Here is a 144,179-nt window from a genome sequence, read left to right as displayed (position 1 = left end):
TCTCTATCTATAATTTTGATCATTCAAATTACATATACCGATATTTCAATAATTCAGAACTTATTTAACAAAATCTACTAGTGCATAGAAATATATTTTTTTTAACTTAATAAATATCACGTCAGTGTAAATAATTTTAAAAAAATCAGTTACCAAATTTCATGTGGTTTACGTTACTCAAATTAAAGATAAGAGTTTGTGATACAAATTGATATTTAAATATTTTACTATTACATACCCTTCAAAGTACTATATATATAATTTGCCCATATTTTACGCCATTTATAAAATAGGAGAGCTTTCTCATATAACCCTTTATTTTCTATATCTTCTGGTTTGATTATTAGGGCAACGCTGGCTCAGAACTTGTACGTGGAAAGCCTGGTCTTGACCTCTGCAACATTTGCTACTGCTGCAACCAACCTTATCCCTGCTATAACATTAATCCTGGCAACCTCTTTTGGGTATATATTTATATATTTTTTTCCCTTTTGATGAAACACAGAAGAACCATTTCTTTTATATATATATATATTGCAGAAAGTTCTGTAATGGTTGCTAATTTTTCATTTCAGGTTAGAGAAATTGAGATTGAGGACAACAGTAGGGAAGGCCAAGGTATTCGGATTGTCAATAGGAATAGGTGGAGCTATGCTTTTAACTTTCTACAAAGGTGTAGAAATTAAAATTTGGTCTACAAATGTTCATCTTTTGAAACACAGTCATCAGATTCAGGCAAGCCACTTTACTGGGAATTATATTCTTGGTTCTGCCATGGCATTGGGTAGCTGCCTCTCTTTTGCATTATGGTTGATACTTCAGGTCAGTTTAGAAAAGATGCTAATTAAATTTCTGCCATTGCTATAATTGCTTAATCATTCTATCTCAATTTTTTTTGAAGAATCTTATATCTTTTTAATTTTAAGCATGTCAATACTCAATTTAAAAATTTTAAGTTTGTAGGTGAGAGTCATATTAAAACGTGAATAAATACAGACTTACTTTATCTTATGCTGAAATATTTAATTAATAAATGGGATGATCAAAACTTGAATGACATAAAAACTTAAGCTTATAGGTAGTCTCAAGAATAATTTTATATATCTGGCACGATAATAGTTAACCCTAGCTATATTATCTTCAGTATACTTGCATAATTTTTATTTATTTTTAAAATATTTGAATTTTTTTTTAATTTGGTTTAATTAGATAATTGTTTTTAATGTTGTGGGAGCAGACTAAAATAAGCAAGGAATACCCATGTCCTTATTCAAGCACAGTTAATGTCCCTAATGGGATCAATCCAATGTGTTACTTTGGCCCTATGCTTGGAAAGAAATTGGAGCCAATGGAAGCTGGGATGGAATATTAGGCTCCTTACAGTTGCTTATTCGGTATGACAAATTAAAATGATAAATTATTATTGTATAAAATTTTACTTTTTTATTAAAAATAAATAAAATGCTAAAAAATATTAAAAATGAAATTGGTAAATATATGAGAAATATTCCTTGTTTGCAGGGGATTGTGTCTTCTGGGTTGGTTGTGATCCTTATTGCTTGGTGTGTGACCAAGAGAGGCCCAGTGTTCGTGGCTAGTTTTAACCCTCTGTCACTTGTTCTCGTAGCCATTTCGGGGTCTTTGTTGCTAGAAGAACAACTGCACCTGGGAAGGTATGAACATTAATGAATACAACAGCAAATACTGGTTTTTACTGCTAAAATCAACAGTATTTACAACTAAATGTTTACAATAATGCTATTAAAATCCTCAGTGGCATCGAAGTCATTTTCAAAGTTGAGGCTTCTAGCTCGAGTCCCAATTAGTTAATTACAGCTAATGCAGCTCTAATGTTATATTTTATTATTTTCTTCTTTTATAATTGGCTTCGATTAGGGCTCGAATTTGAAACTTTATAATTTTGAGATAACTTTAATATCACTGAGTTAGAGCTGATTGATATTTTTTATTGTGTTTTTGCTTGCAAGGGAACAGCATACTAGGGGCAGCATTAGTAGTGTGTGGACTGTACTTGTTACTATGGGGTCAAAGCAAGGAGTTGAAGGAAAAAGCTCAACTAATTCCAACAACAAATGGTTCCCCAAGAACTGAATCGGTTGAGGTTGTTGCTGAAGGTGATCCTCCAGCATTAAATGCTTCTTTTACCCATGAAGAAGCCTCTTTGTCAAAGGAGCGGAAGAATGAACAAAAATAATTAAGTTTAAAGAAAACATCGGAGATTACTGAAATACAAGATTATAAAAAGAAGAGAAGAAAATATTTATATAGAAGCATAAGATAGGATCAATTAATGTGTAGAAAATAATTAGCTAGCAAACCTTAGGGTAGAAAGTTAAAATATAAATAAATAAATAAATAAAAGTTTAGTTTTCAAAGCATAATTTCTTTTAACGGAATTTGATTATTTAATACATTTATTCTGAATCTAAAATTTCACAAAATTTTAATTTAATTATTTTTTATTAATTTTTATATTTAAAATGAAAAAATAATTTAAACTAATTATTTTTAAATAAACAGAAATTAAATATATAATTTTGTGTGAATTCAATTAAATTCTTTTTTATAAACAATTTATTTCAATAGAGTATAGAATTTATATGAATTGTGTTATTCATAATTGATAGAAATTGAATTAATTAAATTCAAAATTGATGTTGAAACGAATCGATTAAAATTAGATTAATTAAAATTGATTTCAAATGACATTAAAATTGATTAGTTTGGAATTCGTATTATTTAAAATACATTTTTTAAAAGAATTTATAATTAAAATTAAATTAAATCAATTAAAATTAAATTGATATGAATTAATGAATAAATACTTTAATTTTAATTTCTTATGAATTTTCAACTAGTTTTAAAATCGATTCGACTGAACCCATATTCATAATCGATTGAGACTAAATGATATTTTTCTTATTTCTCCTTAAAGTTTAGACAGTTGATAGATATATAAATTAGTGGCTACCTAATTAAAACCTTATGTTGAGTTGCAGACAAAAGCTGATGCTCTGTTAAAACAAGAAAATGGAATTAATTGGTTATAGAATTGATAATATTTTTGGTTGGAATTGGCATCAATTGTTAGTTTCTTTTCAACTTACTATGGCTTTGTTAAATTAAATTGGATTTATTTGTAAAGGGGTTGAGGCTATAATTTTTTTTAATTGAAAAATAAAAGCTATCTGGGTTTAAAGTCTAATAAATAATAATGCAATATCATTTATCTAACAATTCAAGTCTTAACTTACTCAAATAACTTTCACTCTAATAGTTTATTTAGGAGGAAGTTTTTGAAGATACAAGATAGATTTTTAAAATATTATGTTTGTTTGAGATGAAAATTTTTTAAAAGAGGTAAGGTTTTCGAAAGTTTCAAAACCTCACTTTTCAAATCCACCCACCTTACATTTCATTATTTTACCTTACCTTACTTTATAAAATCTTCATTTCACTCCGTCGAAATACACCATAAATCAATGATTAACTCTAATTATTCATTTAGTGATTAACCCTGCGACGTGGGACTTTTTTTAACTAGTGGGGCGTTACAATTTAGATGTAGTGCACCTGGGCTGGGAGCTATGTTTCCTTGTAATTGCGTAGTTCAAGCTTTTATTCATCAAATTCTTCATAAACTTCTCAACATTAGTATAAACTTACTGTGATATAAAAAAGAAATAAAGCAAAAAACACTCCAATATATTAAACAGAAAGAACAGCAAGGTTACCCTTCGTAAGAGCATAGATGAGGATGCATTACTGAGCTTTTGAGATTAGAAGCTTGCAATCAGCTCATTAAACGCAACCAGGATCAATGGACAAGCTCCTTGCTTGATTTTCAAATTGGCTATAACTGATTCTTAATTAAAATAACTGTTCAAGTGTCCCTTTGATAATATCATGAAAGTGTGACGCCCCTTACACGTCTATTGTATAGTCGAGCAAGAAGTGCCACATTCGATGCCGGAGCACCCTATCTTGTCTTGTCATGTCTATTGTAAATTTTAATGTCATTTAAATCAGGTAATTTATGTGTAGAATTTTTTTTTTTTTTTATATACCTTATTTCTGTGGAGACCCAGACAGATCTCCCTCTGTTTTATTAGCATCTGGCGGGTTCCACTATCACGTGTTAACATATTCATATTCATTCAACACATTTCCATATCATATTCTCTTGTATCATATCATTTACAATTATTTATGAGATATAAAAATTAAGTATCATCTATTGCATTCATATAGAAATTCATAGATAATAAATTACAAGTTTTCATTTCAATCTCAAAGTTTAATTACAGGTCCAAAATGAAATACATCATGACTAAACATAATGAACCAAAATACTAGTCTATACATGGGCCCTACCAAAATACAGATCGGCGAGGTGACTCGATCGTGGCGGATCCGGTGAACTCTGTCCAAATACTACTTTGGCGATCACGATCTTGATACCTACGCGATGGAAAACCAACGCGCTAAGCATAACGCTTAGTGGTGCATAATTTATAATAACAATAATTAAACAATTGAATTAATATTTACAAATCATAAATTCTGGGTCTTTTACATTTTTTTTTATTACACTTTGGAAACAATTAAAATTATAGGGATCTTTCCTGTTTACTTATTGTATATTCAGTATTAATTAATTATTATCAATGCCCAAGAAACTTATAACAAATTATAAAAGCTGGATACACGGGAGTATACGGGTTAGACAGCCATATGTCTACCTCAGTATACATCGCCAGCACGGTATCAGACACAGGACCATTGTCGAGCTTGTAAAGCCGAAATAAAGTAGGCACAATGGCGATGTAAGTAGGCATATAGCCTGTAGAACAATCATACCAGACATATATTGTCAGTTCATGATTTTCTCGGTGGCGATCTTGCTATCTATAGTCCCTAATTGGTATACCAATTTATCCAAACTAAATAAATAAGTCTAGGTATACTATGGGCAATTAAACATTTTTAATTAATTTAGCACTATTCACTGTTACAATTTTCTAGTACTGTTCATTAGTACCATTAATTTCATATTAATAGGACATTAGTCCCAATTTACATATTCATATCATTTTTAATATTTAATTTTCCTTATGAGTATTTTAATTATCATATATAGCATTTTTCCCATGAACCTTTCTTTAAGTTCATATTGATGTGTTATCTTTATCTAGGAATTTGACTAGGTTAGGATGTCTATTTAGTCACACTTCCTTCATAACAATTGCTCCTCTATGTTTAAACTTGAATTTCAGTTTTTGGAATCACTGAATTTGGAGTTATAGAACTCAAGTTATGGTCAAAATACCATAACTGGTCCCTTTGCATCTAAGCTGTCCAGAATTTACAATTCCTGGTCAATAAACTTTGACCGGTCATTTGATTATTTTATGGTCATTTTTAGACTTAGGTTCCTTCATAAGATATGTTCCTCTATGTCTTAGGGACTCCCAGGTACAATTTCATAATTTTTCAAGCTTGGTATAGTGAGTTATAGTCAGTGTATTAACCTGGACTCTCAGTCCTATAAGGGCAATAACCAACTTCAGGGCAGTATGTTTGACCCTCTTTTTAGGGTCTTTACACTTAGAATTTGGCAAAGGTGTCTAAATCAATATTGTAGCCCTAAGTATCATGTTTCTAGATCATATTGGCACATCTCAAATGGAATTTCCTAGTGGGAGTTATGGCCAAATGAACACACAGGTATCAAATGGCATTCTGGGTTCAACTTAACATTTTCTAGATTTCAATTCCTAACTTTGGCTAATATTTTCCCTAGGATGCAATGGTTTCTAGAGCTTGGTCAAAACATAAAAATTGTTGTGCTATGTCTTATAAAACTTTTGGCACTAGTTTCACTCAATTTGCAGCTTTGGAGACCAAGTTATGGCATTTTTGCCAAAACTGGTCAAGCATACCAAAGGAACAGTATTTTGGACAATTTCTGGGTTAGCAGTTTTAGTGACTCAACTTGTGCTAACAATTTGATTTGGTTAAAAGCAAAACTGGGTCAAGTGGTCTTCATGAAAAGTGTAGCCCTATGTCTAAGCTTTCCATTGATGTAATTTTAGGTCATTTGGACCAGTATAGAGAGAGTTATGACCAAATGAACACGTACTGTTCATTTGGTCATTTTCTGGGTTGGCAGTTTCACTGACCCAACTTGTGCTAACAATTTGAATTTGTTAAAGGCAAAACTGGGTTAAGTGGTCTTCATGAAAAGTGTAGCCCTATGTATAAACTTTCCATGGGTAAAATTTTAGGTCATTTGGACCAGTATAGAGAGAGTTATGACCAAATGAACACGTACTGTTCATTTGGTCATTTTCTGGGTTGGCAGTTTCACTGACCCAAATTGTGCTAACAATTTGAATTTGTTAAAGGCAAAACTGGGTTAAGTGGTCTTCATGAAAAGTGTAGCCCTATGTCTAAACTTTCCATGGGTAAAATTTTAGGTCATTTGGACGAGTATAGAGAGAGTTATGAAATGTTCATTTGGTCATTTTCTGGGTTGGCAATTTCAGTGACCCAACTTGTGCTAACAATTTGAATTAGTTAAAGGCAAAACTGGGTTAAGTGGTCTTCCTGAAAAGTGTAGCCCTATGTCTAAACTTTCCATGGGTGAAATTTTAGGTCATTTGGACCAGTATAGTGAGAGTTATGACCAAATGAACACGTACTGTTCATTTGGTCATTTTCTGGGTTGGCAGTTTCAGTGACCCAACTTGTGCTAATAATTTGAATTGGTTAAAGGCAAAACTGGTTAAGTGGTCTTCATGAAAAGTGTAGCCCTATGTCTAAACTTTCCATGGGTGAAATTTTAGGTCATTTTGACCAGTATAGAGAGAGTTATGACCAAATGAACACGTACTGTTCATTTGGTCATTTTCTGGGTTGGGTTGCAGGGTAATCCGAATTTAGGCAGAATTTAGGTCAAGTTTTGGACAGAATTTGGGCATGGTTTCTTCATAGAATATGAGCTATTTTGGGTCTAGTTTCACCTCCAATTGGCCTCATACCAATTGGGGTCACACAATTTTATTTATGGCCTAAAATGTACACTGCCCTCAACAAACACAACCTGCAGAAAATTGACACTTCCAAAACTCAATCTCCTCCAACTTTCTTACTTCAATTTGCATGCAATACACTTCTATAAGCAACAATCTCATCCTAATTAGGTCAAATTTCAAGCATTTACACAAAATCTCCAAGTCATGTACACAAACCCTAATTTTCAAGTTTCAAACTCAATCAATTCAATCCCTTTTCACTTCTCATACATATAATCATATCAATCATCATCTCTAAACTCATTTACATTATTTGAAATAAAGCCCAATACATTTCATGGCTGCCAAAATTTGGGGACATCATGGGTTCATGAATTTCTTGTTAATTTCTTGAAATTTCCACTTATCTCAAGTCACTTTCAAGTATTAAAAGAAGAAGGAAGGGAGAAAAGCACCAACCTCTTGTGACCCAACTTGAAAATTTTCCCAAAACTTCAACTTTCCTTCTCCCTATGGGTACCTAGAGCTTCCTTATGATGTGAGCTAATTTTTAATGAAGGGAACCATGGGTTTTGGTGGATAAATGAAGAGAAACTCAAGCTCAAAGCTTGAGCAAAAATGGTGGAGGGGAGAGAACATGGAGACGGCAAGGAGAGAGAGAAGAGGAAATGAAGAAGACTTGTGGTTGGTGAATTTTTGTCTCTTGTGTCTTATATATATATATTCTATAATTATTGTACTTTATTTTTTTTAAAATGCCATAAGTCTATTTCCTTTCTTTTCTTTTCTTTCCTTTTCTTTTCTTTTCTTTTCTTTTCTTCTTCTTTCTCTTCTCATTTTCCAAATTCAAATTCATAAATTTAATTTATGTTAATTATTTTATTTCCTAATTTTAATTTGACATTTAAGTCAAAATTCACCTCTAGAGGTAAAATGACCAAAATGTCTTTCATGGTGCTCATCAGGTTATTTTTATTATTTTATACTAATTTATAAATTCTCTAAACTTTAATTTATTTTTCTCAAATTTTTTTTTCCTATATTTTTTTTTTAATATTTATTTCATTAATTTATGTCTCCTCACTATAGTTTAAGTATAGTTCCAGACATCCTGACTGTCTGAATAGACATTAGTCGTCGGAACAGTAAAATGTACGGACTACTTACGGTGAGGGCGTTACAATTCTTCCCCTCTAAATAAAATTTCGTCCTCGAAATTTACACAGTGTAATTAATCGAGGGACCGCTATCTCCTTGTCTTTTCACTTTTTTGTGTTATAATACTTTACTTTTTTTTTTTTTTAGTCTGTCTTATTTATCCTTGTTCTACAATCTTATCCTTATCTCGATTAACTATTGAAAATACATAGCTCTACACAATAGTCCCAAGTCGGTACTGTAATCTGCAGCTTACAGCACAAACATCAAGAGCATTGCATAGTTACCACGGTATATCCCAATAGACTAACTCTTTTTTTTTTTTCCAACCAGTTCTGTACTCATCTTCTTTCATCTCATATACAGCCTCCTTCTCATTTCCATCTATTATCTTTAACACGATCCTTTTCGGTTGATAATCTACAATCACCTGGTGACCTAAAGGGTTGGTGACAAGTATGTCATCTTCTGACCCATCTATCGGTATCCTCTTTCAACAGGAGGTACAATGCATATATAGGGGTGAACATAGTTAGGGTCTATCAATACATACTTAAAGGTATTATAATTAGGAAATATACCTCTGATAACGTCTACCGGATTTGGCTCCTCTCGAGCCATAGCGTACACGCGGGATGCTACTTTAGCCTCAGGGTGTTCTATAGTCTTAGAAGCTCTCTGTGATGTACCAGCTATCTCTGGTCTCATCGGTCTTCTACCCCTCTATCTTTGTCAGGCGGACTTAGTGCGTGGTGGAGCTATGGGAGCACTCCTCCATGGGCAATCTCTAAAAAAATGCTCTATGGACCCACATCCAAACATCCACCCGTTAGTAATCTACACTTTTCTCTGTGGTTCTTCCCACAATGTGTACAAACTGGCATTGGGGTTGATCTCCGTGCTATAGCACCCGCAGAATTGCCAATTGATACACCCGTTTGACCTCCTCTCCTCAGGGTAAATTGGAACCTCTGCCTCTGTTCTCTGCTCTGAATCTGACCCTCAGACCCCCTGGGTCTCTTGCTCTCTGTAGCAACTGCGCTGGACTGGCCAGGTCCAGACCCTCTCTTGCGCTGCCTGTCCCTCCTGAACTGCTCATCATTTTTAACTCTCTCTACTAGGGTCCTATATACTGGCTGGGGAGGTGGTGGCATAGCTCTGGTGACCTGACAGAGCAATTGAGTCATTTGCTCTAGGAAGGCTTGCTGTGTCCTTACTAAAGTACCCAACGATGGTTCTCGCTTCTCACTCGCGCTCGACTAGACGCAGGTGCAGGTGCGTGACTCTCTACTTCCTCCTCTATCGGTTCTGGAGGTCCGTGCTCTGAAGGATCAGATGCCATCGATCCTATAAAACAGACAAAGAAACAGATCTGCATTAGTGTCACCTCGACTCTATTTAAAGGCCCATGCATGTGATGCAACTATTTCTTTCTATCTATCTAGGTCTAGGACCGCCTAAACCTCTGCTCTGATACCACTAAATGTGACGCCCCTCACCCGTCTATTGTGTAATCGAGCAAGAAGTGCCATATTCGATGCCGGAGCACCCTATCTTGTCTTGTCATGTCTATTGTAAATTTTAATGTCATTTAAGTCAGGTAATTTATGTGTAGAATTTTTTTTTTTTTTTATATACCTTATTTCTGTGGAGACCCAGACAGATCCCCCTCTGTTTTATTAGCATCTGGCGGGTTCCACTATCACGTGTTAACATATTCATATTCATTCAACACATTTCCATATCATATTCTCTTGTATCATATCATTTACAATTATTTATGAGATATAAAAATTAAGTATCATCTATTGCATTCATATAGAAATTCATAGATAATAAATTACAAGTTTTCATTTCAATCTCAAAGTTTAATTACAGGTCCAAAATGAAATACATCATGACTAAACATAATGAACCAAAATACTAGTCTATACATGGGCCCTACCAAAATACAACAGACTGGCGAGGTGACTCTGATCGGTGGCAGATCTGGTCGGAACTCTGTCCAAATACTACTGTGGCGACTGCTGATCTTCAGTACCTACGCGATGGAAAACCAACGCGCTAAGCATAACGCTTAGTGGTGCATAATTTATAATAACAATAATTAAACAATTGAATTAATATTTACAAATAATAAATTCTGGGTCTTTTACATTTTTTTTTATTACACTTTGGAAACAATTAAAATTATAGGGATCTTTCCTGTTTACTTATTGTATATTCAGTATTAATTAATTATTATCAATGCCCAAGAAACCTATAACAAATTATAAAAGCTGGATACACGGGAGTATACGGGTTAGACAGCCATATGTCTACCCTGTATACATCTGTCAGGCACGAAGCCAGCTGTCGGGCACAAGACCCGCTGTCAGGCTTGTAAAGCCAGAAATAAAGTAGGCACAATGGCCAGTAAGTAGGCATATAGCCTGTAGAACAATCATACCAGACATATATTGTCAGTTCATGATTTTCTCGGTAGGCAGTACTGCTATCTATAGTCCCTAATTGGTATACCAATTTATCCAAACTAAATAAATAAGTCTAGGTATACTATGGGCAATTAAACATTTTTAATTAATTTAGCACTATTCATCATTACAATTTTCTAGTACTGTTCATTAGTACCATTAATTTCATATTAATAGGACATTAGTCCCAATTTACATATTCATATCATTTTTAATATTTAATTTTCCTTATGAGTATTTTAATTATCATATATAGCATTTTTCCCATGAACCTTTCTTTAAGTTCATATTGATGTGTTATCTTTATCAAGGAATTTGACTAGGTTAGGATGTCTATTTAGTCACACTTCCTTCATAACAATTGCTCCTCTATGTTTAAACTTGAATTTCAGTTTTTGGAATCACTGAATTTGGAGTTATAGAACTCAAGTTATGGTCAAAATACCATAACTGGTCCCTTTGCCTCTAAGCTGTCCAGAATTTACAATTCCTGGTCAATAAACTTTGACCAGTCATTTGATCATTTTATGGTCATTTTTAGACTTAGGTTCCTTCATAAGATATGTTCCTCTATGTCTTAGGGACTCCCAGGTACAATTTCATAATTTTTCAAGCTTGGTATAGTGAGTTATAGTCAGTGTATTAACCTGGACTCTCAGTCTTATAAGGGCAATAACCAACTTCAGGGCAGTATGTTTGACCCTCTTTTTAGGGTCTTTACACTTAGAATTTGGCAAAGGTGTCTAAATCAATATTGTAGCCCTAAGTATCATGTTTCTAGATCATATTGGCACATCTCAAATGGAATTTCCTAGTGGGAGTTATGGCCAAATGAACACACAGGTATCAAATGGCATTCTGGGTTCAACTTAACATTTTCTAGATTTCAATTCCTAACTTTGGCTAATATTTTCCCTAGGATGCAATGGTTTCTAGAGCTTGGTCAAAACATAAAAATTGTTGTGCTATGTCTTATAAAACTTTTGGCACTAGTTTCACTCAATTTGCAGCTTTGGAGACCAAGTTATGGCATTTTTGCCAAAACTGGTCAAGCATACCAAAGGAACAGTATTTTGGACAATTTCTGGGTTAGCAGTTTTAGTGACTCAACTTGTGCTAACAATTTGATTTGGTTAAAAGCAAAACTGGGTCAAGTGGTCTTCATGAAAAGTGTAGCCCTATGTCTAAGCTTTCCATTGATGTAATTTTAGGTCATTTGGACCAGTATAGAGAGAGTTATGACCAAATGAACACGTACTGTTCATTTGGTCATTTTCTGGGTTGGCAGTTTCACTGACCCAACTTGTGCTAACAATTTGAATTTGTTAAAGGCAAAACTGGGTTAAGTGGTCTTCTTGAAAAGTGTAGCCCTATGTATAAACTTTCCATGGGTAAAATTTTAGGTCATTTGGACCAGTATAGAGAGAGTTATGACCAAATGAACACGTACTGTTCATTTGGTCATTTTCTGGGTTGGCAGTTTCACTGACCCAAATTGTGCTAACAATTTGAATTTGTTAAAGGCAAAACTGGGTTAAGTGGTCTTCATGAAAAGTGTAGCCCTATGTCTAAACTTTCCATGGGTAAAATTTTAGGTCATTTGGACCAGTATAGAGAGAGTTATGAAATGTTCATTTGGTCATTTTCTGGGTTGGCAATTTCAGTGACCCAACTTGTGCTAACAATTTGAATTAGTTAAAGGCAAAACTGGGTTAAGTGGTCTTCATGAAAAGTGTAGCCCTATGTCTAAACTTTCCATGGGTGAAATTTTAGGTCATTTGGACCAGTATAGTGAGAGTTATGACCAAATGAACACGTACTGTTCATTTGGTCATTTTCTGGGTTGGCAGTTTCAGTGACCCAACTTGTGCTAATAATTTGAATTGGTTAAAGGCAAAACTGGTTAAGTGGTCTTCATGAAAAGTGTAGCCCTATGTCTAAACTTTCCATGGGTGAAATTTTAGGTCATTTTGACCAGTATAGAGAGAGTTATGACCAAATGAACACGCATCTGTTCATTTGGTCATTTTCTGGGTTGGGTTGCAGGGTAATCCGAATTTAGGCAGAATTTAGGTCAAGTTTTGGACAGAATTTGGGCATGGTTTCTTCATAGAATATGAGCTATTTTGGGTCTAGTTTCACCTCCAATTGGCCTCATACCAATTGGGGTCACACAATTTTATTTATGGCCTAAAATGTACACTGCCCTCAACAAACACAACCTGCAGAAAATTGACACTTCCAAAACTCAATCTCCTCCAACTTTCTTACTTCAATTTGCATGCAATACACTTCTATAAGCAACAATCTCATCCTAATTAGGTCAAATTTCAAGCATTTACACAAAATCTCCAAGTCATGTACACAAACCCTAATTTTCAAGTTTCAAACTCAATCAATTCAATCCCTTTTCACTTCTCATACATATAATCATATCAATCATCATCTCTAAACTCATTTACATTATTTGAAATAAAGCCCAATACATTTCATGGCTGCCAAAATTTGGGGACATCATGGGTTCATGAATTTCTTGTTAATTTCTTGAAATTTCCACTTATCTCAAGTCACTTTCAAGTATTAAAAGAAGAAAGAAGGGAGAAAAGCACTAACCTCTTGTGACCCAACTTGAAAATTTTCCCAAAACTTCAACTTTCCTTCTCCCTATGGGTACCTAGAGCTTCCTTATGATGTGAGCTAAATTTTTAATGAAGGGAACCATGGGTTTTGGTGGATAAATGAAGAGAAACTCAAGCTCAAAGCTTGAGCAAAAATGGTGGAGGGGAGAGAACATGGAGACGGCAAGGAGAGAGAGAAGAGGAAATGAAGAAGACTTGTGGTTGGTGAATTTTTGTCTCTTGTGTCTTATATATATATATTCTATAATTATTGTACTTTATTTTTTTTAAAATGCCATAAGTCTATTTCCTTTCTTTTCTTTTCTTTCCTTTTCTTTTCTTTTCTTTTCTTTTCTTCTTCTTTCTCTTCTCATTTTCCAAATTCAAATTCATAAATTTAATTTATGTTAATTATTTTATTTCCTAATTTTAATTTGACATTTAAGTCAAAATTCACCTCTAGAGGTAAAATGACCAAAATGTCTTTCATGGTGCTCATCAGGTTATTTTTATTATTTTATACTAATTTATAAATTCTCCAAACTTTAATTTATTTTTCTCAAATTTTTTTTCCTATATTTTTTTTTTAATATTTATTTCATTAATTTATGTCTCCTCACTATAGTTTAAGTATAGTTCCAGACATCCTGACTGTCCGAATAGACATTAGTCGTCGGAACAGTAAAATGTACGGACTACTTACGGTGAGGGCGTTACAATTCTTCCCCTCTAAATAAAATTTCGTCCTCGAAATTTACACAGTGTAATTAATCGAGGGACCGCTATCTCCTTGTCTTTTCACCTTTTTGTGTTATAATACTTTACTTTTTTTTTTTTTAGTCTGTCTTATTTATCCTTGTTCTACAATCTTATCCTTATCTCGATTTACTATTGAAAATACATAGCTCTACACAATAGTCCCAAGTCGGTACTGTAATCTGCAGCTTACAGCACAAACATCAAGAGCATTGCATAGTTACCACGGTATATCCCAATAGACTAACTCTTTTTTTTTTTTCCAACCAGTTCTGTACTCATCTTCTTTCATCTCATATACAGCCTCCTTCTCATTTCCATCTATTATCTTTAACACGATCCTTTTTGGTTGATAATCTACAATCACCTGGTGACCTAAAGGGTTGGTGACAAGTATGTCATCTTCTGACCCATCTATCGGTATCCTCTTTCAACAGGAGGTACAATGCATATATAGGGGTGAACATAGTTAGGGTCTATCAATACATACTTAAAGGTATTATAATTAGGAAATATACCTCTGATAACGTCTACCGAATTTGGCTCCTCTCTAGCCATAGCATACACGCGGGATGCTACTTTAGCCTCAGGGTGTTCTATAGTCTTAGAAGCTCTCTGTGATGTATCAACTATCTCTGGTCTCATCGGTCTTCTACCCCTCTATCTTGTCAGGCGGACTGAGTCTGTGGTGGAGCTATGGGAGCACTCCTCCATGGGCAATCTCTAAAAAAAAATGCTCTATGGACCCACATCTGAAACATCCACCCGTTAGTAATCTACACTTTTCTCTGTGGTTCTTCCCACAATGTGTACAAACTGGCATTGGGGTTGATCTCCGTGCTATAGCACCCGCAGAATTGCCAATTGATACACCCGTTTGACCTCCTCTCCTCAGGGTAAATTGGAACCTCTGCCTCTGTTCTCTGCTCTCGACCACCTCGCACTTCAGGTCTCTTGCTCTGTAGCAATCGCTGGGTGGCAGTCCAGACCCTCTCTTGCGCTGCCTGTCCCTCCTGAACTGCTCATCATTTTTAACTCTCTCTACTAGGGTCCTATATACTGGCTGGGGAGGTGGTGGCATAGCTCTGGTGACCTGACAAAGCAATTGAGTCATTTGCTCTAGGAAGGCTTGCTGTGTCCTTACTAAAGTACCCAACGATGGTTCTCGCTTATCACATCGCGCTCGACTAGACGCAGGTGCAGGTCCGTGACTCTCTACTTCCTCCTCTATCGGTTCTGGAGGTCCGTGCTCTGAAGGATCAGATGCCATCGATCCTATAAAATAGACAAAGAAACAGATCTGCATTAGTGTCACCTCGACTCTATTTAAAGGCCCATGCATGTGATGCAACTATTTCTTTCTATCTATCTAGGTCTAGGACCGCCTAAACCTCTGCTCTGATACCACTAAATGTGACGCCCCTTACACGTCTATTGTATAGTCGAGCAAGAAGTGCCATATTCGATGCCGGAGCACCCTATCTTGTCTTGTCATGTCTATTGTAAATTTTAATGTCATTTAAATCAGGTAATTTATGTGTAGAAATTTTTTTTTTATATCTTATTTTTGTGGAGACCCAGACAAATCCTCTGTTTTATTAGCATCTGGCAGTTTCCACTATCACGTGTTAACATATTCATATTCATTCAACACATTTCCATATCATATTCTCTTGTATCATATCATTTACAATTATTTATGAGATATAAAAATTAAGTATCATCTATTGCATTCATATAGAAATTCATAGATAATAAATTACAAGTTTTCATTTCAATCTCAAAGTTTAATTACAGGTCCAAAATGAAATACATCATGACTAAACATAATGAACCAAAATACTAGTCTATATATGGGCCCTACCAAAATACAACAGATCGGGAGGTGACTCGATCGGTGGCGATCCGGTGGAACTCGTCCAAATACTACTGTGGCATCACGATCTTCGCACTCTACGCGATGGAAAACCAACGCGCTAAGCATAACGCTTAGTGGTGCATAATTTATAATAACAATAATTAAACAATTGAATTAATATTTACAAATCATAAATTCTGGGTCTTTTACATTTTTTTTTTATTACACTTTGGAAACAATTAAAATTATAGGGATCTTTCCTGTTTACTTATTGTATATTCAGTATTAATTAATTATTATCAATGCCCAAGAAACCTATAACAAATTATAAAAGCTGGATACACGGGAGTATACGGGTTAGACAGCCATATGTCTACCCTGTATACATCTGTCAGGCACGAAGCCAGCTGTCGGGCACAAGACCCGCTGTCAGGCTTGTAAAGCCAGAAATAAAGTAGGCACAATGGCCAGTAAGTAGGCATATAGCCTGTAGAACAATCATACTAGACATATATTGTCAGTTCATGATTTTCTCGATAGGCAGTACTGCTATCTATAGTCCCTAATTGGTATACCAATTTATCCAAACTAAATAAATAAGTCTAGGTATACTATGGGCAATTAAACATTTTTAATTAATTTAGCACTATTCACTGTTACAATTTTCTAGTACTGTTCATTAGTACCATTAATTTCATATTAATAGGACATTAGTCCCAATTTACATATTCATATCATTTTTAATATTTAATTTTCCTTATGAGTATTTTAATTATCATATATAGCATTTTTCCCATGAACCTTTCTTTAGGTTCATATTGATGTGTTATCTTTATCTAGGAATTTGACTAGGTTAGGATGTCTATTTAGTCACACTTCCTTCATAACAATTGCTCCTCTATGTTTAAACTTGAATTTCAATTTTTGGAATCACTGAATTTGGAGTTATAGAACTCAAGTTATGGTCAAAATACCATAACTGGTCCCTTTGCATCTAAGCTGTCCAGAATTTACAATTCCTGGTCAATAAATTCTGACCGGTCATTTGATCATTTTATGGTCATTTTTAGACTTAGGTTCCTTCACAAGATATGTTCCTCTATGTCTTAGGGACTCCCAGGTACAATTTCATAATTTTTCAAGCTTGGTATAGTGAGTTATAGTCAGTGTATTAACCTGGACTCTCAGTCCTATAAGGGCAATAACCAACTTCAGGGCAGTATGTTTGACCCTCTTTTTAGGGTCTTTACACTTAGAATTTGGCAAAGGTGTCTAAATCAATATTGTAGCCCTAAGTATCATGTTTCTAGATCATATTGGCACATCTCAAATGGAATTTCCTAGTGGGAGTTATGGCCAAATGAACACACAGGTATCAAATGGCATTCTGGGTTCAACTTAACATTTTCTAGATTTCAATTCCTAACTTTGGCTAATATTTTCCCTAGGATGCAATGGTTTCTAGAGCTTGGTCAAAACATAAAAATTGTTGTGCTATGTCTTATAAAACTTTTGGCACTAGTTTCACTCAATTTGCAGCTTTGGAGACCAAGTTATGACATTTTTGCCAAAACTGGTCAAGCATACCAAAGGAACAGTATTTTGGACAATTTCTGGGTTAACAGTTTTAGTGACTCAACTTGTGCTAACAATTTGATTTGGTTAAAAGCAAAACTGGGTCAAGTGGTCTTCATGAAAAGTGTAGCCCTATGTCTAAGCTTTCCATTGATGTAATTTTAGGTCATTTGGACCAGTATAGAGAGAGTTATGACCAAATGAACACGTACTGTTCATTTGGTCATTTTCTGGGTTGGCAGTTTCACTGACCCAATTTGTGCTAACAATTTGAATTTGTTAAAGGCAAAACTGGGTTAAGTGGTCTTCATGAAAAGTGTATCCCTATGTCTAAACTTTCCATGGGTAAAATTTTAGGTCATTTGGACCAGTATAGAGAGAGTTATGACCAAATGAACACGTACTGTTCATTTGGTCATTTTCTGGGTTGGCAGTTTCACTGACCCAACTTGTGCTAACAATTTGAATTTGTTAAAGGCAAAACTGGGTTAAGTGGTCTTCATGAAAAGTATAGCCCTATGTCTAAAATTTCCATGGGTAAAATTTTAGGTCATTTGGACCAGTATAGAGAGAGTTATGACCAAATGAACACGTACTGTTCATTTGGTCATTTTCTGGGTTGGCAGTTTCAGTGACCCAACTTGTGCTAACAATTTGAATTGGTTAAAGGCAAAACTGGGTTAAGTGGTCTTCATGAAAAGTGTAGCCCTATGTCTAAACTTTCCATGGGTGAAATTTTAGGTCATTTGGACCAGTATAGAGAGAGTTATGACCAAATGAACACGTACTGTTCATTTGGTCATTTTCTAGGTTGGCAGTTTCAGTGACCCAACTTGTGCTAATAATTTGAATTGGTTAAAGGCAAAACTGGGTTAAGTGGTCTTCATGAAAAGTGTAGCCCTATGTCTAAACTTTCCATGGGTGAAATTTTAGGTCATTTGGACTAGTATAGAGAGAGTTATGACCAAATGAACACGTACTGTTCATTTGGTCATTTTCTGGGTTGGGTTGCAGGGTAATCCGAATTTAGGCAGAATTTAGGTCAAGTTTTGGACAGAATTTGGGCATGGTTTCTTCATAGAATATGGGCTATTTTGGGTCTAGTTTCACCTCCAATTGGCCTCATACCAATTGGGGTCACACAATTTTATTTATGGCCTAAAATGTACACTGCCCTCAACAAACACAACCTGCAGAAAATTGACACTTCCAAAACTCAATCTCCTCCAACTTCCTTACTTCAATTTGCATGCAATACACTTCTATAAGCAACAATCTCATCCCAATTAGGTCAAATTTCAAGCATTTACACAAAATCTCCAAGTCATGTACACAAACCCTAATTTCCAAGTTTCAAACTCAATCAATTCAATCCCTTTTCACTTCTCATACATATAATCATATCAATCATCATCTCTAAACTCATTTACATTATTTGAAATAAAGCCCAATACATTTCATGGCTGCCAAAATTTGGGGACATCATGGGTTCATGAATTTCTTGTTAATTTCTTGAAATTTCCACTTATCTCAAGTCACTTTCAAGTATTAAAAGAAGAAGGAAGGGAGAAAAGCACTAACCTCTTGTGACCCAACTTGAAAATTTTCCCAAAACTTCAACTTTCCTTCTCCCTATGGGTACCTAGAGCTTCCTTATGATGTGAGCTAAATTTTTAATGAAGGGAACCATGGGTTTTGGTGGATAAATGAAGAGAAACTCAAGCTCAAAGCTTGAGCAAAAATGGTGGAGGGGAGAGAACATGGAGACGGCAAGGAGAGAGAGAAGAGGAAATGAAGAAGACTTGTGGTTGGTGAATTTTTGTCTCTTGTATCTTATATATATATATTCTATAATTATTGTACTTTATTTTTTTTAAAATGCCATAAGTCTATTTCCTTTCTTTTCTTTTCTTTCCTTTTCTTTTCTTTTCTTTTCTTCTTCTTTCTCTTCTCATTTTCCAAATTCAAATTCATAAATTTAATTAATGTTAATTATTTTATTTCCTAATTTTAATTTGACATTTAAGTCAAAATTCACCTCTAAGGGTAAAATGACCAAAATGCCTTTCATGGTGCTCATCGGGTTATTTTTATTATTTTATACTAATTTATAAATTCTCTAAAATTTAATTTATTTTTCTCAAAATTTTTTTTCCTATATTTTTTTTTAATATTTATTTCATTAATTTATGTCTCCTCACTATAGTTTAAGTATAGTTCCAGACATCCTGACTGTCCGAACAGACATTAGTCGTCGGAACAGTAAAATGTACGGACTACTTACGGTGAGGGCGTTACAGAAAGTGGAAGCATTTTCCTTTTATCATCATCTTCAGTGAATCCCACCCAAATCTACAGAAGTCCTCAGCTTACTTTCTATCATTTCTCTGTGATGACATACTGAAATCAGCATTAGCACGAGTATACAAGACAGCCCATTGAAACCCATTTATTGCATTCCAATAAAAGAGCTAGGAAGCCACAGTTTTCAATACCTGAAAGGAAGCGGCTATAAATGAATTTATGTTTCAGAGAGGAAGGGATATGATTCTTCCATAGTTACATTTGTTGCCAAGAAGCTGAAACTTCCTGATCATGTATTTAGCAATAACATGGATTGTCACAACTGATCAATATATGAGTTAATCAGAACAAATGAAAAATACCCCCAGTAGAATCAAACAGTTTACACAATATTAGAGGCAACAACATTTTCCTCTGCCATTATATTGTGCTCAAATGGAAAATCATGTGCAGTAACACATTAACACATTGTTTAGGACAAATCAATTGGTAGAATTCAATTCAGTTATGTTAACGGAGGCCAAGAATTCACATGTTTGGAATTATTATTCTTAAATCAGCAGAATTCAATTAAATTCGAGTATTTGAAATAATTGAAAGGTGAATTGAATTTAAGTAATTTAAATTATCTTTTTGATTTTTTAGAATGGCCACACCATCACTACTAAATATATGCATACTCAGCTTGATTTTCAATTTTTGCAAAATGCCCATCACTCAACAGAGTTTCCAAACGGCAGAAGCTAATTCCATTGCAGAGGGTAAAACTGAATGAGAAAGAGAACTAAAAGCTCAAAGTTTGGAAAGGAACGGACTTTAATTTTCTAAACATGAAATTGCATTATATTTGAATCGGTACGAATAATGGAGGAAGGAGACAAGCAAGCAGGTTGAAGTTTCCTGGATGATAGTGAAGTTTTCATAGAAATAAACAAAAATAAATAAAAAAGTTGAAACCAAATTATAATTAAATAAATGGGACATATAATTATACAATCATTTAAAAAAAAAAGTAATTGGTGATTATTTTATTTTAAATGGTTTAAAATGTTTACTCTTTCTATTTTTTATTTAAATTTTTTTATTCAAAATTATCCATCACATTTAAAAAAATAAAGAAGTATTTTTTTTAAGTTTATCCTTTTTCTCTATTAAATACTACCATAAATATTTATACAAATTCTTATGTGAGATAAATAGCAATCAGCATATTTTTATAAAATCGAAGTTATTTAATTATTTTCTCATACCCTGTTTAGTAACAACTTTTAAGATAACGTACAGTTTTTTATTCTATTTAAAATATTATCTCTCTTATTTATATTGATCAACAGTATAGTGTTTAAAGGTTAAAAGATATTTATATTATTCAGTGGCATAGTATTTAAAGGTTAAAGGAGTGGTTTACCCCTATTAGATTTTAAAGATTGAGAAAGCGTCTTAACTATGTCAACATAATACCATTATTTTAATAATTAACAGCTCATTCAATAGCTATTTTTACCGAATACTTCTACTTTAAATTACTATAAATAACTAATAGCAAACAATTAATATTTAACAGCTAATAGTTTATAAAACAGCTGGTAACTACTAAAATGACTAACAGCTACTAAAATAGTTGATATTTTCGAATAGTAATTATTGTGTAAAATCTAAATACAACAAATAAAAATAGATGGATGAAGTATTATTTTAATTATTTAAAATTTTTTAAGCACGAAATTGCATTATATGTGAATGGGTATGAATATTGGAGGAAGGAGCCAAGCAAATAGGTTGAAGTTTCTTGGATGATGGCTTCATTGATTAGCGAAGTCTTTATAGCGACTAAAAAAATAAATGGAGAAGTTGGAATAAAATTAATTGAATTTCACAAATAAATATACAATTATTATAATAGTAAAAAAAATAAAGCAATTGGTGATTATTTAATTTTATTTTAAATGGATTAAAATGTTTATATTGTATTTCAATTATTTTAGTTTTTTAAGCTTGAAATCACATTATATTAGTCTAAAGCCCATATGCGTTGAGCGAAAATTTTTTATATTAGGCAAATGATAATCTTTTAAATTATTTGACATTTAAATAAATTTAAAAGTATATTTAAAATATATAATTTAAATATATAAATAGAGTAATAACAAATTTAATATATATTTTATGAGAACTATGATTGAAAAAATAACATAATGAAATTAAATTAGTTTATTCATTACTTATATAAATGAAATAAAGATATTCAATATAATAAAAATTAAAACATTTAAATGAAATATAACTGGTGAGTTTTCAGTAATTTATATTGGCATTACCATTTTTTTTTTTTTTAATTCAAAGGTCGTTACCTATTAAAAAAACTCTATACATTAATTTAATTAAATGAATTAAAGATGTGAATATATTTAAATGAGTATAACTTAAAAATTTTTAAAATGCAATGTGTAAGAAAAATCCCAAGGGTCATTACCTATTAAATAATTTTATACATTAATTAAATGACTTAAAGATGTAATTACATTTAATATTGTATAATTTAAATTTAATATTGTATATTAGTATTATAAAACGTCACATCCTATTAAGTATTTAATGATTGTAATGTGAAAACTTTAAAAATGGTACATATAAAAAAAAAAAAAGTAGAGTGTCACTTGGCAACCTTTTAGTAATTTTTTTTCATTGCTTAGCAAAACAGCAGGAAAATAAGTTGAAGCTTCTTGAGAAAAATAGTGTATAATGATGATAGAAAGGCAATTGTCGATCTTTTATTACACTCTACCACTCTAGACCATGTTTCTGTCATCCCCATTGTAGGGATGGGAGGGTTGGGAAAGACCACATTCGCTCAAAATGTTTATAATGATGAAAAAGTCCAAAATCATTTTGAGCTAAAGTTATGGGTGTGTGTTTCTGATGTCTTTGATCTAAAAGTAATAGTAGAAAAGACATTAAAATCAATAGGAAAGGAACCAGGACACTTTGAGTTGGATCAATTGCAAACAAGTCTTCGTAATGAAATTAGTGGAAAGAAATATTTGTTTGTGCTGGATGATGTTTGGAATGAAGATCTTCAAAAATGGATGGACTTGATGGCACTATTGATGTGCGGTGCAAGAGGAAGTAGGATCTTAGTAACCACTTCTTCTGAAAAAGTTGCAAAAATAACCGGTGGCAAATTGCAACATTATTCTCTAAAGGGCTTAGATCTAGATAAGTGTTGGTCTTTATTTAAGAAAATAGTGTTCGAGGGGAAAGAGCCAGAAAGTCCAAAAGTGAAAGAAATCGAAGAGCAGATTGTAAAGAAATGTGTTGGAGTTCCCCTTGCAATAAAGACAATTGCAAGTCTTTTATATTATAGAGATTCAGAAAGAGAATGGTTGACTTTTTTAGAAAATGATCTTTCAAAAATAACCCAAAATGAAAATGTCATTTTAAATACACTTAAATTGAGCTATAATCATCTCTTATCACATTTGAAGCATTGTTTTGCATATTGCCCATTATTTCCCAAAGATTATGTGATTGATGTGAAAAAATTGATTCATCTTTGGGTTGCTCAAGGATTCATTGAGCCGTCAAATTCAAGTCTATGTGTTGAAGACATAGAGCTACGGTAGTTTATAGAGTTGTGGGGGCACGAGCCTTTTTTTTTTTTTCACTGCATACTTAATGCATTGGCATGAATCACGGCGTCCTCCTGGTTTATTGCCATGCTTTTGCCACAGCTGTCATCGCCCCCTTCGCTTTCATTTTCGATAAGATGCTTCAGATGATCGATAAGATGGAAAATGGAGGTACTGTTTACCAAGCTGCTCAAGAAAACAGATCTGTATATGTTATGGTGGGAAATTGTATCTCGCAATTGTGTTATATCATAATAAAAATATATAAAACATAAAAATATATGTTATGTACATATATGGGAAATATATGTTATGTGTTATATATATATATGGTGGGAAATTGTATCATGTAATTGTGTTATGTATATATGTTATGTACATTATAAAATAAGCTATATATTTTTATGAAATCTATGATGGAAAATATAACACTAATTTTCTTACCTGTTGATTAATTTTGAATTACTTTTCTCAAAGAAAGTCATATTTAGAGAATAATGGCCCAAACTAAATTTATATTTATAATGAAATTAAAAATATTTAATTTGTACAAAACCCTCTCTTTTACATGGCGGATAAAATTAATGCTTGAATTTTAAAAGTCATTTTGTAACTGTAATGAAATTAAATTAGTATATTCATTACTATATAAATCAATTAAAGATGTACATTATAATAAAAATTAAAATATTTAAGTAAAATATAATTAGTGAGTTCCCAATCATTTATATTAGCATTACCAAAGGTCTTGTTTTCTTTGGACTCAAAGGTAATTACCTATTAATTTAATTACATGAATCAAAGATGTGAATATAATTGAGTATAACTTGAAAAATTTTAATAACCAATGTGCTTATAGAAAATTTGAGCTCATATGAGAATAAATGTATCTATTGTTGAATTGAATTGAATTTCTACATATTGATTCGTACACTTAATATATACACTTTAATTAATTATATACATATTTTAATACAAATATTTAATTTAACGATAATTAAATTTGTTCTCATATGAATTTGAGTTTATATTAGTGATCATGATTGGGGATCAAGTGGATCCATAATTAACGTGGATCAAAGGGTTTTCAACAATATAAAATGTTTTATTTACCCTTTATATTTTTTGAGATAAAATTTCCTTCCATCCTTTACTCTTTCCTCTTTCAATACTCTCCCTCCAACTACATCCTTATTTTTTAGCAAATAGTAATAAATTATGTTTTTATTTTCAAGAAAAAAAAAACTTCTTCTCTACACTTATTTTCTCTATACATATCAAAGAAAACATATATAATTATTTGAATTTTAACAACATATACTTAATATTTAAATTTTAATTTTGAAAATTTATTTTAATTTTAGTTTAATAAAACTTTAAAGAGTACAATTCACATGTATTTTTTCCTTTAGCCAATATTTAGGATGAAATAAATTTCTCTTAGCTAATATTTATCGTTTGGAGGCTTTTTTATTTTTTCCCTCAACTCTGTACCAATTGACAAAAATCATATATATTACATAAAATGAGTAAGGTACAACATGTCAAATTTTCTGCCCTTTAATATAGCTAGTTTAGTTAAAAAAAAATATGGCCGATTAATGTTATGATTAATTTTAATTAAACAAAAATGATTTTAATTTAAATTAAATTAATTAATTATTATTCATTTTAAAAATAATTTAAATTTGATCTATGATATGAAATTAAATTAGGCAATGACAGATAAATTAATATGCTTGTTTGGTTTAAGTAAATAGGATGAATTTATATGAATTCAATTCAATATATGTTTTAATCAATCAAATAAACTGAGCATGTGACATGTCACATTGATTGTATCAATTACAAAAATTATAATTTAATTGATTCAATTTAATATATATTTGAGTCAGCTGAATCAATTTGAGTATTTGACATGTCATATTGATTATGTATTTTAGTCAATTAAGCTTTTAATTGAGTCAATTGAATCAATTGATTGCGTGCACGATCACATTAATCATATATATTTAAGTCAATTGTGAAATTATAATTTAGTTGATTCAATTAAATGTATATATTGGAGTCAACTGAATTAATTTGAGTATGTTACATGTCACATTAATCATATATTTTAGTCAACTGAGTGTTTAATTGAGTCAATTAAATCAAATTGATTATGTGTAATGTCACACTAATTATATACATGTCACGACCCAACCTATGGGCCGGACCGGCACTAGGACCTGGGCCAACCTAAAGCCCCCGAGGCCCGTAGTAAGCCTTAACTGTTCATTTACCCAATTCTAAGGCCCATTTGGGCCCAATTTCAAGAAAACAAACGGACAGAGTCCTACCATAAAATGGACTTTCCAACAGGAGTTTTGACTCACCCGACCAGAAACACAATATATAGTCATTTGGGAGCTCACCACCCTCCACATACTCATCAACATAATAATAAATGGGAGCTCAGCTCCCTCATCCAATCCATCAAACATGCATAGCATATTAAGTTTACAGGTCCCAAAATAATAATTTAGTTTACAGACCCAAATCAAATAAACGTTTCTAACACATGCGGAAATTCTAAGATTTAACAAGTTTATACAAACAGTAATAATTGACCTGCGAGGGAGAAAAGCAGGTTAACCAAAATAAAATCCTCCTGCTTTGAAAAATATTGAACAGAGTGAGCGTTCGACTCAGAGAGTAAAATATCAATTTTAACCATAATCTCTATAACTATCTAGAACTAATGCACCCTGTAGAGTGAAATGCAACATCAACAACATTTTCACATCATAACATCAAAAAGGTAATTTGGAGCACTCACGCACCCTGTAACATCAATCATAATATATGGGAGCTGATCCCCTATACAGCTCTCTTAAATCCAACCTGGTGCCAGCAAAGAACTCAGCTCGGACTTCCACTTAATAACCAAATCGGGGGTCCCAGCGAAGAACTCAAGCCGTGACTACCCCCTGAAGGATCGGGTCCCAGCGAAGAACTCAAGCCGTGACTACCCGTCCTATCCATAGTCCACACCACATCACACGCACGCCAACGCACGCACACTGCTCCAAATTACCACAACAACACTCATGGCACTTTAACAGTTATCAATGCAACATAAATCGTGCCTAAAGTTTATCTACATAGATATATGCATATAAATGATGCATGGGCATGCTTGAACATATAATAATAGTGAAATTACAATTAAAATTAATATTTTACTCACAGACTTGACGATGGTCACTGAGGCAGCTGGGCGGAGGAAGAAGGCTGTCCCGGCTCACCTGACAATTATATGACAATTATTTAATACAATCTGACTCAATACAAACAAAGAAAAAGACCAATTACGTCCTAAGTCGTGTCAAAAATCCGGCAGAGTCTCCCCTATACCTAGGACTTACCCAACCTGCAAAAGGGTTCAAAACACACTTCTATACTCACAATCCATATATCCACAGTTCAATCATATCACACAAACCCTCCCCGCCCATCAAATCGCTTATCCATCACAATACGCAAAATTTCAATTTAGTCCTTATTAATTATCATTTTTGCAAAAACTGCCCAATAAGCTCTAAAAATTATAAAACTTTGCCCCGCGGTCTTTAGCAATATTACTAAGCTATTGCAAAAAGAATCGTAATTTTCTAAGCTACCACGAATATTTTATGGATTTTTAATCCTATTTAAGCACTAGAAAATTACGAAAAAGCAAGGTTCGGGTTTACCTTTGCCGATTCCGACTTCGGAAACGCGCTCGGGACGTCTGACAATGGGGGCTAGCTAAAACCTCGATCCAATTTGGAGACTTTTCTGGTAATGGGTCTGTCTGGCCCGAAATTTGCAGACCCGGTCAACTGTCGAATTTCCGCGAATCGAGGATACCTACACGAAGCCCATAACACGGGGGTTAGTACATAAATTTTTCAGAATTTTCTAATCTCATTAAATGCTCGGAAAAATACTGCGAAGTTCTGTGGGACCCACCGAAAAACGGTGTCGGAAAAATTCAAAATTTATGTCGTTGCGAAGCTCTCGTCGAATGGAGCGTGCTGGTGGCCTCGGTTTTCTCGTGGGATTCACGGTTTTCGAGAAATCTAGCCCAAAAAATCGAAATGGGCTAAAATCTTCCCGAGCAAAAATCGGACAAACCGCTCGATGGATTTCGGCGTTCTTGGTGTCTATGGAAAGCTCTCGCCGAGTAGATGATTTTTGACATAAGACCCGGTCCTATTGGTGGCCGATCGGCGGTTGGTGAGGAAGCTGAATCGATCTTGCGCAGGGGCCGTTCAGCGCGTTTTCGGCGTTTAGGCGGCGCCGGGAGGGGAGGCGGCGGCGCCGGCTGGGTGAGGCTGGGCGGTGGTGGCCGTGGTGGGGTGGGAGAGAGAAAGAGAGAAAAGGGAGAGGGACGCCGAGGGAAGAAAAAGGGAAGAAGGAAAAGGCGGTCGATTCGGTCCGATCGATCCGATTCGATTCGGCCGGTTCGATTCAGAATACAAAATTTTGAATTTTTACTCTACCTCGGGACCGAAAACGAGGTCCAAAAATTCCGAAAAAATTTCAGAAAACTCAGAAAAATATGTAGACTTCAAATATATTTTTAGTTTTGCCACGTGGTCTTTAAATTAATTTTTAAAAATCATCAAAGTTTATGTTTTCAGAAAATCGAACCCGATTTTTAAAATCCGAAAAATCTCTAAAAAATTCCAAAAATTTAATAAAATTAAAATACTAAAAATGCTCATAAAATTAAATTTTTGGGGTGTTACATTCTTCCCCCCTTACAGAAAATTCGTCCTCGAATTTTACACAAGGCAGAATAAAGTACAGGATTACATATTGAACAGATAAGGGTACTTGCTACGCATGTCCCGTTCTGACTCCCAGGTGCACTCTTCCACTGATTGACTCCTCCACAAAACCTTAACCATAGGGATCTGTTTGGATCTCAGCTGTCTCACTTGGTAGTCCACTATGGCTACAGGCTGCTCCTCAAATGTCAAGTTCTCTTTTAGCTCTATCACATCCTGCTGTAGTACATGAGAAGGATCTGGAATGTATTTCCTGAGCATGGAGATGTGAAACACGGGATGAACGTGAGAAAGGTTGGGTGGTAGCTCCAACCGGTAGGCAACTGCTCCAACTCTATCAGTAACCTCAAAAGGTCCGATATACCGAGGTGCCAACTTGCCCTTCCTTCCAAATCTCATGACTCCCTTCATTGGAGAAACCTTCAGGAATACATAGTCGCCCACTGCAAACTCCACATCCCTCTGTCTGGGGTCTGCATAACTCTTCTGCCTACTGAAAGCTATTTTCAGTCGTTCCCTGATTAAAGGAACTATCTCTGAAGTGTACTGCACTAGGTCTACATCATGCACCTTTGCTTCCCCTTTTTCTGTCCAACACAGAGGAGACCTACACTTTCTTCCATATAATGCCTCATAGGGTGCCATCCCTATGCTTGAGTGGTAACTGTTGTTGTAGGCAAACTCCACCAAAGCTAGCTGCTCATCCCATTGACCTCCAAAATCCAAGACACTCATGCGAAGCATGTCTTCCAGTGTTTGGATTGTCCTTTCGGACTGTCCGTTTGTCTGAGGGTGGAAAGCCGTACTGAAGTTCAACTGCGTGCCAAGTGCCTCCTACAACTTTCTCCAAAACCGAGAAGTGAATCAGCCCTCGCCGGATATTATGGGCGGAACTCCATGCAACTGACTATTTCTCGAATGTAGAGTCGGGCATACCGTGCCACAGTATGTAGTCTTCTGAGCAAGAAGTGAGCATTTGGTCAAGCGGTCTACAATTACCCATATCGAATCATATCCCGCGTGGTACGAGGCAACCTACCACAAAATCCATAGTGATCATTTCCCACTTCCATTACGGGATAGGAGCTCTTGCGGCTTCCCGACGGTCTCTGGTGTTCAAACTTTACCTTCTGACAAGTCAAGCACTTGGACACAAAGTCTGCTATGTCTCTCTTCATACCATTCCACCAGTAGCTATCTTTCACATCATGGTACATCTTGGTGGAACCTGGGTGGACACTGTACAGTGTGTAGTGTGCCTCTCGCATGATTTCATTCCTGAGGTTGTCCACATCGGGCACACATATCCTAGAACCTTGCACTAGGGCGCCATCATTGGCAAATCCAAACTCACCACCTTCACCTTGTCAGACTCTTTCTATGATCTTCATCAATTGTTGGTCTCTGTGCTGGGAAACTCTAACTCTGTCCCTCAAGTCTGGCCTCATTGAAAAATGAGCCAACAATACCCCCTCTCCTGACAGATCTAGGATTAAACCTTGATCCATCAACTCATGTACCTCCTGAATCAATGGTCTCTTCTCTCAAATGTGCCAAAGCTGTAAGATTTTTACGCTAAAGGCATCTGCCACAACATTGGCTTTTCCAGGGTGGTACTGGATGGTGCAATCATAGTCTTTCAGAAGCTCCATCCATCTCCTCTGTCTCAAGTTTAAATCCCTCTGTTGGAAGATGTACTTCAAGCTCTTGTGGTCGGTGTATATCTCGCACACTTCACCATACAGATAGTGTCTCCAGATCTTTAGTGCAAAGATTACAGCCGCCATTTCCAAATCATGGGTGGGGTAGTTCTGCTCATGCCTCTTCAGCTGCCTTGAAGCATAAGCCACTACCTTTCCATTCTGCATCAAGACACACCCTAGGCCAACTCTGGAGGCGTCACAATACACGGTGTATCCTTCACAACTCACATGTAGTGTCAACACATGGGCAGTGGTTAGAAACTCCTTAAGCTTCTGGAAACTCACCTCACATCATCTGTCCAAATGAATGGAACATTCTTCTGGTCAACTTAGTTAGGAGCCGCTATCCTGGATTAATCTTGTACAAAACGCATATAGTAGCCACTAAACCTGAAAACTTCGCACCTCGGATCGTTGTAGGCCTAAGCCAATCGATTCTGACTTCAATTTTCTTGGTATCCATTTTTATGCCTTCAATATAAACAACGTGTCCCAAGAATGAGATGCTTTCTAGCCAAAATTCACATTTTGAAAATTTGGCATATAGCTGGTGCTCCCTCAAAGTCTGCAACACCATTCTCAAGTGCCACACGTGTTCTTCCTCGGTCCGAGAGTATACCAGAATGTCATCTATGAATACGATGACAAAACGGTCCAAAAATGACTTGAACACCCTGTTCATCAAGTCCATGAAGGTCTTTGGTGCATTAGTGAGTCCAAAAGACATCACCAAGAACTCATAATGACCATATCTTGTCACGAGCCGCTTTGGACACGTCCACATTCCCGATTCTCAATCGATGGTAGCTGATCGCAGTCTATCTTGGAAAAGAATCTAGCTCCTTGAGCCGATCAAACAAATCATCGATCAGGAAGTGGATACTTGTTCTTCACGATCACCTTGTTCACCTTGTAGTCGATACACAACCTCAATGACCCATCCTTCTTTCTCACAAATAGAACAGGAGCACCCCAGGGTGAAGTGCTCGGACGTATAAAACCCTTGTCCAAAAGCTCCTGTAGTTGCTTCTTTAGCTCTTTCAATTCTGCTGGCGCCATCCTGTAAGGCGGCATTGATATGGGGTTTGTACCCGACATAATATCAATGTAGAACTCTATTTCCCTTTCCGGTGGCAATCCTGGAAGCTCTTCAGGGAAGACATCCATGAATTCTCTGATAACAGGAACATTTTCCATGTTGGCACCTTCTACAGATGTATCTCTCACCAATGCCAAATACCCTTGGCATCCACGCCTCAACATTTTTCTAGTACTAATTGCTGACACCAAATTATATGGAGCTACGCTCCTGTCACCATCAAAGCTAAACTCTTCCACACCAGGTATGTGGAAATACACCTTTTTGTTCCTGCAGTCTAAAGTGGCATAGTGAGTTGCCAACCAATCCATCCCCAAAATTACATCGAAGTCCATTACTGGTAGAGGAACCGAGTCTGCTGGGAGGATCTTTCCATCCACTACTCTTTGGGCTACCGGAAAAACCATATCTACATCTATGTTGTCACTAAGTGGGTAGCTACCGACAAAGGGCATTCTAAGGTTGTAGGGTTTCTACCCAACCTCATGGCAAACACAGGGAGACAAATGAGTGCGTAGCACCGGATCTATCAAAACACGAGCCTCATAAGAATGACCTGAAGAATACCGCCACAACTGCATTTGAAGCTTGAGCATCCTGGTGGGTCAGGGTGAAAACTCGAGCTTGACCCCTACCCTGAGTGGCAGAACCCTGATTCTGACTTCTACCTCCTGATCTGCCTCCAAATCCACGTCCCCCTTGTCCTCGGCCACGTTGGCCATCGAATCACGCGCCATGTTGGAAGTACCGGATACAATCGCGAGGAACATTTGCAATGAGAACCACAGTGATCCCATCGTGGCTCGTGAACTGGGCATTCCCTAGCAAAGTGACCTGATTGGCCACACCTGAAGCATACTCCTGAACCCATCAAACAAGGTCCTGAATGTCCTCTTCCACACGGTGCACAAGGTGCCAAAGAGGATCCTGAACCAGAGCAGAATCGCTGCATTCTACCACTTTGGCTGATACGCACAGTCGGCGGAACCCTGGATTTGTGTCTAAAACCACTCCTCTTATTCCTCTTCTTCCTCTGTAAGTAGTTTGGCCACCACTATCCATAGTACCCATGTGGGGAACACCAAGAACCCTCCGCTCTGCTTTTCTTTGCTCTACCGCTCATCCACAAAGATAGCTAATCTCAATCTGTCTGCTCGATCAACCACCACATCAAAAGACCGATCGGACATCATGGCCAGTTCGCATACCTCTGTCAAGCCCCTTTAGGAATCTTTTCACCTTCATAGTCTCTCGTAGATATCTGCTGTAGGGGCATATCGCTCAATTCGAAATTCAGAGCATATTCATCTACGCACCGCCATTCGTCTTAAGGCCTCAAAGACCCACCGCTTCGATCTCAAGCTTTCGCACAAACCGATTGATAAAAAGTTCCACAAATCGAGCCCATGTCAATCCCTCCATCCGGTAACACGTAGTCATTCGTCCATTGTCTAGGCATAGGCCCCATGACATGCCGCACACACTCTATCGCCTTCTATCACCAATCAGACTGCTCGCCATCTGCAGAATCTAAAAACCGATATGCATCGTCTGATACATCATAATTTTCAGGCAACAACTTCTTGAAATTAATGATCTGTTTATAAGGTTCACCTCTTGGTGCGGTGGATCGCTGCTGTGGAGGGTGGACCATGTATCGCGCCATCATGTCGATGGTTCTCTCAGAACCCGGCTAGAGTAGCGCCATGGGATCCATGGGACCCTGTGCCATAAAAGATTGATCCTGAACTGGTGGCAGCTGCTCTTCTACTTGAGCAGCTCTAGGCCTCCTACCCCGCCTCCTCGGGGCAGGCGCCTCATCCTGTGCTGACACCTCGTCAGGCACATCTGGTTCTGGTGCAGTGGCAGCTCTCCTGTTTCTACGCATTTTCCTGAAATTCAGCGACATTAGCCCACAAAATTCAAAGCGCACATTACACTCTATAGACTCATATTTACACACAATATATAAAGTAGAAACTAGAAGCAAAGATGACAATGCAAGACGAATGTGGACCCTATTTTTCCGCATGTGACTCCTAGTAGACTCTTCCCAACACTTTAGACAAACATTCCCTAAGAATCTGGAGCCTAAGCTCTGATACCACATTTGTCACGACCCAACCTATGGGCCGGACCGCACTAGGACACAGGCACCTAAAGCCCCGAGGCCCGTAGTAAGCCTTAACTGCTCATTTACCCAATTCTAAGGCCCATTTGGGCCCAATTTCAAGAAAACAAGCGGACAGTCCGCCATAAAATGGACTTTCCAACGGGAGTTTTTGACTCACCCGACCATAAACACAATATATAGTCATTTGGTGAGCTCAGCTCACCCTCCACATACTCTTCTAAATAATATTAAATGGGAGCTGAGGTCCATCATCCAATCCATCAAACATGCATAGCATATTAAGTTCTGAGTCCCAAAATAATAATTTAGTTTACAGACCCAAATCAAATAAACGTTTCTAACACATGCGAAATTCTAAGATTTAACAAGTTTATACAAACGGAATAATTGACTTGCGAGGAGAAAAGCGAGTTAACCAAAATAAAATCCTCCTGTGCTTTGAAAAATATTGAACAGAGTGAGCGTTACTCGAGAGAGTAAAATATCAATTTTAACCATAATCTCTATAACTATCTAGAACTAATGCACCCTGTAAAGTGAAATGCAACATCAACAACATTTTCACATCATAACATCAAAAAGGTAATTTGGAGCACTCACGCACCCTGTAACATCAATCATAATATATGGGAGCTGATCCCCTATCTGACTCTCTTAAATCCAACTGGTGCCCGAGAAAGAACTCACTCGGACTTCCACTTAATAACCAAATCGGGGGTCCCAGCGAAGAACTCAAGCCGTGACTACCCCCCGAAGGATCGGGTCCCAGCGAAGAACTCAAGCCGTGACTACCCGTCCTATCCATAGTCCACACCACATCACACGCACGCCAACGCACGCACACTGCTCCAAATTACCACAACAACACTCATGGCACTTTAATGATTATCAATGCAACATAAATCGTGCCTAAAGTTTATCTACATAGATATATGCATATAAATGATGCATGGGCATGCTTGAACATATAATAATAGTGAAATTACAATTAAAATTAATATTTTACTCACAGACTTGACGATGGTCACTGAGGCGGCTGGGCGGAGGAAGAAGGTCATCGGCTCACGACAATTATATTACAATTATTTAATACAATCGACTCAATACAAACAAAGAAAAAGACCAATTACGCCCTAAGTCGTGCGAAAATCCGGCAGAGTCTCCCTATACCTAGGATCTACCCAACGCAAAGGGTTCAAAACACACTTCTATACTCACAATCCATATATCCACAGTTCAATCATATCACACACTCCTCCAGGCCCATCAAATCGCTTATCCATCACAATACGCAAAATTTCAATTTAGTCCTTATTATTTATCATTTTTGCAAAAAGCGCCCAACAAGCTCTAAAAATTATAAAACTTTGCCTGATCCTTAGCAATATTACTAAACTATTGCAAAAAGAATCGTAATTTTCTAAGCTACCACGAATATTTTATGGATTTTTAATCCTATTTAAGCACTAGAAAATTACGAAAAAGCAAGGTTCGGGTTTACCTTTGCCGATTTCGACTTCGGGAACGAGCTCGGGACGTCTGACAATGGGGGCTAGCCAAAACCTCGGTCCAATTCGGAGACTTTTCTGGTAACGAGTCTGTCTGGCCCGAAATTTGCGATCTTGGCCAATCACGAATTTCCGAATTGAGGATACCTACACGAAGCCCATAACACGGGGGTTAGTACATAAATTTTTCAGAATTTTCTAAGCTCATTAAATGCTCGGAAAAACACTGCGAAGTTCCGTGGGACCCACCGAAAAACGGTGTCGAAAAAATTCGAAATTTATGTCGTTGCGAAGCTCTCGACGAATGGAGCGTGCTGGTGGCCTCAGTTTTCTCGTGGGATTCACGGTTTTCGAGAAATCTAGCCCAAAATTCGAAATGGGCTAAAATCTTCCCGAGCAAAAATCGGACAAACCGCTCAATGGATTTCGGCGTTCTTGGTGTCTATGGAAAGCTCTCGCCGAGTAGATGATTTTAGACACAAGACCCGGTCCAATTGGTGGCCGGATCTGCCAGATTTGGCCGGGGAAGCTTAATCGACGCGCAGCGGGCGTTGCACGCTGCGTTTGGGCGGCGCCAACCTACCGGGAGGGTTTGGCGGCGCGGCTACCGGGTAGGCAAGGTGGTCGGCCGTGGGGTGGGGAGGAGAGAGAAAAGAGAGAGAAAAGGGAGAGGGACGACGCGCGCGGGGGAGAAAAAGGGAAGAAGGAAAAGGCCGGTCCGATTCGACCAGTCCGATCCGGTCCGATTCGATTCGGCCGGTTCGATTCAAAATACAAAATTTTGAATTTTTACTCTGCCTCGGGACCGAAAACGAGGTCCAAAAATTCCGAAAAATTTTCAGAAAACTCAGAAAAATACGTAGACTCCAAATATATTTTTAGTTTTGTCACGTGGTTTTTAAATTAATTTTTAAAAATCATCAAAGTTTATGTTTTCGGAAAATCGAACTCGATTTTTAAAATCCGAAAAATCTCTAAAAAATTCCAAAAATTTAATAAAATTAAAATACTAAAAATGCTCATAAAATTAAAAATTTTGGGGTGTTACAATACATTTGAGTCAATTGCAAAAATTATAATTTAATTGAATATATATTTGAGTCAATTGAATCAATTTGAGTTTGGGACATGTCACATTGATTATATATATTTAAGCCAATTATGAAAATTACCATTTAACTGACTCAATTAAATATATATTTAAATCAACTGAATTAATTTGAGTATGTAATATGTCACTTCAATCATTTATTTTAGTCAATTCAGTTTTTAATTGAGTTAATTGAATCAATTGATTGTGTGTAATATCACATTGATCATATATATTTGAGTCAATTATAACAATTATCATTTAATTGATTCAATTGAATATATATTTAAATCAATTGAATTATTTTGAGTATATGACATATCACATTGATCATATACTTTAGTCAATTGAACATTTAATTGAGTAAATTGAATGAATTGATTATGTACAATGTCACATTAATCATATATATTTTAGGTTAATTATGATAATTATCATTTAAATAATTCAATGAAATATATATTTTAGTTAATTAAATCAATTGAGTATGTGACATGTTACATTGATCATATATTTTAGTTAATTGAATTAATTGAGTATGTAACATGTTACGTTGATCATATATTTTTGTCAATTGAGCCCTTAATTAAGTAAATTGAATCAATTGATTATGTAATATGTCACATTATGTCAATTGACCATATATATTTTGTGTTAATTGAATCAACTGACCATATATATTTTGAATCAATTGTGACAATTATTATTAGCCCTTAATTGAGTAAATTGAATCAATTGATTATGTAACATGTCACATTATATCAATTGACCATATATATTTTGAGTACATTGAATCAATTGAATCAACTGACTATAAATATTTTGAGTCAATTGTGACGATTATTATTTAAATGATTCAATTGAATATATATTTTAGTTAATTGAATCAATTGAGTATGCGACATGTCATATTATGTCACATTATTTATATATATTTGGATCAACTATAACAATTATCATTTAAATGATTTAATTGAATATATATTTCAGTCAATTAAATCAATTAAATATATGACATGTTAGATTAATCATATATTTTAGTGAATTAATCCTTTAATTGATTCAATTAAGTAAAAATATATAATTTATTTATATGAATTTTTTTAATTAAGTCAATTAAATTTATTTGAAATTATAATATTAATTAATTATTTATTATTATATGTACATTAATCAAATCAATTTAATCAATTTATATTGTTAGTTTAATTGAGTTAATTTAATTAATTTAAATTCAGATTGATCATTTGTTTAATTATAATAAAGTAATATATATTATACTTTTTTAATATTAATTTACACAAAAATAAAAATAAATAAATAAAAATATATTATTTATTTTTATTTTTAAGTTTTTTAATTTATATAAATATTTTTTTTTCTAAATTTGTACGTAAACCTAGTTAAAAAAAGAAAGATAATAAAAAAAGAGAAGGGAAAGAAAATAAATGAAACTTTTAATTTATATTAAAATTTATAACTATAATAAATATAACATACATAATTTAAAATTTAAATTTTAAATATCTGCTTTCTCTCATAAAAATAATTTAAAAAATATTTTAATAAAATAATTTAATTTTTATACATAAAATAATTTTATTATCCCTATTATTTTACATTTAATACAAATCTACTTCATCCTCAAATTTTTTTCCTTACATTAGATACATCATTTAATAATTTATATTGGAATCATCATGAGTCATATCATAATAAATGTAATGTGAAAATTTTTAAAATAGTTAAGAAAAATCCAAAAGATCATAACCTATTAAATAATTTTATACGTTAATTAAATGAATTAAAGATGTAATTACATTTAATATTGTATAATTTAAATTTAATATTGTATATTAGTATTACAAAACGCAACATCCTACTAAGTATTTAATGATTGTGATGTGAAAACTTTAAAAATTATACATATAAAAAAAAAATAGTCACTTGACAACTTTTTGGTAATTCTTTTTTTGTTGCTTAGCGAAGCAGCCAAGCAAATAAGTTGAAGCTTCTTGATCGATGAAGTCTTCATAGAAATTAACAAATATAAATGGAGAATTTGGAATCAAATCAATTGAATGCGACATATAAATGTACAACTATTATAATAGTTGAAAAACAAAAGCAACTGTTGATTTATTATTTTATTTTAAATGGATTAAAATTTTTATATTATTTCAATTATTTTTAATTTTTAATTTTTTAAGCATGATATTGCATTATATATGTGAATCGATATGAATATTGAAGGAAGCAGCCAAGCAAATAGGTAGAAATATTAATATTTATTTATAATTAATTATGTCTTTGGAAATGTGTTCATATTAATCATATAATTAAATATTGAAAGTTTATTATATATTACTTTTTAAAGTATTTTGTAATTTTAATATCTTAAAACTTTACTTATTATATTATTTTTAGTATGGCACTTACTACTTATGAATACTTATTTTATGTATATATATATATATATATATATATATATATATATATATATATATATATATATATATATATCCTTTGATCATTACAAAGTAAATGGAGAAATAGCAAAATACCTAATAATTAAAAGGACTATATTACATATTTAATTAATGAATATGTTTATGCCTTTTATGTCTAATTATACTTCATATTTGACTTTAATAATATATATTTATTAAAATTTAAAATAAAATTATTTTTATTAAAATATTTATTAAATAATTAATTCATATAATTTTTATAATTATTCGCATGTAGCGCGAGAATTGGACTAATAGATTATATAGACGTAGATATGAATCACATATTATAATTATAATTTATGATTATAATTTATAATTATAGATGTATATTAATTTTATTTAAATTTTTATGTTAAGTATGAAGATATTAAAAAAATCACATATTAATTAATGATAATAATAAGACTAATGAATTATATATATATAATAAAAAAATTATTCTAAAAAGTCACATATTAATTAATTAATAGTAATACTATAAAGTGTTTGGTATAAGGTTAATAAAAAGTAATTATTACTTTTATAACTTTTAACTATTCATTAATGTTATTTGAAATTTAAAAAGATTAAATTAATTTTTTATCTTATTAATATTTATACCATTTTAAGGGGTGAAATATTAACTTTAGGAGATTAAATTAATAATTACCCCCTTAAAAAATTAAAACTTATAAGGATAGCATATAACCATTGATTTTTTAACTTTCTACTAAATACATTATAAGGCCAATAAATTTTATTTAATTTATACATATTAATTATTATTAATAATAAAAATATTAAATATTAAAAAATAAAATAATAATAAAATATAGGTAAATTTGCCAATAGAAAAAAGTCTAATAAAGTGTCACTTGTCATGTAAAAATGGACTTATTTTGAATACAAACTTTTTTATATTTATATAAATATAGATTAATAATTATAAAATTAATTTTGTATTTTGGTCAGTTTAAAACATAATGAAAATTTAATGAAAGACTTCTTTTTAATAAACAGAAACTAAATATAAAGATTTTTAATTTAATTTTTGAAGTACTAACACTTTATTTGTAATTTTAATTTAATCTCATAAGAAAGCATTAGTTTTTTTTTTTTCCTTTTATATTAAGAAAATAGTAATCCATTTATTTTAAGAAATTAAGGATGGAATTTCATTTATATTTGGATTCTTTTTTCAAAAATCCAAACCCCAACTGAGGCCCAGGCCAGATCTTGCTATGGAGCAACCACTGTCCACAAGAAATGTCCAAATCCAAGACTGCTGGGCTTGAACCAGTGTAGGATATTGCAACAGTGAAAGATAATAACCATCTTAACAAAAAACACTTCAAGCTTCTAGGCAAGAAGTGAAATTAGAATTACAACATTGTCACCATTTCTTCCACTGAAATTTGTTCCAATCATGAAGCTCCAATAATCAGTCCCTTAAACTAGTTTGGAAGCTTAATGAAGGAATGAAAATTTTAGAATAAAGAGAACACAAAATAAAGAACAGCAAGGCTACTCTTCATACGTGCATACCTGAGGATGCATTACTGATCTTTTGTTGAGACTACAAGATTACAATCTGCTCATAAAACACAGCCAGGATCATTGGAAAAAGCTACTTTCTTGATTTTCAAGATGGCTATGCCTGAATCTCATTTTAAATAACTCTTCAAATGTCCCTTTGATAATATTATGAAATTGGAAGCATTCTCCTATTATCATTTTCAATGAATCCCACCCTGCTCTGATGAAGTCTTGAGCTCACTTTCTACCATTTCTCTGCGATGACATACTAAAATCAGCATCGTCACCAGTATACAAGAAAACACATTGAAAACCATTTATTGCAATTCAAAAGAGGAGCTAAGAAGCCACAGTTTTAAATACCTGAAAGGAAGCAGCTATATGAGAAATTCTGATTCAGGGAGGAAGGGAAGATGATTCTTCCATTTGTTTCCAAGAAGCTGAAATTCCCTGATCAAACAGTTAGAAATAACATGGATCATCACAAATGAATTTCAGTTGGAAGAAAATTGATCTTTTCCTTTGCTTTTGTGATTTGAATATTGATCGTATACATTTGACAGCAGCGCTGGCTCATATGCTGAAAATTTGTATGTACAGAAAAAATTTCATTGGAGAACCAAATAATTGAATAGTAGACGAGTTAAAAAGAACAAACTGAAAAATGCCTCCAGCACAATCAAGCAGCTTACACATTATCAGAGGCAGTAACATCTTCCTTCACATTATAATGTACTCAAAAGCAAAATCACGTTTGGTAACAGAGTTTAAAACAAATCAGGTTGTAGAATTCAATTCAATTCTGTCAAGAGTCCATGAATTCACATGTATGGAATTATTGTTCTTATAATAATAAAATTCAATTAAATTTGAGCGTTTGAAATTATTGAAAGGTGAATTGAAGTTATGTAATTTAATTATCTTTTTGGTTTTAAAGAATGGCCACACCATCGCCGCTAAGTGAATGTTTACTCACTTTGAATTTCAATTGTTGAAAAATGCATACCACTCAACAGAATTTCCAAACATGAAAATTGAGCAAATAGAATTGAACTCTTTTAGGAATTGATGCCCACATTTGGACTTGCAATTTTGGAGTAAGATGGGCTGGAAAACCAGGATAGACTACAAAATGCAAACCAGAACAACTTGCTTCATTTAGAAAACCAATAGCGCCTAAATCAAATTTAGGCAAAAGTTTCAGGCAGCATAATTTTTACAAGAAACGGGACATTCACTCTAGAGAAGCATGCAAATGATCCTGCAATAACAAATTACAAAATAAGTTGCAAATACCTGATTGATGGAATGCTGCAGATACAAAATTCCTTGTTTGTCCCAACTCACAACAGAAGTCTGGATATTGGAAATAATCAGGAATGATCATGCATTGCAGAATTTTCAGAACAAGTAGGAATACATATTTATTTCTGTGAAGCATTATAAGTACTGCAGGAATATTACCTGATTGCTGGGGTACTGCAGAGCCTTAATTAATTTATTCGGATACGGGGGATATGAGAAATAATGGGCCAGTAATCTCCTCCTCTATCTTTTAAGCAACGGTCTTGCAGTAGAGGACAGCAGGAAACAGATAGTTCTTCCAGTGTAGCAGGGAAGCCCTCATCTGGGATGGAATGGAGTTCCTGGCATAACTGAATATCTAATTCTTGAAGAGAGATGAGCTTTTGGATACCCCTGGATATAGATTTCAGATTCTTGAATTTAGAGATTCTGAGGTCAGTTAGAGATGTGGGAAGCAGTAAGCCATCATCATCTGGAAAGGAAACCATATCTCTAGTTGAACCCGAGTCATGGATGGTCAATTTTCTAAAAGAAGCGAGTCTGTGGAGTCCCCATTCTGGCATTGGTTGCTTCAGATTCAAGCATTCATAGATCGAAAGTTCAGATAGGTTTGGAGGTAAACACCCTTCTGTTAAGGACTCCATACCTCTGCAATATGATACCTTCAGAGATCTAAGGGAAGTGAGGTGCTGCATGTGATTGGGTAGAGACCTCAAATTTTTGCACCCATAAATCTGAAAAGAGACAAGCATTGGGTTGGGCAATCCCATTTTTGGGAACAATTCTAATTGATGACAGGTGGATATTTGTAAATATTGGAGGCACTGTAGGTTTTGCATATGACTGGAGAGAGACCTCAATCTTTCACAATCACAAATTTGTAAAGAGATAAGAGTAGGGATGTGCAATTCCATCCCTGGAAATGACTCTAATTGAGGACAATTCCAAATTTGTAATATTGTGAGATGAGAAAGCCCATAATATAGGGAGTTTAATGATTGTGTCGTCCAATTGCGAATATTAAGAGTCTTAAGGGAATCAGGACACTTGCCATTCAGAGAGGACCTGAGAGATTTACATTCATAGATATACAATTCCTCTAGATGAGACATCTCGCTAATGTAATTACAGTGACCCACATTTCCCTCGGGCAATGACTCCAAAGAACCACACCTTCCGATTATAAGGCGTATCAAGTTGTGTGGCAAACCCCCTGCTGGGAAGGAGACTAAACTTCCACATGAGCTGATTCTCAAATCATTGAGAGACTTAAGGTTGCTCAGCCCACTAGACAACTCCTTCAGATTAGGACACTTGTATACCTCCAAAACTTCAAGATTGCAAGGCAAAAGCCCTTCCTCTCCATTTACCAATGACACAAGCTGATTACATTCAACAATTTCCAAACGCTTTAGACTAGTAAGATAGTCTAAATTGGTTCCATCAGCCCACAAGTATCTCAGCTCATCACAACTCCAAATCTCCAAAACTTCGAGTGACCCCAAGGTCTTTGTAAGGGCTTCATCCAATCTCACCAACCCTGACACACCTTCAATTTTTAAGGTAGTGAGAGAGGTGGCATTACACACACTCCTGAGCACACTCTCTTGACATCTACTGATAGAGAGTGTTAGAAGAGATGGAAGTACTTTTGGCAAATCAACTAACAGCTGGCAATCACAAATATCAACTTTTTCCAAGGAAGGAAGGAAAGATGGCAATTTTCCAACCAACTTGGGACAATATACTATTCGAAGCTCACGTAGCTTAGGAAATTTTGCCACAGAATCCTCACACAGACAATTAGACCATGACCATAGCTCCCACTGATACATATGACTAATCTCTAGTGTCTCCAAACAAGAAAAGCATGAATCATCGTTGTAAAACTCAACACCTACTTCTTTCACTCCACTCAATCCTTCTATGCTCAACTTTTTTAGTGACTTCAATTGTCCGAGTGGTGGCAATAATTTGATTTGACAACAATTGGTCAGCTCCACCTCCACCATGCTAGAGAATGAAGGCTCTCCAAGCCACGATGGGAATTCCTTTCCACCAAATGATCTAATTGAGAGGCTTGACAGACTTTGATGTGGCCGTAATGAGTTGAGAACTTGTTCTTCATCACTTGAATTCACAAAACCAGAGGAAAATTCATCGTCATCAACCCAATCCAAGTTTAATTCAGTGATACCAGGCTTATCCTTCAAATTGGCAAAATCTGCATCTTCAATATCTAACACATTCTTCAAACTTGTAATATGAAGTTGCCCTTGTAGATTCAGTTTCTTCAACTCTGTTATTCGTCCATTGATTGTCCCCACCACAAACTTAGTCAACGTGCAAAGACTAGTCAAATTACCGATATGTGGCGGCATATCTTGCAACTCCAATGTGCCGATAATATCAAGATGCCGCAAGTTGAGTAAATTGCAGATGCCTCTTGGTAACTCAATAAGCTCAAAACAATCACGCAACTTCAATGTCTGTAAGTTGAGAAGTTTATCCACAGATTCAGGCAACCTTTTGATTTTAGTACGCGACAAGTCAAGGTAGCGTAAGTGCTTTAAGGCACCAATTGAATCCGGCAACTCCACAATCTCATAATGAGTTAGAGATAGCACCCTTAAGCATTTTAATTTTGGCACCAAATCATGCATCACATTACTAGATAAACAGTATCTAGGAGTGAAGTACTGCTCATTAGTGTAACTCAATGATAAAATGTCCATAAGCTTTTCATTCCATAAAAGCTTTCAAATCTTTGAAAAGTATTTCGGCCATGAGGAATAAATGACGAATGTCGAATCTTTGCATATAATTTTGCACTCTCCAACTTATCAACCAAATGCAAACATGTTCCTCTACTAACAAAGCGAGCTAAATCATGAATTAAGTCATGCATTATATATTTCAATTTATTATCATTAGATTGTTGAAAAAATGATCTTGATAATAAATCATCAAAATATTTATGACCCAAACCTTCACAATCCTTCATTTCCTTCTGGTCATACAAGAAACCCTCAGCCATCCATAATAAAGCCAATTCATCCTTGTCAACTTCATAATTCTTTGGAAATATTGCGCAATAAGCAAAACACTGCTTCAAATGAGGTGGAAGATGAAGATAGCTCAACCTTAAAGCTGGAAGAATATTGCTTTTGTTGTTTGGTAATTCCCATATCTCACTGCTCAACAATTCCTTCCACACATTAGGATTTGGTTTACCCCTTAAGATGCCTCCAAGAGCTTTTGCTGCCAAAGGTAATCCTCCACATCTTTTGACAATCTCCTCACCCATTTCTTTCAGCTCCAAGTGCTCCTTAAAACTAGTTGCTCCCAAAGCATGTTGGGCAAACACGTTGAAGCACTCATCATACGATAGTTCCTTTAGAGGATAAGCTGGAGTAGTACCCATCATCAATGAAACCTCCAAACTGCGAGTTGTGACGATAATTCTGCTTTGAGGCGTCGCTGCTTCAAAAGGACTCCGAAACACAGTCCATTGCTCATAGTTCTCAGTCCAGACGTCATCCAGAACAACTAAAAACTTTTGTTTAAGCAACTTTTGCTTCAATTTTACCTGGAGTGAATCCAAATCTTCATCATCACCACTATCTCCCAATTGAAGAAGAACTGTTTTGGTGACCCTGAAAACATCAAAATCTTCACCAACAGAAACCCAGGCTTTCAAATCAAACTCCAATATGGCATCATTGTAGACAAGCTGAGCTAGAGTTGTCTTGCCGAGGCCTCCCATCCCAATTATAGGAATCACAGAGACCTCCGCATCATTTGTCTCAGCATTCAACAATTTCAGCATCGCCTTCTTATCTTCCTCCCTACCATAAACCTTCGCTTCATTGACCAAAGAGGTTGAGGGCGGTCTTTCCGTCACATGGCTGACCCTCCTTCTAGTATACTCTGCTAAACGGAGTTCATCTTTTTGCTTTATGATCTCATCTAATCTAGCACCAGCTTTCTCTATCTTAGAAACCATCTCAGCATTAAACTTAACAGTACTTAGATTTACATTCACCCCATTACACATGATAGAGAAACAATTTTGCACCTTATTATTTGTACGAACAGATTTGTCTTCCAAGTTGTGTCGCTGAACCTCCGTGGCAAGTTCATCAATGATATCCTCCAGGTCGTAAGCCAAGTCTCTAAGATCGCTTAACCAGATCTCCACCAATCGATTTGCCGTCTGCTTCTCTTCTGCATCTTCAAGCACCGCATGAATTCTCTTGAGCATCTTCTCCCACTTCTTGAGTTGAGTCAAGACTTGCCCTTGGCCTATATATTTCATAAAGTCAATGGAGTTCAACCTGTGGAGGAGCCCCTGAAAGCAAACGGAGAGGATAGAGCCTCCAACAGCAGTCACAATGTCCATTGCAAAGAGTGAGTAATGAGAGGAGAAGCTATGAACTGAAGATTGAAAGAAAGAGTTTACAATGGAAGGTATTGAAGATTGAAAGAAGTAAAAGCTTTGAGAAGGTCCTCTGAGTCTGAATCAGAGGAACAAGAAGGGAAGGATGAAGGAAAGTACCAAGTCGTCCACCTGATTTTGTAGAAAGAAGAAAATGATAATTTGTTCCTGTTTGAACTGAATTACTATCAGTCCATTTACTGATAGATCCGAACTAGTTCGGACAAAAGGCCCAACTAGTTCCAACTTCCAAGAAAAACCTTTCTTGATTCTATCGATTGGATTAATTTCCCTGTATTTAAATATTATAATTTTAATAAAAATAAATAAATATATATATATATTATTAAAATTATATTTTTAATTTATAATTTATTTTTTAATAAATAAATTTATATTATATAATAATAAATTAAAATAAAAAGAAAAATTTTCATTGAAAACTCAATTGCATCCCTACCCTAACTTTGAACTCTTATAAACTGTGAATGAATGAGCGATCTCCACCCACTGTCATTCCTTCCTAATTCTGAGCTAACGGACGTTGATTGATTGCATGGGTGGAATATTTTCAATTATTTGATTTAACTGAATCATATCAAAATGAGTTTGATTAACATACAATCGATTTAAAATGAATTTAAATTTAAAAAATAATATTTAAATTAACAGTAAATTTTATTTATTTGATAATTATTATTTAAACTCATTTATATAAATAATTAATTAAATATAAAATATATATTTTTATATTATATTTTAAATAAAATTTAAATATTTTATATAATTATTAAAAATTTAAAACATAAATTATTATTGTAAAATATTATATATATATATATAAGTTAAAATATATAAAATTAAATAGATTGTGGTATCAATAATTATGTTTAGAATAAGTTTTAATATAATGATTTTTTGGATACTCTGCCTATTATCATATGAACGTGATCACATACATTATTTGAACTCATTTATATAAATAATTAATTAAATATAAAATATATATTTTTATATTATATTTTAAATAAATAAAATTTAAATATTTTATATAATTATTAAAATTTTAAAATAAAAATTATTATTACAAAATATTATATATATATATATTATTAGTTAAAATATATAAAATTAAATAGATTCGGATATCATTATGGTATCAATAATTGTGTTTAGAACAAGTTTCTATATAGTGATTTTTCGGATATTCTGCCTCTTATCACGTAATGGTGATCAATATACATTAGAAATGAGTTAATGCTTCGTTACACTCTTAGGGAGTGTTTAATTCAACAAGTAGCTGTTAAATATCTAAACAACTAAATTAAAATGTTTGATCAATTCTTTAAAAAGGTAACTGATAGTTGATAGAATATATATCAGCTGCTTTTTAGACTAGTTTTAATTGTAGAATTGTTCATGAATTGCAATATCATTTTTTTTTATTGTTCGACAAAAATAACTCTAATATTATAAGCATGTGAATAAATATTTAAACAATAGCTATTAATGTAATATTTAGTGTTTTGATCATATCGCTTATTGATACGGTTTAATGACACAATGTTTATGATAATGTGTTTAAATCACCATATAAATAGCTAAACTGTTAATAATTATATGTTTATAAAGTTATTTTAAAAAAAATATTCAGTAAAAATAGTTATTAATTAGCCGTTAATATAAAAATAGTGATATCATTCTGATAACCTTAATTAAAATGCTTTCTCAATTTTTAAAAGGTAAGATAATTTATTATTTCACATCTCGTGAAACCTCATTAAGTGAACAGTAATGTTAACGCATTGTTGATCTACACAACTTAAATAAAAAATAAATACAAATTACATTTTTTATTTTTCATTTGTTTACAAAATTTTACAACAGTAAAGTTTAAATGATTATTTAAAATATTATTAAATATTGTTAAAAAATATTTTTTAATATATTAATTAAAGAGTATTATAAATTAATTTAAAATTACATTTAATATATTTTAGTTATAAAATATTAAAATAAAAAATTTTTAAATTATTTTAACGTTGTTTAAAATAATATTTGTAAAATATATATATTTTTTAATTTTGAGTATAATACTAAATAGAATGATAATTTTTTAATTTTTTTTATACTTTCTTCTTAAATTATTGAATTAAAATTTATATAGATTATTTACTATTTTAAATATTTCAAGAGTAAAATAATTGATATAATATAATAAATTAATAATTACATATTTATTTTAATAATAAAATTAATTATATGACATAATAAATTAATAATTATAGATCTATTTGATAGTACTAATTTTTTTTAATTTAAAGTGCTATGTAAGTTATTTATACTCTTTATTAGTATTTGTAATTTAATTTTGTTTATATTTAATTTTTTAATAATTTTTTTAATATTGTATCATATTAATATCACTTAATTAAAAAATAAATAGTCCATTAAATATAATTTTTTTAAATTATAATATTTTAAAATATAAGAAATTCAATCAATTAAATAGTATTTGAATAGATAATTGAACTTTACTTATATATATATCTATTTTTTTTCTTATATTTTAGTAATACTTTTTTAATATTTCCAAAGGTCTTGTTGCCGATTTTATTTTTATTTGTAATAAAAGTTTTTTTTATTCTATTAATAATCACATAAGCATTTATTAAAATTAATTGGATTTTTTTAATTGTTTCGTCAATATATTAAATAGAATCTTTTTTTTTTTAATTATGAGCCAGTAATTCTATTGTTATTAGTGAAAAATAATGAAAAAATTTCTTCATAGAGATAAAGGACATAATTCATGTGGATATGGTAAGTTTAAAGTTTTATAAAATTTTATAACGAAAAATAAAAACAATTTTTAGCTAAAAACTCTACCTCATACTAATAACAATATTAATTTGATCACTAAACATTTTCAATTATTCTCTTTATAATTAATGTATTAAATATTAAATTTCATTATTTAAATTAAAATAATAATATTAATGTTAATTTAATTTAATTTTATAAATAAAATACTTATTAGATTAAAAATTCTAAAATATCTATTAAATTAAAATTTATTATATCCTTAACTAGATTATATTTTTATGGAAAGTTATATGTTATAATTATATTTAATTATTAATATGTCATATTAATTTAATTATTAACTTAAATGTAATAAAAATTAAGAGAGAGTTATTATTAATAGAAAAAAAAAACTTTTTTCTTATATATTTTGTTTAACTTTTAACAATTATTATAATTTATTTTTTTATGTTTTAACTTAATTAGAAAAGTAGATTTTGATGGTATTAGAATGTTATGTTGAGAATCATTAATAGGAATATATATATATATATATTTGTTGTTTTAACTTTTAAAATTATAATAATTTGTTTATCTTATAAATTTTACTTTAAATAATTACGTACTGAAATTTGCATTATCACCAGTATACAAGACAACACATTAAACCCATTTATTACAATTCAAAAGAAGAACTAGGAAGCCACAGTTTTCAATAGCTGAAAGGGAGCAGCTATATAAGAAATTCTGATTCAGGGAGGTAGGGAAGATGATTCTTCCATAGTTCCATTTGTTCCCAAGACGCTGAAATTTCCAGATCAAATATTTAGAAATTACACGGATTGTCACAAATGGATTTCAGTTGGAAGAAAATTGATCAATGCTTTTGCTCCTGTGATTTGAGTATCTATACAACACCAGTGCATTGAGTCAATCTATAGTCTTCTCTTCTCATCTTCTCATGACGAACATATAAATAAACCACAAAGAAAAATTTGAGATGCAAGTGAATTTCCCGGTGCGCAGGGGACTAGTTCTTGAATGGTCTTGGAAAATGGAAAAAATACACCAAGAATCAACTCTATAATCTTAGCAGATTTGCATATAAAAATGAAATCATATGCACTAAATTGAAATTAATCATTCTATTCCTATGTGAAAGAAGAATTACAAGGTAAGAATTCTTCTTGTCCTAAACGGAGAGGACAGGGGAGCCATAGAAAATGTATAAAGCAAAAGACATGCAAAGATCGGCGGCTGATTCTTGATTCATCCATCCTTTCTTGATATAACATCTATGAACCAAGAAAAAGACTTTATTCGTTTCTATGTTCAATGCTTCTTCAACAGCAAAGCTCTTAGCTCGGCCGCATCAATCTCCTCCCCTACATTCTCTGGTCTATAGCATCCATTACGGGGGTCTGGAATCCATGCCACCTTTTCGGAGTATCCAATCTTCTCCTCCTCAGTTTTCTTGACCGTGGACACAACTCCTTGTGGTGCAGCAGCAGTCGCTGAAAATCCTCGCCTGTTTGCTTTGGTGATGAAAGCAGAGAGAAACTTTGCGTTTGAGAAAGAGCAAGCCATTGCGATTCAAATTGAGAGACTTTAGAGGAACAAACAAGGAAGCAAACTGCTGCAGAAACTTTTCTGTTCTTGTCGAAAGAAACCTTTCCACAGCAGCCGAAGAAACCTCTGCTGCCTCTTCGGAACCTCTAAAAGGCTCTTCTCTCTCTCTCTCTATGAAAGCTTCTTGTGGGTTTGTAAGCGGAGATCCCAAGGGGCTTATATAGAGAGGAAAAGCCCGAAGTGGAGGCGCGTGAGGAATACCATCCATTAGGGCTAAACAGACCCCGTCCGATTAGGCAAAGCAGAACAGCTTGCTTAATTTAGGCAAAAGTTTCAGGCAGCATAATTTTGACAAGAAACAGGACATTCACTCTAAAAAGCATGCAAATGATCGTGCAATAACAAATTACAAAATAAGTTGCAAATACCTGATTGATGGAATGCTGCAGATCCTACAATCCTTGTTTGTCCCAACTCACACGGAATTCTGGATGTTGTAAATAATCGGGGAATGATCATGCATTGCAGAATTTCAGAATAAGTTGGGAAAGAAATTTATCCCTGTGAAGGATTAGAAGTACTACAGGAATATTACCTGATTGCTGGGTTGCTGCAGAGCCTTCATTAATTTATCTTTTAAGCAACGGTCTCGCAGTCGAGGACAGCAGGAAACAGAGAGTTCTTGCAGGGTAACAGGGAAGCCTTCATCTGGGAAGGACTGGAGTTCCCTGCACAACTGAATATCTAATTCTTGAGGAGAGGTGAGCTTTTAGATACCCTGTGGTTCCCAGCACAACTAGTTCCAACAAAAATCTCTCCTGAATCTGAACTCGTGGAGATTTACTACTGGTGATCAGTATACATTAGATGATGCTTCAAACTCATATGAGTCAGTCGGTACTTAACTCAGTTTGACTCGTTTTGATAAATAAAATAATTTATTTTTAAATATATTTTAATATATTATATTTTTCCTTTAAAAAGTAAATTATAAATAATGAAATAATAATTAAAATTACATTTAATATTGTATATGTGTTTATGATAAACAAATTTTTTTTTTCCTATAATTTTAAATACTAGAATTATTTCAACTATTATTTATAAAAATTTAATAAATTTCAAATAATTATATTTTTTTTAAAAAGAAAATAAAAATAATTACCAATTCATAGATAAAAAGCTTCAAAGGGAGCTTTTAAAATTAATTTAAGTTACCATTTTTTTAATGTTATTAAATAAATAGACATAATTATTAAATTTCAAGAACTATAAACTAACCTCTAATTAAATTAAATTCACTATTAATTAGCTAAATTAATCTTGGACGACTCTAAAATGGTTAGATTTGTTAAAGAACAATATACAAACTTTTTAAAATATACAAACCTTAGAGATCCCCTCAAGAAATGCCGTTAAAAATTTGGACTCTCTTCACATGAATTTCACCCAAAACCCAATCACAGGCATATATCAGCCAATTTAATTAAACTTGTTCCGGAGCTTGTAATAATTTCCACTTCTCTAGTTTTCTCAGACGGAAATTTTACATGAGGGCTGCTAGACTTTCTTGCATTGCATAGAGCCCAGAACACCGCATGTTCAGATGATTTGATTTTTTTTTATTTCAGTCGCTGCCAAGCCATTAATCTCCACCATCTGAAGTTGTTCCTTCTTTGAACCTAACCCAAATATTGCTGCATGTCATCGCCTCCCTCTCGAGTCTCCTCGCTGGCCCAAGCACCTCCTCCACCCTTAACTTCCCCCTCCCCCGTCTGTTTCCCATTCCCTTCCATTATTGTTGTCGTGACCCGCACAGCCCCTTCTTTGTTGATATCGCGAATCACCCACAACCATATGCGTTCATTCTCTTAAACATGACCCTTAAACTAATCTCTCAGATGATCAATATTAGACTCTCTCTCTCGTTCTCCCTGTGTGTGTGTGTAATGGTGCTTGGTTTAGGTAATTGGATCATAATTATATGGTCCCACGGGTTAATATCTGCAAATTTCCATATGGGTTCACGTATAAGTTGGCTAGCTTTCTATTCTTTGCATCTGGTTATGTTCTTAATCCTATTGATTAAGCTTTATCTGTCCAAATTCCTATCTGGGTATGCTTAATTTTCTTACGATTATACAATAAACCGAACCAAAACTCAACTCGGTTCGGTTCAATCCCCTTAAATCATGATTTTTGTCAAAGTGTTCATTTCTGTCGACTCTAAATTAACACGCATGCCAATTGTAAGCGCAAGAAATTTTTTTTTTTTCTTTTGAAAGAGTAAACACCAGAATTTTTAAGCAACAGTGGAAATGAAAGTGATTAATTACAACCAGCTCTGTAATTAATTACAACTACCACAAGAACAATAAATTCAATAAACCTTACATATTCTTTCTTCTAACAGTGTATGATGTTGTAGAGACATTGACTTCTATTAACGATATTAATGTCATCTAAAGCCTTAAGAAAAAGCAAATTAAAGAGCACTTCTATTGTTTTAATTCTGCAAATTAAAAGGCACTTCTATTGTTTTAATCTGCCAGAAAATAGAGCATTTTACCTATGGAAATAGTCTTATATACATTGAATAGAAAAAGCATGATTTAATTAAAACATGAACAATAGTAACAATATATTATTAAGAGTAAGGAATTATTCTAACAGCAGATGATGTCTGTATTTAGCTTTTGAGTACTTTAGCATTCTAATTCATTATCCAAAGTTATGTGCATCAAATATCAAATTCTCCCTTGAATAATAATCAAGAATCTCAATATTATAATATCCGTTCATCTTCAAAACTAAAGGAACTTGTTTTAGTGCATTCCATGCCTGTTTCTACCTTCATCTCCATAAGGTAACACAATATTCACAGTAAACATTCCATCTTCAGTTTGATTCATAGGATAAGCAACATCTGATAGATTTAATTTAGCTAATACTTCCTTTAGGATGTACTCACATGACAATTTTACATGAACCAATTGAAAATGAAATTACTGACGAAATTAAGTTTCATATTTGCCTGTTAAAGTTTATTTCATTTCTCTCTCTCTCTCTCTCTCTCTCTCTCTCTCTCTCTCTCTCTCTCTCTCTCTCTATATATATATATATAAAGGAAGAAGAAAAGTTACCAATCTTATTAGCTGCAAAGTAGGAGAAATCAAAGTTTTTAAGAAGTCCTTAAAACACCCTCACAAAAAAAAAATAATAATAATAATAATTGAAAAGGAAAAAGATTTTGACAAACCTTATGAGTTGAGAGTTGAAACACTTGTGAAGGGAAACCCATAATGTCATAATCAGGTGAAAGAAAAATTATATGTTTTTTTTTATTAAAAAAAAAAAAAAAAAAAAAAAAACCTTAACCTTGAGATAGAAGGCTGTGAAGGGATAGCAAGACAACAAAAAAATTTAGATGATGAAATACATAAATTTAAAGCAATGCAAAGAAATTAGAGCAAAGATGATCATATATTGCAGGGAAGTGAAGCAAGAGTTGTTGTGAAAGCAACTAAAGCAGAAAGCGATATTTATAGGGCCTGAAGTAGATTTGAACCATACCTCATTTAATGACTCATCAGTAATGAATCATAAATGCTATCTCATCTTGCAACATTTCTTCTACTGTTGTTTCTGCTAGGACAATGAAATGGCTACTTTCTGGTTTCTTTTCAATTGAACAGGGCCATTTAGTCAGTTTTTGACTTGCTGAAGAGTTCAATAGCTTGTGTTAGACCTCCTAATACATTAAAGGAAAGAAATGCCTGGGAGCATTAAATACAGCATATCAAGGCTCTGGATTCTGGAAGATATCACAGAAATTTCAAGATAGGCACCGAAAATTATGTGACTTTAGTGTAAATTTGTATAAATGTAAGGGTATTCTCGTCAAGATACTGGTTTTTTCACATGTTAGTACATGCAAGGGCAAAGTAGAGAAAAAACTGTGAATTTTGGAGCTGTAGCAATTTTGCTGTACAATTAAGCTCCCATCCATTCATATCAACATATGTTCATGATCCATCAGAGAAAAAAATCAGACAAGGAAACAAGCAAAGCCATAGCAGAGGGCCAAGTCTTCTGCTACCATCACACTACCACTCATCTGTACTGTTTAAACATGTAGAAACTTGGGGGGATACCAATGAACTAGACATAAAGGAAATTGCATTTGGAAAACTCCATTGAGAAAACAGAAATATAAAAAGCTGCTACTATGTTCTGCCAGCAATCGTTTCTTTCCCTTGGACTCCTTATGACAGCTGCTGCAATAATAGAAATGCACTTCATGTAGTTAGTTTTGAAGAAAAATAATACCCACAAATGTTTAATTTTTGGCAATGATAGTTTACCTGTTCAGTTTTTTTTTTTTTCCTTCGTGGTGGTGAATTCCACCAAATTAAGACACCAAGCACCTCGTTGAAATGATTGGATGTGGGAGATGTAAATGCAGGACACCATAGGCAAGAGGCAGAGCGCCAATCCAACTCAGGAAATGAAGTGCTCTTAACCGCAAATAGATGTGCATACTCATGTTGTGACCAGCATGAAGAAAGATCATACCTCAGGCCAAGCTCAGCGGTTATCTATTCTTTGATATTTTCGTGCAAGAACAAATTTGAAATTCAGTTGACAGCATATTGATGGGTCCTCTATAAAGGCAAAAACAATGTATATAGCATTTGTAATGTGGAGATGCTCAACATGTCCGATTGGAGTTCAGCATTTCCAGATTGAAATCTTTAGATGCAAAATAGAACACATGGACATGGTAGCAACAACAATGAAAAAAATAATCATACTTTCAATTCCACTAACTGGTGAACAAAGAATAAATTACAGTCAACAGCCACTCATGAAGCATATCAGGTTTGGAATCCCGCCACAGATTTCATATAAATTTAGAATGGACAACGGAATTAATGTTAATAGCACATACAAACTTTATGAGTTGTACCTTTGAAAGCTTTGAGGTGAACTTTGAATATGCAAGGAAAATCAGATGTTTCTGCAAACAAGATTATCATCTCTTCTAGGTTGTTAATTAGATTCTTCCTCATCGATATATATGCTATGAAAATCAGCAATTCTGGACCAATTTCTTCCTCTTTTATTCTGGAGTTTTCCTTTTAGCCGTGGACATTCCTTGATAGTTAGAGAAAATAAAGAGGAAGGTAGCCCCTCTGGCAAGGAACAGAGCCTTCTGCAGCAAATAATTTCCAGCTTTTCGAGAGAGGTGAGTTATTGAAGCCCCTCTTGGTCCAAAAATTCGAGATACAGAGGCCTGCTTTGTGAACAGAATATACATATATATATATATATATATATATATATATATATATATATATATATATATATATAAAACAAATTTTTAACCATTTAAAAAAAAATAAAACAATTGATGCAAATAAAAAGAAATTCACAATTAAAAAAATTAAGACCTAAGTTAGTCTGACTCCAATCAACTATAACTACATAAATAGAAATCTGTTTGTGGGCACGGTGAACAATAACAACAATGGAGGTTCTAGTCAAATGTGAATGTAAGTTATTGATAATTGATCAAGTGAACCATCGCTAAAGCATTCAAATTACCTGAAAAGAAAACCATACAAAGGGAAGATGAAGGAGATGATGAGGTAGAGAAGTTCAAGTACCTAATTTAAATGCATCCACAAAGAGACCTAAGCACACTCTGCTTTCCAATGGTTCATCATCACCATAGGCGCAACTTCTTTTGTTCTCTTCTCATGATTAACGTATAAATAAATCGAAAAGAAAAAACATATCCCCAACATTAGCTGCCTGCAATAGTAGTGTTGTCCATCCATTTTGTGCCTACTGGCAGTGAACCATGACATAAAGTTGCAACTCCAATGAGGCCACTAGGTTGGTATCTCAAGTTTCCATTCCTATTTTTCTCAAATTAAAAATAGGGACTCGAAATTTATACAGAAGATAAAATCGTATGCAAGCTCAGGCAAATTTTCCTCAGAAGAACTCAAGGGCAGCAGAGTTTCACATCTTCCTAGATGTCACAATCACAAAAAATGGTTAGATTCTTTTACTGGATGTAAGCGAATTTCCAGAAAACAGTAAGAGTTGGCAAATGGAAAATGGCAACTGAAGGAAAACATACAGAATGACAACTTAAGAACGTACCATTTTTCATACTTATCCAGATCATTTTGATCTCTGTATAGATTTGGACAGCACCACTGGCTCGTATGCTGAAAATTTGCATATACACAAAAAGTTTCAATAGAGAACAGAAGAATTGAATAGTAGATTAGTTAAACAGAACAAATGAAAAATACCCCCAGCAGAATCTAGCAATTTACACATATTAGAGGCAAAAACATTTTCCTCTGCCATTATAATGTAGTAATGTATTAAAATGGGAAATCATGGGCAGTAAAACATTAACAGTCCATGTTTGGAATTATTACTTAAAATAATAGAATTTAATTAAATTTGAGTATTGGAAAAAATTGAAAGGTGAAGGCGAATTGAATTTATGTAATTTAAATAACGTTTTGGTTTTTAACAATGCCGCACCATCACTACTAACCAAATGTTACTCACTTTGATCTTCAATTCTTGCAAAATACCTATAGAGTTGAACTGAGCAAACATGAAAATTGAGCAAATAGAGTTGAATTCTTTTATGAATTGATACTCACATTTGGACTTGCAATATCGGAGTTAGATGGGCCAGAAACCCAGGATAGATTCCAAAGCAGAACAGCTAGAATCATATTTAGGTAAAAGTTTCAGGCAGCATAACTTTTAGAAGAAACAGGACATTCTCTCAAGAGATGATCCTGCAATGCAAAATTTCAAAGTAAGTTGCAAAATAGAAATTTATTCAGTGAAGCATTAAGCATTATACTACCACATGGATATTACCTGATTGTTGGAGTGCAGCAGAGCCTGCATTAATCGGGTATCCAAACACTGGGGATATGAGAAATGATAGGCCAATAATCTCCCCCTGTATATTTTAAGCAACGGTCTCGCAGTAGAGGACAGCCGGAAATATCTAGGAGTTCAAGAGTAGCAGGGAAGCCCTCAGCTGGGAAGGACTGGAGTTTTGGGCACGACGAAATTTCTAATTTTTCAAGAGATGTGAGGTTTTGGATACCCATGGATATGGATTTCAGATTCTTGAGAGAGATTTTGAGGACGGTTAGAGAAGTGGGAAGCAGTAATCCGTCATCATCTGGAAAGGAAATAATATCTTCAGTTGACTTGATGTTACCGATGACCAATTTTGTAAGAGAGGTGAATCTGTGGAGTTCCCACTCTAGCATTGGCTGTTTCAGATTCTCGCATCTATTGATCGATAGGTCAGATAGGTTTGGTGGTAAACACCCTTTTAAGAATTCCACACCTCTGCAATCTTTTATCTGCAGATATCGAAGGGAAGTGAGGTTTTGCATCTGATTAGGTAGAGACCTCAAATTTTCACAATACCCAATTTTGAAAGAGACAAGCTTAGTGTTGGGTAATCCAATCTCCGGGAACAACTCTAATTGATGACATCCAAATATTTTTAAATGTTGGAGACGATGGAGGCTTTGCATATGACTGGATAGAGACCTCAATCTTTCACACCACCTAATTGATAAAGAGATAAGAGTCGGGATGAGCAATTCAGTCCTTGGAAACGACTCTAATTGAGGACAGTTCCATATGTGTAATTCTGTAAGACGAGAAAGCCCATAACACAGCGAGTTTAATGATTGTGCCGTCCAGTTGTGAATTTGAAGAGTCCTTAGTGAATCAGGAAACTCGCCATCTGGAGAGGACCTGAGAGATTTACATTCACTGATATGCAACTTCTCAAGATGGGATGTCTCGTTACGGTAATTACGGCGATGCACAATTCCCTCCGGCAGACACTCCAAAGAATCACAGTCTTTAATACTAACACGTATCAAGCTGCACGGCAAACCCCTTGCTGGAAAGGAGACTAAACTTCCGCATGAGCGGATTGTCAAATCTTTGAGAGATTTGAGATTGCTCAACCCACTTCGCAACTCCTTCATATTAGAACAATATTCTACAACCAAATTTTCAAGATTGCAAGGCAAAAGCCCTTCTTCTCCATCTACCAATGACACTAGCTCATTACATTGGAAAATTTCCAAACGCTTTAGATTAGTAAGATAGTTTGAATTGATTCCATCAGCCCACAGGCATCTCAGTTTATCACAATTCCAAATCTCCAAAACTTCGAGTGACCCCAAGGCCTTTATGTGGGCTTCATCTAATCTTACAAGCCCTGACACGCCTACAATTTTCAAGGTAGTGATAGAGGTGTTATTAGACACACTCCTAAGAACGACCTCTTGACATTGTCTAATAGAGAGTGTTAGAAGAGACGGGAGTACTTTTGGTAAATCAACTAACAGCGGGCAACCATCAATATCTAGTTCTTCTAGTGAAGGAAGGAAGGTGGGCAATTTTCCAACCAACATAGGACACCTTCTTATTCGAAGCTCACGTAGCTTGGGAAATTTGGCTATGGAATCTTCACCCAGACCATTAGACCAAGACCACAACTCCCACTGACCCATACTACTAATTTTTAATGTCTCCAAACAAGAAAAACAGGAATCAACCTCGTAAAACTCAACACCCAATTCTTTCACTCCATCCAGAGATTCTATGCTCAACTTTTTTAGTGACTGTAGTCGTCCAAGTGGTGGCAACGATGTGATTTGGGAACAATGGCTCAGATTCACCTCTACTATGCTAGTGAATGAAGGATCTCCTAGCCACGGTGGGAATTTCCTTCCACCAAATGATATAATTGAAAGGCCTGACAGACTTTGATGTGGCCGTAGTGAATTGAGAACTTGTTCTTCATCACTTGAGTTTCTCAAAACAGAAGAAAATTCACGAGACCATTGTAAGTATAATTCAGTGATACCAGGCTTGTCCTTCAAATTTGCGGAACCCGCATCTTGAATATCTACAACCTTCTCTAAACTTATAATATGAAGCTGCCCTTGTAGATCAGAAAGTTTTTGTAACTCTGTGATCCGTCCATTGCTTTCCCCCACGATAAACTTGGTCAACAGGCAGAGACTAGTCAAATTACCGATATGCGGTGGCATCTCTTGCAAATTCTGTGTGCTGAGAATATCAAGATGCCGCAAGTTGAGTAAATTGCAAATGCCTCTAGGCAACTCAATAAGACTACCACAACCACACAACTTCAATGTCTGTAAGTTAAAGAGTTTATCCACTGATTCAGGCAACTTTTTTATTATAGTATAAGACAAGTCAAAGTAGCGTAAGTGCTTCAAGGCACCAATAGACTCCGGCAACTCTTCAATCACATAACCAGCTAAAGATAGAGACCTTAAGCATTTTAATTTTGGCACCAAGTCATGCACCACCTTACTAGATAATTCGCAGTAACAAGAAGTGTATTTCGGCAATGATAAAAATGTCCGCAAATTCTTCATTTCATAGAAGCTTTGAAATCTGAGGAAAGTATCTCTGAGATGAGGAATATATGATGAATGTCGTATCTTTCCATATGATTTTGCATTTTCCAATTTATCAACCATAAGCAAACATGTTTCTCTACTAACAAAGCATGCTAAATCAATAATTAGGTCATGCATTATATATTTTGATTTATTATCATTAGATTGTTGAAAAAACGATCTTGATAATAATTCATCAAAATATTTATGACCTAAACCTTCGCTCTTCTTCATTTTCTTCCGATCATACAAGAAACCCTCGGCCATCCATAACAAAATCAACTCATTCCTATCAAACTCGTGATCCTTTGGTAAAATTGCGCAATAAGCGAAACACTGCTTCAAATGAGATGGAAGATGAAGATAGCTCAACCTTAAGGCTGGAAGAATATTGCTTTTGTTGTCTGGTAATTCCCATATCTCACTGCTCAACACTTCCTTCCACAAATTAGGATTGCGTTTACCCCTTAAGATGCCTCCAAGAGCTTTTGCTGCCAAAGGTAATCCTCGACATCTTTTGACAATCTTCTCACCTATTTCTTTCAGCTCCAAGTGCTCGTCAAAACTTGTTGCTTCCAAAGCATGTTGGGCAAACACATACAAGCAATCATCATATGATAGCTCCTTGAGAGGATAAGCTGGAGTAGTACCCATCATCAATGAAACCTCCTGACTGCGAGTTGTGATAATAATTCTGCTTTGAGGTATCCCTCCTTCAAAAGAACTCCGAAACAGAGTCCATTGCTCATAGTTCTCGGTCCAGACATCATCCAAGACAACTAAAAACTTCTTCCCAGACAACTTTTCCTTCAATTTTACCTGAAGCGAATTTAAATCTTTAACATCACCACCATCTCCCAATTGAAGAAGAACTATTTTGGTGATCCTGACAACATCAAAATCCTCACCAACAGAAACCCAGGCTTTCAAATCAAACCCCAATGTGGGATCATTGTAAACCAGCTGAGCTAGAGTTGTCTTGCCAAGGCCTCCCATTCCAACTATAGGAATCACAGATACCTCCGCATCACTTGTCTCAGCATTCAACAAGTTCAGCATCGCCTTCTTATCTTCCTCCCTACCATAGACCTTTGCTTCATTAACCAAAGAGGTTGTGGCTGGTCTTTCTGTCACATGGCTGACCCTCCTTCTAGTATACTCTGCTAAACAAAGTTCATCTTTTTGCTTTATGATCTCATCCAATCTAGCACTAGTTTCCTCTATCTTGGAAACCATCTCAGCATTAAACTTAATAGTATTTAGATTTACATTCACCGCACCACACATAATAGAGAAAAACTTTTGCACCTTATTATTTGGACGAACAGGTTTGACTTCCAACTTGCGTCGCTGAACCTCCGTTGCAAGTTCATCAATGATATCCTCCAGGTCGTAAGCCAAGTCTCTGAGATCGCTTAACCAGATGTCGACCAATCGATTGGCCGCCTGCTTTTCCTCTGCATCTTCAAGCACCGCATGAATTCTCTTGAGCATCTTCTCCCACTTCTTGAGTTGAGTGAAGACTTGCCCATGGCCTAAGTATTTCATAAAGTCAATGGAGTTCAAACTGTCAAGGAGCCCCTGAAAGCAAACACAGAGGATAGAGCCGCCAACAGCAGTCACAATATCCATTGCGAAGAGTGAGTAGTGCGAGAAGAAACTACGAATTGAAGATTGAAAGAAAGATTTTGCAATGGAAGTCCACAGGAAGGAAAAAGAAGAAGCTTTGAGAAGGTCCTCTGCGTCTGAGTCAAAGGAACAACAAGGCAAGGATCAAGGAAAGTACGAAATGGTCCCCCACTTTCTCTTTCCACGTGATTCTGTAGAGTCTCACACCCATCTAGGAGAGAGATTGGAGATAAAAAAAAATTATAATACATAAAAAAATTATAATTTCATAAGAAAAAATATTTAATGCGTATGATCTAGTTATAAAAGAAAATAATAATAATAATTATTATTATTATTAAAAAAGAATAAATTATTTAATCTATCTGTAAAAATGTGCCTAATATTATTTTTATGTTAATAGATTAGTATAAAACAATAATGTATATACATATTATTTTAAAATATTTATTCAGTTATGGCAAAATAAATTAAATACATTATAGATTATATCAAAATTTAATAATAAAGTAAATTTAATTATTTATTATTTATAATTATATATTTATTATACTAAAATCTCTAAAAGATATTATAAAAAGTTTATAAATATTATTTTTTAATATTTTTAACATAATAATAATAATAATAATAATAATAATTATTATTATTATTATTATTATTATAACAAAAAGAATAATAATTTTAATTAAAATCTTACTATTTTAAAGTAGAGTTTATAAAAAAAAAAGGAAATACTGTTTAAATATATTAATAATTTGTTATTATTATATTTTTCCTTACAGTGAAATGAAAGTATGATATTTAATGTTTGTGTATAAAGTAAAATTTATTTTATAATAAAATAAAATAATCTTAAAACTATTTAAGAAAATCAATGAAAATAAATGAAAATTAAATAATTCAAAAATAATTAAAATAAAATAATAAAGTAAAAATTATAAAAAAAATCATTTATTTAAGAACATATAAATGGTTTAGATTTTAAAATAAATAAATAGAAATTTAAAAAAATAAAAGATCATATAAATATAAAAATTTAAAAGAGATTCAAGCGTTTATTTTGATTCAGAAAATTCTAACTAATTCAAACAAATTTTTAGGACGTCAAAAAATTCAAGATATATATTGCAAAATTTAAAAAGAAGTATTTGTTTTAGTAATAAAATAAAAAAATTTTAAAAAATAAGACACTAAAAATAAAGAAATGTAATAGGGAAAATTGTCACAACATTGTTATTAAACAATAAATTTAAAAATTATTTCAATAATAATTAAATAATTTGAAAGCAATTAAAATTGAAATATAAATTGAAATGAGAAAAATAATTTTAATTGTTATATATATATATATATTAAAATTAGTTGTTATTAGATTGTTGAACCGTTAAGAATGTAAAAATTAATTTTTAACATTGAAAAACATCAATTAATCTATAAATTAGGATTTAGAAATTGTTTTTCTTTATAAGTTTTATTTGAAAGATAAAATTTTGATTTATGAAAATTGTCATCTTCAAGGGAAAAAAAAATCGATTGTCATCTGTCATTTAAAGTTAGAAACGTGAAAACAATAACAATCTTTCTACGGCCAACACGTGCCACATATGGCCAAAAAAAGAAAAGGGTAGAGGGGACCTTTCAGTGTTCTTAAGAACAGTAAAAGGTTGCCCTCTTTTAGTATACAGTAATTATTCACTGAAATTTGACTATATTTTCTTTATGTTAGAAAGTAACTATCTTGAAGAAAATAACGCTTCAAACTGTTAGCAAGAAGTGTAATTAGAAATACAACAATGGCAACATTTATTCCACTGAAACTTGTCCAAACAGGAAGCTCCAAAATGTCATCCAAGAATCAGTCCCTCAAAAAGAAAGAACAGCAAGTTTACTCTTTCGTAACAGCATTGACAAGGATTCATTACTCTCTTTTGAGATTAGAATCTTGCAATCAGTTCAGCCAGGATCATTGGAAAAACTCCTTGCTTCATTTCAAAATGGCTATAACTGATCCTCAATTAAGTCAACCTACAAATGTCCCTTTGATGATATTAAGTGAGTGGAAGCATTTCCTTTTGTTATCATCTTCAGTAAATCCAACCCAAATCTGCAGAAGTCCTGAGCGCACTTTCTACCAGTTATCTGCGATGAAATAGTGAAATCAGCATATGATATGAGCATAAAAGATAGGGCAGCCCATTGAAACTCACTTGTTGCATTTCAATAAAAGAGCTAAGAAACCACAGTTTTCAATACCCGAAAGGAAGCAGCTATATAAGGAATTATGGTTCAGGGAAGAAGGGAAGATGATTCTTCCATAGTTCCATTTGTTCCCAAGAAGCTGAAATTTCCTGATCACATATTTGGCAATAACATGGATTGTTACGGATGAATTTCAGTGAAAAGAAAATTGATCTTCACTTTTGCTTTTGGGATTTGAATATCTATACAACATAAATGCATTGAGTCAATCTATAGCCTTCCCTTTTTCTCTTCTCATGACTAACATATAAATAAATCACAAAGGAAAACATTACCCCAGCATATAGCTTCCTGCAATAGTAGCGTTGCCCATCCACTTTGTGCCTACTGGCAATGCACAGTATCATTAAGTTGCAACTCAATGCATAATTTCAAAATAAGTTGCAAATAGAAATTTCTCCAAGTTTCAGGCAGCATAATTTTTACAAGAAAGGGGACATTCACTCAAGAGATGATCCTGCAATGTATAATTTTAAAATAAGTTGCAAATAGAAATTTCTTCAAGTGAAGCATTCTAATTATTACAGTTATTCAGCACCTGATTGACGGAATGCTATAGATCCTACAATCATTGTGTCAATTTATAGTCTTTGCTTTTGCTTTTGGGATTTGAATATCTAAGCAACATGAGTGCACTGTGTCAATCTATAGTCTTTTCTTGCTCTCTTTTAATGACTAACAAATAAATAAACACAAAGAAATGACATACCCCCAACTTAGCTGCTTGCATTAGTAGTGTTGTCCATCCAATTTGCGCCTACTAGCACCATATGATGTCATGAACTTGCACCTCTAACATTGTGTTCCCTGCAGTGTGATCATAATATAACAGGAAATGCTAAAGATCTGCAACATTTTGGCTCTGACAACCTTGAAAAATTATATTTACCTTTTTTTATCAATTAAAAATAGTGACTGAAAACTTATACAGAAGATAAAAGCATATGCAAGCCCAGGCAAATGTTCCTCATACGCTGGCAGCACAGATTTTTCACATTTCTTCCTACCTGTCACAGTCACAGAACATTGATGGTTAGATTATTTTATTGGATATCTGTAGGTTTTCAGCAAACACTAATAGTTGGCAACTGTTTTATTGAAAAACATACAGAATAACAATCTAAGCACCCAACTTACTCAAATCCATCCAGATCATTTTGATCTTTGTGTATATATGTTGAAAGCAGGCAAGCTCATATGCTGACATTTTGTATAGTGGAAACAATTTCATCAGAGAAAAGAAGAGTTGAACAATAGATGAGTTAAGCATTACAAGTGAAAAATTCCCCAGCAGAATCAAATAGTTTATATGATAAATGAAGCAACACATTACCTCCGACAGAATTCAATTCAATTCTACTAAAAAGTCCACAAATTCACATGTTTAGAACTATTATTCCTAAAATAGTGAATTGAATTTATGCAATTTAAATTATGCATTTGGTTTTTTTAATAATGTACGCACCATCACTACTAGCTTTGATTTTCAATTCCAGCAAAATGCATATCATTCAAAAGAGTTTCCAAACATGAAAATTAAGCAAATAGAATTGAATTCTTTTAGGAATTGATTACGATACTCATATTTGTACTAGCAATTTTGAAGTAAGATAGGCTTGAAAACCAGGACCAGGGTAGATTCCAAAATACAATGATGCTTATATCAAATTCAAGGGAAAGTTTCAGGAGCATAATTTTTACGAGAAACAGGATGTTCACTTAAGAAGTTCTTGCAATAGAAATTTATTTATGCGAAGCACTATAAGTATCACAGGAGTATTACCTCAATGTTGGAGTGCTGAACCATTAATTTATACGAACACAGGGGATGTGAGAAATGATAGGCCAGTAATCTCTCCCTTTATCTTTTAAGCAACGTCTCGCAGTAGAGGGCAGCTGGAAATAGATAGTTCTTCAAATGTAGCAGGGAAGCCCTCATCTGCGAAAGACTGGAGTTTTAGGCACGAGAAAATTTCTAAGTGGTAGAATTCAATTCAATTATATTAAAAGAGGCCATGAGTTCACATGTTTAGAATTATTATTCTGAAAACAATAGAGTTCAATTGAATTTTGCAATAGTTGAAATGTGAATTGAATTTATGAATAAATTATCATTTTGATTTTTAAGAATGGCCACACCATCACAACTAAACATATGCATACTTAGTTTGATTGTCAATTCTTGCAAAATGCCTATCACTCAACAGAGTTTCCAAACAAGAAAATTGAGAAAATAGAATTGAATCTTTTAAGAATTGATACTCACATTTGGACTTGCAATATCAGAATTAGATGGGCTGGAAAACAAGGATAGATTCCAAAGAGGAACAGCTTGAATCAAATTTAACCAAAAGTTTCAGGCAACATAATTTTTGGAAGAAACAGGTCAGTCACTCAAGAGATGATCCTGCAATGCAAAATTTCAGAATAAGTTGCAAATAGAAATTTCTTTTTGTGAAGCATTCTAATTATTACAGTATCTAATTGTGAAGCATGATATTAGACACAGCACAATTTCCTCTATCATTATCATGCACTGGAACTAAAATTGTGCCTCATGTTTTTGCTTCCAAGAGAATATGCAGAATATTAGGCTGTGACATGAAATAAGTTTAGGGACAAATGTATTCAAATGGAAAAAAGAAAATCATCAACACTTTGTTCAATACAAAATCAAGTGATAGAATTCAATTCACCTCGGAATATTACCTTGTTGAAGACAAAAATCATTAACATTTGAAAAATGTTGCATTATTTCAGAACCTTACCTGATTAATTGTTTATCTCAAGACGAGGGATATGAGAAATGATAGGCCAGTAATCTCCCCCTCTGTCTTTTAAGCAATGGTCTCGCAATAGAGGGCAGCAGTGAATATATAGTTGTTCAAGTGTAGCAGGGAAGCCCTCAGCTGGGAAGGACTGGAGATTTGGGCACAAGAAAATTTCAAATTCTTTAAGAAAGGTAAGGTTTTGGATACCCATTGATATGGATTTTAGATTCTTGAATTCAACGATGTAGAGGGAGTTAAGAGAAGTGGGAAGCAGTAAGCCGTCGTGAGTCTGTGAAGGGAAGGAAATAATATCTCCAGTTGACTTCATGCTACCAATGGCCAATTTTCTAAGAGAGGCGAGTCTGTAGAGTCCCCACTCTGGCATTGGCTGTTTTAGATTCATGCATTCACCAACATAAAGCTCAGTTAGGTTTAGTGGTAAACAACCTTCTATTAAGGACTCCATACCTCCACAATCTGATATATTTAAAGATTGAAGGGAAGTAATGTTTTGTTGATATATTTAAAGATTGAAGGAAGTAAGATTTTTGTTGACAGTTAACACTTTTAAATCAAATCTCAAAATCTGATTATTTTGATTTATTTTGTTTAACTTATTTGTCAGTTACAAGTAAGGGTTAGTTATAAGTATGGGTCAGAATTGTCTTATTAATCTACTTTTGTACTCCTACTAAAAGTAAGGGGGGCATCTTTTCTGAAAAGTTGTTTTGTAACCATGCTTAATTGGTATAAGTCATTGAGAAACTTGTATCTTTAAAAATAATTATGTAATAGCAGATGATAGCACTCTTTGAACCAATTATCTTTAGCAGAACTTCTTTCCTCTGTTTTAAAAAAATTTCTCTGTTTACCTCCAACAATTGGTATTAGAGCAAGAAAGTTCTTAGAGGGCTGTGTACTTGAGAGAAAACAAGTAAGATTTTCAATTTTAGTTAGCCAAAGACCAAACACTTTTCCCTATTTTTCTTCATGGCTATGAGTAGCATCTCTCTAGCCACACCTCCAGTTTTTTCTGGAGAAAATTATCAGATTTGGGCAACTAAAATGAAGACTTATTTGAAAGCTTTTGACTTGTGGAATGTTGTGGAAATAGGTGAGGATCCTCCACCCTTACGAGCTAATCCTACATTGGCTCAAATCAAGAATCACAATGAAGAAAGCATGAAAAAATTTAAAGCTCTCACTTGCATTCAAACGGCAGTTTCAGACAGCATTTTCACTCGCATCATGGCTTGTGAAACAGCAAAAGAAGCATGGGATAAGCTAAAAGAAGAATTTCAAGGCAGTGAAAGAACAATCCAGATGCGTGTGCTCAACTTAAGAAGAGAATTTGAGAATTTGAAGATGAAGGATTCAGATACTGTTCAAGAGTTCACTGATAGACTTTTGAAGGTTGTGAATCAAATCAGAATGCTTGGTGAGGAGTTGACAGATAAAAGAGTAGTTGAAAAAGTACTTGTAAGCTTGCCAGAGAAATTTGAGTCAAAAATTTCTTCTCTTGAAGACTCAAGAGACCTCTCAAAGCTTCCATTAACAGAGCTTGTCAATGCCTTGCAAGCAACTGAGCAAAGAAGATTTATTAGACAAGAAGACTCTGCTGAGGGAGCATTTCAAGCAAAACACAATGACAAACCCAAATCTGATGGTGGAAGAAAAAACCAAAAGGGAAAGGGCAAGAAAGATGGTGAAAGCAGCAGGTGGAAAGACAAGAAAAAATTTCCTACATGTCCACATTGCAAGAAAACTACTCATGCTGAGAAGTTTTGCTGGTATCATCCTAATGTGCAATGTAAAAATTGCAAGAAATATGGACATGCTGATAAAGTGTGTAAAGCTCATCCTCAACAGCAACAAGGACAACAGGCACAAATGGCAGAAGGTCAAACTCAACAGGAGGAGCAATTATTTGTTGCTTCCTTTAACTCAGCTTGTATTGATGCAGACTCTTGGTTAGTTGATAGTGGCTGTACTCATCATATGTCCTTTGATGAAAGCTTATTCAAAGAGCTTGATGAAAATTACACTTCAAAAGTCAGAATTGGGAATGGTGAGTTTGTGGAGGTGAAAGGGAAAGGAGTCATTTCAATTCAGACTTCATCAGGTACAAAACTGATCTCTGATGTTCTTTGGGTGCCTAAAATCAATCAAAATTTGTTGAGTGTGCCTCAAATGCTTGAAAAAGGATACTCCTTGATTTTCAAAGATAAATCCTGCACAATCATTGATCCTAATGGCACTAAGCTTTGTTCATTAAAGATGAGAGGTAAAAGCTTCACTTTAAACTTTGATCAATCAAATATACATGCCATGTCTTCTGTCAATGATGTTTCTGCTTTATGGCATAGAAGATTGGGTCATTGTAATTACACTTCACTTGAATACATGTCTACACATGATCTAGCTACAAATTTACCAACTTTGAAAACTAGTAGTGCTGTATGTAAAGTTTGTCAATTTGGAAAGCAAAATAAGCTTCCATTTTCTGCAAATCAAGCGTGGAGAGCTTCTAGCAAGCTGGAACTCATTCATTCGGATGTTTGTGGTCCTATGAAGACTTCCTCATTAAATGGGAGCAGATATTTTGTGGTGTTTATTGATGATTTCACAAGATTTTGTTGGGTTTACTTTCTTAAGCATAAATCTGAAGTTTTTGCTGTGTTTCAAAGATTCAAGTCTTTGGTAGAAAATCAAATTGAATCCAAGATCAAGATGTTTCGTTCTGATAATGGAACGGAGTATACTTCTTCAGAATTCTCTCAATTTCTTCAAAAGGCTGGGATTCATCATCAACTTTCAGCTCCTTATACTCCTCAACAAAACGGAGTATGTGAAAGGAAGAACAGAACAGTCTTGGCTATGGCAAGATGTCTATTATTTGAGAAGAATATTCCCAAAAATTTCTGGGCTGAAGCAGTCAATACTTCAGTCTATTTGTTAAATAGACTTCCAACGAAAGCTCTTGAGAACAAAACTCCATATGAAGCCTGGCACGGTGTGAAACCATCACTTGATCATCTCAAGGTCTTTGGTTGCATTTGTTATTTCCATGTTCCACAAGCAAAAAGAGATAAGCTAGATCAAAGATCAATTGCTGGTATTTTTCTAGGATACAGCAGCTATTCAAAAGGTTATAGAATCCTTGATATGAGATCGAAAAAAGTTGTGATTGCAAGAGATGTGAAGTTTGATGAGGAAGCTGTATGGGATTGGCAAGCTAATTGTGATGATGTTCACAAATACAATTTTCTTGAAGAAAATATATCCCATGAACAAGATGCAATTGAAGCAGAAGATGAACTTCCAGTGAGAGGGTATAGGCCTCTTGCTGATTTCTATGGTGAATGCAATCTTACAGTTCTTGAACCTGAGAACTTCAAGCAAGCAACAATTGATGAAGGGTGGAAAAATGCTATGGTTGAAGAACTGAAGATGATAGAAAAGAATGGGACTTGGGAGCTGGTTCAAAGGCCTGAAAATAAGAATGTTATTGGAGTGAAATGGGTCTACAGAACAAAATTAAATCCAGATGGCTCTATGAACAAACTGAAGGCCAGACTTGTTGTCAAGGGATATTCTCAACAATTTGGAGTTGATTATAGTGACACCTTTGCTCCAGTAGCTAGGTTGGACACTATAAGGCTATTGATTGCTCTTGCAGCTCAAAACAATTGGAAGATTTCTCAATTGGATGTCAAGTCTGCTTTTCTTAATGGTAACTTGGCTGAAGAAATTTATGTTGAGCAACCTGAAGGTTTCACGGTGGAGGGCAGTGAAGACAAGGTGTATTTACTCAAGAAAGCCTTATATGGCTTGAAGCAAGCTCCAAGAGCTTGGTACAGCAAGATTGATAGTCATCTGCATCAAATTGGCTTTGTTAAAAGCTCTAGTGAAGCTACTCTTTATGTGAAGCAAAAAGGTTGTGATATTCTGATTATTTCTCTCTATGTTGATGATCTTTTAATCACCGGAAGCAATTCACATATGATTAAAGAGTTCAAGTCAGAAATGTTAACAACTTTTGAGATGACAGATCTTGGAGAAATGTCTTATTTTCTTGGAATGGAAATTTCTCAATCTAAGAAAGGAATTTTCATTTGTCAAAGAAAATATGCAGCTGAAATCCTTAAAAGATTTGGTATGGAAAACTCTAAACCTGTTGGCACTCCATTATGTCAAAGTTTGAAGTTGTGTAAAGATGATAAGTCAGACAAAGTTGATGTTGGGATTTATAGAAGCTTGATTGGTTGTCTCCTCTATTTAACAGCAACCAGACCAGACTTGATGTTTGCTGCAAGTCTACTATCAAGATTTATGAATTCTCCAAGTGTCACTCACTTTCAAGCAGCAAAAAGAGTTCTAAGATACTTAAGAGGCAGCCTGGATCATGGAATGATGTTCAAGAAAGTTGAGAAAATGGAGCTGATTGGCTACACAGATAGTGACTGGGCAGGTTCCATTGATGACATGAGAAGTACCTCTGGTTTTTTCTTTACAATCGGGTCTGGTATGTTTTGCTGGAACTCAAAAAAGCAAGGAACAGTAGCTCAATCAACAGCTGAGGCTGAGTATATTGCAGCTTCAGCTGCAGTGAATCAAGCTATTTGGCTGAGAAAAATCCTTGAAGATTTGAAGATGAAACAAAGTGAAGCAACCAAGATCTTTTGTGACAACAAGAGTGCAGTTGCTATCTCTAAAAATCCAGTCTTTCATGGGAAAACAAAGCACATAAAGATCAAATATCACTTTGTTCGTGAGGCTGAAATTGAGAATGAAGTCTGTCTTATCCATTGCAATTCAGAAATGCAGCTTGCTGACATCCTAACCAAGGCTTTGCCCAAGGCTAGATTTGATTACTTGAAGAATCTTATAGGGATTTGCTGTAAAAGTGTTAAGGAGGAGTGTTGACAGTTAACACTTTTAAATCAAATCTCAAAATCTGATTATTTTGATTTATTTTGTTTAACTTGTTTGTCAGTTACAAGTATGGGTCAGAATTGTCTTGTTAATCTACTTTTGTACTCCTAAAAGTAAGGAGAGGCATGCTTTTCTGAAAAGTTGTTTTGTAACCATGCTTAATTGGTATTGTATCTTTAAAACTGATTATGTAATAGCAGATGATAGCATTCTTTGAACCAATTATCTTTAGCAGAACTTCTTTCCTCTGTTTTAAAAAAATTTCTCTGTTTACCTCCAACAGTTTTGCATCTGATTGGGTAGAGACCTCATATTTTTGCACTGATCAATTTGAAAAAAGACAAGCTTGGGGTTGGGCAATCCCACCTCTGGGAAGAACTCTAACTGATGACAGTTCCATATTGTTAAATTTTGTAGACTCTGGAGGTTTTGCATATGACTAGATAAAGATCTCAATCTTTCACAGCCAAAGATTTCCAAAGAGACAAGAGTGGGCATGTGCAATTCCCTCCCTTGAAACGACTCTAATTGAGGACAGTTCCGTATTTGTAATACTGTGAGATGCGAAAGCTGTAGCGAGTTTAATAATTGTGTCGCCCAGTTGTGAATATGAAGAGTCTTTAGGGAATCAGGAAACTTGCCATTTGAAGGATACCTGAGAGATTTACATCGAAAGATATGTATTTCTTCCAGATGAGACGTCGCGCCACTGTGAGACACAATTCCCTCCGGCAAAGATGCCAAAGAATCACAGTTATCGATACGAAGACGGATCAAGCTGTGTGGCAAACCCCTTGCTGGGAAGGAGACTAAACTTCCACATTGGCTTATACTCAAATCTTTGAGAGATTTGAGGTTGTTCAGTCCACTTGGCAACTCCTTCAAATTTGGACACACGTGTATGTTCAGAATTTCAAGGTTGCAAGGCAAAAGCCCTTCCTTTCCATCTACCAATGACACAAGCTCATTACATCCTTTGATTTCCAAATGCTTTAGACTAATAAGAGAGGTGGCATTAGTCACTCTCCTGAGAACTGCCTCTTGACATCTTCTAATAGAGAGTGTTACAAGAGAGGGAAGCACTTCTGGTAAATCAACTAACTGAGGGCAATTAGAAATATGAATGTTTTTCAGGGAAGGTAGCACTGCTGGTAAATCAACCAACAGCAGGCAGTTACTAATAACAAGTTTTTCAAGGGAAGGAAGGAAGGTGGGCAATTTTCCAACCAACTTGGGACAACTTTGTATTCGAAGTTCATGCAGCTTTGGAAATTTTGCCACGGAATCTCCACCCACACCATTATGCCAAGCCCACAGATCCCACTGACCCATATTACTAATCTCTAGTGCTTCCAAACAAGAAAAACATGAATCATCCTCATAAAACTCAACACCCACTTCTTTCACTCCACTCAAACTTTCTATGCTCAACTTTTTTAATGACTTTAATCGTCCGAGTGGTGGCAATGATGTAATTTGACAACAGTTGCTCAGCTTCACCTGCACCATGCTAGAGAATGAGAACTCTCCTAGCCAAGATGAGAATTCCCTTCCACCAAATGATGTAATTGAAAGGCTTGACAGTCTTCGATGTGGCCGTAGTGAGTCGAGAACTTGTTCTTCATCACTTGAGTTTCTCAAATCAGAAGAAAATTTATCAATCCATTCCAAGCATAGTTCAGTAATACCAGGCTTATCCTTCAAATTGGCAACACCTACATCTCGAATATCTTCCACTTCCACATTCTCTAAACTTGTAATATGAAGCTGCCCTTGTAGATCAGAAAGTTTCTTCAACTCTGTTATCTGTTCATTGCCTTTCCCAATGACAAACTTGGTCAACACTCTGAGACTAGTTAAATTACCAATATGTGGTGGCATCTCTTGCAATTTTGTTGTGCCGATAATATCAAGATGCTGCAAGTTGAGTAAATTGCATATGCCTTTAGGTAACTCCATAAGCTCATAACAATCACGCAACTTTAAATGTCTGTAAGTTGAAGAGTTTATCCACTGATTCAGGCAACCTTTTGACTAAGGTACAAGACAAGTCAAGGTAGCGTAAGTGCTTTAAGTCACCAATAGAATCCGGCAACTCCTTAATCACATAGCGAGTTAGAGATAGTGACCTTAAGCATTTTAATTTTGGGACCAAGTCATGCACCACCTTGCTAGTTAAGTAGCAACTCCTCACATTGTGACTTACCGATAGAAATGTCCGCAAATTCTTCATTTCATAGAAGCTTTGAAATCTTTGAAGGGTGTTTCTAAACTGAGGAACGAATGATGAATGTCGAATCTTTGAATATGGATTTGCACTCTCCAACTTATCAACCATATGCAAACATATTCCTCTACTAACAAAGCAAGCTAAATCAATAATTAGGTCATGCATTATATATTTTGATTTATTATCATTAGATTGTTGAAAAAACGATCTTGATAATAAATCATCAAAATATTTATGACCCAAACCTTCACTTTCCTTCATTTTCTTCTGGTCGAACAAGAAGCCCTCAGCCATCCATAACAACACTAACTCATGCCTATCAAACTCGCGATCCTTTGGTAAAATTGCGCAATAAGCGAAACACCGCTTCAAATGAGGAGGAAGATGAAGATAGCTCAACCTTAAGGCTGGAAGAATATTGCTCTTGTTGTTTGGTAATTCCCATATCTCACTACTCAACACTTCCTTCCACAAATTAGGATTTCTTTTACCCCTTAAGATGCCTCCAAGAGCTTTTGCTGCCAAAGGTAATCCTCCACATCTTTTGACAATCTCCTCACCCATTTCTTTCAGCTCCAAGTGCTCCTTAAAACTAGTTGCTCCCAAAGCATGCTGGGCAAACACGCTTAAGCATTCATCATATGATATTGAGAGGATAAGCTGGACTAGCACCCATCATCAACGAAACCTCCTGATTTCGAGTTGTGACGATAATTCTGCTTTGAGGTGCCCCGGCTTCAAAAGGACCCCGTAACAGATCCCATTGCTCATATTTCTCGGTCCAGACATCATCTAGGACAACTAAAAACTTCTTCCCAGACAACTTTTGCATCAAATTAACCTGAAGTAAATTCAAATCTTTATCATCACCACCATCTCCCAATTGAAGAAGAACTGTTTTAGTTATCCTGACAATATCAAAATCTTCACCAACAGAAACCCAGGCTTTCAAATCAAACTCCAATGTGGGATCATTGTATACGAGCTGTGCTAGAGTTGTCTTCCCAACGCCCCCCATCCCAATAATTGGAATCACAAAGACCTCTGCATGGTTTGCTTTATCCTTCAATAAGTCAAGTATCGCCTTCTTATCTTCATCCCTTCCACAAATCTTTGATTCATTAACCAGAGAGGTTGTTTCTCTCACTTCGATAATCCTCTTTCTAGTGGACTCTCCTAAATGGAGCTCATCTTTTTCTTTTACTACCTTATCTAGTCTGGCAGTAATGCTTTCTATCTTAGCAACCATTTCAACACTGAACTTAACGGTACTTGGATTCAACGCAGCAAAGATTGTGTTGAAGATTTTTCGCAGCTTATTAGGACGAACTTGGGGTTCCTCCTCCAACCTGCGTTGCTGAGCCTGAACCTCAGTGACAAGTTCATCGAGCACGTCCTCCACGTCGTAAGCCAAATCTCTGAGGTCGTTTAACCATAGTTCCACCAATCGGTTAGTCATGTGCTTCTCCTCTGCATCATCTAGCACTGCATGAATTCTCTTGAGTATACTCTCCCACTTCTGGAGCTGAGCCGAAACTTGGCCTTTATCGACAATGAACTTCAACTGGGCAAGGAACCCATCAAAAAATGGAGAGAGGATAGAACCTCCAATGGAGGAAGCTAGTTCCATTGCAGAATGCAGAGAGTAAAAATGAATGAGAAGAAAATCTAAAAGCTAAAAGTTTTGAAAGGAAGATATTAAAGACGCAGTTTCTATCAAAACAATACAAGTTTTGATGGAAGGTATTATTTTTCTTCTCCACAGTCCCTTTGAATTCTACTGTCCTTCCACTCGTTTTTAGAAGGTCTTCAGAATCAAGAAGGGGAAGAAGGTACGATAATGGGCAATGGTGGTCTCCCACTTTCTCTTCTGTTGGTATAAAATTTTCACAATCTTAGAAAGATTAAAGTCCATTAAAAATAATTGTTTCTTGACTAAGGAAGTTGGTGGTGAACGAAATAATGGAGAGCAACGAGCTAAGCAATAGCAGGCTGCGCCAACCTTCTTTGGAGTTTGTTGAATATTTACATCATTGAATATATTGATGAATCAGTGAAGTCAATGGAGAGGAAATTCTACATCTCTACAATTTTACCCACTCTTTCTTCTTTATTTTGATACAATTTTTCCCATTTTCTTGGTTGGATTCCACTTTCCACATAATTTTATAGAAAGAATTTACCGATAAGCTAAAAGATTAAAATCAATTAATTAATTAATTAATTGATTAATTATAAATATAAGATACAAGATATGAAATATATGTAAATAAATTGTTAAATAAAGTGAATGAATAAATATATATATAAATAAATAAATTATTAAAATTTAATTAAAAAAGTGAATAAATAAAATATTATAAAAAATTAAATATATAAAATATATACAAGTTGATACAAAGCTTATGACAGGATGTGATCTTTGGATGTATAATCTTGAACAACAACTGGCCTAGGTTAATGGGCCTTTTAGTGTGTACCTCCAAAGAAATAATGAGCCCAACACTATAACTAATATAATTTTCTTTTCTTTCTAATAACTTTTAGAATCACATTATTTAAAAAAAAATTCCAATTTTCTAGAAAAAAAATTATCAAATATATTAATATTATGAGGCATTTGTATTTTATGTATATTTTATTAAATTTTAAATTATAACATCATGCGACTCAAATGAAATATTTTATGAAGTAAATGGATTTTAAATTATAATTTGATTTGATCCTTCTATTTTTACAAAACTAATTACTTAATTATTGTGGTTCATGAGAATTTTTTATGGGTATGAATCTACAAAATAAAAAATAAATAGATTAGATATTCACAGGTATGGATTCGGTTAGGACCCTCCGACGCTCAAGTTAAAATTGATATGAGAGAATAGTGTATTAGATTGATTAAGGAAAAAGAATATACATTCATAATTCATAGATGATCTGATCTTTTATATAGGATATGGACAATAGTTGATTGTAGCAAGTTAATTATGTAATTATATAGATATTATTAATTAATATAATTCTATTCTATTTATAGTGCATAATTATAGGCATTACTATATTTGATAATCCAACTAAAATTGTTTATCTTTAATCAAGATTACTTTTTTTTATTTAGTGGGTCTTATAGTGGTTGAATAATTAAATGAATCTCGTGGTTGAACCATTAAATATTATTAGGCTCATAGGCTATCCAAAAACTCGAGTTACTTAATTAATCATATATATGTTGAGGAGCTATATTATTAACCCTCCTATTTTGAAAAATACATAAGTTAATTCATATATTTTTGTTCCATTCACTCTTTGGTCTCTTCGATATTTTATGCATTAGTTTGAATTTCATTTAAATCATATAATTTAAAAAATACAACTATATAATCTCTTTATTTTCTAAACCTTAAACTATTTAGTCTCTGTAACAGTAATTTCTCTCATTTGAAACTAATAGAAAATTTTAATTTAAATTAGATGGAGGTATTAAAGAGTAAATTGAACAAAAATATTAACACTATTTTATATATATTTCAAAATAAAATGATCAAATATTAATTTCAATAAAATAGAAAAATAAACATTCGAGTTTCATTTAAATTGATTTAATTATTACTACCTTCATCTATATTTATTTGATATTTTTCAAAAATAGTTTTATTTAAAATTATTTATCACTTTGAAAAGATTAAGCGCACTAATTAATTTTTTTCAATTTTACATTTATCTCTACTAAGCATAATAATTATTTCTACTATTTTCTATAATTTATCTTATTACCTCTCTCTCTTATTATATAAAATTTTATTATAATTTAAGTGATTTATTTTTTTCTTTAATAATCGTGCAAAACTTTAAACAACAACTAAAAATGAACGAAGATAATATTAAAAGAATGATATAAAATTAAGAAATGGTAAAATTGAATGAATGATATAAAATTAAGAAATGGTAAAATTGAATGAATTACAAGTAAAACTAATTGAGAGATATCCTTTTTGTCTCATCCAATCTTAGACAAATGACTTTAAATATCTGTAATACTCCCTTTGTCCACTTTTATCTACGGTTTAAGATTTTTACATGATAAGTAAGGAAGTAATTAAATCATATAAATTATAATAAAATACTATTTAATTTGACTAAATTACTATTTATTTCATCTAATTAAAAGAGAAAATGTCTTTTGAGAAATTTTAAAAATAATTATTGTGTTTTGTAGGAATAGAGATAAAATTGAAGAAATTAATTAATACTTTTTAATCTTTTCAAAACGACAATAATTATGAAAAAAATAATTTTTAAAACTAATATATAAAAAGGGGCGAAGATAATATATTAAATGTGGTATTTTTAATTTGGAATATCTCTCATCATATTGATAGAACCAAATATTTAAGTAGACAATCACAAGGAATCAGACTTTTGTAAAGGAAATGAGAGGTCAAGAGATACATAATCAAAAGTCCATTTCATATCAACAACTAATTTATGAACTCATGGCCCATCGATAATTAATATAGATCAATTTAATTAATTTTCTAGAGGCATTGACAGATAAATGCCCTTTTCAAAAGTAAAGAGTCTTTATTGCCAATGCTTTGTATGTGGCAGCAGCATAAAGGTGCATTGATTGCAAAATAACGTTTGGTAATTTGATTTGATAGTATAATATTTATATGAATATTTAGAAATTAGAAGTGTAGTTCATAAAATATTATTTTTTTTTTAATTTTTAAAAGATAAGGGGATATTTTGATTATAGTAAAAAAATATAATATTATTATTTTTATGTTTAACAGTTATTTTTACTCAATTAATTTATTTTAAATTATTATTATATAAATAGTTAATCACTAATCATTAATATTTAATAGTTAATAGCTCTGTTAAGAGTCTCACATTAAAAGAATACAAATAATTCAAAGGACTTATAAAGGTGAAGGATTAGCTACTTAATTGGTTAGTTTTAACTTTTTAGCAATAGTTGATCCTTACATGAGTAAGCTCATCTCACTCGTTATGGACTCTTACTACGGCCCACACACTCACTTCCAATGGCTCAATTGAAATTTATAATGAACTCATAGTTACTAAAACCTTGAGTCACATATCTTGAAGAAGTTGCTAATTAAACCCTCTATTTTCTCCCTCAAAAATTATATTTGCTGGGGGAATTTCTTTGTTCTTGATTATTCTTTGCATTTATGAAATTGGGTGATGAGGAGGTAGAACTAAGGATTTTAAGCACTGATTTTTTAATTTTTTTCTAAAGAAAATATGAAAAAATTAAATAATTATATAAGGGAAACTTGGATGACAATATACTTCTCAAGATCCATTAAAAAAAGTTTCCTAAATTAAAGTGGGAGAAAATTTGAATTAATTTTACCATGTTTGCAATTCAAATTAAATAGTTTAAGAGGGAAAATATTTAATTTTTTTTACTTGTTTTACAGAATAGTTTTATTTTCCCTTTAAATATTATATTAAAAGAATTTCTCTTTTTATTTTTTTTTTCATTTCTGACTATTTTCACTTTCTTTCCCCTCCAACCACATAAAATCATCAAAATAATGTGTTAAATTTATTGCACTTTCATACATATCAAATCATCTTTAATGTTTTCTAAAAAAGAATATAAAAGATAATGAGATGGCGATGGAAAGAAATTAATAAATTCAATAATAAATGACTTTTACTGTAAAACAAAATTTCAGTACTGCACTGAGTGCAACGTCACTTCTCGGATCACAACTTAATATCAATATGTTGGAGAGTTGGATTCAATTAATGGCTGTGGAATCAAACTACCGTTTGAGTTTTTTTTTTTTTAATTTTAATTGAAAATTAAATAAAAAATTTATAATTCTAAACATGACAATATAATATAACATTGAAATTGAATATAAAGATCTTCACTTGATGAGTAAGAGGATGGAAAATAAATAAATATTTATATATAATTTCCTCTCAAAATATTAATTTCAAGATCAAATCAAATCCTACCTACATCCACTAATGGAAGATATTTTTAAATGAATGACACAAAATTCATGAATGTTTTAAATTCTTTGTGTGGAAGTTCTACCCTAAATTCTTCCACCATATATATGCACAAGTCAAAAAGAGGTGGCTTAGAAAACAACCTTTCAAACCCCTTTCTCCATGGCGTCTTCCTCACAAAGGTATCATTCTTTATCATCATCATCATATACTTCTGTGGAAATTCTCTTACTGGTCTTTTGGATCTAATTTCCTCATCTTTTTCTCTCTTTATATTACTTGGCAAACAGAACCAAGATCAAGAACAAGATAAGAGTAGTAAAGAAAAGAAAATAATGGAGAGCGATGAAATGCAGAACTTCATTAAAGTATGGCTTGCAGTTATCATTTCTCTATGTCATTGTTATGCAATTAGAAACATTATTCCTATAGGGATCAAAAGACTACTCTTTGTTCTCCCGGTTGTTTGCCTCTTTCTTTACCTTCCTATCAATATCTTCTCTCCTCATCTTGGTGGCACTACTGCCTTTTTCATTGCTTGGCTTGCAAATTTCAAGCTCCTCCTCTTTGCTTTTGGTAAAGGTCCTCTTTCTGCAGATCCATCAATTTCTCTTCCTCTTTTTGTGGCTGTTTCTTGCTTACCCATCAAGATCCATAAGAACCCGCCACCCAAAACGCCTTTAAATCATCAAAACAAAGAAAACCCACCTCCAAAACCATATCAAAATGGCCAAACCAAAGAAACCCCATCAAGAAAACCAAGAGAAGGCCCTCTAAATTATGCAATAAAGGGTATATTAGTGGCCATTTTGGTACGTGTTTATGATTATAGTGACTATATCCACCCAAAAATCATTATAGTTCTCTATGCCTTCCATGTCTACTTCTTACTTGAGCTCACTCTTGCCATAAGTGCAGCCCTGGCTCGAACCATGCTCGGCATAGAGCTCGAACCACAGTTCAACGAACCCTACCTCTCCACTTCGCTTCAAGATTTCTGGGGCAAGAGATGGAACCTCATGGTAACTCGCATACTACACCCTACCGTATACGAACCCACACGCAACTTCTGCGCGCGTGTCATTGGCAGAGAGTGGGCAACGCTCCCAGCTGTTTTCGGAACATTTGTGGTGTCAGCAGTAATGCACGAGCTCATGTTCTACTACCTGGGGCGCGTGAGACCCACGTGGGACATCACTACGTTCTTTCTTCTACATGGATTCTGTTTAACCGCGGAGATTGCTCTAAAGAAGATGATAAAAGACAAGTGGCAACTGCCGGGGTTATTGTCTGGAATCTTGACAGTTGGGTTTGTCATGACGACAGCGTTTTGGCTGTTTTTTCCAAAGTTCATGGAGTGCAGGATTGATGTTAGGGCGTTTGAGGAATACGCGGCACTAGGAGCGTGGGTAAGGAATGCGAGTGAAAGCGCATTGCGAATTTGGCAGGGTGATAGACCGGCATGATTTAGTCTCAAAGAAAAAATGAACGGTTCTGATTTGCTAATGCTGTGTTCTTTCTGATCCCATAAAAAACACTTTGTTACGAGACAATGTCGTTTAATACAACGTAGTAATCAGATTTCATAGTCTTATAGCAGTGATTCTGTATAAAATATTCTATATGAAATAATAAATTAATAAGAATCAAATATATATATATATATATAATTTTTATTTAAATTTAATTTATTATAAATTTAAAATATAATTATATGAAATTTATATATTTAAAAAGTGAATTCTATTATATATTTTATATCTTAAATCATCTTATATTCTAGATTTATAATACACTAAGTCTAAATAATAAAATTTTAACTTATAAAATAATAATTTTGAAATAACTATTCAATAATTCTTCTTTTCAAAATTTAGTAATCACTTAATTTTTGTGTAATTCAATGATTTGTGATTACAGGTAAATATACCTATATATGGTATCACTATATTAGCATATAATTTCTCAATATGTTGTCAAGAGCCTTGCTTTATGTTTATTTTTCCCCTTCAAATATTTAATTTTTTTTATGATATATATCATTTATAATAAGTTTGTATTAATAATATAGCATTTTTTAATATATTTTATTAATAACATATGATTAAAATTCTAATTTTTTTAATAATTTGTAATCTTTAATTTATTTTTACTAAAAACTTATAAATTAATGTCAAATCATTGCTAAAAAAAATCAAACCTATGTAAATTTATAACTTTTTTTTATTAATTTAACTACAACTAAATAATTGAATTAAATATTTTATTTGGTTAATATTTTAGAAATGATAAAAAATTCAGTTAACTAAAAATTTGATTTTGATATTTATTTTTTTTTAACCATAAATTTGATTTAATTAAGAAATTTCAGTTTTCATTGACAAAGTTAGGGAAAAATACACTAAAAATGTATCATAATAAAATGAATTAAGTCTACTTTCATCATAAAAGACATTTTATGAGATGAAAATTATTTAAGTTATATATAAAGTATTTTTACTCTATACACAATCGATTTAGGGTTTAAAATGCATCCTTATTGATAAAATAGATCGTACCTAATTCTAAGCATCTTGTGGAAGGAGGATTACCTAATAACATATAAAGTATATTTTTCCAATACCTCACTAATATAGGCTTCAAACCTCTTGATCACACTCAGATTAAATATTTAAACTGTGAAGTTTGCAGATTGAAAGATTGAATATCTACAAATGAATTAGTATTCAAATTAAATTTAATTATAATATTATATTGAGAAAAATAGACCATACCTAATTTTATTTCAAAAAGCACCTTATGAGATTAGAATTACCCAAATCATATAAGAGAAAACCTAACATAAGGAAAAGGGTGTTTGATTTTTCAACAGCTTTGTTATGATTTCCAGTTTGTTGACATATTTAGGCTTATTTTTTTGTTGGTATTAGAAGACAAGACTAGTAATTCCTTGAAAATGGAAACTAATGATTCAAACTGGAATAATTAAATGTAGCAAATTTGACCAGCTATGATTCCTTCAGAAGTTTTTAAAACCAACTATTGACTAACATGCTCCAATTTAATTGAAGTGGGTTTAGTAATCATATGGTTTTTGTTTTACATATACATAATTAAGCTTTAATTAATTGTATCAATCACTGATCACCATGTCAAGTTCGATTTTCTACTCTTTAATCTCTAAAAAAGTAAAATATATAACAAAAATTTGAACTGCCACATTTGATTTAGATTCCAAAAACAAACCGGACCTTGGCCATGAGAGTGTAGGTGGCCACAAGTGGAGCTTCAACGTGAAGACTACGTTGCTTCTCGCCCATAGAAGACGACTAATCACTTGTTAGTCTTTACCTTTTAAATTATAATTTGATTTGATCCTTTTATTTTTACAAAACTAATTACTTAATTATTGTCGTTCAAGAGAATTTTTTATGGGTATGAATCTACAAAATAAAAAATAAATAGATCAGATGTCCACAGGTATGGATCCGGTTAGGACCCTCCAACGCTCATGTTAAAACTAATATGAGAGAACAGTGTATTAGATTGATTAAAGAAAAAGAATATACATTCATAATTCATAGATGATATAATCTTTTATATAGGATATGGATAATAGTTGATTGTAGCAAGTTAATTATGTAATTACATAGATATTATTAATTAACATAATCCTATTCTATTTATAGTGCATAATTATAGGTATTACTATATTTGGCAATCCTACTAAAATTGCTTATCTTTAATCAATATTACTTTTTTTTATTTAGTGGGTCTTATAGTGGTTGAACAATTAAATAAATCTCGTGGTTAAATTATTAAATATTATTAGACTCATAGGCTATTCACAAACTCGAGTAACTGAATTAATCATTTATATGTTGAGGAGCTATATTATTAACCCTCCTATTTTGAAAAATACATAAGTTAATTCATATATTTTTGTTCCATTCACTCTTTGGTCTCTACGATATTTTATGCATTAGTTTGAATTTCATTTAGATCATATAATTGAAAAAAATACAACTATATAATCTCTTTATTTTCTAAACCTTAAACTATTTAGTCTCTATAACCGTAATTTCTCTCCTTTGAAACTAATAGAAAATTTAAATTTAAATTAGATGGAGGTATTAAAAAGTAAATAGAACAAAAATATTAACACTATTTTATATATATTTCAAAATAAAATGATCAAATATTAATTTCAATAAAATAGAAAAATAAATATTCGAGTTTCATTTAAATTGATTTAATTATTACTACCTTTGTCTATTTTTATTTGATATTTTTCAAAAATAGTTTTATTTAAAATTATTTATCACTTTGAAAAATAAAAATGAACTAATTTAATTTTAAAAGAATTATATAAAATTAAGCATAATAATTATTTCTACTATTTTCTATAATTTATCTTATTACCTCTCTCTCTTATTATATAAAATTTTATTATAATTTAAGTGATTTATTTTTTTTCTTTAATAATCGTGCAAAACTTTTAGCTACTGTTTAACATTTTTACATAATAAGTGAGGAAGTAATTAAATCACATAAATTATAATAAAATATTATTTAATTTGACTAAATTACTATTTATTTCACCTAATTAAAAGAGAAAATGTGACAATAAGATGAGTTTTGGGAAATTTTACAAATAATTATTGTGTTTTGTAAGAATAGAGATAAAATTGAAGAAATTAATTAATACTTTTTGATCTTTTCAAAAGGACAATAATTATGAAAAAAATAATTTTTAAAACTAATATATAAAAGGGGGCGAAGATAATATATTAAATGTGGTATTTTTAATTTGGAATATCTCTCATCATATTGATAGAACCAAATATTTAAGTAGACAATTACAAGGAATCAGACTTTGGTAAAGGAAATGAGAGGTCAAGAGATACATAATCAAAAGTCCATTTCATATCAACAACTAATTTATGAACTCATGGCCCATTGATAATTAATATAGATCAATTTAATTAATTTTCTAGAGGCATTGACAGATAAATGCCCTTTTCAAAAGTAAAGTGTCTTTGTTGCCAATGCTTTGTATGTGGCAGCAGCATAAAGGTGCATTGATTGCAAAATAACGTTTGGTAGTTTGATTCTATGTAAAATATTATTTTTTTTATTTATATTATTTGATAATATAATATTTATATGAATATTTAGAAATTAAAAGAGTAGTTCATGAAATATTATTTTTCTTAATTTTTAAAGGGTAAGAGGGTATTTTGATTATAGTAAAAAAATATAATACTATTATTTTTATGTTTAACAGTTAATTTAACAGTTATTTTTATTCAATTAATTTATTTTAAATTATTATTATATAAATAGTTAATCACTAATCATTAATATTTAATAGTTAATAGCTCTGTTAAGAGTCCCACATTAAAAAAATACAAATAATTCAAAGGATTTATAAAGGTGAAGGATTAACTACTTAATTGATTAGTTTTAACTTTTTAGCAATAGTTGATTCTTACATGAGTAAGCTCATCTCACTCGTTATGGACTCTTACTACGGCCCACACACTCACTTCCAATCGCTCAATTGAAATTTATAATGAACTCATAGTTACTAAAACCTTGAGTTGCATATTTTGAAGAAGTTGCTAATTAAACCCTCTATTTTCTCCCTCAAAATTATATTTGCTGGGGGAATTTCTTTGTTCTTGATATTCTTTGAATTTGTGAAATAGGGTGATGAGGAGGTAGAACTAAGGATTTTAAGCACTGATTTTTTAATTTTTTTCTAAGAAAATATTAAAAAATTATATAAGGGAAACTTGGATGACAATATACTTCTCAAGATCCATTAAAAAAAGTTTTCTAAATTAAAGTGGGAGAAAATTTGAATTAAATTTACCATGTTTGCAATTCAAATTAAATAGTTTAAGAGGGAAAATATTTATTTTTTTTTTTACTTGTTTTACAGAATAGTTTTATTTTCCCTTTAAATATTATATTAAAAGAATTTCTCTTTTTATTTTTTTTTTCATTTCTTACTATTTTCACTTCCTTTCCTTTCCCCTCCCACCGCATAAAATCATCAAAATAATGTGTTAAATTTATTGCACTTTCATACATATCAAATCATCTTTAATGTTTTCTAAAAAATAATACTATAATACTATGAAAGATAATGAGATGAAAATGGAAAGAAATTGATAAATTCAATAATAAATTACTTATATTTTAAAACCAAATTTCAGCATCGCACTCGATGCAATCTCAATTCTTGGATCACAGCTTATAATATCAATATATTGGAGAGTTGAATTCAATTAATGACTGTGGAATCAAACTACAGTTTGAGCTTTTTTTTTTTAATTTTAATTGAAAATTAAATAAAAATTTTATAATTCTAAACATGACAATATAATATAACATTGAAATTGAATATAAAAGGATCTTCACTTGATGAGTAAGAGGAAGGAAAATAAATAAATATTTATATATAATTTCCTCAAAATATTAATTTCAAAATCAAATCAAATCCTACCCACATCCACTAATGGAAGATATTTTTAAATGAATGACACAAAATTCATGAATCTTTTAAATTCTTTGGGTGGAAGTTCGACCCTAAATTCTTCCACCATATATATGCACAAGTCAAAAAGAGGTAGCTCAGAAAACATCCTTTCAAACCCCTTTCTCCATGGCGTCTTCCTCACAAAGATATTATTCTTTATCATCATCATCATATTCTTCTGTGGAAATTCTCTTACTGGTCTTTTGGATCTAATTTCCTCATCTTTTTCTCTCTTTATATTACTTGGCAAACAGAGCCAAGATCAAGAACAAGATTAGAGTAGTAAAGAAAAGAAAATAATGGAGAGTGATGAAATGCAGAACTTCATTAAGGTATGGCTTGCAGTTATTATTTCTCTATGTCATTGTTATGCAATTAGAAACATTATTCCTATAGGGATCAAAAGACTACTCTTTGTTCTCCCTGTTGTTTGCCTCTTTCTTTACCTTCCTCTCAATATCTTCTCTCCTCATCTTGGTGGCACTACTGCCTTTTTCATTGCTTGGCTTGCAAATTTCAAGCTCCTCCTCTTTGCTTTTGGCAAAGGTCCTCTTTCTGCAGATCCATTAATTTCTCTTCCTCTTTTTGTGGCTGTTTCTTGCTTACCCATCAAGATCCATAAGAACCCGCCACCCAAAACGCCTTTAAATCATCAAAACAAAGAAAACCCACCTCCAAAACCATATCAAAATGGCCAAACCAAAGAAACCCCATCAAGAAAACCAAGAGAAGGCCCTCTAAATTATGCAATAAAGGGTATATTAGTGGCCATTTTGGTACGTGTTTATGATTATAGTGACTATATCCACCCAAAAATCATTATAGTTCTCTATGCGTTCCATGTCTACTTCTTACTTGAGCTCACTCTTGCCATAAGTGCAGCCCTGGCTCGAACCATGCTCGGCATAGAGCTCGAACCACAGTTCAACGAACCCTACCTCTCCACTTCGCTTCAAGATTTCTGGGGCAAGAGATGGAACCTCATGGTCACTCGCATCCTACACCCTACCGTATACGAACCCACACGCAACTTCTGCGCGCGTGTCATTGGCAGAGAGTGGGCAACGCTCCCAGCTGTTTTCGGAACATTTGTGGTGTCAGCAGTAATGCACGAGCTCATGTTCTACTACCTGGGGCGCGTGAGACCCACGTGGGACATCACTACGTTCTTTCTTCTACATGGATTCTGTTTAACCGCGGAGATTGCTCTAAAGAAGATGATAAAAGACAAGTGGCAACTGCCGGGGTTATTGTCTGGAATCTTGACAGTTGGGTTCGTCATGTCGACAGCGTTTTGGCTGTTTTTTCCAAAGTTCATGGAGTGCAGGATTGATGTTAGGGCGTTTGAGGAATACGCGGCACTAGGAGCGTGGGTAAGGAATGCGAGTGAAAGCGCATTGCGAATTTGGCAGGGTGATAGACCGTCATGATTTAGTCTCAAAGAAAAAAATGAACGGTTCTGATTTGCTAATGCTGTGTTCTTTCTAATCCCATAAAAAACACTTTGTTACGACAGACAATGTCGTTTAATACAACGTAGTAATCAGATTCCATAGTCTTATAGCAGTGATTCTGTATAAAATATTCTATATGAAATAATAAATTAATAGGAACCAAATATATATATATATATATATATATATAATTTTTATTTAAATTTAATTTATTATAAATTTAAAATATAATTATATGAAATTTAAATATTTAAAAATAAATTTTATTATATATCTTATGTCTTAAATTATCTTATATTCTAGATTTATAATACACTAAGTCTAAATAATAAAATTTTAACTTATAAAATTATAATTTTGAAATAACTATTCAATAATTTTTCTTTTCAAAATTTAGTAATCACTTTATTTTTATGTAATTCAATGATTTGTGATTACAGGTAAATATACAGATATGGTATCACTATATTGGCATATAATTTCTCAACATGTTGTCAAGAGCCTTGCTTTATGTTTATTTTTCCCCTTCAAATATTTAATTTTTTTTATGATATATATCATTTATAATAAGTTCGTATTAATAATATAGCATTTTTTAATATATTTTATTAATAACATATGATTAAAATTCTTATTTTTTTAATAATTTGTAATCTGTAATTTATTTTTACTAAAAACTTATAAATTAATGTCAAATCATTGCTAAAAAAAATCAAACCTATGTAAATTTATAACTTTTTTTATTAATTTAACTACAACTAAATAATTGAATTAAATATTTTATTTGGTTAATATTTTAGAAATGATAAAAAATTCAGTTAACTAAAAATTTGATTTTGATATTTATTTTTTTTAACCATAAATTTGATTTAATTAAGAAATTTCAGTTTTCATTGACAAAGAGAGGGAAAAATACACTAAAAATCTATCATAATAAAATGAATTAAGTCTACTTTCATCATAAAAGACATTTTATGAGATGAAAATTGTTTAAGTTATATATAAAGTATTTTTACTCTATACACAGTCGATTTAGGGTTTAAAATGTATCCTTATTGATAAAATAGATCGTACCTAACCCTAAGCATCTTGTGGAAGGAGGATTACCTAATAACATATAAAGTATATTTTTCCAATACCTCACTAATGTAGGCTTCAAACCTCTTGATCACACTCAGATTAAATATTTAAACTGTCAAGTTTGCAGATTGAAAGATTGAACATCTACAAATGAATTAGTATTCAAATTAAATTTAATTATAATACTATATTGAGAAAAACAGACCATACCTAATTTTATTTCAAAAAGCACCTTATGAAATGACAATTACCCAAATCATATAAGAGAAAACCTAACACAAGGAAAAGGGTGTTTGATTTTTCAACAGCTTTGTTATGATTTCCAGTTTGTTGACATATGTAGGCTTATTTTTTTGTTGGTATTAGAAGACAAGACTAGTAATTCCTTGAAAATGGAAAGTAATGATTCAAACTGGAATAATTAAGTGTAGCAAATTTGACTAGCTATGATCCCTTCAGGAGTTTTTAAAACCAACTATTGACTAACATGCTCCAATTCAATTGAAATGGGTTTAGTAATCATATGCTTTTTGTTTTATATATAATAAAAATCCTTTATTAAATTATATATAAGAAAAATAATGGTCTTAGATTAAAACAATTTAATGATTGAAATCATATTAATCTTTTAAATAATTTTGGGAGAAACCAAAAATTTGAACTGCCAATTTCAGTCCCATTTGATTTAGATTCCAAAAACAAATTAAACCGGACCTTGGCCATGAGAGTGTAGGTGGCCACAAGTGGAGCTTCAACGTGAAGACTACGTTGCTTCTCGCCCATAGAAGACGACTAATCACTTGTTAGTCTTTACCTTTAATTCTTCAGAAGAAAATTATACTTTGACACTTCTTTACGAATATCTACAGGAACCACTTGCTTTTCTTTACACAGGAGTTGAAAAGATCAAACCTTTTTCTGCTTCCAAATGTGATCTATATTGTATGATGATTTAATTTTACTCTTCTTTCTTTATTATGTGTTCAATGATATCAGTAAATAATATTGTTATACCTTCTTTTTTTCATATTATATATTTATTTTATTTTATTTTAATTAAAATATTTCAATTAATAAAAATTACTAAAAAATAATAAAAAATCTAAACCCAAAAATATTTTCTTCATGATGATGAGGGTTACACCAGTTTCTTCCTTGTTAAGACGTGTAAACTCTGAAGGAATGAAGTCATCAGCTTCTTTTACACACAGCAACTTGCACAAGTTTAGCTGAGAGGCTCAAAACCCTTTCAAGTTACACCACTTCAAGCTCAACCATGGACCTGGTAATAATTTTTCCTTTTATTTTTTATATTACTTTAGCTCAAGTGCAGCCTAACAAAGCAAAAAGGTAAACCTTTTACATTTTAGGTCAGTGTCTGTTAGGGGTCCAAATGTGTATTTTGGGCTCAAAATAGAACATTAACAGAGGAACAAGGTGGCTGTGCCTGTACTCATCTTCATTAAAAGCCCAATTGGTCAGGCTATCCTGATATAAGATCTTGCCTATTTGAGTTGACAGGGTGTTTCTTCATTAATTACAAGACAAATATCAAGATTTAAATCTTTAATAATAATTAAATTCCCAACCACTAGATCATTGGTTGAAGGAAAAACAAGAATGAATTCTGATGGAATAGTTAAAAAAAGGTGGTAAAATATGGTTTTAATGAGTATATAATTACTAGGGAAAAAATGAATCTCACTCATGAGATATAATTTGATGTTGCCATGATTAAGAAATTAGAGCATTGTCAAGTCTACAAGGTAAAACAATCAAGAAACTTATTCTGGTCATTTTGCAAGCAGTTGGGTGCTATAATAACATTGAAAATGATGGCTTAACATGGACCTTTAGATGGATAATTGAATTATTATATCACTAAATCATGATTAAGATATGATTCTTATTGCCAGTTCCAATCATCTCCAATCAGAATTTTGGATTCCCATTTGCTGTTGCCAGAGAAATGGAGTTATCCTTTGGGGGTATTTTTTTTTTAGCGGGTTTGGTGCCCTTCAGATTAGGCACATTTGGGTCCTAAATGAAGTTATGTGTGGGGAGAAAAAGGGTTGGTATGATGGGTTTTGCTTTGGGCCTTTGCCCTTAGGTAAGTTTTTGTTAGGAAAGGGACAGCTAACCTTAAGCTTAAGAAAGAAAGCTATAAAGTTGAGACTATGGAGAAAAAAAAACAAAGCCTACCAACAACATTTCCTAGTTCTGCATTCAGCTTGTGCTTCTATTCAATTTGCACTTCTTCAATTGTAATCTTAGGTCTAGCTTGATCGGAATAACTTAACTCAAAAACTCTAAATTCTTGAGAGACAACTCAACTCAGAAATTTTAAATTCTTAGAAAGTGTTAAAATTTAACTTGTTTGGTTAGTTATTATCCTTAATTTCACGTAAAGTTAGTGAAGTCACTTTCTGAATAGTTTACTTATCAGAAAGTAGATCTTTTTACACTAAATTCTATTCGATTGACCTAATTAAATGAAATTAAAATTTATTTAGGGATAAACTACTAGTGCTTGCTCTTTCATATAAATTCTAATGAAATTAAATTTGAAAATTGCACTATACATATATATATATATATATATATATATATATATATATATATATATATATATATATTGTTATCTTTATAAAAAAATAATGGAAGATGAAATTAATTAACTTATAAAAGTAGAGATTAAAAAAAAAAAGATAATACATATCACAAGATTTTCAAGGTTTTTATAGTGAGTTGTTTTCATTTATATTGTGATTGAATTATTAATCCCTAGCTTTTATATTAAATATAACATGAATGATGCTTTAAACACATATAATTAAATAATTAAGTTGTATATTTATTTCATGACTAGGTTTCGTTTATTTCTTATAAAATATTTTACTGATCAAAAGAAAAATTAAATCATTTTTAAGAAAAATAATAAAAGAAAGTCATTATCTATTTTTTAAACTTTGATAATCTTATTAAAATATAAAAATACTTATACATCTATGATATAAAACTCCTATCATTAATCTAATATTATAATCAAATAATAAAAAAATATTTTTCATATATAAATTATTTTTTCTGAAAGAAATGAAAATTAAAATCTTAATAATAATACATATATAGTACTTATGTTAAAAAGAAATTATAGAATGAGTGCTTTGCAAACAACTTAGAGTTTAATTTCATTCCTTAATGCCTAAGTTTAAGATTACATAAAAAAATGAAAAACAGATATATCAAAAATAGAACATTGCACTCATTTTATTCATGTATATTTAAAAAAAACATTTATAACAAATTATAGATTTTTTAAGGATTCAAAACTATGGCTTCTATTCTATCCAAGAATTTTCAATTTTTAAGGATATAATATAACAATTTAATATTTAGTCCTACTTTCTAAACTTTAAATTTTCTATTTTTTAAATGTATTATTTAATAAAAATTTAATTTAAATTGAATAAAAAATTAAAAGATAAACAAAATATAAATACAGAAATTAATTAATATATTTTTAAAATTAAAATATTAAATATTTAATTTTATTAAAATAAAAAATTTAATAGTAATATTTTCAATTTTTAAGGATAAATAAGACTCCCATTAAAAAAAATAAATGAGGCCCCAAATATATTATTTAAAAATGGATTTGTAGATGAAGGCATATAAAACAGAGCAGTCATGGTGGAAACTGACAAGAGGGAAGACAGAGTCTTGGACTGTTATTGGTAATCTGGTCTATAATCAGAGATTTGCCATATTTATTGGCATGAAAATGGCCTTGGGATTCGAATTGGGTGGGCTCGCTTTTTACTACCCAACAATTTTCCCTTCCCCATATCATCCTTCCCGTCATCTGCCACATAAAGCCGCTGTGCCATTTCATGTCAACTCCAACGACTTATCTCCATAGCCCCAACTTCCTTTGAACCCCTCTTCTCCCTCCTCTCTTTATGTAACAGAAATCTCGAATTTTCAGATTTTTTTTATCCGTTTCTCACCAGGAAAGATTTGAAGAAACAAAACCATTTCACCAAATTGCTTTAAATGGGATACCTTTCTTGTAAGGCAGAATCAGCTATTGCCATCTCCAGCACAACTTGTCAATTTACTTCCAAAACCGCCCAAAACAAAGTAGAAAAGCCCATCAAGATCCAGCAGTTTCACTACAGTGATCTTGAGGCAGCTACCAATGGTTTTTCTGACCAGAAACTCCTAGGCAGAGGCAGCCATGGCTGTGTCTACAAGGCTGTTATCCATGGGCGCCATGTTGCTATCAAGAAACCCTCAAAAGGTGTTGAAATTGGCCAGGAAGTGGATAATGAGATCGAGATCTTGTCCAAACTTCACAGCCCAAGATTGGTAAACTTATTAGGCTTTGCAAATGATACTAAAGATAGATTGCTTGTTGTTGAATTCATGAGCAATGGCACCCTTTATGATATTCTTCACTCAAATTCAAGACCACCCAATTGGGGTCGAAGAATTCGAATGGCTTTGCAAATTGCTAAGGCTATCGACACTTTACACTCACAAAACCCACCTATAATCCATAGAGATATAAAGTCTGCCAATGTTTTGATTGATAGGAATTTCAATGCAAGATTGGGTGATTTTGGTTTAGCACTAAGGTGTGGTATCGATGATGATTATAGACTTAAATCAACCCCACCTGCTGGTACCATTGGTTATCTTGATCCGTGTTATGTTACTCCAGATAATTTGAGTACTAAAACTGATGTCTTTAGTTTTGGGATTTTGTTGTTGGAGATCATTAGTGGAAGGAAGGCTATTGATGTGGGGCATTCACCACCTTCCATTGTGGATTGGGCTATTCCGCTTATAAAGAAGGGGAAGCTTCGTGCTATTTATGATCCAAGAATTGCCCCTCCCAAGGATCCTATGACTAGGAAGCAGCTGGCTTTGATTGCTGCTAAATGTGTGAGGTCTTGCAGGGAAAGGAGGCCAGCAATGAAGGAGGTTGTTGATTGGCTAACTGCTTTGAGTAAATTGGTTCCCCTTCATTCATGGAATGGATTCAATAATCCATGTATGATGGTGGAGACAATGGGGCGTCCAATTGAGTTGAGAAATAACCTGTTTGGTCCAAGACCAGATGGTGTTGGAGAGGAGAATTTGGATGGTACAGATGGTAAAGTTGCTATGCAATCAGTAAAGGATTCAAGGAGGGTGTATTCAGATTTGGGGTTTCGGAGCAATTTGAAGGAACTTATGGCTGGAACAGAGGGACAGTCTGGATTTCTGGGAGAGATTGATGGAGTTGAATCTACTTTCAAGTCTGCAAATCGGGTTTCTAGCTCTAGATTTGGCAGTGCAAGATATGGTATCAAAGGAAGAGCTCAATCCAAGTCTCGTGACAGAAGTCTCTTTCGAATGAGAAGAAACCAATCTGCTGAGGATAATTCAGAACTACTTTCAAAGCATGATGACACAGCAGCTCGTTCGAGTTTTAGTGCTCAAGGATGTCATGACATCTAGCAGATTAAAAGAGTATGATTGAAGCAACTCAAGAGCAGAGCGAAGCTCTGGCTTGTAATCTTCTATTGCTTGTGAATTTCATTGATGTAGATTTGTTAGTAGTTCATTGATTTGTGAGTTTCCAATTAATCGGTAATGCTTACTGAAATGTTAAGGTGTTGTTTGATTCAACATATGTGCAGATCAAGGCACATTGTTGATGTCCCTATAATAGTTTGTTTATCCTTTTCGTTTGTTACATCTTTGGTATGCAAAGCTGATGTATGATACATAATTGCTGTTGAATAAATCAGTCTTCAATTGCATAGTAATATTTTCTCTTCTTCTTTTACCTTAGATGTCTTCTGAATATGTCAAAGTTCAATTAGCTAAGTCTGGTCCAGTGGTCCACCACCTCTGTGGTTTATTATCAAAGGCATCTTTTGAATTGGAAACAGTTAAGTTATGAAAACAACTTGTAATTTAACAGCTGAAGAATGTTTGTCAATGTTAAGGTGGCTGGCCCATGACATATAGCCTTAGAACTTGTCAAAGGCTGTAGTGTAATAAGTGCGAACAAAGTTCATTTGTCAAAGAGGCAGTTTAATTCTGTATACCTTCCTCCATTAAAGAAATTATCTTTTGCTTGTCTGCAACTTTTCAAAAAGTGCTTTCTTCCAAGAAAATACTTTCTTTTAACCCCGCTTCTAGAGAGACTTGAGCTTATATCAGAGTAATAAATTGGAACAGGTTACTGGAGTTCAAACTGTAAGATGTTCATAAAGTCAAAATGATGACTACAATTTCATGCAAGAATGCACCTTTCATGCAGTAAAAGAGAAATTACACAAACCACCCATGTGATATTTGTAAATTATACATATTTAGGAGGTATTTGTTTCACTTGTTAAGTGCAGCTGATAGCTGGTAGACACCCAAACAGATAAATTAGAGTGTTTGACAAGTTTCAAAAAAAAAAAGCTAATAGCTAATGAGCAACTGATATGGTACAGTTATCAGCTATATTCAATAATTAAACCAAACATGACCTTAATACAGTACCACCCAAAATGCCAAATGAATATAATTCTAATACAATACAAATATTATCCAGATAAGTATTACACCTCCTTTCAAGATAGGAATTTACTATGATCGCACTCCTAAGCTAAGCAAAGTCTATCTGATGTGAGCTCAAGCCTCTACGGTATGTATGTTGTTTTCTCTAGCCAATTCTATATTTAACGCAGTTCCAACCATTGACTAATGCAACTCCATTCCATCTACTGACTAGTGCAATGGGTTACAATCTACCGGTATTCTCTCTTGTCTCATAGTTATAAAAATTAACTCAAATTTTGTCAAAATGCATCTGCCCAAATAAATGCTGAGATATTAGAACAATTCAGGAGCCATGCACAAGAGATCTTAATTAATATTATTAATTATAGATTCCGTATGGCTGTTTTGCTGATTAAATGATACTTCTTTTATTAAAAAAAAAATAATTTTTTTTAATTAATATGCTGAATTCTTTTTTCAATCAGTAAGCTGTTAGTATAATTTATCCTGAAAAAAGAAAGCTTGCATAAAGATAATATTTTAATCCACAATCTCATCATATGCTCATCTGGTGTCATCTTGGGTTTTTTTTTTTAATTAGTAATTGGTCCATGCTAAAATCTGAGGATGTCTGAATCTCATTAATGATAAATCTCCTTTAAATAAATAAATAAATTCACTATGTATGCTCTTGAATCTTGATTTGCTTTGTTGGATAACCAGTTGTGTTTCTAGAACTTTGCATTATAAAGAATTGTGCATCACTCAAACATGATTTCTTGATATAACAATGGTGGTTATTGTTTCTATAATTAGCAAATCTTTATTTTTAATTATTTTTTTTATAATATATTTGGTCAAGCATGGACTCTTCTCTTATCTAGATTAATCACTAATACACCTAACTGAGATTAAGAATTAAGATTCCTCCATTTAGGCCAACTGTATATGTTTCTTTCTTCTTATATTTGATGTCATGATTATCACTTCATTTTTCCTTGTGGGCAAAAGATTTGATTAAAACAAGAAATAAACATGGCTTTCTCTTTTCTTTTCCTTTCTTTTTCCTGGAATTATTCGGTGATTTTTTCTGTTCACTTTTGCTTGAAAGAAAGTTGCACATTTCTCTTTATTGCTTTGTGTCATGAATGCCCCCATGGATATGATGATGGCTTCAACATTTCCAGGTCAAAAAACTCAAGAGATACACATGTATTGTTAATCAAGAATATTGCTCATATGCTTAGCCTAATTTGATCCAGTGGTAAAGGTATATTATTAGTCTAATTTAGTCTAGTAGCAAAAGATATATTATTCGTTTGATTTGTTCAAGTTCGAGTCTTCACTCCCACAATTCTCTTACTAAAAAATAAACTCGTACCTCGTCTTTCAATTTACAAATCATCATTTAGACTAATCTATTTAATACCTTGCAATTGATGTCAAATTTTAAAATACAATTATTATATGCACAATAATTTTATTATAGTCATTGATCATAGTGGGTCTCACATGAATTTCAACATAACCAATCGTCAAAATCTATTTATTGTACATACAACGGTTATATTGTATAATTTTTCTTATTTAATGAGTTATCTTTTTAATAGCAGTTTTAAAAATAATGTAAAACATAAATAGATTTCATAATAATTACATTATTATTATTATTATTATTATTATTATTATTATTATTATTATTATTATTATTATATAAAAAAAAAATTTATATAAATAATATAAAATTAATCTCATATGGTTATAAACTTAGGATTTTAAGATAAGATAATAAGTGCAAATGGTGAAGCATAATACAAGAGAATTTTAATTTCCAAGAAATCCAAGGACGCTTTTTTTGAAGTTTATCAAGTTATGGAGTAACAGCATAACTGCAGTTTTATCCTGTAATTTATCTTTGTATTCTTTCTCTTGTAAAGGGATATCTCAAATAAATAAAAATGCCTTGCCCAAGAAAAGGACTACACAACCACCAAGTCCATAGGCATTAGATTTTTCCAGTGGAGACAAAAACTCTCTTTGCTTAAAACAATTTTGAAAACCAGTAATCAAGACAAGAAGTAAGTGTCTCAGAAATTGACTAAACTCCAAGAACTGGAAGATATGTCTGTAGTTACTATAAGCATGTAGGAACATTTATATTCCTACCCATCTACCAAGGCTTTACAGCTCACATAACCCTTCCAATGGCATGTGCCTCTCCTTTTCATAGGCTAATGCCCTCATGTTCTTACCTTTGGAGCCAATGTATAAACAGTTAAGATGAAAGTTAAAAAAACCCAGATTCTTGAATCCTTTCCATTGGATCAATATTATTATTACTTTTTTTTTTTTTAACTGGGACCCTCTAATATTCTTATTTTAGAATGTAAAATTAGTTTCATGGGAAGAAGTGCTGACTTTTGTAAAGAAAGGGGGGAGAGAGGTGAGAGGAAGCTGTAATGTTTTCTACCAAGAAAGAGAAAAATGTTGAAGTTATTCATTTCCTTGGGTGTCTTATTCATTTCCTTTGAGTGTCTGTTCTTTGTCTATAGATTTGTGGCTTTTGTTTTTTGGATTAAATCCCTTCACCTACTATTTCAGTCAATGCATACATCATAGATTTGAAATTAATTGTGCCAGAAGGTAGATTATGGCAATAAATGATAGTACTTGCATACCTCAGTAAATTGAATTCACAAATTAGGCTTAGCTGTTTTACAATGTATTATGCTAATGTTCTTTCCACTCTCTCTACAAGGAATGAGGAAGCAAGTGGAGTTTAGTCCTTTAATTCTCTTAAGCCTCGAAGGGAGAATTTTAAAACACAACTGTTATATATACAATTATTATAATAAGTTTAATATGAGTTCTATCATAATTAATGGTTAAAATCTATTTCTTGTACATAAAACCGAATAATTTCTCTTTGAGTCTCTGAAATATTGAATGTAGTTTGTTCCTTTTTCAAGCTCCACATGATGGTATTGGTTGGTAAAGGAGGAATTTGACTGCAGTACCTGATCATTCTTTAATTATCTAAATAGGAGGTAATATTATCATACAACAATAGCATCTTTTCCGTTCTCCCAACATAATTGGAGTTGACCCTTAGGCCCAAAATACAAGGATCGCGATGGAAAGACACCGACACGAGACAAAATTGAAAGCCATTTCTATCATAAGCTAATTTCACTTTAATCTTTAGCCCATTTGGAAGGCAGATAGACCCAATCAGGGGCCAATTCTGAGCCGATTCAGGATCACTAGATCGAACCAACGATTCTAGTCAGTTGGGCAGATTCTTTTCTTCACAGTTCCATTTCCAGGTTCCAATTCTTTTCTTCAGATGCAATTTCCAGTAGTTTCTATTCAAAGAGGATTCCGATTCAAACTTCATTTTTTAAAAGGCCAATTCAATGAACCAAACCACCGATTTTTATATGATCTAATTCAAAATTCAAGGGAAGAGACCGTTACCTCTCCCTCAAACAGTTCCGGTCCAGTTCAGACCTGTAAACTATTGACCAAGTCCTGTCCAATTTAATCGAACCAATTCTAATTCAGTTTTGGTCAAGCCTATGGGCAGGGAAGGAGAGGATTTAAGGGACCGTTGAAGGTCTGAAACACTTGAAGGATCAATCATGTTATTAAAACTTTATATGAATGTTCATATTAATGACAAAAAAATCACATGGGCAATACAACTGAAACTGATGGCCATGCAGAAAACAATCAAGGAGACAGCAGAATCATAATGCCATTGAACTTCGCACCAAAAATGCAACTGTAAAACACTGGTGGTAGGCTAAAACCAAAACTCTATTTCTGAATATACTATAAATATCAAAATACAAAGAAAAAAAAAAAAAAACAGCAACTAGTTTCAGTTTCTTTAATGACCTGACAACTATCCTCGCTAACTGCTTGCATAACGTGATTTACTGCCCTTGAGATTTTTGAAGGCGAGATGTAGGCCAACGATCCAAAACCCTGTAATTGCACTCTAGAAAAGATATTCTTAGTGTACACTGAAGAAAGAAACAATCAATTCCGAAGGAGCATTACCACACCTGTGAAATCGAAAACGCAAAGTGGAGTTCACTGTATTTGGATGATTTTGGGGTTTAACTTGATCTCACACCCGGGCCTGCCTTGTCTTTATCATTCGTTTGAGTGTTGCAAGCCAGAAGTTACACTCATCCCACTCGCTTGTCGTAAGCAATACCTGTTCCATGCACAGAAAGCATTAGAAAAATTTTGAGCCTATATACCTGTTTCAGGTTTACATAAGAATATTGTCAGCATAAATGGCTCTAAGATTTTGGAGACACATACTTGGATTTGCAGGGCTGTGCTGAAATCATTTTTATCTAATGCCTGACACAGCTGAACAAGTTTATCAGAAGCATTTTTTGATATATCTCCACTGTTGAGCTTCGCAAACAAGGCACCAATTTTCCTTGAATTATCTTCTATTTCACGTTTTCTAGCTGGATTTGCACGTGAACCTCCCAAAGCTTCTGATGTCTCTTTAAAAAGTCTCGTCAATGTTATAATGACAGGTTTATGATGAGCTGCAGCAAATTATGCCAAAGCAACTTATCAGAAACATTACATGAAAAACACAGCTGCTGCCCCTGCTACTACCACCACTACCACAAACATTACTGAGATCGAAGTTTGGCCTCCAAAATTATTTCTCTAGCAAAAATCAATATTACAGTTTTGAATGCTTCACCAGTTGGTCATTCACAGTTGCAAGGCATATTGACAAATTCTTGAAAAACATCAAAGCATTTTATTTTGTAGTGTCTGAGCACCTCTCAAACAATGTAAACAACACACCCACAATGCTTTTATTCATTTAGTTGTGCAAAGTCACATCAATTATGTCCCAACTACAGTACCCATAGAACAATTAATTACTCAAAGCATAAACAACATCAACCATCAACCATCAAAATCGACTTCAAACACTATCAGAATACAGCTCTAGCCCTGTATAACAAATAAATCTTTTCCTAAAACTAAGAGTAGAATCAAAGACAGCTGAAGAAAAAAAAAATAGTGTGAATAGATCATCAGTGACAACACAAATTTTAATCAACAGAAGAATTCCATCAATACCTGGTACGTTTGAAGTATCAACAGTCTGTACTGTAGGTGGTGGAGCAGCAGGTGCCACGGCTGGTTGTACTGATGCTGACTGAGTAGGACTGGGAGGTTGCATTGAACTCATTCCAGGTCTTTGAATAACCCCCGAATTTGTTACAGGCCTAAAACCCATGGGTGTTGAAGTGGGGGCCACAACCTGTGGTATTTTATGGCCAGGCATAGGACCCAATTGAGATGGAACAGGACCTTGTGAACCAGCTGGAGGCTGTACAGGCTGATATGTAGCATTAGCAGTCCCCTGAAACAAGCACACAAAATTCAGTATATCAATTAAAAAACTCACTGTATATCAATAAAAAAAAACTAACTTGCAAAACTGAACTTTAAATTTTCCACAGATGTACTTACAGGATATAAGTGAGAACCCAATGTCGGTTGCTGGTACTGCTCTGCATTTCTCAGAATAGGGACATTTGATGGAACAAAAGTCCTCACAGCTTGTTGAGTGGCAGCTTGAGGTGGAGCAAAATTTGCCTAAAAGGAAAAAAAAAAAAAAAAAAAGGGGTGAGAAGTAATCAGTCATATAATCATATTATCATAATAAACAGTAATTCAACAACTGTGGTCTGAAGTACTAATGTACTATATAGTAATATGGTAATTATTTCAATAAAAAAAAAACACAGATCGAGTACAACTCATGCTTTGACACTGACGCTGTACAAGTACATCAACATCTAAACTAGCTCTTCTTAAGCAACAACATTGGATTTGGTGATGATAATTTTTTACTGCAAGTTGTGAAACAAAGACAGGACATTAAGCATTATATATATATATATATATATATATATATATATATATATATAGAGTCCACTTTCCTTCAAAGTGACAAATAGACAATCATAACTCCGCCTCTTACATGTGATCACAATACCAAGTAGCTATTTTGCATCAAGATGAACAAAAAACAATTAACCCTTAATCCCAAACTAGTTGGGGTCGGCTATATAAATCCTTTTTCACCATTCAGCTATGTTAAAAATACAACATGAACAAAATAAACCAAAATACCTGAGGAACCTGAGGTGCCTGAGATGGAATGAACATTCCAGGTTGTGAGGCAGGCGGATAAGTTGCAGACTGTGGTGCAGGCTGATATGGAGTAGGAGCACCATATCCTCTTCCATATGAAGGACCAAGAGTTTGTTGATAATTTTCACTGTATGGACTGCCAGGAACATTTTGATGCACTTGTGATGGTGCATTTTCCTGTGCAATAAATGGCATCAAGTTAAAGCAATAACTGTCATTCACAATGAGCATCATCATTATCCCAATATAAGAAGAAATAAAATGCAATGCGTAGGAGAGAAGCAAAGTCCAAGAGAACCCACCGGATAATAGTGCTGAGATGCATCAGTCATACCAAAACTATGTTGTTCAGCATACATTAACCCACCTTGCTGTTGGGAGTTTTCAAAAGCCGTGCTCTTGGCATCTTTATCTGCATCATAGATTAATCAAATAATTTAAAATTTATTTTGAGTGTAACATATGCTTAATGTTGGGCCATAGAATAGCTCCTAATATTAATGCCAGATCATGTAGGAAATCCATTAAATAATTCAACATAAATCTACTACAAATAAAACTTCAGTTGGCACTCAGAATATGTTCACACCACAGTAAGAAACCAAACCAAATGATGGAGGAAACATCCTGAATAGCATGATATTTAATATAAAAATTAATAAACATAAAATATTCACCCATAAAATTGTTTACTACTGATTAGTAGTAACAAAAAAGAAGTGTTGGTATGGAGTACAGAAAGAAGGAGAGAACATGTATATACACATAGAAAACCACTAAGGATTTCAAAGTTTAATCATGATATGAAACTATACAGCAAAAAAACATACCAGGTTCTGTGGAGAGGGAAATACAATCTCGTAGGATTATAAGTTCAGGAGACAATTCGTCAGACCCCAAAAGTTTGAGGTACTCCATTGCTGTTGATAAAAGCCCCTGACTGGCTAAAATTTCAGCATATTTCTCAACAAGCTTGCACAAAGATGCACTAAATTGCTTCTGACCACTTGCCAGAGCAAGGACAATAGTCTTCTCCATCAAATCCTAAGACAGAAGAATATTCGCCAAACTTCAATAGAGAAGACAAAAACTACCTAAGGCAGACAATATGTCCATCTAATTGCTGTAAACTTACCTGAAGGAGTTCAACATATGATTTGCCTTCGCGTTCAGTTGTCAGGTTCCTTGACCAAATTTCAACAGTTTTGTCTATATTTCCCGCACAAATAAAACAAAGAGTTGCTGCCAAAGTATTGCCAGCAGCCATCAGCTTAGCTGCAAGTGAATTGCATAGCAGACTCCATTCCTCATTCTGTGCGAACTGATTATCCATCATGATGAAAACATCACTTACACAGTGCAAATGATATGTTGCAGAATTATTTTAAGAAAAAAAATTATCTTCCCATTTTCCCCCCTTTCTGGGAGTCGCATGAGATTCATACCACTATTAACTGCAGCAAAGATTGAAATCATCACATGTCCATTACTTGCAAGAAAAAGATCTAAAACATATCCTGAGTATTGCTGGCAAGAAAAAGCTCTAATATTTCGTAACACTTATTTTCCAGGAAAGGATATCCACAAGAAACAAAAATAGTTTAAGTCAAAAAAGAGATCCGATAATATCTCAAGTAATTCTTACAACCAAATGCATTATACGGGCTATATCGTGCACTCACTTGTTTCTACTTTTCAACTATCAGTCAACAATATTAACAAAAAATGATACACAAGGAAGAAAATGGAGGAAGAAGAAAGAATAAATCAACAATATGTCGGTAATTACACCAAAAGATATAAGAGTCCAAAAACTTACTGTACACAAAAGAGCAAGTGTTTCTTTCCAGTATTTCAGAGGCCTGGTGTTTACAAGACTCATGAGATCATTGTTCACCATCGCAGATACAATCTGAAAGTGGAAATTGTAAACTGTAAAGTGAAATCCTCTTGAGTGATTCATAAAATGGAATAGTAGCCCTCCCTGGTAACTATATGTATAAATGCATTTACATAATATGAATAGCTTGGCCCTTTAAAACATTTCCAAATAATGTAATAAACAAAGAAATAAAAAGGTTGAAAGCTTAAGCTACCTTCAAGTAAGGAGAACGGCTCATCTTAAGGTACTGATCACGAGTATTCTCCCATAGGGAACTACCACCAACATGAGCAATAACTAAAGCATCAGCAATTTTATTTGCAGATATGCACTGTGCAACAGCACCCTTATAGTCCCCCACTACCAAAGCACTCTGAATACTATCATCAAATGTTGGATCAGCACTCTCCTCCAGTCCATCTGGTTCTTGTTTTATTTCTTCCGCATAGGAAGCAGAATGTCCAGCGCCAATGTTATTGATAGAAGTAAATTTAGGTGTATCAGCTTTGGGGCTAGGCAGATTGTTAAAGAAATCTTCCCCATCATCTGCAGAGAAAACAGTGGCCTCTTTGACACTCTCATATCCCACTTTATCTGTTGCTGTATCATCAAGCCGAATGGAATCTATTTGTTGGGAGATATCATTCTGTACAACATCTTTCTCTTCAACAGGTACACTGAAACCAAGGTGGGTAAGCATCTTTGTCCTTGCTGTCCCATCTTCTTCAAACATAACCTTCAAGAAGCCCCAAATTTCACGTTCATCCTCAGATCTGTTAAGGTCATTGACCAGACAGAAGTTGTACAATACGTCAATTTGCTAGGAAAGAGAAGAAAACCATTTCACTTAATCAAATACGGGGGGAAAACGCAATTCTGAAAAAAGAAGACATACTCAGACTCCTGAGACTTTTTCTCACATAAAGCTTTTAATGATGACTTCTCCCCATTTTGTATGGCAGCTTCAAATTCAGAAGAACGACTCACCAAACTGTGCTCTGTAACTAAGTTATGCAAAAGGACCTGGGATAAAATAGCAGAGGATATAACCAATAAAAAAAATTGAAAATCCAGAAAGAACAAAGCATAAGCCTCACAAATTAAACATACCTCCGAAGCACTTGCAGAGGATGACCTAGGGTGAAATGAAACAAGCTTCCCTCCAAAGCCAAAAGACACCCCAGCTGGGCGTTTATACCATTTTGGAGCTCTTAGTGTGACTGCAGAAAACGAACATCATATGAAAAGACATGCCCAAAAGTTAAATATCAAAATAGATGATATAACTAAGTATTACAAAAATAACATAATTGAAAAGTATTTTAAAAACAAAAAGATGACATAAAACAATCTGCCAATGCATGTTAGAGAAGGAATAAGGCAAGAAATTTCACTATATCTCTGACTAGGACAGGACCTCTTAAAAATAAAAAATTTGGCAGGACAATAATTCTGAAAAGACAGATTTCCTATCCTTCCTTTCATCTCTGGCAAAATACAGCTCAAAATTTCAAACCCCTCACGTAAAATAAGAACAGGTTTTACAACATGAACTAGCAATTTACTAGTCTGTTAGTCATTAATTTGATAATCACTTGAAAATTATTTATCCTTTCCAAGAGAAATCTATCATCAGGAAAGAAGTTGGGAACTAAAGCTCCATTTGTTGAGCAGACAATGACTTCTGTGAGTGCAAAAAAATTTTACTGAGAAACTGAATTTTTTTCTTCCATTTGGTTGGCACTTAAAAAAAATCCAGTAATTGTTTTATGGAATTCTTCAACCAAAAAAATATTGTTCTCCTTCCACCAAGATGATCACACCTTCCATGAAGATGACCACAGAAATTATGGATAGATAAAAGCTATATATATATTTGGTTAATTTGCTTTAATAAATGAGAACAAGACATCATAAAGATAGATTACAGTGGATGCTAATGACTGGAAGCAGCTGATGGGTGCTAGTTACAACTGGTGGTTAGTGGACTCCAAAACGTATCTATATGGTTCTTTTATGGTTTCCTACAGTTTTGTTGATTCATAGAAAAATAACTTAATTCCCTCTGACAAGAAAAAAGTTAACATTGACAAAATTTCTATGCTTATCAAACATTAGTAATTATGGATAACATCTTCCATGAAAGAAACAAAGCCAAATAAAATTTTCCTCTAAGAATAAAAGTATGACAATTAGCAAAACAACAACAATGCTTTGGCCCAATCTCAGACTGAAAGCTAAATATGGGATTCTGATAAACCAAACACCAAAAAATTCTATGTAGACATCAAAATTATTAGCATATTTAGGAACAAGAAACTACAGTTATAATAAAACCAAAAATGCATTTGTTTCATACGGCTCAAACAAACTATTATAGCCAAATTCTGATTACACATCATTTGAATTGAAAGCAAAACAAAATATACCAAACTGACCAATTACAAGTTGACATCTCAAGTAACTTAATGAAAAATAAATAACTCCACAATGCTTCCAGACTAAACAACAATACCTGCTCCAAAATCATTCTCACCAGCACTGTATCGACTGCAACCCTGAACAGTAGGATCCACAATAGTAATAGTAAAATATTTGGAAAATCAGATTTGAATCATTGACCAGGCTAACATAGCAAAATTAAAAGCGTAACTGTAAGCAAGTTATATCCACTTTCAACTCACTTTTGGATTCCAAGCTAATACTTTTATTCAATTAAAATGTATTCCAACAGACTATATTTCATTATCATACTAATTCTTTTCGGCAAACTATGGAATAGTTTCAGCCACTCACATATGTTTGGTTGTAAATAGTTATAAACTAGCTGATGATTAAAAAGGCAGACAAACAAATTTATACCTCAATGTTGTAAATGCCAATCTTTCCATCAAAAGATGAGGCTGAGATCACCCCTGGTATCTTTGGATACCAGTGCACATCAAAATTCCAGTTCGCACCAGCAGGCAATTCACGGACAATCTATGCCAGTTTTGAAAAGATAGAGTCAACAAAATGCAAGTACCATACACAAAGAAAAACTCACAATGATAAAAGAATGGAAAAATTAGAACAATATATATAAAATTTAAATTAAAAATCTCGTGACTGCCAAAAGCAATGCAAGTATTAATTAAGTACCCCACCTCTCCAGTTACAGTGTTCCAGCAAATAGTTCGATTATCTTTAGCACAGGTAAGCAAATAGGAACTGTCACTTGGACACCATGACATCGCAATCACACCTGTTTCGAGCAATGCATCAAAAATATGAGGCCAACAATCATAGACATCCAATAAATTCTTATTATGATAAATGGTTTTCAAATCAAAGTACAAAAGCATCAAACATTAGATACACTATCACCAAGAATTAGGAAAAAATGGACAAAAAAGTGAGAGATGCAGCATGAAAAAAAGAATATTTTATTTACACATACCAAATGACAAAAATCCAAGTCATTAAACAAATAAAGACATAACAATCTAGAAACCAAGGATTTTTACTTATTAATCCAGTGAGCGACTGCCATAGTAAAATGCAGTGTGAAAAATTACATGCAAGCCGAAACTTCAAAAGATATAAGAAAGCGTAAATAAAATCTAAAAATTAGAAATAATGGATCGCACCGCAACATACCCTTAGTGTGCCCAACAAACTCTTTCACTGGTGTCATTGTGTTCCGCATATCCCAAAGCTGTTTGCAAAGAGTTTTATGAATAGAATATCTCTTGCACAAAATAATTCCCACAGATATTCAAATTCATTACCCGCAAAGCAGGAGAGCTGTCATCATCAGATGCAATAATAAGCTGAGTGGCAACATCAGGATGCCACTGTAAAACAGAACACCTCCTTCTAACTGAATCTTCAACACTGTTAAATTACAGATATAAAATCAACTTGTAATGTAATATAAACAAATTATATTATTGTACAGTGTCATGCAGAGATGACTAAACAATCAGTGAAATGTAGTAGAGGGCAACTTACGATATCACTGGTTTTTGCTTCTTTAGGTCCCAAACAACTGCAAAATTCATGAAAAATTAAGTGCTCCAATCTATATAATATAATGAAATAATCAATAATATGTAATTTGCTTCCTCACCAGTTATTCCATTGAGGGAAGTGGATGCCAATATATGTTGAACCTTGCAATTCCAAGAAACATAAGAAATTTCACCTTGTGCAGCAGAACCACTACCCTGCAAAAGATTTACCAGATTTAGCATATAAAATAACAAAATTGATCAACTAGTAGAACCTCAAGAGTACAGAACAAGAGAGGAGGCTCTTGCACATAAAATCAAAGGAGAGAGAATAGAAAAAGAGAGGGTGAAAGGGGAAAAGGAAAGAAATATACAGGAACTAGGCACAGGATAAAGAAGCCTCTCAAAGCAAGTTAAGCAATAAAACAAGGCATGTGCAAAAGCAGTATTGTAATAAAATTTGTACAAAGTATACTTGCAACACAATGGCAACAATCTCCACCACAAGTTCACAAACCCTTCTACCCAATCTCCACCACATCAAGAATAAGTCTCAAGGGTTTTAAATAATAGCTGTTACGTTGTGCGACGGCCATAATTTAAAGGAAAATAAGCCTACCATTACTGTTATAGCCGATATATGACAGATTTTTAAAATTTGGTGGGTAAAAGTTTGTCACGGCCGTTACCTAAAAGTAAAAGGCTATTACCGGCAATGGCCGTAACAGCTGTTTATTTTTTTGGCAGAAAATCTTGGGCTTTTTGACAGCAATCACATGAAGGGGCAGCAGAAGGAAGCTTTTTTATTTTTTGGGCAGAAGGCTGTGTTGGCTTATTCATTCAGCTTCTCTACACTTTTTATCTAGGCATTTTGCCATTTTCTCTCAGTTTTCTCTACAATCAAGTGAATCTTTCATATCTTTACAAATTTCTAGGCTCAAGAGTATAGATCATCAAATAGACAAGGTGGTTTTGTACTAAAGGCGAGCAAATCAACACTAAATTTAAATTTTAGCAAACAGTGAGTTATTTGCATTTTTCGTTAGTGTTTTTGCCCATTTGATAAAAAAAATTATGATTTATGCTAAGTTGTTTATGAAATTATAAATGAACTTTTATTTTGCCCAATCTATTGGTTATTGTTTATTTTTTCTAATTTTAAACTAGTTTTAGAATCATTTTTAGGCAAATACATAAATAATTAGACGCTCATTTTGATTAATCAAGAACTTCCTATACGCATTCATTTTGGTGGTCATAAGGTTAGTTCTTTACTACCTACATAGTTATTTTAGTTTTAAATTGATTAATACTAATGATTTCCAAGAATGATGGATTTAATGTATTTATTTGATATATTTATACTTATTATTTAGTTATGAATTTTAATTTTAAATATATCTTTAAATATTTATTCATTTCATAAATTTTACAAATTTTTCAAAAAAATTTGCATAGCAACATAATATTACCATTATCTTACACGCATTATAGGCTTGTTTCCGTTACCCTTGAATACGGCCACAAACCAATTTAAAACCATAAGCAAAACTAGGAGTTAGTTACCCAGATCCATTAAAGACAATATGACACCCATTACTCCTATAGCAACTGTCCAATGCACTAAAGATAATGTGTTGTAGAGCTTCAACATTGAGCTTAAACATGCAACAACCATACAACTTTTAACACCACCACCATAGAAATGCTCAAGTATCAATCAAAAGGATTGTATAAGCATGAAAAAATAAAGCTAAGCGTCATTCTAAAAAAATTTGTTCACCAAACCCAGCATTTTTCAAAGAGATATCTTCTATCATGAGCTTCCATCAAGCAGTTCACAACAGGAACTTATTTGCAATCATGCTCCACAACATGCAACTTCAAGATAAGACAGTTGTTCTCATATTTGCAAAATCAATGCAGGTCCCACCAATAGCTCCAGCCACAAATTACAGATGAACATGAAACACTTTTAAGGCAGGTTTGACTGAGACTTGAGATTCTGAGATTATAGCATCATGAATTTCAATAATCATCATTTATACTATGCAGCTGTTTGCTCTCCAATTTTGAGTGTCCAATTAACAAGTTTTCTAGGCAAAATTAGCGTCACTTCAAAATAAGAGGCCATCATACAAGCAACTATATTGCAACCAAAGAAAGATTCCTATAAGGCTTTGAGGAGACTCTTACACTATGTTGGATGAGAGGAAAGGGATGAATGAGTGGAAAGATCATAAGAGGAAAATAAAAGAAAATGATTGAGAGGGAAAATAACTTTTTCTTTTTGTATTTTGATATAGGGAGGAAAATGTTGAAAGGAAAGTTACTTTTGAATAATAAAATTACAATTTTACCCCCTAATTAAAAAAGAACCGAGAATATATAGGGATATTTTTGTAATTTTCCTCCTACTTCCGCCCCAATTTGGAGAGAAAATGAGAGTGGAATTTAACATTTATTTTCCTTTCAAATTTTTTTCCTCCCTATTTTCTTCTTAGCCAAACATATATTGAGTGGAAATAAGGTTATTTTCATCTCAAATTTCCTTCCTCTCTTATTTTCCTTCAATCCAAACAGAGTGTCAAGGTTTTCCCTTTCCTACTTTCCTTCAAGATTCAAATTGCAAAGAGACCTTGTTCTATCTGCGTCAAACCTCAAAAACTACTACAACAGAAGAGGGGCTAAACAAAATATTTGTCCAACTCATTGGCACCCAATATAATTGGCCCCTCCTAATTTCAAAGGTACCTTCCTTTCAATTGCACAGTCTAAGCCCCAAATTAACCTCCTATTAGTGAACAGTTTTTCCTACTATAGGTTAAATGCCCAAACCAGTCCTTCAAGAAAACAAAAGAGAGTACTTATCGGAAGCAATTTTTTTGGAAAGAATAACAAAACTTATTTTAAACACCTTATGCTTATATAGCTATGAAATGAAGTTGACATCACAAAGTGTTTTTCTTTTCAATAATAAGAATTGGATACATGAAATATCTCAATTTAGGCACAAACACTAATGTTCAACCAAAACTTTGAAGCAATTAAAAGCTTTAAGCTCAGAGTACCTTTAAAGGAGGGAAATGAGAAGGTTCTGAAGGTGCAGCCAAATCCCAAATGCAAATTTCACCATCGTCGGCACCAGATGCAAGTAGGTTAGGGGTAAAAGTGTTAAATTCAAGACCACGAACCTGAAGTAGAGAGAAGGAGCAAGTGATAAAAGCAGCAATCATATACCTAACATATGATAGAGCCAACCACTAACAAGACAGTTTATTGCAAAATAAGGAACTTACAGGCCCTTTATGATTTGATAGATGTCCAACAAGGGCACCTTCACTCGTCTCTGAACTGGGAAATTACAAATACACAAGATAAGGACTTCATTAACCAAAGGGAAGAGCTTATTCCTAAATAAGAAAACTAAATAATGAAGACGATAATAATTCTTTATATTTTTCAATGGCTAGAAAGAACCAAAGGAATTTTAAGCCAAATAATGAAAAGGAAGGAAAAAGGAAGGCTTCATTGCCAATGTTATATCTGAGTTGAATGCTCCATATCACCAAGCATAGTTCAGCAAACATACAAAATTGCAAAGAAAATAGCGACCACCGCCAAACAAAATTGGAAAAACACTGAATTGCACTCTCAGCTGTTTTATTAAAAAAAATGAAAGTAACGTATATCATCATGAAGTGAAAAGATAATCCTCTTCTTCTTGTTGCAATATATGGTTAAGATTCTCAGATCCTTATTCCTCTTCATTTGCCACCTCTAACTTAGTCACTTCTACATCCTTAATTTCTAACAGAGAAACCTTAAAGAACCCAGACACACTTGCATATGATACCACTCAAGACAGTCAAGTTTATTGGGAGGAAGAGAGGCAACTTTCGTTTAGTATTACACAACCAAATCAAATTGTAATATTCACATTTTAAGAGTTTATAGCATATAATTGTACCTCATTAATTTGGGCAGTATCATTCAATGGTTAAAAGTAAATTGTAAAAATGAAATGATATAAGCAAAACCAACAAATAAAGAGGGAACCATAAAGAATCTCTTGGGCTTCTAATGCACATGCCAAGGGGCCCCAAAAAGGCATGTGCCTAAGTACCTGGGTATATGCCTAAGCACCACCAAGGGAGCTTGAGTATACTTGGAACCTTTGACAACTATTGTCCAAATCACATTAAGGAAGACAAAATCATGTCAAGAAAAATCTCAAACCATTTGAAGTATAATTTGCAATGCCCAATCACCACCTTTCTCGCAACCCATTAACCATCAAAACTCCAAAAATCTCCCCATTCCTAATCCACAATTCCCAATTTGACACAACATTGAAGACAGCTTACACAACAGAAAGTAAAATCACTTCAAAGAAAGACAAGAAAGGAGATGAAAGTTTAAGAACTCCATCCACAATTTGAATCAAAGCCAACAAAAATCTGCACCAATCACCATCCAAATCGCTATGCATGGACTACATAAAATTCTATTCTTTGTTCACCACTTAACAAACTATCTAAACTCCATTCATGCGCTTTAAATTTTTTTCCCATCGATCATCCAGATATTATTTTCAATTAACAGTTAAATTCTGATACAGTATCAAATAAACTCAAATCAAATTTATGAAAGCAAAAATGAATGCTCATCCAAATTGAACCACGCCAGAGCGCAATTCCATATGATTGGCATTTATCCAGCTATGTATCGACCATTAGGTAAATTAGGGCGCAACCCAGTATTCTTTCTCCTTCCCCTCAATTCAAAAAACATAAAAAAGAAAACCTCAACTCAAACTCTAGAAACAACTAAATTTATGATTGCATAAAATTTAAGGAAAACAAGAATTGAAGATGACAGCTTTTCACAGACGGTAAAAAGCATGAATTACTTGCATTTTCAATTCCACATGCTCAGTTTTCAAATTCGACAACCTACTAGCTGGAAATCAAATTATTCCAATTTGTAGAGTCTTAAGGCATCAAAACTCAGATTTCAAATTAGGGCATAATAAACAAAAGATGCCACCATCAAACTCCTTCAATTCAATTCAGTTAAAAGCAAAAGAAAGTTGATACTAACTCCGTCATGTAATTTGAACCAGATCTCCTTGTAATCCCCAAAAAACCCCTCCAATACGCCAAAATTCTCTCATTTACTGGCAATTCAAAGCCAATTCAACTCAAACAACAATTCAAAGGCAATCACATACAAATCACGAAAATGAAACACATATCCTAAGCAAAAGCTTGCTCCAAATTACCGGATCAGATTCAGAGGATTCCAAATATCAATACTGCCATCAACGAGCCCACCCGCAATGAGTCCAAGAGAATACTGGTCGGACCCGGATCCATTTCTTCCCCAAGCGAGACGGTTAAATCTCTCGGAGCTCTGAAACTCACCAACCAAAGGAAGATCACGATCATCTGATTGAAAATCAAGCTTGAAGATCTCGAGACTAGCGGACGAGCTGAAGGACAGATCCACTGCTCCCGCCATCGTCCCCGCTGCCATATACGGTGCATCCGGCGCTAGCGCCACCGACGCCGATCTATTCACCGATTTTATACACGCCATAGTAATAAAACCGCAAAAAAACAGAAGTGAAAAAGAAAATCTACCTCCCTATCAAACCTATGTATAAAGAAAGGTGGGGAAACGCCAATTCCAATAGAGAAATGGAGAGAGAAAGTGGATCTGAGAATGGGAAGTATGGGAATTGCAGAAATGAGAGATGAAATTAGGGTTTGATCTGGAAATTGTTTAGGGATTTTGACACTGTCGATCTCTGCTCTCTTTATCTCTCACTTTCGCTCGCTCTGTTCCTGTGTGTGAAAGATAATTAAGTGAAATTTTTCTTGTTTTTGTTTTGGCGTTTTGTGGGATTTTAAGTTTCCGAGTTTCAGCTCCAACACGGGCTATTATCGTCTGCGGAATCTACTCTCTGCTCATGTGTCGTTGTACGTTGGAATAGTTTTCTATGAAGGGTAATAGTGTCATTTCTGAACATATTATGATAGCGCGCTAGGGGAGGTTACAGAGTTACGGTCAGGTCATGAGAAATATGACTTCGTTACTTAAGGTACTTGAGGGTTCGCGCTATTTAATTTTAATCGATTAAATTAAATTAAATTATTTTAATTTTATAATTTAATTTAATTTTTAAAATAACTTAATTCAGTTTTATTTTATATTTTAAAATTTTTTTAATTTTATTAATAAAAAATAATTAAATTAAATTGAATTTAATTATTTTATTAATTTTTAAATTAATTTATTTTTATAAAAATTTTATAAATGATATGTAATTATATATATTGTTTAATTTTATTAATTAATAAAAATTAAATTTAAATTAAAATTAAATTAAATTAAATAATTTAAAAATTAAATTTAAATTAAAAAAATTAATTAAAATTTAAAAATTAATTAATTCAAATCAAATTGAATCAAAATAAAATAATTTAATTTAATTTAATTTTTTATTTATTTTAATTTAATTTTTAAAATATAATAATTTAATTAATTTAATTTTAATAATTAATTCAGTTTAAACAAGAAGCTCAGCTCTAGTCATATTTCCAATAAAATAGTGACAATGGTTTAACAAAACTTCTATATTTTGCAAGGAAAATACCGAAAAATCCTTATCTCACGGGTGATAAAACGGGCTCCCCAAAATTTTTAAGCCCAAATATGCGAATGGGCTACACAACATTTTCAGCAGATGGTTCTAATGTAGATCCGGACTCCATAAATTGCTAGTCACCGTTCAGGTTTTTCCATCCATCCAATTCAATTAAATCCTATTAATTAATTAAATATAATATATATTTTTTTATAATATTGAAATTTATATATATATTTTTTAAATAAAAAATATATATTTTCTATAGCTATAATATTTTTAAAATATAAAAATAAAAATATATTTTATACAAATTATTAATTAAAACATTTAAATTTAAACGTGTTTAAATATTATTCCATTAATGATAATTAAGTTTTGGACAAAGTTCAAGTAATTTAAAATGAATTCTAATACTATTTATAATGGGTTTGAATATTATAAGTATTAATGAGTAGATATTTTTATGGATATCCTATTTGCCATCTCTATCCATTAAGGTTATGTTTGAAATCGATCAAAATCAATTTCATCAAATATATAATTGGAATTGATCAATGATTTGTGGGTTTAAATTATACAAAGACTGTCACCGTCTCTGGGAGCTATTTCAATCTTTTTTTTTTTTTAATTCCTCTCTCTTAATTTTTGAATCAAAATGAATTGAAATTAGAGTATATGCTGCTAACAATGTTAATTTTATTTGTAAAACTCAATCTGTGATCCATTAAATTAAGAAAGCTTTATTAACTGTCTATATTAGTAGGCGATCTGCACTATAATCTCCCAATGGGTTGATGAGAATTTCCTCCCATTTAAAGTTTTTTCTGGATAAGGAGTGTAGGTAAGAATTTCCGTGGTTGAAAGTTGTGGTTAGAGGCATTTGGATGAGTTTTGAGTCTGGAGGCTTCCAGAGAGCTTTCCTGCATACATTTCCTTGCAATCCTTCTTTGTCGTAAAGACACGACTCTTATGTCATAATCCTTCATTACAAGCTTCTGCTTCTCTAACCCACAACACACGCCCACACAAGTACATATCATTCCTCTCTCTCTCTCTCTTCCCCAGACTTCAACTAACCTAAAAGCGAGAGTCCCCACTTGGCCACTTCGAAAAACGATCGTTCCACCCACTGAACCACCTCCACCACCACCATATTGCCACCATCTTATTAACCATCGCCCGAAAACTCTCTTCAACCTTTAAAACCAAGCTCAGCGAGCTAGCTACAGAGACAGAGAAGGAACGGAAGCCAAGATGTGTAGGGACGTTTCCAGCTGCAAAACTTTCGACTATGGTGATGCTTTGTATTGGGATGCGCGTTATGTGCAGGAGAATGCCAGCTTCGATTGGTACCAGCGTTATTCTTCACTTCGTCCCTCTGTTCGTCGCTATATTCCCACTTCCTCTCGCGTTCTCATGATTGGCTGTGGCAATGCTCGTAATTGTCTCATAACTCTCTTCCTGCCTTTGCTCTTCTTATCGTTTCTGCTATTGTTTTATTTTGTGCATTTGAATTTGACTCTTTTGCTTTATATGGCTATTGGGTTAGTTAGGGGTTTTGCTTTTAGTTTCTGGGTACCTTAATCTTAGAGCATTAAGCTTCTGGATACGCCTGTTAAAAGTTTGTGCCTGCTTTAGAGGTTGTGGGGATGGAAAAATAATCCTGATAGGAAAAATTGCTTACTTGCGACTGTTTATATGGATGAATGACAGCTGCTTTTACTTGGAAATCTGATTGGCATGCATTTGATGTGAAGTGGTAACCTTTAGGTTTGCAAATGTAGAAGTGGGTACCCTTTGCCCCTTGATGCACAAGTGCTGTTTTGTTGTCTTATTAACACAACTTCTCAACGCGTTAGTGCTTGTTGATGGAACTAAAGTGTAGTGATATTATTGTAAATAATTAGATGGTGTTTGACATACTCGATAAAATTTATGGCATAACACCAAAGCTAATGGAACTCTGTCGATTTTATAGTTTTCAGATTGACCAACTTTATTATAATCTTGTGAAAATGGTGCACTTCCTATTCAAAGATCTTTTGACCATGCAATTGCAATTGAGTTTTTCTATAAATTCTTTGTGCACTTGCAGACTGTCTAATGGATTTCTTTTCTACATTGTAGTCATGTCAGAGGACATGGTAAAGGATGGATATGAAGATATAATGAACACTGACATTTCATCAGTGGCCATTGAAATGATGAAAAAACAATAGCAGTATATCCCTCAGCTCAAATGTATCCTGTTAAAAGAACTGTTTTAATTTCTGTAGTAAAACTTAAACTTGCTTTTTCTTAACCAACAATATATATATCTGTATATTTTTAAGCTTCCTATATGATTAATTTTAGACATGTAAATGGATGTTAGAGAGATGAGCTTCTTCCCAGATGAGTCTTTCAATAGCGTCATCGACAAGGGTATGGCCCTCCCTCTTCCATTACTTGCTCTTTATGATGTAGCTGACTTTTGTATGTTGACTTTGTTCTTGCTGCTTAATTCACATCCATGGGCTTGTGGCTCACTGATCCTTTATCCAAGAACTCTTGACTCCTTGATGGTATGATGTGTTTTCAAATGTTATCATAGTTCTTTTTTTCCATCTTTGGCCTTTCCTAATTTGTAATTGTTAATATTGTTTTTGTTAATATTATTTACTATGCTTGTGTATTTAGTGCAGAAACGATGCTCCTATTAGTGCTGCTCAGATGTTGGGGGAAGTGAGCAGGTTGTGTTCTGGTTGTGCTTGCGTTCAAGATTTGATACTATATTCTTCTTATTCTACAGTATGATTATGTATGCATGTGCCTACTTGTGTTTACACTATCATTGCAATATTCCTCATTATCTCTTTACCCCTTTTGCGTTGCAGGCTTCTTCAACCTGGAGGAATTTATATGTTGGTAACCATATACCCAAAGATAAAAGTTTTATTATTTTCACATCTGCCTTTGCTTCTGAAAGTTCTTAAACCACAATGTGATTTATTATTTTTTTTTTTTTTAATTCAGATAACCTATGGTGATCCTACAGTAAGGATGCTTCATTTAAGAAGGCCTGTGTACAATTGGAAAATTGTATTGTACATAATACGTAAGTTTCCTCTTCTTTTGAGCTTTGTACTGTCGAGAGCCTATATTCATGGACATAAAATCTCAATGGGCTACATTTCATTCACTCGTGTGTTTTTCATAATATATAGGAGTTCATATATAATTTTAGATATAAGATATATATGGCAGAATTAAATAATAGGCTTGAGGTTTACCTTACATGGTTATAATAAACTTATCTTTTGGCTATTTTAGATCAATAACTTTTATTATTTGATGCTTGGCTGTAATCAATCATATGAACACCTCTTTTAGATTGTCTGCCTCATGAATTCACTTGCCTATAGGCAAATTGGAGGTACAATGTACTTACAGTAGGACATGCAGATATGAATGATATTGACTTCTTGTTACATGAGGCTCGTGACAAAGAAGTCAGAACTTGGCTCTGACCTCACCGAATATACCCTGCTTGGTCCCCCAGTGAATAATATGATTAATTTGATTGGTTGCATTTTTTTCTTGTTTTCTGAACGTTAGGCATATATTTCTCCTCTTATGGGTAATGGGTGAATCATCAAGCAAACTTGTTTATTTATGTTGTTTTCCAGTTATGAATGACCTAGGTTGTCTTGGAAATGGAGGTTGTTCATTGCTATTTGACTTTGTACTTATGAGAATTTTCTGCTTAATCTCTTTGGAGTAGTGCATTACAACATAATTATCTTAACATATACGCTCCTAAGGCTACAATTCCAATGCTGCATATGCAAAAGAGGATTGTGAGGATTTCAATTTTCGGGGCTGGAGGCTTATAAGTCTATTTCAATAGATTCATGATTGATGCATGTTTAGAGTTTGAGTTCTGAATTCTAAATTTTCATCAATGTTTCTTAGAGCTTAATAGTCTGAAAATCAACTTTAAAGGAGGTTGAATTTCTCTTTCTTTAAGTTCTTTTAATCATTTTCCACGCACTTGCAGCCAGACCAGGATTTGTAAGGCCTATGGGTAGTTCATCGCCATGCTCAATTTTGGAACCTGTTCCTATCACTGAGAAGGGTTTGCTTCTAGCAGATTTTGTATTGGAAGATCCAGATTTTCACTTTATATATGTGTGTAAAAAGATGAATGAAACAACAGAGCTCTATAACATACCGGCCTACCCATTGATGGCTGATGTTTTATAGCCTTGAGTGACAGTAAGGCACTAAGGTAGTATGTACCTTGTACAAGCTTTGATAACTATTTGTCTTGTACCATAAGGACTAGTCATTGGGGAGTATTTGTTGCAAAAGAGGGATTCTGTTATTATTATTTATCTGGCATATCAGGTTGGAATTTGGACATGAAGAAGGAAATGAACAAGAATGAACCCTATCAGAGATGAGTCCGTTAAATAAGCACTTCAGTTTATCACTGTTCGTGTACCAGTGGAGTGCCTTTTGATTCCCAGTTTAACATTTTAGTTTGACTCTACTTTTGAAGAGTGCAAACATGCTTAATTTCATTGTAGAACTTGTTTCAATAAAGGAACCTCGTAGCTTGGTCCCCTTTAATTTGTTATGTTGATTGTTGATGTACATTTAGCTTATTCCTTCCATAAGTATTGCTCATTATTGAACTTAATAATCTTCTTTCTTTGCCTTCATTTCTTAGTCAATTTTATACTACTGTCAACTACTTCGTGTCTCTTGGTTGAAAGTTGTATTCCATTGAGTGGCTTTCAAAGGATATAGAACTTGTTCTGATAATGCACCAAGAAAACTGGTGGACCTAAGCCTGTGCTCTTTATGTGAGTAGCTTCAAGTAATTTGAGTCTTTTGAGGTAGCACACAAACAAGTTAATTTGGCACCAAACTTTTCTACTCTTCTTTTTGAATTCTTTTCATTGACTTTCATTTCTTTTTGACAGAAATGGCAAAGTGTATGAAAAATTGGACTTGGTTCTAGGCAATCATTTTCTGTCATGGATTTTTCTCACTTGAACCCTGTTCATCATGGATTTAAGATACAAGATAGATAATGAGATTTACTTATTAAATACATGGATCTCACATGATTATGTATGGAGTTCATAATGAATTGAGTCTAAGTAAGAATTTCTTATCTGATATATATAAGCTTCAATAATTAGAATAGCTGGAGTGCAGTACTCCTTTTATTAGTTTTTGAATTTGTTTGCCTTATAGAAATATCTAAGTATCTACTTGTGCAGGCTGTGCCATATATATATATATTTGCAATTTTTGTTTGTAGAACTGATAATAATATTATCACCTAGAATTTTCATTCCTAGTGAAAATGGAAGGATAAGGGTTTCATTAATGAGAATAGAAAAGGTAAGACACAAGCCATAACATCACCAACATGAAGATTACCTAGCACTCAAAAATGGTTGGCTCTTGGCCTTGTGAAAGAGGAGGTTAGGGGGCTAGAATCTCAATATGCATGATAGCATTTACTACCTTGCTTAAACCGTAGCAGGAAATAGCTGGATGGTAGTAGATCAAGGTATGCAATGAGCCACCAGTTCAGGTACAAGATATTATCATTACTAAACAATTAGACATTCAACCCATCATTGCAATGACCCAATTACAAGAGTGAAACTTTATCAGTTGAGCTATATCTCTTCAAGTCAAGTGGAACATGCATAAAGGGGTCAGATGTTTTTTTTTTTATTATTCTTTTCTTTGATGCAGTTTTAGAGCATACCTTCTGCTGTTTTCAATCTTAAATTGTAAGATTAGAATTGAAACTAAGAAAGATTTATTGCCACATAGTGACCCCATATGATTCACTTATGTTACATTTAGTTGATTGTAATACAATCAAATTTGTATTAAAATTTAATTAACATAAAAAATTAAATTTTTTTTTAAAAAAAATTTATTGGGTATATATACAATTGAATATATGTAAGAATTTTCTAAAAGAAAAAGCAAGAAAATTTATACCATCAAGTGCTTGCAATGGAAAAAAGGCACTCTAATTGTACACTGCCTCCAAAAATAGAATAGGTAGAATTACTAGAAGTTACTGTCTTTCACTAAAATTTTAGTGATCTCTTTACCATAACTAGCCAAAGTCACTAAATCTGGTAATCAATTGGAATCCAAGAAATCCAAGTGAAACCAATATCCCATTTATGGCAAACATTAGTTACAAAGACTCCTCCAACCATTCCTCCAAACCAGCAAGAAAGGTTAAAATTACAATACTGCCACTATCCTACTCTATATATGGTAGTGCTAATACCAAATCTAGCAATAAATGTAGTGTAAACAAGAGCCATCAACCCCTACCATATGGGTCCACAAAAGGCCTGTTAGACACCATATCAGCCCTAAAAATAGCAAAGATAAATCAAATAATTAATAAAAAAATATTCTCTAAATTTGGTGGTAGCTTTCTAAATGTGGTAAATGATGAATAACAGACAGGGTAAAACTTTGGCAAAGAAGGGCAGCAAGCAAGAGGCAGAGAAAAACCATTGTGTCTTTAACTTTGTCTAAAATTGGTATTGGCTTTTTCCTAATTTTAGCAGCTGCCCATATCTAGAAACACAAGCAAATTGCTATTTTGACCAAACCACTACAAGAAAGTAAATATTAGGATAATTTATAATTTATTTTTGAAATTTGATAAAATATACAATTTAATTTTTAATTTTTAAAATTAAGTAATTTAATTTCTGATATTTGGTAAAATTTATAATTTAGTCTCACTATTCAATTTATCATTAATTATATAAAAATAATCAAAATACCCTTAACTCTATATATTTTCTAACTTAAACAATTTAATTTGTATTATAAACAAAATAGTTTAAATAATTTAAGTTAGAAAAGATATAAAATTAAGTATATTTTGATTATTTTTTCTCTAACTAATGGTCAATTGGATAAAAAAGTTAGATGAAATGACTAAATTATAGATTTTGTTAAATTTTAAAGATTAAATTAGTTTGTTTTGAAAATATAAAAATTAAATTTTAAGTTTTGTTAAACCTTAAAATTAAATTATAATTTACCATATATATATATATATATATATATATATATACTCTTCTCTAAAATTGGCAGATGAATTTTAGAGACAAAACCTAGTGAACCAATTTTCTTTTATTAAACAAAAATTGAAAAATAAGGCTCAATGGGAAAATTAAAAAGGGAAGAAAAATATATTATAAACTCTAAAACACACTAGAAAACAAAACAAATGGGTTTCTACAAAGGCTATGACCTTTAACTCTTCTTCCCTTTCCATCTAAAAACAAGAAAATATTACACACAAAATACTAAAATAGGATGCTAAATTTAGCAAAGAAATAAATAATTTTGAAACCTCCTAAAAAGGCACCCACTCATAGCCCTACTAAAGAACAAAAGAGTATTTGTGGGTCCTACAAAAATAGACTCTCATTAGCACCTAACCACTCCAAATGTGGCAAAAGAATCATGCAGCACACTCTAATTAGTATACAGAGCCATGCAAACTTGCCGTTTCCAGCCCCTCTATCTCTCGCCATTTGTGTCAAAAAAAACGCTCTCTTTTTCTCTCTCTTTCTCCCTGACCCATTTATCTTCTCCTCTCTCCATATTTAGCAACCCCAAATAAGGGCTGCTTCTTTTCTCTCTGTCTATCTAGAGAAAGGAAGAAAGAAAACTCTTTGCTTTGTTTTAAAGATTGGAAATTGAATTTTGAGAGGATCCGATATATTTTTCCCCTTTTGTTGGTATTTGTGGTTGATCAGTTGGGTGTTTGTGTTTTTGGTGGAGGAAAAATGGGTAGAGGGAAGATTGAAATCAAGAGGATTGAGAATGCAAATAGCAGGCAGGTCACATTCTCTAAAAGAAGAACTGGGTTGCTTAAAAAGGCTCAAGAACTTGCCATTCTCTGTGATGCTGAAGTTGCTGTTATTATCTTCTCCAACACTGGCAAACTCTTTGAGTTCTCCAACTCTGGGTATGAGTAGTGTTTTTATGTTCATTCCTTTCTAACATTGCTAGTCAAGGGGAAAAAAATTGTTTTTGGGAATAATTTTTTTAAGTGATTGCATGTGTAAAATTTAATGGTGCTCTGGTTTTCTGGCAAATTTTCATGTGTGAATGGACTTTTCTGTCATTTTATTCTCAAGTTCACTAATTTATGAAGGAGTTCTGTATTTTTCTTTTAAAAGTTTCATTTTTAAATCCTCTGGATCATTGCATGTGATTTTTTTTTATTATGTTTTGATTATATCTGAAATAGCTTTTTTTTTATTAGTTGTTTATTCAGTTATTACTTTATGAATGATTCACTAAATTTATCTGATTACTTTTTTCCTCAATTACCGTTGCAATTTTTTATCAGACATATTGAAGGGTGTTTTATATTTTGTTTACGAGCTTTTCAAAATTCCTTTCAGTGATATTCTGTTTTATATACATATATATATGTTCCCTTTCAGAGATATTATTTTCAACTTGAATAGGATCGTGGGGTTTTGGGGGGTTTTATTGTTAATTTGCTTTTCTGCATGTAGCTGTGGTTTATGTGATAGACGTCTATGTGGGGTTTTATTCTTCTGATTGGTAAATTTACATTGATTTATGTGCGTTTCTTATTCTATAAGTCGATGATGGTACTTTTTCCTAAAAGATAATGTTGAATTTTACTGGATTTCCCGAACATAAATTTAGCTGTGTTTGCAACAGGCTGTGGTGTGGTTGATGTTTTTCTTTTCATTAAACTTTGATGCATGCATTGGATTATACTCATCTTTAATCTTCTGAGATGAACTCATTAACTTGTGTTGTTTGATTGATATGTGTTATAGGCACTCTTTTCCTTTCGAAAGTTTTCAATGTTGTTAGACTAATAACAAATGCATTCTTTGTTAGTTCTAATGATTCCTTCTTCTTCCTTATCTATTTGCTAGGCTGGTTTTTTACTGTAGCTATTACTATTGCCTATTGACTGCTGCTCTGTTCACTTGGAGGAGTTTTGAGGAAATGGGAATGAAAGAAATGAAGGTGTAGGTTGAAGGACAATCATCTAAACTGTGGTTCATGTCTTTTCATGGATTTATGGATGAAGAGTAAAACCATATATTCGGAAGACATCTAGGTCTTGTTTCAAAATAGCGGAAAGAGAAGATCAGATTATTGGTGAAAGAGTACTGAATGCTCTTAATTTATCATGTGGAAGTGAGGAATCACTGGATCAAGATAGAATAGAAACCAGTTATATATGCAATCCTGAGCGCTAAGTGATTCTTGATATAGTTGCAGAAAAGATCTTTTAACTTTTACTGGCATTTACCTAAAATTGTTGGCAAGAATAGGACCAAAAATTTGCCTTCTTTTTAAGATAATAACATGTGCTTATTCGCTCTTATTTCTGTTGTCACAGCATGAAGAGAACTCTTGCAAGATACAACAAGTGCATAGATTCCACAGAGTCTGCTAGAGTAGAATACAAGGCAGAGGTAGCCCTTGAATTATGTTTGCACTAGCAAAATCTGTTCTTTGTGAGTTTATGCATGCAAGTGTCATGCAGTGTCTTTTACTTTATTTCGAGGTTCCTTCTTACACATTGTTTCCTCTCTTCCTTTCTTTAATGCTGTTAGATGTTATGGATTTAACATTCTGTCCTTTTAACATTAATAGTAGTTTTGTTTTAAGGTTCCTTCTGATACGGTGTTCCCCTTCTTCTTTTCTTAATGCTGCTATCCACGGTTAAGTGTAAAGTATTTATGAAAAAAGAGAATTTGGAATATTAGCATGTCCCTAGAAATATCAATTGTAGTTTTGTTTTGGCGAAAAAATTTTCATGTTCGTTATGAAAATGCCTGAAAAAAATGTGTAGCTTCCTAGGCATAGGAACTGAATTTCTTCCATTTGCTTCTTAGCTTACATAGTTTTACCACTTCCATCTCCTCTTCAGAATGCGAAACAAATTTTCTATGTTTTAACGTGTGAAAACGCCATAGAAGAAAACAGATTAATAAAGCATTTGTACTCCTTGGCATCGAGGACAGTGGTGAGGCAGAATAATAAAACAATTTCAAATTTTAAATGAAATTTTGAGGATTTCACATCTTTCCAGAGGAAAGATGTAAACATGGAGGATTTAAAGGGAAATGTGTCCATTGCAAAGCAGTAAATTCATATAGTCCAGTCGAATGTCCTAATGATGAGAATTAGAAAAGAGAGTTTATGAAATTACATTTTGCTTGTTTAGTCCTTTTACGCTTAGCACTTTTGAGAACTCTACATCATACATATTACATGGTATATTGAACTTTACTCATGACGAATAGTGTCTAAATTCAAGTAAGAGTTGATGTTTCCAACTGTATGTTTCCTCTTCAGAAACAAGATTCAAAGGAGGTGGATGTCCTTAAAGAGGAAATTGATAAGCTACAAGCGAAACAGCTGTATGTGTTCTCTGCATTATTTTGTTGCCTTTTAACAATTATTTTGGGATAGTTAACCCCAAATTTTTGAGATAAAGGCTTAGTTGAGCTGAGTTGAGTTGTAACTATTATTTTGGGATAATTCTAGAACTCATTTTTGTGTGTATCCATGATTCTGTTTTCTATAGGATGCTCTTGGGCCAGGACCTGACTGGCTTGAGTTTGAAAGAGTTGCAACATCTAGAGCAGCAATTAAATGAAGGGTTATTGTGTGTGAAAGAGAAAAAGGTTTGGTCAATGTTTTTGTTAATTTTTGTTTTTCTTGTCCAAGTTCTATCATGAGAAGCAAAAGTAGCATATGGTGTGGTTAAGTAGTTTTGCATTTCAAGAAACTTAATAGAAGTTCTATCCGTTCAGGAGCATTTACTGATGGAACAACTAGAGCAATCCAGAGTACAGGTAATTCGAGCCCTAACTATTATGTGTATTTTACATTCTCTTGGGCAATGAACATTACAATAAACCTTCCTTTTGAATCATTCATGGAAGCATTTTGGTAGGATAAATGAGAATAACCTTTTAACTGTGTTGATTTTGGTTGTAAAAGTTGAAAGTTATCTTGTGGTCAAGACATGGCTTAGTTGGTAATTACACCTCTCCCTTGAGGGGCAGGTTTTCATTTCAAATCTGCTTTCTTCATATCATCTGAAATAATATCATAGAAATTGTTATATTTGCATAGCAAATATTTGAGGTTGTGTTTTAGCTAAGATGATCCAGTCTTTGAATGGCTGCGTTGATAAAGTTTGTCAGTTTCTGCTTACAGAAAAGAAATTATAACTTTCCTCTGACCAGTTATTCAATTTATTGTTATCAGGAACAGCGGGCCATGCTGGAGAATGAAACTTTGCGTAGACAGGTAAACTATAGTTTTCTTATGCAGATAATGAGTTTCTTACATTTTCTTTGAGAAATGTCTTATTTATAATGCTGTGCAAATTTTTGCTTCTTGTGTATTGAAGGTAGAGGAGCTTCGATGTTTCTTCCCAACAACTGATCATTCAGTCCCAACTTATCATGAATACTATTCTGTGGAGAGGAAGCATTCTCTTGTAAACAATGGTTCTGCAAGTCCAGACATGGCCTGCAATTACTCAATCGAGAAAGGAGATTCAGATACTACCCTGCATTTAGGGTATGCTACTGTTCTCATGTTACTCACCCTTCAGCTTATTAGTAAATTCTACAGCCTATCTTTTGTTGTACTCTGGGGAGATTTTGAGTTTTGCCAATAATTCATTGGAGTATATATGTTGGTAATGCCTAACTAGGCTTTCTAAGTAAAATTCCAGTTTATAAGAAATCCTTTTCTATTCTTTCTCGGCTAGAATATGAAATGATTTGAAACTGATTGCCCTTATCAAACAAACGTCTCTTATCAGATACTGAATTTCTTTATCTCATTCTCACATATAGCTTTATCTCCCAGGTTGCCAACTGATAGATACCGCAAGAGGAAGGCACCAGAGGGAGAAAGCCATTCCAATGATTCATGGAGCCAATTAGTCTTGCTGTGACCATTTTCTTAATGGCATTCTCCTTTACTGTCAATAGAAACAGGTAGAGTTGGTTCTAGCAGTTTCTGGAGGCGTTGGTTTAGCCAAACAAATGAAAATCCTTCCAAAGTTGTAGTTAGTGTTCCTTCGGTTACAGATGTTTCTTTTGTAGGAGAAACTGAAAGGCTCTTGTGACAGATGGAAACAAATAGCTAGTGTTACCCATTTTGAGTTTTGCTTCTTTTTTTCACCTGTATCAGAATAGTCTTTGCTGCTTAGTTTTTGGCTATGACCAGATCAGTAACTAGGATGCACTTCAGCTTCCATATGATGTCTCAGAGAAAAATCTGGTTCTATTGAAGCATCTTTTAATTTTTTTTTTTCCAGCAGTTCTAGATTTAACTTTGTGAATGAGGTATTATGCAGGTAAATTTTCAACAGATATTTCACCAATTTGAAGCTCATTAATGAAAAAACTATGCAAAAGTATACAATCTATATACAGAGTTTAAAAACAAATCAAAACTAGAAATCTATGATTTGTTTTTATGGTTTCTGAATCCGAATACCATTAAGCAATTCTTTTCTTCCAGCCAATAACTCAGAGAACAGACAATTCACCTCCTTGCTTAATCCATCCAGCAACTTCTCAAACTCCTGCAATTTTCTCTGCATCTCCTCTGCTGCATCACTGCCGTTTTTGCTGGCTATGGCGGCTGCGAGGCAATCAGCTGAATCTTTCAACTCTCTAACCTCCTTCAGCACACATCCTTTCTCCGTTACAACTCCACATATAATTGAATCCAAATTGATCAAAGCAGGGTTTGATAATGCCCCAGCAGCTCTTCTCATCTTCAAGTAAGCCCTATCATCACCACACAAACCAGCCAAAACAATACTGCATACCCAGAATCCTGTACTCCTTAACTCCAGCAAAGCTTGAAGGATAACCCATTCCTTGTCTGAGCTAGATCTTTTTTTCTCATCTTCTTTGTTCTCTTGATCCTTGAACTCTTTTCTCAAACTCTTGAACTCTATCATCTTCAGACGCTCCATCGCCGAGGAAGGTGAACTCTTCACAAGGCTCAAAGCATGAGATAAAGAAAGCCGAGCTAGTCCCAGATGAGAAAGAGCAGAACTAAAGTAGTTGAGAAGATCCAACAAGTCTAAACTATAGTTGAGATATTCTTCCATGGTCTTAGCCTCCCATTTGCTTGCATGGTAATCAATCTCCACAACTAGCTTTGCAAATGCTTTGTTGATCATGGGCAGCACCTGAAAACATTTATGTATCCATTCTAGGGAGAGGGTATCCAATCCAGCAGGATTCGAATTCAATAACAACTGGTGGGTTATACAACTAGAAACATCATATCGAAAAGCCTGCAAAGAAGCTGATAAGGCTTCAGGTAGCCGGTGGTCATGAAGATTCTCCAGCTTGAAGCATAATTTGCTAAGCCTTTCCACCAAGGGTACCATTGAGAACTCAATATAAAAAGGGAAGTTTGAAGGATGAAGTTATCAATGCAAGATTGGTTTTTATATCCAAGTTTGAAAATATATATATATTTTTTTCCTTCTTTGTTTCATAGCTAAATTGGAAGCAAGTTAAAAAGAAAAGAAATTGACAAAAACCAAAACCTCTGTGAGACTTTGAATATTGAAATAAATGGTAGCAAGCAAATGTGATTATCCTTCTGTGTTTTTAATTTGTTTCTTTCTTTAAACACGTTATGTTAACAAAGAGTTTAAAATGAGGAGGTCACTAAAGGCTAAAGCCACACGTTTTTGGGCAACAATGTCCTCTTGGGGGACTTTCCTTGGCAAGCAAGATAGGAAAGGGAAGATAAAAGGAAATAGCTGTGCTTTCAATATTTCCTGTTAATTAATAGAGATAGCTTCTGAGTTGCTTGCTGAACAAAGTTTTTTTTTTAATCATTTAATTTGGTTTCAATTCAAGTTTAATTAAGTTCATTTGCAGTTCGAATTAAATGCGAATTTGACTATTCAAATTCAATTTAAATTGGTCTGATTTTAATTTTAAATCAACCCTTTTATCTAACAATTTTTGGTTGTTCCTCACGAAAATTAGAGCATGATTTTTGCGGAATCTCAGTAGATATTTCAGTCAACTTCTCTCTAATGTGGCATTTCTCACCTGATTGTTTGAGAAATGCTTGTCAACTCAAAATATAATATTCATAATAAAAGTTATATTTTAAAAATAAAATGAATCAAGATTAATTCACCTAAGAGAAAATTATATATTTTTAAATATAATTATTTAAAATATAAAATTTATAAAATTAAATATCTCTAATAGTAGCTTAATATCAAAATATATTATAAAAAATAATTATATTTAACTCATTTTCAAAAATTAGCTCTAAGAGATAGATTTCCTAAGTTCTTATATTGCATAAGTTTTTTTTTTTAAATTATAAAAATGGAGACACCAAACGACGGACAATATAATAAATTAAAATAATTATTAAATTATTTAAATAAATAATTTATCAAAATTAAAATTATAATATAATATAATATAATATAAAATTTAAAGACTAAATAATTAATTTTTTAATATTTAAAAATTAAAATATAATATAATATAAAATTCGCGAAAGTAAATTGTAAATTCTACTCAAGATTAACAATATCAATATTTTATTAAAACCAATTTTAGTATCAAGAAAACACAAAATATATTTTAATATATTTTTCTAAAATTTACCAATTTATTCTTAAAATTTAAACCCTTAATATTTTTATAACTCAATTACTAATCAGATTGCTTAACTACATAAACTATACAAAAAGGAGCTTTCCTAGCAATAAAAAAAATAATAATAATAATTAAATAGTTACTAGTTTGCATATAGTAAAACACAAAAAAAAAAGTGAAAAACGTTTTAATTATTGTTATTATTAAAAGTTTTTATAAAATAATTATTTTTTCAGCCAATAAATTGTTATAAAATATTTATAGCTACAATTTCATTACAGCAACATGCATTAATTCATATATCAAATCATTGCTATTAAATTTAATATTTTTTATAATATAATTTAATATATTTTTTTCAAATATATCAAGTCGATATGAAATACGCTTTTAAAATAATTAAAAAAAATAAATTTAATTTTAATACAGAAAAATTAATTTGAAAATACTCTTAAAAAAATATTTAAAAGATAATAGGAAAAATGTTTCTTCCAAGTTTGCTATAAATAGTCTTTAAATAAGGAGGCATATTATATTCACTTTCATGATCACCAATCACACGGTGACGTCTATAAATTTCATCAGCAAATCCATATTTGAATGTATTTGGATTGGGTTGGGAACCGGTCGAATTTTTACAGGTACCTTATCCCATCGAACCCTAATAGGATGAGTTTGGATATTATATAATTAGGTTCGATATGAGTTCGAGTTTGAAAAATAATATTCGTGGTGTGTTCGGATCGGGTTCATGTTTTATATATTGGGTATCCGTTACCTGAACCCATTTACATAAATACTTAATTAAATATAAAATATAAATTTTATAATAATGTTTATAAATATTTATATTTTTTATTTTATATAAAATAGAATTTAAATATTTTATAAAATCATTAAAAATTTAAAATATAAATTATTAATAAAAATAAATTTTTATACAAAATATGAATTAAAATATATAAAATCAAACGGGTTTGAGTTTTTTTTTTTGTAATAATAATCAGGTTTGAGACGGGTTCGAATAGTTGATAATAAATTTTAAATAAGTTTGAAATGGACTCAAATTTTAATAATATTAATCAGGTTCGGATTTAAATTCGGATAGGTTAATTTTCATAGGTACCCTACTCATTATCTTTCCTATCTTATTCCTCACAAGTACGATGCCCAACGGACCGAGTAAAAGAAAGTCGGAAAGTATATATCAAGTTTAAAATAATATTTGCATTGATTTTGGGTTGATTTAAATTTTATATATTAAATATTAATTATTTAAATTGATTTGTTTAAATAATTAATTAAATTTTAGCCAATAACACAATGAGTAAACAGTAAATTACCTGTTTATTAATTTATTTTTTAAAAATATTTATTAATTTAGTTAATTTTTAAAATTAATAAAAAAAAAAGATAAAAACTCCCTAATAGTGAAACCCAATCCCATGGGCTGGATCCAAAGATTTAGAACAACATTCCTCAACTACATATGTTTGGTAACATTGTGATTGCTGGGCCTAAAGCTTTGATCTTTCCATTGAACTCCAAATGAATCATTAGTTACCTGGACAGTCCAGTAAAATATCCAATTTAATCATTTTTTTTAATATATTTTGACATTTCCAATAAAAAAAATTCCTATCAATTTATACATGAAATTGAGTTTTTATATCATGAATTTATAAATTGAGAAATGTTAGCTACCATCTCTGTTAACAATCACTTTTAACACTTGTCATGTTATCGATCCACATTATTTATCTTTTTTTTTAATAGTTACTGATGAATAAATATGTGAATAAGTGGTAAAAAAGAAAAAAAAAACCCTCTTTTTTGTCTTTTAGTAATAAATAGGAGAGAGAAATAAGAGAGATCGAGATGATGGCTATTAAGAATCTGTTTAGTATTATTGTTAGAATTATTATTAAAAAATTAATTTTTAAAATATAATAGTTAGAAAATATTAAAAAATAATTTAATATTAAATTTGATAAATTTTAATTATAAGAATACTAAAATAATAAAATAACTTTTTTCAAATTATTTTTTTAATATTATCTAAAATTATATTTTTATTTAAAAAAATAATTTTGATCTCCAAATATAATTCCAAATATGCGCTAAAAGAGATAGATAATTTGAACAATTAATATGACAAATATTAAAATTAATCGTTAATGAAGCTAGAAGTTAGCATTCCTATTATAGGGGTGCAGCTACAAAGAACTCAAGCTTATAAGAAAATGAATTTATCAACAATTTATTGAATATTTATATATAGATTTGTGCATTTTATAGACATACTTTAACTAATTTCGCATGCATCTCGATATAAATATTTAATCTAACAATTGTTAAGCTTATTATCGTATAAGTTCGAGCTTGTATTAGATGCACCCATTTTATAATTATAGCCTCAAATGTTCTTTATTGAAATTCAAATCTTATTGATAAGACAAACTTTCAAATTACTATATACTCTCTCCTGCTCATTTTAAGTGATGTTTTGGAATTTTTTTTTATCTTATTTTATTTATTATTTTAAAAAATTAAGAAAGTATTAATTATTTTTTTTTCAACTTTACCCTTAGCTATTATTATTCTCAATGCACTTATCTCCTCTCATCACCTTTTTATATTCTAAGGTGATGAAGAAGCACCAGTGCCTATGCCATTATTTAGAGGACCCATCACCAAAGCCAAAGCTAGAGAGCTGCAAGCATTGGTGTTGGAGCATTGTGAGCACAAGGGGGATCAAAATTGCCATGTTAGACTTTCTTGCATATTGTTGGAATCTAGGTGGATCGTTCTTGTCACACCCTACTCCTCGTAAGATGTAACATGTTCCCGTAGTACACCTAATGAATTACCGTACTTCACCTACCGGTAACCCATTAAATATACTACAAGGGATTTTAAAACAATTTTCGTTCATTTTGGAATTGGTGGCTAAAATTTTTTTCAAATATTAAACACCTTTATTTAAAGTCCAAACATAAATCAAATTTTTGGATATTTAAGATTTTCGCAATTTTTACAAAAATTTCGGCAGAGTGCCGTCTGTATTTTCAAAAAACAGTTCTTCAAAACCTGAAAATAAAAACACTTCCAATATATTACTCAATCACAACTTCATTTGCAACCACCAAACTTCAAATCAGCAACAATGGCAACACTTCAACTCAAAATCCAAATTTCAAATCAAAATTAATAACTCAAAACATTTCATGAACTCATGCACATTGCATTTTAAATATTTAATTTACATTCATAAGTTAATTTACAAACACAAAATCTCAAAAATAATATTATTACAATTTTATCTGTACAACTGCTCAAACTACAGAGATACATATGCATACTATCATATTTACATCAAACTAAACTACTAGGGTATAGACAATACCCGTACAGAAATTCTTCAACCGTGTTCCTCTCTGACTGTAGCAGCTCACTCTACTGCTATGTCCTTTTCTCTATCTGCGACAGCAAGTTAAAGCTATCGCTGAGTATATAAATACTCAGTGGTGCACAATAAAGCATAAAATGTAAAATATAAAACATTTATGAACAAATCATCATTCAAAAATCTCATAATCGTATTTCACAAATTTTTTCTCAAATCACATTTATAACAAATCATAATTTTCAAAACTTAATATAGCAAAACTTAATCAAACAATTTAATAAACATAGTGTTGCCAAACAATAACACAACTTAGGCCATGACACAAAATTTCCGAACATGCCGTGTGTACATCACGACAAGGCAAACACTCTCACTAATCGAAATCAATGAGGGAGGTGGCTAGCTAGCTAATGAGTACTCATCCAAACTCGCCCCTCAGACTGGAAAGCCAGAGAGGGAGGAAACTGATCAAATATCAAACTCACCCCACAAGTGGATGAGGAACATATTAATATTGCCATGCCAAGTGTGAATTAAAACGATTTAAATCAAAAGCATCATAAATACTTCATCATGGTAATGTCACAATTCAATATTTCAAATTATTCAAAACAATTTAAATCAAGTTATTCAAGCATTTCATACAATTCGCAAATCATATTTTATTCCAAACTTTTCATTTTCAAAGTAGGCAACACACTATTTTTCAAATAAGATTTTCAAAGCCATAACTAAATTCAAAACCATTTGTTCAAATATTTCATACAATCAATAAATAATTTTCATTCCAAATTTCCATTGAAAAATAGGCAACACAACATTCTCGAAATTCACAATGAACAAAATACATTTACAATGTATAGCAAATCAATTTCCATTATGAAAACTATAATTTAAAAATTTTGTGCACAAACCTCAAACGAGTCGCCTCTTGGCCTCGACTCGGTTCCTCGAGTTCCTTCCTGGTATTCTTTTCAACTGAAACACACAATTTTATAATGTTTCAGTACTAGAACTTAACATAAATCCAAAATAAATTTAACTTCACTTTTACCTAGCTCTAACGTGTTAAATTCAACGTTCTCGAAATTTTGTGTTTCGGGTTACTATTCACTGCACTATTCAAGTCAAATTTTTGACTTTCTAAGGCTTAATAGGTATGGGAACTCCAACTTCACCCACATACCACATTTTGGTCACCAAACTTGTTGGTTTTGGTCATTTTCTCAAAGCTTAAGTCATTTTGGCCAAATTGTCAAATTTTAGTTTTGGTGCTCTTAGTTGCACTGTTCCATTGGTCAATCTACTGTTAGAATTTGACAAAACTTCCTTCATAGAAAATGTTTCTTATTGTCTTAAGTGTATTCTCATTTTTGGATCACCTCAATCGGAGTTTTGTAGCTCAAGTTATGGCCAAAATAAAATTACTGTTCACGTGCACTATTCATACTGGTATTTTGGGTTCTGGCAGATTTTGATCCAACTTCGGTCAGTAATTTGATCAAGTTAAGTTCATAATTTGGTCTAACTTTCTTCATACGAAATGTTCTACTATGTCTTAGGTTTCCATCGGTTCAAGAATCGCCTAAATCCGAGTTTTCTAGAGAGAGTTATAGCCATTCAAACATTACTGCTTAATGGCAATTCTGCAGAGTTGCAGGTTTGGTAACTCAACTTTGCTCAATAATTTGAATGGGTTAATGGCATAATTTGGGTTTGTGTTCTTCATGAAAGTTTTAGGTCTATATCTTATCTAACCACTGAAAAATTTTCAGGTCAATTTGACCTGTTTAGCTCGAGTTATGACTAAATGAACAGTTACTATTCATTTGGTCAGTTTGGTGCAGTGGCAGCCTACTCTCATTTCACTTTGGTCAATTGGTTTACTAAGTTTTAGTCAGTTTTTGGCCGTGGTTCCTTAATGAAAATTGTGCCCTTTTATGTCTATTTTCATCCCCAATTGGTGGCATATCATTTGGACTTGTAAAATTCCCGTTTTGGTCCTTCAAAGTAGGTTTGGTCATGCTGCTAGCAGCATGACCATTTGACCTACGAATTTGGTTTTCATTCCAATAATTCCCACACATCTCCCTTGGTCATTATTGACCATTTTTCAGCTCACAATAGGTCAAAGTCCTCATTTAAGCATTTCTCCAAAATTTGGTTCACAAACCCTAAGTTCAAAACCCTAATTACACTAATTGTTTCAATTCATGCAATTTCAATACTTTAAACATGCATATAACTTCACTAACCTTAGAATTCATATTCATTTAGGTTAAAGCACACCAAACCCTAACCACTCATAGCTGATCAAAGTTCATATAGTTCTTAAACATATCATTTTGTTTCATTTTTCAACAAATCATCGCTCCATTAAGTTGCCTAAGTATATATGTAAAGATACAAAAAAGAGAACACCACTAACCTTTTATGCAGAATTTTTTTTTCCTTCAAAACTCTTCCTTTCTTCTTTCTTTATTCTTCAATCACCTCTTCTAGTTGCCAAAATAAGCTTTAACCATGGTAGAATAATTTTCTATGGTGAAATTTTTTGGTTTTTCAAGCTCAAAGATGAGCTTTCATGGAGAATGAAGTGAGGGAGAGGTGAAAGAGAGAGTTGGACGGAAATTGAAGAAGATAATCTCTTTTTTTTTTTTCTTTCTTTTCTCTTTTTTTTTATGGAAGACCAAAATATCTCATTAATTAAATATATTAATTATTATATTTATGGCATCATGCATGATGTCATGCATGATGTCATCTCCCTTCACTTTTTTATTTTCTTTTTTTTTTCATTTATTTTTCTATTAGACCTTTAATTTAATTCCCGACTCCGAAATTTTCTTTTCTCCGATTTTATTTGACAGTTAGGTCAGGAGTCAGCTCTCGGGGTCAATTGACCAAATTGCCCCTCGCCGGTTCATCCCGGTTTGCAAATAATTCCATATTTCTTTCGGCTCTCTGACCTAATTATTTGACTGACTTAATAGTTCTTTTTCGTGATTTTCTCTTTTCCACTGTGTTCATAAGGGTCCTAAGGACCGCAGCGTCACTTTTTACGATTCGAAATTTGAGTTTAAAACGACTTCGCAGTCGTTCCCGAGAAGGTCACCCATCGCTGTGACTCTCGGCTCATTTAACTTCTTATGTTCTGTTTTTCTTATTTATACTTAACTAATTGGCAATTACTAATTATTTGTGTTTATGGTTTCTCTAGTTGTCTTAAGTGTGGTTCTAATCCCCTTAATTGTCCGGACCGACACCGGTCACCGGAACAGTGAAATCTACCAGGCTATGCAAACGGGGGTGTTATAGTTCTCACACAAGTTGGCATGGGAGACTTGACAAGTGGCGCCACATCAGCGTGACTTTGCCACATCAGCATGACTTGGCATAAGACCATTCGGCCAAGTGGATTGGAGGAGCTTCTTATGCTTATTTGGATTTGCCATGTGCTGACACCTTTTATTGGTCCCCACTACATTAAAAAAAGGCTGCTACCACCTAAAGTGTTGCTGCCACCTTATGGTCCCCACTACATAAAGGGCTGCCATAAAGCAAATGGTCCCAAATGCTTCCCCCCCCTCCCCCCTATGGAGACGCCCCATCTGAATAAGGAGCCTTGTATTTTTTGTCTTTTTAGCCATGTTGGCACACTTTTAGGGTTTTGGCACACTTTTAGGGTTTTAGAGATGCTATATATAACCCAAGATATTCAGATTGTATTAGTAGCCTTCATTTTTTTTCTAGTTTAAGTGTGAGCATTAGGAAGAGAACTCCATTACTGGAGCTTGAGTTTCTTCTATGTTTCTTCCATGTTTCTTGAAAGAACTTGGATTCTAGCAGCATGAACCTCTTGCTAGTCTTATTTTGATGATCAATATGCTTTAGCTTGTTACTATTTGTGTATTGACACTTGGGTTTTCAATATGAAATTCTGCCTTGTTTGGATGATTAAAGATCTTGGTTCCAATATTTAGATGTTGTGTTTCTTGGCATCCTAGGAGTGCTCATCATTTTGGTATCAGAGCCTTGGCATCTAACAAGGTATTTATCCATTAAAACTACTTTTTTCTTTTCTGTTTGGTTAACTATAATAGTCAGCCATTGTAGGACCTTTAGATATCTATTAGTTTCTTCATCTAGTACCTTTTTCTTTGTAGCCAAATCAAATTTGCATTTTAGGGTACTGATTTTTTCTTCTTTTTTTTTGTTTGAACTCTTGCTGGCTAAAACTTGGCAGTGTTAATTTTAGTGTAGGATTTTGCTTAATCTTAGATTAAATCTCTTGTTCATCTTGTTTTCCTTGAGTTTGTCTGTAGGATTAGAGTTAATCAAGCTGAAACCTATCTTTGACACTAGCTATTTGCTTCTTGAGTTATATGATATCAAGTCTGAGTATGTTAAATTGGGTAATTAATGCTTGGGATGTGCCTGTGTGCTAGTGGGTAGAGCTTGATTTGGATTGCCAAAGTACTTGAGTGGTATCAGTAGTTGATTCTGCAATTTTTATCCTTTGCATCAGTATAAAAGGAAAAAAAAAAAAAAAGGAGATTGGATTGTAAGCTGAGTTGTGTTGTGCTGAAAAATTGGCAAGTTGACATAAGTGATGAAATTGTGAATTGTGAAGTTAAACATTGAATTTGAGCCTGATAATTTACCAACATCTTTGGGTATTACTAGACACCTCACATGCCATATTTGATGTGAAAATTCCACTGTTTGCATATCGAACCAAATTTTGCGGCAAACCTGATCAAATTTAGTTAACACACCAAACCAACTCAGAAAACTCCGAAACTTTACAGGCTGATTATACTCCATTTCAGTAGCTTTTGTGTCAATTTTTAGGGTTTTGTGACATTGTTTGCCTACCGAACCAAAATTTTGCGGCAGACCTAGTCAAATTTCGTTCACCTAGTAAACCCATCCAGAAACTCCTGAAATTTTACCAGTAGTTAGTCAGTATTGGGATGCCTATGTCTACCAAATTTCAGATCAAAATATATTCGTTTGTGTGGTGAACCAAAATTGTTGCATATTTTTGGTTAATTGTGTGAACTGCTGGTATTTGTGCAAAGTTGGCTATGAAATTGGAAGTTTGAGCTTGATATCATTCTATTGGGTTGTCTCTCATACTGTTTTCAAAAATCATACCATTTAGTTCACATTTGCTTCTACTTTTGGTGTCTTCCATTTCTTTGGCTCTAGTGTCACACTCTCTGGTTATTGCTATTTCGTTTCTTCTAGTTTCGTTTGTTGATTGTTTTTTATAAAATTAGCAAGTATTTGTGCTTGTTTGTGAATTTTAGTTCCCAAAGGAACAAGGGAAGCAAATTGTTGAGTGGTAAAAGGCAAGAGTGTGTGAGTGCCAAAAGAGGGTAAGAGCCTAAAATTTGTGCGAAAACACTTGAGCTAAACACTTGAGAGGGTGAGCCATTTCTACTAACTTCGTTTTCTTGTAGCCAAATCATGTCTCAATTCCAAGAGACAAGTGGTAGTAGTGGAGGTAATGAAGAAAAAAGGGAGTTTCCTGATGATCGAATTTTTAAAGAATCCGTAGCACAAAGCTTTGAAAGGATGAATTTGCAAATGAATGACTTTAGAGATGAATTGGATGTATTGAGGGGGATGAGAAATGAGATGACCAGGTTTATGGAAGAGATGAGAAGGGACAGAGAAGATAGAAATAGGAGGAATGATGGGGGAGCAAATGTGGGAAATCAGAATAGAAATGAAGGTAGATTTCAGGCAGAACATAGGAATAAAAGGGTATGAAGAAGCTGAATGGAATGATGATGAGCATGATGAAGCTTATGACTATGGTAACTACCATTATGGTGGAAGAGGGTATAGACCACCTAGGGGTAGAGGGCCTAGGGGAAGAACGGGTGGCAGAAATTTTAGGTTCGGTGATCATTGGGATAGAGATGGGAATGAGGAGAGAGTTGATGGGAATTTAGCTAGTATAAAAATGCAAATTCCACCTTTTCATGGGAAGGATAATCCAGATGTTTATTTGGAGTGGGAGAGACAGGTGGAGCTGATTTTTGAGTGCCACCATTATTCTGAAGAGAAGAAAGTGAAGTTAGCAGCTGTAGAATTCAAAGAGTATGCAATTGTATGGTGGGATCAGTTGTTGAGTAGGAGGAGGAGAAATGGGCAACGAACCGTAGAGACATGGGACGAAATGAAGGGAATCTTGAGAAACAGGTTTGTGCCACCTTACTACCACAGGGAGCTGCTTCAAAGGTTACAAAAACTCACTCAAGGTACTAAAAGTGTCGAAGAATACTACAAGGCCGTGGAGATAGCGTTGATTAGAGCTGATGTTGAGGAGGATCGGGAAGCTACAATGGTTCGCTTTTTAAATGGGTTAAATCCTAAAATTGCTAATATTGTGGAGCTGCAACCTTGTGTGGAGGTGGAGGATATGCTACAAATGGCACTAAAAGTGGAGAAGCAACTAAAAAGGAAAAATGTGGCTAGATATGCACCAGCCAACCATTCGGCTCCTAGGAGTAATTGGAAGTCAAATTGGTCTGCTCCTTCAAGGGTGGAGAAAGAAGTTCCCAAATTCAAGAAAGAAGAATGGAAAGGAAAGGAGAAAGTAGAGGAGAAGAACAAGGGAGTTCCTACTAGGAGTAGAGAATTGAAGTGTTTTAAGTGTTTGGGAAATGGACATTATGCCTCACAATGTCCAAATAAAAGAGTGATGGTTGTTAGGGAAAATGGAGAGTTAGAAAGTGAAGAGGAAAGGGAGGAAGAATCTGATAATGTTGATGAGCATGAGGATGATTGCTACGATGAGTATGGATGGCAATATCCTTGTCACCATGCGCACACTTAGTGCACAAGTGAGTATGGAGTGTGGTGATGAAATGCAAAGGGAGAACATCTTCCATACTAGGTGCTTGGTGAATGACAAGTTGTGTAGTGTGATTGTAGATGGTGGGAGCTGTTGTAATGTGGCTAGTTCACTCTTAGTGGACAAGTTGGGTTTGCCTACTACTACACATCCAAAACCATATGGCTTGCAATGGTTGAATGATTGTGGGAAGTTGAGGGTTACAAAACAGGTGGTGGTGCCATTCACCATTGGGAAGTATAATGATGAGGTACTTTGTGATATTGTGCCTATGGTTGCTACGCATCTTTTGTTGGGCCGTCCATGGCAGTATGATAGAAGTGTTGTGCATGATGGTAGTAAGAACAGGTACACGGTCACTAAGGAAGGTCGAACATACTCATTGCTTCCTATGACACCAGGTCAAGTGCATGAAGATCAAATGAGGATTCTTAGATCCATTGAAGAAAAGAAAGAAACTTGGAGAGAAAAACTTAGAGAGGCCGAGCTGGATGAGAGTGAAAAGAAAGAGAAGAGAGAAGAAAAAGAGAGAAAAAGAGAAACAAAATAAAAGAAAATGAGAACAAATGAGAAAAAGGAAAGCTCGGGGCAAAAGGAGAGTGGAGAGAAAAGAATGAGTTTGTATGTGAAGGAAAGAGAAGTTAGAGAGGCTTTACATTCAGGAAGACCTCTTTGTGTACTTATGTACAAGGAGGTTAATTTATGTGTTACTGACCTTGATTCACATTTGCCTAGTGATGTTTTGTCTCTTATACAGGAATATGAAGATGTCTTCCCGAATGAGTTGCCACCGATTGCCACCTATCGAGGGATTGAGCACCGATTGACTTAGTACTGGAGCACAAATACCGAATAGACCAAAGATACGTAACAAATCCTAAAGAAACAAAAGAGTTACAAAGGCAAGTGGAGGAGCTTGTGGAGAAGGGCTATGTTAGGGAGAGCATGAGCCCATGTCAGTACTGTGTTGCTAGTGCCTAAGAAGGATAGGAGTTATCGCATGTGTGTGGATTGCGGGGCCATCAATAAAATCATCAGAAGTATAGACACCAATTCTCTCGCCTTGATGATATGCTGGATGAGTTGAATGGTACAAGTGTGTTTTCTAAGATAGATTTGAAAAGTGGTTACCACCAAATAAGAATGAAAATTGGTGATGAGTGGAAAACTGCTTTCAAAACTAAATATGGGTTGTATGAATGGATGGTGATGCCATTTGGGCTCACAAATGCTCCTAGCACTTTTATGCGTTTGATGAATCATGTGTTGAGGAATTTCATTGGAAAATTTGTTATTGTGTATTTTGATGACATTTTGATTTACAGCAGTAACATAGACGAGCATTTGCATCACTTGAGACTTGTTTTTGATGTGTTGAGAAATGAGAAATTGTATGCGAATGCGAAAAAGTGTTCATTTTGCTTGGATAAGATTGTTTTTCTTGGTTTTGTTGTAAGTAGTAAAGGTGTACAGGTTGATGAAGAGAAAATCAAAGCCATTAGAGATTGGCCAATTCCTAAGAATGTGTCTGAGGTTAGGAGTTTCCATGGATTGGCTAGTTTCTATAGGCGATTTGTGCCTAATTTTAGTACAATTGCTGCTCCTTTGAATGAATTGGTAAAAAAAAATGTTGCATTTGAGTGGAAAAAGAAACATGAACATGCATTTTCTGAACTTAAAGATAGATTGTGTTCTGCACCCTTGTTGAGTTTTCCAGATTTTGATAAGACTTTTGAGATTGAATGTGACGCAAGTGGTGTAGGAATTGGTGCGGTTCTCATGCAAGAGAAACGACCAATAGCATATTTTAGTGAGAAATTGCATGGAGTTGCCTTGAATTACTCTACTTATGATAAGGAGATGTATGCATTAGTTAGGGCCTTGGAAACTTGGCAACATTATTTGTGGCCTAAAGAGTTTGTCATACATTCAGATCATGAATTGTTGAAGCATATTAAGAGTCAAAATAAGTTGAGTAGAAGGCATGCTAAATGGATTGAATTTTTGGAGTCATTTCCATATGTGATTAAATACAAGCAAGGAAAAGAGAATATTGTAGCTGATGCACTTTCTAGGAGACATGCACTTTTGTCTACACTTGATGCTAAATTGCTTGGTTTTGAGTTCATGAAAGAATTGTATGTTGATGATGCTGATTTTTGTAATATATATGCTGCTTGTGAGAAAAGTGCATTTCAGAAATTTTATAGGCATGATGGATACTAGTTTAAGGAGAATAAATTGTGTGTGCCTAAATGCTCTATGCGAGACTTGCTTATTTTGGAGTCACATAGTGATGGTTTGATGGGACATTTTGGTGTTGCTAAGACTTTAAACATATTGCAAGAAAACTTCTTTTGGCCACATATGAGGAAAGATGTTGATCGAATGTGTTCTAGGTGTGTTGAATGTAAGAAAGCAAAGTCTAGAGTAATGCCAAATGGTCTTTACACACCCTTGCCTGTTCCTAAGGAACCTTGGACTGATATTTCTATGGATTTTATTTTGGGTTTGCCTAGGTCTAGGAGAGGTCATGATTCTATATTTGTGGTTGTTGATAGATTTTCTAAGATGACACACTTCATACCGTGTCACAAAACAGATGATGCCACATACATAGCCAATTTGTTCTTTAAGGAGATAGTCAGGTTACATGGTATACCTAGGACTATAGTGAGTGATAGAGATGTTAAGTTCCTAAGTCACTTTTGGAGGGTGTTGTGGGGTAAGTTAGGTACTAAACTGTTGTTCTCAATTACTTGCCATCCCCAGACTGATGGACAAACAGAAGTTGTGAATAGAAACTTAACTACTTTATTGCGTGTGATGGTTAAACAAAACTTGAAATCTTGGGAAGATTGCATTCCTTTTGTTGAGTTTGCTTATAACAGAGTAGTGCATTCTTCTACCGGATTTTCACCATTTCAGATTGTGTATGGATTTAATCCATTGACACCATTAGACTTGTTGCCTTTACCTGTTGATCATATTAATAGTCTTGATGGTAAAAAGAAAGCAGATTTGGTTAGGAAATTGCATGAGCAAGCTAGGTTACAAATTGAAAAGAAAAATGCACAATATGCTACTCATGCTAATAAAGGCCGAAAGCCTCTTGTGTTTGAACCAGGTGACTTTGTTTGGGTGCATTTAAGGAAAGAGTGGTTTCCAAACCTAAGAAAGTCAAAATTACAGCCAAGGTGTGATGGTCCATTCAAAGTGCTAGAAAGGATCAACAACAATGCATACAAGATTGATTTACCTGGTGAGTATGGTGTTAGCAATTCTTTTAACATTATTGATCTTTCCCCTTGCATTGATGCAGGACCAAATTCGAGGACGAATTCTTTCAAAGGAGGAGGGGATGATGAAGAAGCACCAGTGCCTATGCCATTATTTAGAGGACCCATCACCAGAGCCAAAGCTAGAGAGCTGCAAGCATTGGTGTTGGAGCATTGTGAGCACAAGGGGGATCAAAATTGCCATGTTGGACTTTCTTGCATATTGTTGGAATCTAGGTGGATCGTTCTCACACAAGTTGGCATGGGAGACTTGACAAGTGGCGCCACATCAGCGTGACTTCGCCACATCAGCATGACTTGGCACAAGACCATTCGGCCAAGTGGATTAGAGGAGCTTCTTATGCTTATTTGGATTTGCCATGTGCTGACACCTTTTATTGGTCCCCACTACATTAAAAAAGGTCGCTACCACCTAAAGTGTTGCCACCTTATGGTCCCCACTACAAAATGGGGTGCTTAAAAGCAAGTGGTCCCAAATGGTCCCCCCCCCTATGGAGACGCCCCATCTGATTAAGGAGCCTTGTATTTTTGTCTTTTTAGCCATATTGGCACACTTTTAAGGTTTTGGCACACTTTTAGGGTTTTAGAGATGCTATATATAACCCAAGATATTCAGATTGTATTAGTAGCCTTCATTTTTTTCTAGTTTAAGTGTGAGCATTAGGGAGAGAACTCCATTGCTGGAGCTTGAGTTTCTTCTATGTTTCTTCCATGTTTCTTGAAAGAACTTGGATTCTAGCAGCATGAACCCCTTGCTAGTCTTATTTTGATGATCAATATGCTTTAGCTTGTTACTATTTGTGTATTGACACTTGGGTTTTCAATCTGAAATTCTGCCTTGTTTGGATGATTAAAGATCTTGGTTCCAATATTTAGATGTTGTGTTTCTTGGCATCCTAGGAGTGCTCATCATAAGGGTACTATAAGGGTATTTCAATTAATTATTAATTTGTTTTTATAAAAATGAGAATATTTAATTATTTCCTTAATCATTGTACAAAAATCTTAAAAAACCACTTGAAATGGGACCGAGGTAGTAATTGAATTAATCAACTTGAATTAGTCTACTTTTATTTATCATTTAAAATTTTTACATGATAGTTAAGAAAGTAATTAAATCATCTAAATTATAATAAACTTTTTTAAAATTTGATTAAATTACTTTTTATCTCACCTAATTAAAAGAGAGAAAGGAAGGTAATAAGATGAATTATAAAAAATTATAGAAATAATTATTGTGCTTAATAGAAATAAGGGTAAGATTTAAAAAAGTTAATTAATACATTTTAATTTTTTCAAAATAACAAATAATTTTAAACAAGATAACTTTTAAAAAATATAAATAAAAGTAAATAGACATAGTATTTTATTCTCAAACATTTTGATTTGTCTCAATCTAAAAAATATAAGAATGAACTTATCAATCATTATATTAAATATTTGTATGTACATTATTACACTTTATAAATACTTTAATTAATTCTACTTATATCTCGATATAAATATTTAATCTAGTGGTTATTAAACTTATATTATATGCATCTCTGTTATAATTATATCCTAAAATGTTCTTTATTGAAATTAAAACATTATTGATAAGATAAAATTTCAAATTACTCTATACTCTCTCCTTCCCATTTCAAGTGATATTTTAGAATTTTTTTGTTGTCTCACTGTATTTACCATTTTTAAAAATTAAGGAAACATTGATTTTTTTTTTTTCAATTTTACCCTTATCTATTATTATTTTCAATGCATTTATTTTCTCTCATCACTTTTGTATATTACAAGGATACTATAAGGGTATTTTAGTCAACGAGACTATTCAATTAAGAAAAAGATGTGATAAGATGAGTTATAAAAAATTATAAAAATAATTATTATACTCATTAGAGATAAAATTAATTAATATACTTTAATTTTCTCAAAGTAAGAAATAATTTTATATAAAAATAATTTTCACAAAGTTACAAATAAAAGTGGACTTTTTGACTTGTCTTAATCTAATTAAGGCCATTTTTTTCATAAGCTAATTAAGGCCACCTTGAAAGTGGGTCAAACACAATTTGTATTTATTTGACTATGATTACATCTAATTAATAATTTAATTGATATATTTTTTGCAATATCCATACGATTGCACTTGACCTTTTCTTTTCAGCACCAAATTTTAGAATAATGGAATCAATACCCACAACACTAAATTTCAATCACTAGCTTAA

General features: G+C 33.1%; 12 protein-coding genes, 1 long non-coding RNA gene and 3 pseudogenes across 23 annotated transcripts; 7 read left to right on the top strand and 9 right to left on the bottom strand.

Moving 5' to 3' along the window:
• The window catches only part of LOC131173141 (WAT1-related protein At1g25270-like), a 2,930-nt pseudogene extending 637 nt beyond the window's left edge, over positions 1-2,293 (top strand).
• Positions 2,294-22,623: 20,330 nt separating this feature from the next.
• On the top strand, positions 22,624-23,424 carry LOC110670604 (putative disease resistance protein RGA3). The gene has a single exon (XM_021832708.2). It carries the CDS (start codon positions 22,624-22,626, stop codon positions 23,422-23,424), a length of 801 nt encoding a protein of 266 aa, XP_021688400.2.
• A 16,158-nt stretch (positions 23,425-39,582) lies between these two features.
• On the bottom strand, positions 39,583-43,836 carry LOC131173107 (putative disease resistance protein At3g14460). 2 transcript variants are annotated; one of them, XM_058134779.1, is made up of 4 exons: positions 41,274-43,836; positions 41,106-41,165; positions 40,173-40,389; positions 39,583-40,064 (listed from the first exon to the last, which is right to left on the bottom strand). In XM_058134779.1, the coding sequence occupies exon 1, from the start codon at positions 43,775-43,777 to the stop codon at positions 41,303-41,305; it is 2,475 nt and encodes an 824-aa protein (XP_057990762.1). In that variant the 5' UTR covers positions 43,778-43,836; the 3' UTR covers positions 39,583-40,064; positions 40,173-40,389; positions 41,106-41,165; positions 41,274-41,302. The 2 variants fall into 2 exon arrangements, with proteins under 2 accessions (XP_057990762.1, XP_057990761.1); XM_058134778.1 differs by having other exon boundaries at positions 40,173-40,259.
• On the bottom strand, positions 43,831-45,723 carry LOC131172681 (putative disease resistance RPP13-like protein 1). The gene has a single exon (XM_058134186.1). It carries the CDS (start codon positions 45,514-45,516, stop codon positions 43,831-43,833), a length of 1,686 nt encoding a protein of 561 aa, XP_057990169.1. The 5' UTR covers positions 45,517-45,723.
• A 3,716-nt stretch (positions 45,724-49,439) lies between these two features.
• On the bottom strand, positions 49,440-50,923 carry LOC131168705 (late embryogenis abundant protein 2-like). The gene is made up of 2 exons (XM_058134777.1): positions 50,522-50,923; positions 49,440-50,413 (listed from the first exon to the last, which is right to left on the bottom strand). The coding sequence occupies exon 2, from the start codon at positions 49,942-49,944 to the stop codon at positions 49,690-49,692; it is 255 nt and encodes an 84-aa protein (XP_057990760.1). The 5' UTR covers positions 49,945-50,413; positions 50,522-50,923; the 3' UTR covers positions 49,440-49,689.
• A 2,948-nt stretch (positions 50,924-53,871) lies between these two features.
• On the bottom strand, positions 53,872-61,165 carry LOC110670644 (putative disease resistance protein At3g14460). Of its 8 annotated transcripts, XM_058134794.1 has the most exons (8): positions 60,750-60,883; positions 56,848-60,601; positions 56,622-56,762; positions 56,101-56,168; positions 55,596-55,966; positions 54,896-55,222; positions 54,291-54,524; positions 53,872-54,203 (listed from the first exon to the last, which is right to left on the bottom strand). In XM_058134794.1, the coding sequence occupies exon 2, from the start codon at positions 60,498-60,500 to the stop codon at positions 56,877-56,879; it is 3,624 nt and encodes a 1,207-aa protein (XP_057990777.1). In that variant the 5' UTR covers positions 60,501-60,601; positions 60,750-60,883; the 3' UTR covers positions 53,872-54,203; positions 54,291-54,524; positions 54,896-55,222; positions 55,596-55,966; positions 56,101-56,168; positions 56,622-56,762; positions 56,848-56,876. The 8 variants fall into 8 exon arrangements, with proteins under 8 accessions (XP_057990777.1, XP_057990773.1, XP_057990771.1 ...); XM_058134790.1 differs by having other exon boundaries at positions 54,896-55,225; positions 56,848-61,165; XM_058134788.1 differs by having other exon boundaries at positions 54,291-54,529; positions 56,848-61,165.
• A 1,642-nt stretch (positions 61,166-62,807) lies between these two features.
• On the bottom strand, positions 62,808-63,615 carry LOC131173203 (uncharacterized). The gene is made up of 2 exons (XR_009143436.1): positions 63,327-63,615; positions 62,808-63,212 (listed from the first exon to the last, which is right to left on the bottom strand). It is a non-coding gene; the product is annotated as an uncharacterized LOC131173203 (long non-coding RNA).
• Positions 63,616-71,308: 7,693 nt separating this feature from the next.
• Positions 71,309-72,997, bottom strand: LOC110652447 (putative disease resistance protein At3g14460). Its single transcript, XM_058134185.1, has one exon. The coding sequence runs from the start codon at positions 72,995-72,997 to the stop codon at positions 71,309-71,311; it is 1,689 nt and encodes a 562-aa protein (XP_057990168.1).
• A 7-nt stretch (positions 72,998-73,004) lies between these two features.
• On the bottom strand, positions 73,005-75,249 carry LOC110670608 (putative disease resistance RPP13-like protein 1; annotated as a pseudogene).
• Positions 75,250-79,338: 4,089 nt separating this feature from the next.
• On the top strand, positions 79,339-80,862 carry LOC131173328 (acyl-CoA--sterol O-acyltransferase 1-like). The gene is made up of 2 exons (XM_058135497.1): positions 79,339-79,450; positions 79,559-80,862. The coding sequence occupies exons 1-2, from the start codon at positions 79,376-79,378 to the stop codon at positions 80,732-80,734; spliced, it is 1,251 nt and encodes a 416-aa protein (XP_057991480.1). The 5' UTR covers positions 79,339-79,375; the 3' UTR covers positions 80,735-80,862.
• Positions 80,863-86,114: 5,252 nt separating this feature from the next.
• LOC110670609 (acyl-CoA--sterol O-acyltransferase 1-like) lies at positions 86,115-87,381 on the top strand. The gene has a single exon (XM_021832712.2). It carries the CDS (start codon positions 86,115-86,117, stop codon positions 87,243-87,245), a length of 1,131 nt encoding a protein of 376 aa, XP_021688404.2. The 3' UTR covers positions 87,246-87,381.
• Positions 87,382-91,966: 4,585 nt separating this feature from the next.
• LOC110670629 (serine/threonine-protein kinase-like protein At3g51990) lies at positions 91,967-94,168 on the top strand. The gene has a single exon (XM_021832734.2). The coding sequence runs from the start codon at positions 92,406-92,408 to the stop codon at positions 93,855-93,857; it is 1,452 nt and encodes a 483-aa protein (XP_021688426.1). The 5' UTR covers positions 91,967-92,405; the 3' UTR covers positions 93,858-94,168.
• A 4,469-nt stretch (positions 94,169-98,637) lies between these two features.
• LOC110670627 (protein transport protein SEC31 homolog B) lies at positions 98,638-112,911 on the bottom strand. Of its 3 annotated transcripts, none has more exons than XR_002497931.2 (23): positions 112,267-112,911; positions 110,282-110,336; positions 110,054-110,176; positions 107,102-107,198; positions 106,984-107,020; positions 106,761-106,866; positions 106,630-106,687; positions 106,137-106,234; positions 105,853-105,972; positions 105,506-105,548; positions 104,101-104,210; positions 103,886-104,013; positions 103,205-103,763; positions 102,928-103,020; positions 102,244-102,429; positions 101,939-102,152; positions 101,411-101,520; positions 101,088-101,285; positions 100,422-100,547; positions 100,026-100,311; positions 99,234-99,472; positions 98,969-99,123; positions 98,638-98,901 (listed from the first exon to the last, which is right to left on the bottom strand). XR_002497931.2 is itself a non-coding variant. In XM_021832732.2 (22 exons), the coding sequence occupies exons 1-22, from the start codon at positions 112,581-112,583 to the stop codon at positions 99,034-99,036; spliced, it is 3,393 nt and encodes a 1,130-aa protein (XP_021688424.2). In that variant the 5' UTR covers positions 112,584-112,911; the 3' UTR covers positions 98,638-99,033. The 3 variants fall into 3 exon arrangements, 1 of the variants encoding a protein (XP_021688424.2); XR_002497932.2 differs by having other exon boundaries at positions 98,638-98,888; XM_021832732.2 differs by having other exon boundaries at positions 98,638-99,123.
• Positions 112,912-114,685: 1,774 nt separating this feature from the next.
• LOC110670631 (uncharacterized) lies at positions 114,686-117,865 on the top strand (annotated as a pseudogene).
• A 3,350-nt stretch (positions 117,866-121,215) lies between these two features.
• LOC110670633 (agamous-like MADS-box protein AGL15) lies at positions 121,216-126,034 on the top strand. The gene is made up of 8 exons (XM_021832736.2): positions 121,216-121,663; positions 123,092-123,167; positions 124,054-124,118; positions 124,286-124,385; positions 124,515-124,556; positions 124,975-125,016; positions 125,120-125,292; positions 125,587-126,034. Exons 1-8 carry the CDS (start codon positions 121,482-121,484, stop codon positions 125,672-125,674), a joined length of 768 nt encoding a protein of 255 aa, XP_021688428.2. The 5' UTR covers positions 121,216-121,481; the 3' UTR covers positions 125,675-126,034.
• Positions 126,035-126,097: 63 nt separating this feature from the next.
• Positions 126,098-127,301, bottom strand: LOC110670630 (uncharacterized). Its single transcript, XM_021832735.2, has one exon. The coding sequence runs from the start codon at positions 127,130-127,132 to the stop codon at positions 126,200-126,202; it is 933 nt and encodes a 310-aa protein (XP_021688427.2). The 5' UTR covers positions 127,133-127,301; the 3' UTR covers positions 126,098-126,199.
• Positions 127,302-144,179: the final 16,878 nt, after the last annotated feature.

This window comes from Hevea brasiliensis, chromosome 14 (assembly GCF_030052815.1).
Source record: "Hevea brasiliensis isolate MT/VB/25A 57/8 chromosome 14, ASM3005281v1, whole genome shotgun sequence".
Classification (NCBI taxonomy): Eukaryota; Viridiplantae; Streptophyta; class Magnoliopsida; order Malpighiales; family Euphorbiaceae; genus Hevea; species Hevea brasiliensis.
Note: the sequence above shows the minus strand (reverse complement) of the source record. Positions and strands in the feature narration are given on the sequence as shown.

What these genes read in the sequence shown, in the direction of transcription:
- LOC131173328 (XM_058135497.1), top strand. Translation starts at nt 79,376, where the DNA reads ATGCACAAGTCAAAAAGAGGTGGCTTAGAAAACAACCTTTCAAACCCC. An exon ending in ATGGCGTCTTCCTCACAAAG is followed by an intron (nt 79,451 to 79,558) that starts GTATCATTCTTT and finishes CTTGGCAAACAG; the next exon opens with AACCAAGATCAAGAACAAGA.
- LOC110670633 (XM_021832736.2), top strand. Translation starts at nt 121,482, where the DNA reads ATGGGTAGAGGGAAGATTGAAATCAAGAGGATTGAGAATGCAAATAGC. An exon ending in ATGAAACTTTGCGTAGACAG is followed by an intron (nt 125,017 to 125,119) that starts GTAAACTATAGT and finishes TGTGTATTGAAG; the next exon opens with GTAGAGGAGCTTCGATGTTT. An exon ending in GATACTACCCTGCATTTAGG is followed by an intron (nt 125,293 to 125,586) that starts GTATGCTACTGT and finishes TTTATCTCCCAG; the next exon opens with GTTGCCAACTGATAGATACC.
- LOC131173107 (XM_058134779.1), bottom strand. Translation starts at nt 43,777, where the DNA reads ATGCATGATTTGGTGCCAAAATTAAAATGCTTAAGGGTGCTATCTCTA.
- LOC110670629 (XM_021832734.2), top strand. Translation starts at nt 92,406, where the DNA reads ATGGGATACCTTTCTTGTAAGGCAGAATCAGCTATTGCCATCTCCAGC.
- LOC110670609 (XM_021832712.2), top strand. Translation starts at nt 86,115, where the DNA reads ATGGAGAGTGATGAAATGCAGAACTTCATTAAGGTATGGCTTGCAGTT.
- LOC131168705 (XM_058134777.1), bottom strand. Translation starts at nt 49,944, where the DNA reads ATGGCTTGCTCTTTCTCAAACGCAAAGTTTCTCTCTGCTTTCATCACC.
- LOC131172681 (XM_058134186.1), bottom strand. Translation starts at nt 45,516, where the DNA reads ATGGACATTGTGACTGCTGTTGGAGGCTCTATCCTCTCCGTTTGCTTT.
- LOC110652447 (XM_058134185.1), bottom strand. Translation starts at nt 72,997, where the DNA reads ATGGAGTTACCTAAAGGCATATGCAATTTACTCAACTTGCAGCATCTT.
- LOC110670644 (XM_058134790.1), bottom strand. Translation starts at nt 61,073, where the DNA reads ATGGATATTGTGACTGCTGTTGGCGGCTCTATCCTCTGTGTTTGCTTT.
- LOC110670604 (XM_021832708.2), top strand. Translation starts at nt 22,624, where the DNA reads ATGGGAGGGTTGGGAAAGACCACATTCGCTCAAAATGTTTATAATGAT.
- LOC110670627 (XM_021832732.2), bottom strand. Translation starts at nt 112,583, where the DNA reads ATGGCGTGTATAAAATCGGTGAATAGATCGGCGTCGGTGGCGCTAGCG. An exon ending in AAGCAAAAACCAGTGATATC is followed by an intron (nt 106,867 to 106,983) that starts GTAAGTTGCCCT and finishes GTAATTTAACAG; the next exon opens with TGTTGAAGATTCAGTTAGAA. An exon ending in TGGGTTCTCACTTATATCCT is followed by an intron (nt 100,312 to 100,421) that starts GTAAGTACATCT and finishes TGCTTGTTTCAG; the next exon opens with GGGACTGCTAATGCTACATA.
- LOC110670630 (XM_021832735.2), bottom strand. Translation starts at nt 127,132, where the DNA reads ATGGTACCCTTGGTGGAAAGGCTTAGCAAATTATGCTTCAAGCTGGAG.